Source organism: Gymnoscopelus braueri (genome assembly GCF_963280865.1).
Source record: "Gymnoscopelus braueri genome assembly, chromosome: 5".
NCBI lineage: Eukaryota > Metazoa > Chordata > Actinopteri > Myctophiformes > Myctophidae > Gymnoscopelus > Gymnoscopelus braueri.
This window is the reverse complement of record NC_137606.1, coordinates 50,613,142-50,720,894: the sequence shown is the minus strand read 5'-3', so window position 1 is coordinate 50,720,894 and position 107,753 is coordinate 50,613,142. Positions and strand designations below refer to the sequence as shown.

Below are 107,753 nucleotides of genomic sequence, written 5' to 3'. Positions count from 1 at the left end.
GGATCTGTCCGATTTTTTATATTCCATCCTGATTGGCGAATTCCGAACATTGCTGCCCACAATAACCTACCTGACCTGGCGGAGACCTGTGCTCCGAGGAGCACTTTTTCTAGTTTTTCATGAACCCAAATTTTATTTTACTCCTGATAGCAAATGCTAATTGAGGAAGTTTATCACACTCTCAAACATGTAAACATTGAATATTGACAATTTGGGAGGAATTGAGCCACACTTCTTTTTTGCCGAGTCATATTTGACCCTTAACGCCACAGATGTCTTTTTTTTTTTAGACCATCAGAATTAACTAAAATAGTGCTAATTAATTTTGTTGCTTTAAAATAGCTGTTTCTGAGGATATATTGAAGCTTTTTTTCCAAAAAAGAAATGTAAAGGGTACTTTTTACCAATTTAAACTTGAAAACGTGTAAAAAATTACCCTAACACAATGGAAGGGTTAAGGCCGCGACCCCCCCAAAATGATCCCATTTGAACTGGGGACCCCCCAAAAGAATCCTATTTTAACTGGGGACCACCCAAAATAATCATATTTGAACTGGGGACCGGCCAAAATAATCATATTTGAACTGGGGACCCCCCAAAATAATCATATTTGAACCCCACCCTGACAAGCAATTGGAATTGTAGGTAACTCATTTAGTACATTTAGTAACTCGGTTCCACAGATAAATATTGTGAAAATAGCTAATCTAATCGCTTATGTGTTTTCTCTAACACGTAAGCCACCATTTCATCCCCAGATGCACACAGATCCAGGAGATCACGTGATCTCAAGATTTACTGCTCCATTCACTTCCTGGTTAACGTATTTGGGAAATCGTCTGTATAGAAATAAGTCTAGCGGTGAAAGAGTTATTAAGACATGAAGAGAATGTTCAGAGTCTCCAATGGAAGGATTATGGTGGAGGCTACAGCTAAATAAGAGAACCCAAAATAAACGCTAACCACCCCTAACAAACCCTGGCTGTCAGATGGTTCAATTTCTTTGCACAATACAATGAAGAAACAGATGGCGTGTGTTTGCTGGCAGTCTGGCAGTGGCAGGGAGGGGAGAGAGAGGGGAACGCAGGAGCTGGTAACCAACAGCCTTCTATATCCTTCCTGGTAGAGGCTGCAACCAATCATCTCCCTTCCTGGTAGAGGCTGCAACCAATCATCTCCCTTCCTGGTAGAGGCTGCAACCAATCATCTCCCGGGCGTCACCTACTGTCTCAATCATCCACTCAACTCAATTAGCTCACACACCTGCTCAGTGGTGGAAAAAGTATTTTTACTTAAGTAAAACGATCAATACTGCAATGTAGAAATACTCTGTTACAGGTAAAAGTCCGGAATTCGAAATTTACTTGAGTAAAAGTACAAAAGTATTGATATAAAAATGCACTTAAAGTACCAAAAGTAAAAGTACTCATTATGCAGTACGTCCCATTTCACAAGTTTTCAAATGTATAAAATGTATAAAATCGTATGAAAATAGCAGATCTACAAGCTTGTAAATCGGTTATTTTCAAATGACCGAAATATGTAAAATGTACTTAAAGTACAAAAGTAAAGGTACTCCTTTAAGTTTTCAAATGTATGAATTGTATAAAATTATTTTGAAAATAGCTCACAATGCATCGTAGAGCTTGCATATCAGCTAAACAGTTACTTTTCAAGATTCAAATAAAAAAATAGTAAAAGTAGCAGATCTACAAAGCTCAAAAGCGTCGCTTTGCGTTTTGTGCTTGTGGATCTGCTACTTTTGATGCATTTGTGACGCTGTAGTATGATCAAGTAGGGTATTCATTTACCAAAAAAAAAAAGAAAAGTATAAAACTCAATCATTATCTTAAAACAGTGCTTCTCAAATGGGGGTATGAGTACCTCTAGTGGTACAAGGAGGTACTACAGGGGAACTACACAAGACTACATGAGAGAAAGTGTAAAATATACAAGTATATTTTACTGTTATGTTTAATGATATCAAATATTGACAAACTTTGTGTGATCCAGTGTTTTGACAGCAGATTTTGATGTAGTTTTAGTCATAGTCTTTTGAATACAATTCCATTTAGTTTGAGTCATATGTTATATGAAATTATATGAAATGTTTTAGTTTTAGCCTAGTTTTCAGTACACTAAATAATAAGAGTTTAGTCAACTAAAACTACAATTAATTTATTCGAATAAAATCTAACAGGTTTATTTAAAGTGTAATGCATTCTTTTAAATGATTCTCAAACGTGCATTCTTCTTTTTTAGTACATTTAGAAACTTTACAGTCAATCCATTTCTTTAAAAAAATTACAATCTAAGATAAGCACCTTGTGGGTCATTCACTTCTCTAATCAGTACAGGTGGTTTCTTTAGCTATAGCGTTGTATACTTGTATTTCAAGTTTAGCATAAACACAGATGCTTACGTTGCGGCCCTTCAATTAAAAAATTGACGCTTCACCGGTGCGTTTAACCGTTTTAGCCTGGGACCAGACGAATCTGCCAGTGCAAAAACAAAATGTGCCCTCTGCGATTTGGGTCTGGCACCGCTCCGTTGTGATTCCATTTCCTGCTCCCGAAGTCTGGGGTGACCAATCAGGGCCCAGTACTAATAGTAATATGGGAGACTGTGATTGGTAGTTGGTTGAAGGTCTAACAAATTGTGTCCAGAGCCATTGTTTTGATCCCACCCCCTTGGAAAAAAACGTTCTCATAGAAGCACCAGACTCATATCCACGCAGTGATATAGTCTGGCTACGCGAGGCTACCGTTTTAGAGCTCCTTCAGCAGCCGTCGCTTCTAAATTTCGCCGTGCTCTTCTGCGATAGTTTAGTTGAGCCTTCTTTCACTTTCTCCCCGCCGTTTGGTGCCCCCCCCAAGGTTGGTGCCCCCCCAAGGTTGGTGCCCTGTGCTGCAGCACCTGAAGCCCTTCCGTTAAGCCTGCACTGCTGGCAGGAGTATGTCCCAAACTATTCTCTTTTTTGGGGAGGGGGAACACAAAGTGAAAGGCCTGAGTCAGGTTTGGACCCATGAAGACCTCCTTGTTGTGAAGCAACAGTGCTAACCACTGAACCACAAACCATAATTCTGAGTTGTTGTAAAGTGTGTGTGTGCGTGTGTGTGTGTGTGTGTGTGTGTGTGTGTGTGTGTGTGTGTGTGTGTGTGTGTGCGGACGCGCGCAAATTTGTGCAGCCGGTGCCATTTATAATCTCTTGAAAACCGATTTAATTAGCGATTAAATTCCCTTAACCCCCCCCCCCTCAGTGCTGTTGTTGTAGGTTTTAAATCACCCGCAAGGCCGCAATTATTAGTTATTAGTGAATTACTGCTTGCCAATATGGTTTAATCTGGCATGTAGTGTGTGTGTATGTGTTTTTGTGCGCAGTATGTTTGTGTGAAGGTTGTGTGTATTTTTTATTGCCAGCATAAGCGCGTGACGTGTGTGTGTGTGTGTGTGTGTGTGTGTGTGTGTGTGTGTGTGTGTGTGTGTGTGTGTGTGTGTGTGTGTGTGTGTGTGTGTATGTGTGTGTGTGTGTTGAGTGAAAGAGATTGTCCGTATTAGTCAGTGTTGCCATGTCTGCTCTTATTATAAGCAACTCACGACCATGTTCACATGGTATGGAGCACAGATTCATAAATAGACAGTATGCAATACATAACAATATGTAGCACAGATCGAAGTAAAAAATGTTTGCTTTAAAACATGTATATATATATATATATATATATATATATATATATATATATATATATATATATATATATATATATATATATATATATATATATATATATTCAAATAATTTTTGAATAGCCAAAGAAATTAAAAAAATAACACAGATGCGTTCCCGGTCTTAATGGATTAAGTGCTCATGTGGCCTATATGCTTGTTTTGGGCTCGTTCTTATAGACCCCGGTTGCTTGTTTGTCACACAAAATCTGACAACACGGGTATTAGTGCGAGATTAAATGATTTACTACAAGTCTCTCAAAACAGAGACCCTCAGCCCCTGTACCCTGACCCCCCTCCCCCCTTTTTCCCAGGGGGGGGGGGGGCTCAGTCCTCTCAGGTGACTTGGATTTGTGGGAACGGCCGTGAAGGAGCATTCTAAAAAAGTCCTTTGTTACAACTCAACAGTCTCACAGACCCTCCAACACGTAACCACATAACTTTAGCGTTTATACGTTCAACAGCACCGAGACCCACAGACAGACACACAAGAGACAGACAGTAAGAACATGGATGGACAGACAGACATGACCGGGATTTAAAACCAAATGCCTGGCAAGGAAGTGTATTTGATTAATTATTTCCTTATATATATATTATTTTATTATACGGATGACGGATTACAAGAAAATGGCCGCTCTATTATGATGAGAGCTTTTTAACACAGAGGACCCTCTTTGGAGAGAAGTGTGTTTTTTTTACCAGCTTGCTTGAAGAGCTAGCTGGTCTATGAACAGACGCAGACAACAGACGTAATGCTTTTAAGTGCTATATCCTCTGGATTGTTTTGTCTCATGTTGCCACGAGAAGCCGTGTTTGAATCCTGATCAAAATCTAATCAGAGAGAGAGAGAGAGAGAGAGAGAGAGAGAAAGAGAGGCCTGTAGGCTTTCTACCCCTACAGTGGAAGTTTGGAGCTGGACGAGACACAGTTGAACGATGTCATCGGGTCATCGGGTCAAACCTGCGTGACGTTTCCGTCTTCCCCTCATGGAGGAACATCTGTCATCGTCATGACAACATGACACCAGGATCTGTAGGTGAGAGGAGGCGTTTGGATGACTGGCTGGGACCCTCATGTTTCACTGAGGAAGTGACAGGAGGACCCTGATGTAACTTGGGACCCTCTTGTTTCCTAACCCAAGGTGGAAGTAAAAAATAGCAGATCCTGCAGGAAGTGGACAGCGGACCCTTGTGTTTCAAGAGGAAGTGACTGCGGACTCTGGTGTTTCACAGAGGAAGTGACAACGGACCATGATAACTTGGGACCCATCTTGTTTCCTCCCCAAGGTGGAAGTAAAAGAGCAGATCCTGAGGAAGTGACAGCGGACTCTGGTATTTCACAGAGGAAGTAGCCTGCCCCAGCGTGTCTGATATCTGGCATAGAGGGGCGGATTCAAAATCTCGGGCAAAAACATCCGTGGGCTCCCATTGGTTCACCGATCTGTGCGCCCGCCCCGCTCCGCGCCCCTCCTCCTCCCCCAATGTGCAGCATTGAGAGCCCTGACATCACAACATTTGGAGCGACGCCCACTGCACTCTGGTTGGTTAGGGAAATTAAAGGTTGACTCCCACTTCCTATGCCAGAAAAGTCAACAGCCTGGTCCAGGCTTTATTTTTGTGGAAAACGCGAAGGAAAATAAAAGCCTGGAGATCGAGGCTACAGAGGAAGTGACAGCGGACTCTGGTGTTTCACAGAGGAAGTGACAGTGGGACCCTCCCTCATCATGTCTGACCCCACACAAGTAGCCGTGTTGACAGAGTCTGATGATGTTTACAAGGTCAGTGACAGTGGCAGCCAGTGGGGGAAAAAATACTCACATTTCTTACTTAAAAGTATCAATACTGCAATGTAGTTCTACTCTGTTTACAAGTAAAAGTCCGGGATTAAAAATGTACTTGGAGTAAAAGTACAAAAGTATTGGCATCAAAATGTACCTAAAGTACCAAAAGTAGAAATACTCATTATGCAAATGTCCCACTTCACAAGTTTTCAAATGTATAAAATGTATAAAAGTCTTTTGAAAATGGCAGATCTACAAGTTCACAATGCGTCTCATCGCGACTTCACAAGTTTTCAAATGTATAAAATGTATAAAAATCTTTTGAAAATGGCAGATCTACAAGCTCACAATGCGTTGCATCGCGACGCATTGTGAGCTTATAGATCTGCTATTTTCAAATGGACGAAATGCATATAGGGCTGAGGTTAATGTATGTTTTGTAAAATATCTACAAAGTAACTTGTAGCTAAGGTTTTCAAATAATTGTAGTGGAGTAAAAGTACAATATTTGCCTCTGAGATTAATGGAGTAGAATTAAAATAAATGAATATTGGAAATACTCCAGTAAAGTAAAACATACCTCAAAATTGTACTTAAGTACAGTACTTGAGCAAATGTACATAGTTACTTTACACCACTGGTGGCAGCTAGGAACATCTTGCTGGCCAACAATGACAAAACATTATATTACTTGTAGCACCTTTAATATCCAAATAAATCTCAGTTTTCATTGACCTGACCTCAATATTTCACATCTCCATGTTGTCCATGGACTAAAATAAGGGTCTTCCATGTCAATGATAGCAACTGTGTATGATTCCTACAACATTCATACATGGAAAGGTAAATGTTGTGTAGAAAAATATATGATTGACTAAAATTGTACTACTTTATACGGAAATAAGTTATAACTGTGTTTTTACAATCCACACACACACACACACACACACACACACACACACACACACACACACACACACACACACACACACACACACACACACACACACACACACACACACACACACACACACACACACACACACACACACACACACTCCTGCACAGAATGTGTTCTGCAATCCCGCCTTTGAGCTGGAGGGGGAGCGAGAGGACCGAGTGGAAGGATTCAGGACCGCCTCCTCCACCCCTGAGCCAATCAAACCGGCAGCAGCAAGTGAGTCAGCCAATCAGTGACCTGCTGTTTGTTTACTTTTCTTTATTTGAATTTCAATGCGTACCATTTGTATCTGCAATACTGTCTCTCTCGTGTTCAATGTTATCATCAACAATTTTCCTCCATTTTCACACCTTCTGAAAGCAGTTACTAGTCCATATTAGCAATATATACTGTACTTATATCCACTAAGCATTATGCTACAAGCTCATAGAGCTGCTATTTTTCAGTTAAAAATGCCCAAAAAGTTTATGAATGGCGCTCAGAAAATCGTTGTCCTAAGATGTCAATGTCCTCCCAGGTAGGCCTATAGTAATACAGTGTTTGTGTGTGTGTGTGTGTGTGTGTGTGTGTGTGTGTGTGTGTGTGTGTGTGTGTGTGTGTGTGTGTGTGTGTGTGTGTGTGTGTGTGTGTGTGTGTGTGTGTGTGTGCGCGGGCGTGCTCGTGCGCGTGTGCGTGTGCGTGTGCGTGCGTGTGTGTGTGTGTGTGTGTGCTTTACCCCGGCAGGTCAGGGTGTGTTCCAGTTGTGTGCGGTGCGGTTCCGGGTGTTGACAGGGTGTGGTTTCGGGGCGGTGCTGGTCTCTGCTGCCGTTCTGTTCCTCATAGCGGCCCTGGGCCTCACTCTGGTCCTCATCCTCACACGTGAGTCCCATGGAGTTAAAAATAATAGAGAGGGCACCAGAAATCCCCGCCCATCCACTTGCATGGAGTTGCTCACCCAGCGCATACTCCCTTTTCAGCCCTTCTTCTGGGTTGGGAATTGTGACGGGCGGGGCCAATTTGGGGCCTATGTGACGCATTTTGCGTCACGGAAGTGACGCGTTTTGTCACCTCCGTGCGCAACCCTGTGCGCAAGCACGTAATTCGAGCCCATTGGTCGAAACCATTTTCGCTCGTTCATGTGTCTGGCCCCAGCTAAAATAAGCTGCAGTACCTATGATTGGCCAGCATGTGGGGCTAAGTGAGTCCACACACTGACACACCATGTGTCTTCAACAGGGGGGCCGGAACCCCCAGGGGGGGGTCCCCAAATGGGGGGTTCTCAGAGTTACTACAGGTGGGCTGCCAAATCTTTGTGTGATTGGATACTTTTTTTTTACATTAACCACTTGAACCCTAGCATCCATATTCTGAAGAAAACTTAAAGGAGAGATCCGGACATTTTAAGTGTTATCTTTGATGTGTCGCTAATCACTCACCATCATTGAAATGGACGTTGAGTTATTCCAGAGAGTCCCCTGTCGTGCAGTCTGGCGACCCCCTCCGCGGCATAATGGGAGCCCGTGTAAGAGTGAAAATCGTCTATTATAACCGATGCAAAGTTAGTTTTTTCTCTACTACTGCTCATCGTGGAGTCTCATGATACTCGAACATGCACTGAAAGTCGCGCACGAGCTATCGTTCGTGCAGAACGAGACGACGCTCGTTGCTTGTTTCACTCACAGAACCTGGCGTCTGTGGAAGAAACAAGCAACCAGCGTCGTCTAGTTCTGCACGAACGATAGCTTGTGCGCGACTTTCAGAGCATTTTTGAGTATCATGAGACTCCACAATGAGCAATAGTAGATATTTGATATTCATTTTATCAGACACACCCCCTTCCTATACAAACCCATTATAACTTCAAACTCCATTTTTAACATGTTAGATTCATCAAAAATACCCGTCCTTGGTTCTGGTGACTCACCCCGCCCTACTAATACGCGAGGGGGGCGTGTTTTTTCGATAACTTTTTTCATTTATTTTTAATATTTTTTTTGGAAAATGAAAAAAAAAAATACAATAAAAAATTAAAATTAAAAAAATTAAAAAAGTAATCAAAAAAACACGGCCCCTCACGTATTAGGAGGGCAGGGTGAGTCAGCAGAACCAAGGACGGGTGTTTTCATGAATCTAACAAGTTAAAAATTTAGTTTGAAGTTATAATGGGTTTGTATAGGAAGGGGGCGTGTCTGATAAAATGATTATCAAATATCTAAATACTAAATCAAGCAACTTAAAAACGGTCTGGGGGCTCACAAAAGCCTGAGTAGACGATAAAATGACCCAAAGTTTTTTTTAAAGTGAAATATCCCTTTAAGTCCACAAGATGGTCACATATTTCGGCAGGTCACCAATTTACCCGTAACATCGCCGTACCAGAGGAGAAATTGGTGAATTGGAGAGATGTTTAGGGCTGCTGGTGCTGATGTTACGGCCTTATATGGCATCTAGAGGCTAAGGATTAATCTCTCAAGAACAGATCCATCGCTGCGCTTGGATCTGTCGGTAGCCGTGTTGACAACACGTGCACATTGGCTACAAGTAGGCGTGCCATCAGATCAGGAAGCAGGCCGCGCTTTACCCAATCAAATGTAGTGGGTGGGATTTACGTGTGTGCCGTTTGTTCCCCACTGGAAACAAACCGAAACTCATTTAACAATAGCGTCCTCGAAGCCGACAAAACCACAGAAAGTTAGTAACATTTTAAATTGCTCTTTCATCATAGAAACAAGTGGGCTTATAACCAAAACGATCCATGTTCTTTGGGAAAATGGTGTTAGTGTTCCGTGGAGAAATATTGTTAGTGGGAATGAAAACATAGTCGCACCACCGGAAGAGAAAGGCTGAAGGCAGACCAAAACCCCGGTTTCCCTGAGCACGGGTCGTCCGTTTAGCTCCGCCCAGAGCCAAATGAATAAGTAAAAAACAGCAGAGGGCGCTGTTTTTCCTTTTTATTTGACGATGGGTTCCCAGATTGGCTAAGGAGTAACACATACACAGGTAATGAAAAAGTGTACATTTATTAATAGGATTAAACTTAAATTTACAAGGGATAAACAAACAGGGAAAGCACAAACTTCAGGGTGGCCAAAGCCAGAATAACCCTACCTGAAAAGAAAGCAACTTAATCTACACCGAAACTAAAAGCAAACTCCCTAACTAAGGAAAAACAGGGTCAAAAGGGGGAACAAAATAAATGGGGGTACACCCCTACAAGCTTCCCTGTTCGAATGCACTCAGGAAAAAGGTTTGGAATATGATTACGTTTCCTATCTAAGAATGGCTGACATTAGAATTGTCTATACTTTAAACACTAAGTAAATAAAGTTACCTTTGTGCACTAAGCAGAAAAGGTAAGGCACACAGTAGAGATGCGTGGATGGCCTCTCACGTCACCCGAATCGGCATGTACAAATTAATTATCCGCCCGTTATCCAACCGCAATAATTATATTATCCAATTTAAATATCCGCATCCGCACCAACCGTTTTTCCCGTATGTCAAAATATTATTATTTTCTGGTATTCCCCGTTAGTTTTAGTATTAGTTGTGCGATGCGATCACAAAATGCATTGATTTAGCCTATGGAACGTCGGTGCGTCTTTTTCCTTTTTTTTAAACTGGTGCTGCGCTGAACATATACAGAGCGCACGTGCTCTGCTGCGCTGAACAGACTCTGTGCGGCATCCAACATACAGGCATCCAACATACATGCGGCATCCAACATACATGCGGCATCCAACATACAGAGCGCTCTATATGTTCAGCACAGCACCGGTTTAAAAAAAAGGAAAAAGAAGCAACGACATTCCATAGGCTAAATCAATGCATTTTGTGATCGCATCGCACAGAGGCTGCTCTACACACTCACACAGACACAAGCACGCAGATATTTAGCTATTTTATGGATAGATATATTAGATGTCATTACCGCAATATTTCACCTGCGGTTTATCCGATATTAATTAATAATTATATTTGATTGACCCGAATCCACCCCAAACCGCGGTTAACTGCGGCAACCGCGGCTAAAACCGCGATCCGCGCATCTCTAGCACACAGCCTACAGACCTATATAGTAGAACACCAGATAACTAGCACATGGAGGTGACGGATGGTAAAAGGACTGAAGAGGAGCGTCTCCCAGGCCTTTATGCTGGCTGGGCTGATTGAGGATGAAGCCCAGGTGTGTCTCCACTCTCCAGACACCACGCCACTCCTCCAATCTCCACTCCAACCTCCAATTACCAAATAGGGGACTGAAAACACTCAGAGGGTTAAAACACAATGGCCCTCATTTATCAACACGGTGCAGACCAAATAATGGCCGCACGGCGAGATCACCGCAACTTTCGGCATTTATCAATATATCCTGACGTTGGTTTCAGCCTACAGTACGCTGAGATCTCACGTCTGGTCGATAGCAGTTGTTGACGTTGGCTGCGCCCGTTTATTCCATTCTAGACCTGCGGAGCAGCATTGTCTGACTGTCTGACAGGCATCTGGACACATAATCCACTCCAAAATGTATATCTACACTAATAAATAATCCCTGTGAAGATATTATCATTCAGATAAGATTGCAGATCTGGCTGCATTGAAAATAGCAGATCTACAAGCTCACAAGCGTCGCATCGCAACGCGTTGTGAGCTTGTAGATCCGCTATTTTCAAAATATACGAGTGCTTTTGCGAGAGCATTTTCCAGGAGTCGGGACTCCCGACCATCTTTTCATGGACAGTGAGGTCTACAAACTTACAGTAGCTTGTCCTATGGTATGGAGTTAGGTCATAGAGAGTTATATAGGAACCTGGCTGGGTTAAGGATATAAACCTGACGCTCCAATCTCTTATTAACGTGGCGGCACGGGATCACTGCAGCCCACCCGAGTCTCACGGGGAATAGCCTACATGACTGCTTTATTTTAGTGTAACTCGAACGCGCACTGCTCGGTATGGGTTAAATAAATTAATATACAAACGTATTTCATTCATGGCGATGTGATTGGTATCATAATATGTCATTCATGTAGGCTACAAGCCTACGTGACAAAGATTGTACCGTAACGGATTACATGAAAGACACAGTTGGGCGTGTGTGTGTGAGAGAGAGAGGCGTGTGCGTGTGTGCGTGTGTGTGCGTGTGTGTGTGACTTGACATGCAGCGAGGCGAGCCGGCGAAACTCTTTCTTATTGGCTTTCCATGCTTTGTTTGGTCGTATTCTGGTTCTTCATGTCGTAAAATCGGGGTGTTCGAGAATATTTAAGGGCGTGTTATTTAAATGACGCTCGTTTTCAGACGTGAGATTTATCAAAGCTCCGACCTGATGTACGCTAGGGATTGACTGTATAGGATTCGTTGATAAATGTGACTTCGACGTTGGTGTACGGCCGCATTTATGGAAAAATATAAGCAGTTTTTTACGCTCCGTTGATAAATGAGGGCCAGTAATGAGGCCACATAGGGCCGTAACATCAAACATTATTTAGTTTTTGTCTTTCTCTTGTGTTGCAGAGCTGAGCGGTCAGGAGGTGGATGAAGGGGAGGTGGTGTCCACCAGGAGTCCTCTGGACCAGCTGGGAGGTGGAGGAGTGTCCCACACGGTCCCCGTCCTCTCCAACAGCAGTGTGAGGGCCACCGTCACCGCGGCCCCCCAGCCTGCGGGACGCAGCCCCACACCTCAAACACGTAGGGGAAAAAACATAGATATAGAAACCTAGATACCTCATTGACCGCTACAGTTCGTTGGAGCGACCTGTATCGCAGGTCGCCCATAGGAGAGGGGGCACGCTGCCACTCAAAGTGACTACTGGCCAATCACAGTGCGTTGACTACTGGCCAATCACAGCGCGTCTTTTCCAGGACTTGTCAAAATGTACTTGTCCCTCCCCCACCTGCCTCTGATTGGCCCACCGAACGTCCCCTTCTGTGACTCACGCGGAAGTTTCCCGCTAGCCCTGCGGAAGCGCGCCCGAGATACAGACACCTCAAAGCCGGAGGAGGCGTCTACCTTTATATGTCTACGGGAAAAACTATTAATGAATTAACGTACTTGCGGCTTGGTCGAATGCTTGATTCTGACAGTGGTGGAAAAAGTAAAACATTTTTTACTTCAGTAAAAGTATCAATACTGCAATGCTGAAGTAGGTACTCTGTTACAAGTAAAAGTCCGGAATTCCAAATTTACTTGAGTGAAAGTACAAAAGTATCGGTATCAAAATGTACTTGATGTACCAAAAGTAGAAAGTACTAATTATGCAGAAGGTCCCATTTCAAGTTTTCAAATGTTTTAAAATCTTTTCAAAATAGCAGATATACAAGCTCACAATGCGTCGCATCACAAGCTTGTAGACCGGCTATTTTCAAATGGCCGAAAATGTATAGGGTTGGAGTGGTTAATGCATGTTTTGTAATAATAATCAAAATCTACAAAGTAACTAGTAACTTAAAGTTTTTGAATAATTGTATTATTATTAATGTTATAATGTAGGCCTATTGATCATGATCTCTGCAGGGTGTGGAGGTATCCTGACCGACCAGGAGGGCAGCTTCAGCTCCCCTAACCACCCGGGCTCCTACCCGGCCAACTCCCAGTGTGTGTGGGTGATCCGGGTCCAGCCCCCGGCTCTGGTCCAGATCCACGTCTCCTCTCTGGCCGTGGAGGGCCCCTCCCCCTGTCTGTTCGACTGGCTGGAGGTCCGAGAGCAGAGCGACCGCAACGCCGTGGTCACCAGGTTGGTTCATCTAGATCAGCGGTTCTCAACCTGTCACATGGTTTTCTGAGGGTTAGGGTTAAAGGCAGACTAGGAGGCTTTTCAGATCTGTGTGTACACACACTCCCCCCTCCCCTCTCTGACAGGTATCAAAGAGTGATTGCTGTCTTTGATGCATTCATTGATTAGAGAGAGCACTAACGAGTTTGACACTTTTATGGTCCAATCAATCAACTCAGTGCACAACCCCTTTGAAGTCCCCCCCACAGACTTTTCAGTCCCTGCAAAGAGATGAATGTCAATATAAACAGCGGAATGTCAACATAAACAGTGGAACAAAACCAAAATACAGCCAGAGGGATATGTCTTTCTGCAGGAAAGCACACCAGCATAATTATACAGTGGCTGATAGAGGGGGAAAAAATAAAATAAATACATATATATTTTTTTAAATTTAGGCTCAAAGTTACCTAGTCTTCCTTTAAGACCTTTTTAATACCACATTTTTTTATAGCAGATTTACAAGCTCACTTTCATATGATTGCGTTGTGTTTTGTGTAGGTTCTGTGGCAATGTGGCGCCCCCTACTGTCAACAGCAACAGCAGCGTGGTGCTGGTCACCTTCCACTCTGATGCGAGCATCTCTGGACCTGGATTCACTGCTCAGTACAGAGCTATACAGACCAGTGTGTATACACACACACACACACACACACACACACACACACACACACACACACACACACACACACACACACACACACACACACACACACACACACACACACACACTGGATTCACCGCCCCGTACAGAGCTATACAGACCAGTGAGCACACACACACACACACACACACTGGATTCACCGCTCAGTACTATACTGACCAGTGCATGCACACGCACATGCGCACACGCACATGCACACGCTATAAAATATTTTGTGTGACATGATGGGTAATGTGTGTGTGTGTGTGTGTGTGTGTGTGTGTGTGTGTGTGTGTGTGTGTGTGTATACGTGCGTGCGTACGTGCGTGTGTGTATGTGTGTATGTGTGTGTGTTGTCAGAGAGCTGTCTCAAAGAAGAGTTCCAGTGTGACGGAGGTCGTTGTCTCCTGCCTGTGTCGGTGTGTGACGGACACGCCCACTGTCACGACCAATCAGACGAGGCACACTGCGAGCACAAACACAGAGGTGACCACACCCACACACACACACACACACACATACGCACGCATGCACACACACCTCTTCAGACTCCACCTCATCCCCTAGAACAGGGGTTCCCAGCCGCGGACCGGCGCCGGACATGCACCACCGGTCTGCGAGAAGGCGTCCGGGAATTCCAAGTTTATGGATTGTACAATACTAGAAATGGCTCGCTTCTTTTGGGCTTGTTTTCATAAACCTGGTTGCTTGTTTCTCGCGCAAAATCTGGCAACACTGATCCCGAACGTCGGTGTAGAAGACCGCACGGACAAAGCGCGAAAGTACAAAGGCACAGTAACAAACACACAGGACGTGCACACACGTGCACAACGTTGAAAGAAGGAAAAAGCAGCTATGAGTACCTTTTTGTGCGTGAGCGAAAGGGCAGTGAGGTCCGGTTGAGGTGGAGACATTTCAATGGCCGCCGTTCGTTTTCGCTCGGCTCTAGTCGACTGCACTCGGCTGAAAAGGACCCGTAAGACCGACCGTACACGACCGGCAGACCGTTGCGCATGCGCGGGACTCTCGATAGGATGCGCAGGCAACGTTGAGTCCATAACCTTCCGTCAGCAGGATTTTACAAACAAACAACAGAGAAAAGTTGACTCAGTCACATGTCCAAGGATTCGTCAGTGATGTCACATCGCTGAAGAATCCTTGGTATGTTTATCATAGCCTTTCAACGTGCGTTGATCAGCGGCGTCACTATTTCATGTCAACATTCAAGTACAACTATCAGAGGATGTAACCCAGGTGAAGTAATGCGTCACTCTGCAAGTTTAACTAAAGTTTTCCACCTTTCCAAAGTCATTTCTGATACAGATATAGCTTTGGGTCAAGAAGACGTCATCAAGGCTAATACAGACATAAATATTTTTTAATCGTCCTATCCTACCCCAAAAATTACTTATTTTCTATCAATTAGAGTTTTTTTAATTTGTCGCATTCCTAAGCCAATAATTTGACGACCGGCACTCTCTCCGGTAGGAGACTCAATGGAGACTTTTTGAGTCGCCTACCAGAAACATTAGCATCTTTCCGCCGGTCATCAAATTATTGGCATAATCATTTTGATATGATATGATAATATGTAAATAGCAGCCAGTCATTGACTGCCAGTCAACTGTCTTCTGTGTTTTGGTACGAATGATGAGTGACATTCTGGTAACAGAAAGGTTGGGAAGCCCTGCCCTAGAATTCACCTCTCTCCAGTCTGATCTCACTCTGGATGAGAGGGTCTGCAAATGCTCAAAGTGTAATCTTTGCTGTTTGTCTCTGTCATTAAACAGAGTGTGGGGGACAAAAGAATGGATCCTACGGGTACCTGGCCAGTCCGAACCACCCCAGGCCTTACCCTCAGCAACAGGTACAGTACCAAAATCAAAATAAACCAGTGGTGGAAAGTAACTGAGTACATTTACTTAAGTACAAGTTTGAGGTACTGGAGTATTTCCAATTTTTTATACTTTTACTTTTACTCCACTACATTTCAGGGTCAAATATTATAGTTTTACTCCACCACAATTATTTGAATACTTTAGTTACTATTTACTTAGTAGATTTTGATTATTTGATTATTATTATAAAACATACAGTAACCACTTCAGCCCTATATACATGTTAGGGCTGTATTACACAAGCTCACAATGCGTTGCGATGCGACGCAATGAGAGCTTTTGGATCGGCTATTTTCAAATGATTTTTATACATTTGAAAATTTATGAAATGGGGACATTCTGCATAATGAGTACATTCTACTTTTGGTACTTCAAGTACATTTGGATACCAATACTTTTGTACTTTTACTCAGGTCAATTTTTTATTCCGGACTTTTACTTTTACGTAACAGAGTATTTCTACATTGCAGTATTGAAACTTTTACTTAAGTAAAAAAATAAATAGTACTTTTACCACCACTGAAAATAAACCAGTGGTTCTCAAATACATTGGCTCCCCATTTGACAAGATTTTTTTGCCAGAGGCCCCCATAAGACAAGATCTTAGTTGTTAGTGTTAAAGGAGTAGTTCACCCCAAAAATTACTTATTTTCTATCAATTACACACCCCATGAAGCCTTGAATTCAATTTTAGTTTTTTTGTCACATTCCTAAGCCAATAACTTGATGACCAGAGACATTAGCATATTTTCGCCGGTGAACAAATTATTGGCTTAGGAATGCGATAAAAACTAAAAAGAATCCCCATGAATTCAAGGCTTCATGGAGTGTGTAATTGATAGAAAATAAGTAATTTCTTGGGTGAACTACTCCTTTAAATAGGTCTATATTCCGCTAGTATGCATTGGTATATAGAGAGCAGCGCTCACGGGCCGATAGTAGCCAGTGCACCGTATAATACAAGAAAAATAAGCGTGAATACTATTATCAATGTATGGTTTTCATGACAAAGGTGATCACAACAGACACACATTATTCATTCTCAAAGAAGCACAGTTAGCCAGCATTACAGGCAAGATAAATGCGAACGTGACGTCCTGCATAAACTTTTGAGTCATTTCAAAATTGCGATTACATGGAGGACTCCAGTTGTTGTGAATTTAGTAAACCCTCGACGTGGTCCTGAGGGTTTCCCTCTTAAATGAGTTGTCAATACTGCTGTACAGACTGACTGACTGACTGACTGACTGACTGACTGACTGACTGGGTTGTGATTTCTATGCATTTGATGTAATACCTACCTACCATTGTGTTGTCCTTGCTTACTGTAAATCGCTCTGGATTAAGAGCGTCTGCTAAAGGCCTACATTGTAAATTCTAAATTGTAATTGATTGCGCTGGTGATTAACTCTTTGACTGCCAGAAATAAAACATAATTGGCTAAGCCACTGCCAGCGATTTTTGAGTGTTTTCACTAACCTTTGAAAAATCATAGAATGTTATTTACGATCATACGATCCACCTGCCGATTGCTTTAAAAGACGTAGGGGGGTCTCGTATAATCGGAGAAAATAAATGTGTGCCGCCGCGATAATTCATTCCATAGTTGTGGGCAGTTGAATGTGGCTTGTTTTCGCCAAAAAGCAACAGAAATAGAGAAAAGGCCATTCTTCCAAATCGAACAACAAGGAAGTGAACAGGCAGTTTTTTTTTTTTTGCGATCACGTGACCCGCTGTCTCTTTGCTCCACCGGGAGTCAAATGGTACTCACAGGCTAGCGAACGCCATCTAGTGGAAAACCACTGAATACACGAAATCTCGTCATCCTCGTCATTGCCCTTTAGCAAAATATGGCAGTTTGGCAGTCAAAGAGTTAATTTACCATATTAGGGAGATCGCCAGCCATCGGCTTCCTTGATTGGCCAACCCGAGGCATGGGCTTTGCGGATTGGTCAAGCCATGCGTTACATTTGCGCCACCGAACAAATAAGTAGCAAGCGCACACCATAGGACTGCAGTCTTTTACGGTGCAAGGCTTGGTAAATCTACCTCGATCTACGGTGTGAGAAATGTTCTCCTGGACGGTGCAGCTGAATGGACCACCAAAAGGATACCGCATTGCAGCTGTCGTTGCAGTGGAGCACAAGGATCCTTTGGATGTTATTGTTTCAGAACCATGGCTCATGAAGCACACGTCTTCAACACAGTGACTTTACGCTGGATGATGTTGCCTTTGCCCTCAGCGACAACAACCGGGAGAGGAGAACATTCCCTTGACGTTCCTTGCTGGGGCCACACACCTGTGCTGATAGAATATATCATATACAACTGGGGAAGGAGGCCTTACCGCAATGCATTATTTTTATGCATTAAATGTTGACATCCACAAATGGTTGAAGCCTAGGGTTTCTGGGACTGTTCCAGGGACTGTACCACATTTGACTCCCAGAGAAGCAGTGAAGCAGCAAATCACGTGATCGAAAAAAAAAGAAAAAAACACACATTCACCCCATTGTAATGGATTTGGAAGAATGGCCTTTTCTTTGCTTTCTGTTGCTTTTTGACGAAAACAACCTATACAGTCAACTGCCAATAGCTATGGAACGTCTCTCTCTCTCTCTCTCTCTCTCTCTCTCTCTCTCTCTCTCTCTCTCTCTCTCTCTCTCTCTCTCTCTCTCTCTCAGTTGTGTATGTGGCGTATATCTGCAGAGGAGGGTCATGTGATCAGACTGAGTTTCCAGAACTTCAGCCTGGAGACACAGGACGTGTGCGAGTTCGACTACGTGGAAATCCACGACAGTATGGACACCGGCGCGGGACACACCCTGGGACGGTACCGCTATTATTATTATTATTATTCAATGACAACATGACTCGTTTCTCCAGACATGGTTACACAAAGCGTTATTGATTTACGATTCCCAATAACTTCGTAATCGATTCCGTGATATAATTGATTCTCGATCCCCATCCCTAGACAGGATGAGCAAAATAAATTAAGCATTGACTATAAAATGGTGTACCTTTGTGTGAACCATAATCAATGCATGGCCAAACATTTTGCAAACATTCGATTCATTCCTGACCCTTTCCTGAAAAATAGCAGATATACAAGCACATAGCATGGCAACGAGTGCCGCGCTATGTGCTTGTATATCTGCTATTTTTTTATTTAAAGATCTTGAAATTTGTGCACACTTTTGAATATATATTTTTGTAAAGCTATTTTTTTTTTTACTCAAATCTTTGCTTCTGGGGGGGGGGGGGGGTCCCTGGAACAACATATTTTGAGATGGGGGTCCGCGGCCAAATACATATAATTTTGGGGGTCCTTGACATGAAAAAGATTGAGAACCACTGACTTGATGGGTTAAAACATTTGAGTACTGACTCCATCACTGCCCTGTGCTTCTACAGGTTCTGTGGGACAGACGTCCCTCCAGAGCTGACCTCCTCCGGTCCTCAGATGACGGTGGTCTTCGTAGCTGATGAAGGCGTGGCTGACAGCGGCTTCAACGCTACCTACCAGGCTGTGTCTCTAACAAACAGTACGCTATGCGCTTGTTTTGGTCCACGGTTGCTTTACAACCTATGTTGAGCATGTCGTTATAGGATAAATATGTATATTACAGTATTGTATGCACAACACCATTGTACGAGAAAGCTTAAAGGAGCTACACCATGAATTTAAAAAAAATATTTGATATTTAATATCATATGGTGTATGTCCCTCAAACCTTTTTCAAAAGGTTTGAGCCTAAATCATCACTCAGATATACTCATCCCAAGTCAATTGTCTCTGGCTTATACAGCGCTTTCAGCTGCAATACCAAAACGTCCTCTTGGGCAGGGGGGGGCTACTGAGCAATTCTGTCTGTTAATACAAAAAAATATTTAAAAAAAATATTAAAAAAAAGGGGAAAAAATGGAAAAATTCTGCATAAAAAGAAGCATCTAAGAAAAATACAAAATCGAAAAAAAAACACTTTGAACATTTTTGAACAATTCCACCAAGTGTTTGAGGTGCCTGTTTCACCCACTTCCGGGGGGCGGAGCCAAAATCCGAGCCCGAAGTATTTGTTCGTAGACCCCCACTTACGGGGGGTAGAAAAAGTTTCGGAGCGATTCGGGCACTTTTCATTTAACATTGGGTTTGCCATCAATAATGTTTGTGACATCATAAACATTTCCATTCTGAGATCGCCTGTTCAGACACGCCCATTCTGGAAATCCATGAAATGAGAAGGAATGACTGAATTTAAAAAAAAAAACATTTTTTGGGGTACAAGAGACACTGGGGACCCCAAAAAATACAAAAAACCAAGAAAAAAGTGATTTTCATGGTGTAGACCCTTTAAGTGGTTAAGCTGCCACTGCCAGAGTTTTTTCAGATTTTCTTTTTTTTAGCATTTTTACTAACCTTTCAAGAGCCACAAAATATTTCGTCCCAGGACGATCGACACGCAGAGTGTCGTAAAAGAGGGAGGAGTGTCTCTGCTTCCATCGGGGAAAATGGACCGCTACCCTCCGTTCTTTAGTTATTGTTTGTCGAATATAGCTTGCTCTCGCCATAAACGTAGAAAAAAACAAGAAAGCAGAGAAACGTGTATTTTTCTAAATCCTCTAACTGCTCATTCTGAGACGTGAGTCTGCTAAATAACTCCATTTTTACATTGTAACATCACTTTGTCCTGTCCTGGGTGTCAGGGACGTGCGCTCCAGAGCAGTTCAGCTGCAGCACAGGTGAGTGTCTGGAGAGGGAGTGGATCTGTGACGGATGGAACGACTGCTCTGACGGGGGCGATGAGCACGACTGTGGCAACGCAACCTACCCTCAATTCAGTGAGTCAGTGCTCTCCACCAGTGTTGATTTCGTCGACTAAAACTATGACGAAAAATGTTCGTCGACAAATAAACTAAATAAAAACTAAGCTATGATGACTAAAACTAAGACTAAATATATTGACAATTTCGTCGACAAATAGAAACTAGACTAAAATGTTAGTGAAGGACTAGTGGAGAAGAGATCCAGTAGATCTAAAAGACAAGTCATTCTGTGTTTGGGTGTGCTCAGGTGTTGCGCTCTGAAAATAGCAGATCTACAAGCTCACAACGCGTCGCTCTGCAACGTGTTGTGAGCTTGTAGATCGGCTATTTTCAGCATGCAACCAAGTGTAAAATCAGCCATTACCACGCCATCAAGGCACCGCCAAAATACATTTTAGTCGAATATATCGACTGTAGATTTAGTCAACTATAATCTTATGATATTTAGTCGACTAAAACTAGACAAAAACTAAAACATTTCAGGTGACTAAAATATGATTAAACTAAATGCAATTTACTGCTCTCCACCTATACCCTCAATTCAGTGATTCAATGCTCTCTCCACCTATACTCTCAAACTGCTCTGCTTCTAACAGAATATAGAAATCCCAAAGTTCCTCTCTGTATGTAGCTTCATCGTGTGGATAGTTCCGGGTCGGTTTTGGATAGTTTTGGGTAGTTTCTTTAATATTTTTTTGATAGTTTTGGATAATTAGTATGATCTCTGTGTGTAGCTTCCTCGTGTGAGCTCATAGAGGTGTGTGTGTGTGTGTGTGTGTGTGTGTGTGTGTGTGTGTGTGTGTGTGTGTGTGTGTGTGTGTGTGTGTGTGTGTGTGCGTGCGTGCGTGCGTGCGTGCGTGCGTGCGTGCGTGCGCGTGCGTGCCTGCGTAGCTTCATCATGTGAGCTCATAGAGGTCCAGATGTGCAGGGATCTCAGCTACAATCAAACCTCCTTCCCCAACATCTGGCTCTCCATCGCTGACCAGAGAGAGGCCTCCATGCTGCTGAGACAGTACCAGGTGAGATGGACTGAACACTGTACTGAACACTGTACTGAACACTGTACTGAACACTGTACTGATAACACACTACTCATGACAGTACCAGGTGAGAGGAACATGTGGGCAACATTCTGTAGACCACTATTTCTCAACACTATTTCGGTGCCACCAGGGTCTAGTTACACACCCAAATGCGTCCATTTGCACCCCTGGTGCAGTTAGCATAGCATAGCTTTTGAAACTGTACTGCTGTACTGTTTCCAAAGGTGTTATTAAAGTATTCAATGAATCAATCATTGGTGATCTCTGAACCCGACGTGGCGAACCAGCGCTGTAGGCTATATGTTCAGACTGGCAGCACACATCAGATTGTTGTCCTATCCAGAACTGAATCACATTGTTTTTTTTTTATTAAGTCTGAAGTATTAGTAAGTATAGCTATTTTTAATTAAAAAGTAGAAGAGTACCTGTTCACCACTGCATGTCCATCCCTGCCTCCTCCAGGTGCTGGCGGAGCTGTCGTGCTTCGAGCCGCTGCGCAGGCTGCTGTGTGGGATGTTCGTTCCCCAGTGCAGCCCTCATGGAGGGGTCCTCCAGCCCTGCCGATCCGTCTGCTCCTCGGCCCAGCTGCAGTGTGCTCAGGCCCTGGACGTCTTCTCCTTCAGCTGGCCCTTCAACTGTCACCTTCTGCCCGACTCCCACGACCCCATGGAATGCTGCCTGCCTTAGTGAAGATACCAGGACCACCATGGGATGTTCTCTGCCTTAGTGAAGATACCAGGACCACCATGGGATGTTCTCTGCCTTAGTGAAGATACCAGGACCACCATGGGATGTTCTCTGCCTTAGTGGAGATACCAGGACCACCATGGGATGTTCTCTGCCTTAGTGAAGATACCAGGACCACCATGGGATGTTCTCTGCCTTAGTGAAGATACCAGGACCACCATGGGATGTTCTCTGCCTTAGTGAAGATACCAGGACCACCATGGGATGTTGTCTGCCTTAGTGAAGATACCAGGACCACCATGGGATGTTCTCTGTCTTAGGTAAGATACCAGGACCACCATGGGATGTTCTCTGCCTTAGTGGAGATACCAGGACCACTATGGAATGTTCTCTGTCTTAGTGGAGATACCAGGACCTGATGGAATGTTCCCTAGTGGGAGACAGACCCCCACAACCTCCATGGAATGTCCCCTGGCTTACTGGAGATCCTACAGTTGTAGTAATGACTGAAAGACCTTCGTACATCCATCCACCGGGCTGGGACCACCCTCCAATGTTAACTCAACTATGTAGGTGGTGATGTTTTTAACCACTTTAAACCCTCTAGACTTAGTAAACTGGACCTGATAGTCTCTGTGCTTGGACCGCTCTTTTTCTGTCTACACCAAATGTCTTTGTCAAAAATAGCAGATCTACACAAGCTCACGAGTCACAACGTGTCATGTTGCGACACGTTGTGAGCTTGTGGCTAATGTTCCCCCCAGAATATGGATGCTGGGGTTCAAGTGGTTAACGGAGGTGGTGATGTTTACATCCAATGTTAACACAACTATGGAGTTGGTGGTGTTGTTTTAACATCACCAATAGGTGGTGCTGTAGGACTGTGGTGCTAACAGGAGAGACTGGACTGGGCTACATTTCAACTTAAAGGGATAGTTCACCCCAAAATGACATTTTGCTCTATCGATTACTCACCCAATGGAGCCTTGAGTTAATGGTGATTTTTTCATGTTTTGTTGCATTCCTAATCCAGTCATTTGATGACCGGAGACTCAAAGAGTCTCCATTGACTCCACTGATCATCAAATTATTGTCTCAGGAATGCGACAAAAACAAAAAAACTCCATGAATTCAAGGCTTTCTTGGAGTGTGTAATTGATAGAAAATAAGTAATTTTTTGGGTGAACTATCCCTTTAAACTTTATTAACCATATTTTCGAAGAATCCAAACCGGGACTCGGAAAAGACACGCTGATCTACAAGCTCACAACGTTTCACTATGCGACACATTGTGAGCTTGTAGATCTGCTATTTTCGCCGCACCTTTCAGCAGAACAGAAACCGATAAACATTTATGTAAGGCACTGAAAATAAGTGTTAAGTGGAGTCCATTCACTCCACTTCATTAACTCAAGCTTGTAGATCTGTAGATCTATCGAGAAAATGTGTGCAAATCTTTGAATATATATATATTTTTAAAGCAAACATTTGTAACTCAAATCTTTGCTTCTGGGGGGTCCCTGGATGTTGTCCCAGGAACCCCCCAGAAGCAAAGATTTGAGTAAAAAAAATCACTTAAAAAAAATAATAATAATAATAATTAAAAAAAAAAAAAAAAAAATATATATATATATATATATATATATATATATATATATATATATATATATATATATATATTATTCAAAGATTTGCACAAATTGTCACGATTTTTCAAAAATAGCAGACTACAAGCTCGTAGCGCGGCACTCAGTGCTGCACTATGAGCTTGTAGCTCTGCTATTTTTGAATAGCCAAAGAAATCTTAAAATGACACAGGATTGAATGGATTAAACAATAAAACATTACTTTGCAATTACAGAAATCGTTGCTGTCGGGTCAAAACCTCATACAGTGTGTTCAAAACTGTTACTTTTCAGAATTCAAATACAAAAATAGCCGATCTACAAGCTCAAAAATGAGCTTGTAGATCAACTATTTGTTCTACTTTTGTGTGACACTGACTGCAATATGATGGAGTAGGGCATTAATTTACGAAAAAAAAAATAATAGTTAAAATATGGAGATAAAGTTTCTGCCCGACAGCAGCAGTTTCCATGCTATTCTGACAAGATGTGAATGAGAATAGCACTTAGTTTTTCCGAATAAATGTAATTGTTTTGATTTCATGTGATTCAGGTTAGAGTTCTCAACGGGCCTGAAAATTAAGGCCCGGCCCTGACTGGGCCCTACTGGGCTGGCCCGAGGCCACTTTCGCCGATTGAATAAAATAAATAAAACCGGCTAGGAAGGTCGGACGGCGACTTGAGTAAAGTTCACTTTGAGCTGCATCCAACGCATTCACTGCCATTTCCGTCAGCCTTACCGCTAGGCTGCTAGAGGCAGTTGAATATTTTTTTGGGGGGGAAGTTGATTCTTTTTCTTTTTTTTTCTTCACGGAACCCAAGGCTCGGCCCGGCCCGACTAAATAGCATAGATTTGGGGCCCGGCTCGGCCCGAAAACGTCGGGTCGGGTGGGGTTGGGTTCGGGCAGAATTTGAGAACTCTAATTCAGGTACTGACTGTATGAAGCAAATGAACGCTCTTCAACTTAGTCTATAAAAACTAAATGATAAATTGTGATTTTTTGGCACTATATACTACTGCATGATGGTGGTACTGTTCTAGACAGTTTTTACCCGCTTGCTGAAAGCTGGCGGGTCTATGCAGAGGCAGACCTATGACTCATCATTCGACAGATTCATTTGCATTCGACAGATTTGTTCGACAGATTTGCGTCATTGGCTGTCGTTTAAGCCAATGGGATACTTTCCCATACTCTGAACGGGCGGCCTCGTCCTCCCAAGCTATGGGACTATGCAGTCCTCCGAGCGCTAGCCGAATTTGGCTAATAGTTAGCTTGTATGATGTTACTAACTAACTGTTTTTAGCCAAGCGCGCTACTGTCCGCTCCCCATTAGTTATCGACGCAAGTCGCGTTATTACTCTCGTAATTTTCATGTATTGTACATCCCAAAACAAAATTTATTCACCATGTTATGGTGCTGTAATGACTTCCTATTTTCTCAACATAATACTGCCTTTCACGCGACCTGCCTTTTTACCCCCGGTCTCAGTAGCGGGGGGGGGGGGGCGGGTGCAGGGAGAGACCGGCGAGTTGAGTGAAACGAGTTGGGGCAAACGCAGTCCCCACAACATCATTTACTATTCTGTGCCTATCGGTACATAACTCGGACGCAGGGCCGCATTAACCGTGGAACTTAGTGGAACTTGTGTTCCACGGCCTGAGCCTGCAGGGGCCCTGTGTGAATTATGTATTAAAAAAATATATAAATTATTATTTTATTTTTTTAAATTTATATTATTTTATTATAATATTATATATATTCTTACTATTATTTATAAAAATGTATACATTCGGGCCCTGCTGTGTGAATTATATATTTAGAAACATATGTTGCTTTAGTTTTAATGTTGCGCCTTGCGCGACAGAACAGACGCAAACCTCTTGCATACCGTGGCTGGTACTGATGTGTCACTTCTACTTCCTGTAAGTAGACAAAAAAATAAAACTACTGTCGACTAATCTTTAGAAGCGGCTCTTATTTTGAAATCCTCCGCTTTTAGCGTAAGTTTGTTTCTGTTAACCAGTAGGCTATGATTCTGCTATCATGGTCTGTGACCAGGGACGTGACAGCAACACAAATAAACAAGGACCATGTGGATTAAACGCAAGATTTGGGCCAACGTTCATATTTACGATATGAAAACCAGCTCCTGTGACTTAAACATTGTACAAACTTTGGAAGTGCCGTGTGTTAAACTCTTTGAACTCCGGCGCAGCATGGTGAGTTAATCTTACAATGAAGATGTGTGTGTGTGTGTGTGTGTGTGTGTGTGTGTGTGTGTGTGTGTGTGTGTGTGTGTGTGTGTGTGTGTGTGTGTGTGTGTGTGTGTGTGTGTGTGTTGTTTGAAGTAGGCTTAGACTGTATCTCACGTGCTGTGTTTGAATAATGTAGCTCACGGTTGTTAATGTCATCTCTGTGACTCTGTCTGTCTGTCTTAGTGCTACCATAATGTACACTGTGAAAATCTAAATGACATATTCTTAATACATTTGTACTGTGCAAATAGCTGAATAGGATGGATGGAGTAGTAGGTCTACGCTACTGTATTTTAACATCAGTCAGTCATAATGGTGAGCCATAATATTATTTTCTGAGGTGGTAAAAAGGTTGAGAACCACTGCGGTAGACTTAAAGAGGTGGGTCTACTTGCATGATTGTCACATGTTTGGTGGGGATCTTTTTACTTTAACTTTTCAAGTACATTTCAGAGCCTGTACTTTTGTACTTTTACTTGAGTAATTAGTTGAATGAGTACTTTTACTAAAGTCGCTTTAAGTAAAGAAAGTGAGTAGTACGTTTCCCATCTCTGCTGAGTATTGTTTTCTCAATTCTAAACTTGAATTGTTGAATTTCTTATGAAGAATAAGAAAATAAATATGAAACATTTGTTACCCATCTCATCACCATATGTCTAGTAGCCTACGACTGTAATGACCATAAAGTAACCTCCTTAATAATAAATGTAATTTGTAATGATAGACACTGTAGTTATAGCATAGACTGAAGTTGGAAAGGCTGTGCCGAGTGCCTGTGTCGGCACCGATCGTGCTGGCGGTGCGTGGCACGTGCACCAAACGCACCAAATATTGTCCGATTAATGTTGAGGGGGGGCCTTTGATTTGGTGTAGTTCCACGGCCCTGAGGGGCCTTAATGCGGCCCTGCTCGGACGGCGGTAATTAGTATACATGGCAACACTAGTACGAGTACTTTTCCCACCACTGTTGCTGTTTTTAGCATGACTGCCCTGTTTACAAATGAATGACTACACACTACAACCAAGGTTACTGTAGCAACATTTTTCATGTAAGGTATGACGCTAAAATCAGCTGCATTTTATCAGAAAAAAACAGATCTACAAGCTCACAACGCATCGCCGCCTTGTGAGCTTGTACATCTGCTATTTTTTATTATGACGTTTTATTGAATACTTCATTTACAAAAGACATTAATGAAACCAAATGGACCCATTTGGGTTTCACTTTCATTTAAGCCAGTAGTGAAAAGGGCTAACTTGCAGTTATGCATTACAACTCAAGCCTAGCTGTTTCAAACAGTGAAATCAAAAGACACGTTGTGAGCTTCACTTTTATAAAGGGTTAGGGTTACATTGCAGTATTGATACTTTTACTTAAGTAAAACATTACAGTACTTTTTCCACCACTGTTGATGTTTTTAACATGACTTCCCTTACGCTACCTGTATTCTATGGACTCACTTAGTTTATTGTGAAAATAGTTTATTTCTTTCATACATAAATGAATACTAACTGGTCACCACCGGTCTTTTGTCCAGGAACAATGCATACAACACTATCAACCAGTCCTCCTGGGTGTGTGTGTGTGTGTCTTGTCATTTTTGTTGTTCATACATTTCTAAGTGAAACACTGTAGTTTTGACTTGGGTAAGGGTAGGCTACATTATGAAGTAACTATATCAGCTGGTGAAAATAGCAGATCTGTCAGATTGTAGATCAATTATTTTCACTATCATTGATATTGTACACACCACACACACACACACACACACACACACACACACACACACACACACACACACACACACACACACACACACACACACACACACACACACACACACACACACACACACACACACACACACACACACACACACTTTATATTGGTAGCCAACCAATGAGTTATTTTTGTTGCATTCGAATGACTGAGATTTTATTTTGATGACAACTTTTACATTTTGTGCTGCAGATTGGGGCAAAAACAGCCTGCCGCAAGCGGGTATATTATGACTTTGTCATTTCTTGTTTTTCTTTCTTTCTCAAGGTTAAAAAACAAAACAAAAAAAACATTACTTGTTTTTAATAAATTCAACTGTTACAAACTGTAAGAATAAAAGTTTCAAACTGTTTATTTTTTATGGTTTCATAATGGTCTCATAAATCATCTTAAACAATAACATGCTCATGTACACTAAGAGCTTACAGCTCATAACTAATCTTGACCTAAAAAAAAATACATACAAAATAATGCAAATGCTATTTATTGACAATAACATGATAATGTGAACTTATTACTATTAAAATACTCTCAAAAGCAATGCTTATAAATCACCTTAAACAATAACATACTATGTACACTATAGCTTACTGCACATAACTTGTTCCTAAAAATACATGAAAACAGAATACAAATGTTATATATTGACATTAAAATGATAATGGTAACTTAATACTATTACAATTCTGAAAATGTTTTGCTTATAAATCACCTTGAACATCTTAAAGTAAGAAGTGTCTACATAAAAAAACATATTTGTAATGTAATATAATGTATTAACAAACCTGTGAGATCTATTCTCCCAATAGAAACAGATCGTACAACTCAACCAGATCCATACAACAGATCAATAGATCTCTAGCTCAGACTCTGGTGGTTCACTGTGTGACAATCTCCAGTATGAACTGGTCTTGGATGTCATTTGTGATATTTCTGACAGAAAGACATTCAGAGGCAGATAGGACAGGTTTAAAAGTGGGTCTTGGCTAACTCTCTCCCAGGTCTTGGATAAGCTCAGTTGGGAATAGTTATAAGATCAAATAAGATCTATTTATTGGACCTAACTGAGTTGTGGCGCATACATGGCTGAATGCAGTCTCCAGTATCAAGTCAGTTTACATGAGTGATGTCACCTGGGTAATTTTTGGTAAGACTGAGGTGATGTGATGAATGTGATCTGAGCTGCAGGGAGATTCTTCTTTTGTGTCCTGGACTCCTGCATCTTCACTGGGTCCAGCTTCAGAACCTGCTCAGACATCCACCTCTTCATACTGGTGGTATTCTCTCTCTTCACTGGGTCCAGCTTCAGAAACACCTTGGAGATCTATCTCTGTGTGCTGGTGGTATTCTGTCTCTTCACTGGGTCCAGTTTCAGAAACACCTTGGAGATCTATCTCTTCATACTGGTGGTATTCTTCAGCTTCAGCAGCCCTCTGCCTTCTGATGGCCTGGAGAAACACAGCAGCATCCAATCCATCCTTATTGGAACAGATCAGGTTCTCTTATAGTGAGTACTGCTGCCGCTCCGGGGTCCACGTTCAGCTTCGCTGCTCCCGCCCAGACAACAGGTGGTCTGTTTGGTAATACCCAGAACAAAGGCTTTGGGTTCTCTGGTCTCGGTATCAGAGCTGCAATCGGGGCCACAGGATTTGGAGCGGGACTAAGAACCACTCTGGGCGGGTTTGGAGGTTTCAATGTGCAGCCAGCTCAGCAGCAGCAAGGAGGCTTGTTCGGCCAGCAGCCCCAGCAGCAGGCTCAGCCCTCCCTGCTGTACCAGCAAGTCACGGCTTTTTCGGCTCCTACGCTGCTGGGTGACGAGCGAGACGCCATCCTGGCCAAGTGGAACCAACTGCAAGCCTACTGGGGCACCGGGAAGGGCTACTACAGCAAAAACGCCCCACCTGTCGACTTAACGCTGGAGAATCCCTTCTGCAGGTTCAAGGCGGTGGGTTACAGCTGCATCCCTGGCAGTAAGGACGAGGAGGGTTTGGTGCTTTTGGCCCTGAATAAGAAGGAGGCTGACGTGCGATCGATGCAGCAGCAGCTCGTCGAGTCTCTCCATAAGGTTCTGGGAAGCTACCAGCCCTCACTGTCAACGTAGAGGGTGTGCAAGCACTGCCCGACGACCAGACAGAGGGGATCATTTACGTGGTGGAGCGGTCCCCTAACGGCACGTCCAAGCGCATCCCGGCGTCCACGCTCTTCAGCTACGTGGAGCAGGGCAACATCAAGGCCCAGCTCTCACAGCTCGGCGTGCTCATGAGCGTCACACGCACCGAGCTGTCTCCAGCGCAGCTCAAGCAGCTGATGCAAAATGCCCCTGCAGGTGTGGACCCTATAATTTGGGAACAGGCCAAGGTCGACAACCCTGACCCTGAGAAACTGATCCCAGTGCCCATGGTGGGCTTCAAAGAGCTGCTGCGCAGATTGAAGATCCAGGAACAGATGAGCAAACAGCACCAGAGCAGAGTGGATATTATTTCAAATGACATCAGTGAACTGCAAAAGAACCAGGCTACCACAGTGGCCAAGATCGCTCAGTACAAGAGAGAGCTAATGGACCTTTCCCACATGGTTCTACAAGTGCTGATCAAGCAGGAGATCCAGAGAAAGAGCGGCTATACCATCCAGGTGGACGAGGAGCACCTCCGGGTGCAGTTGGACACCATTCAATCAGAGCTCAATGCTCCAACACAATTTAAGGGCCGGTTGAACGAGCTGATGTCCCAGATCAGAATGCAGAACCATTTTTGGGCCGTGAGATCAGAGGAACGTTGCAGTGTCGATGCAGACCTTCTCAGAGAAATCAAACAACACCTGAAACAGCAGCAGGAGGGTCTGAGTCACCTGATCAACGTCATTAAAGACGACCTGGAGGACATAAAGCTCATTGAACACATATGCTCAGCTGAATACCCTAATGCAGGGGTCTTCAACAGGGGGTCCGGGACCCCCAGGGGGTCCTCAGAGTTACTACAAGGGGGGCCGTCAAATCTTTGTGTGATATGATTATTATTTTTAAATCTGAAACACAATTTTATACAATATAGAGGGGGTCCCTGCTTCATCTCTCTCTCAGCTAGGGGGTCCTTGGCCTGAATAACATTGAAGACCCTGCCCTAATGCCTACATTTGTGGTCCGTCGTGCACGGCTGTGTCCATGGCTGAGTGTGGCACATCTACAAGCTCACAACACGTTGCGATGCTTCTGTGATGTGTGACGTGCTAGTGTGGGCTGGTGGATCGGCCATTTTCCACATGGGAACACCGTTGTACGATGAAGTATAAATTGGGCTGAACTAATCCACTTCAGGCCCGCACTCCCATACATACACTCCATCTCATTGGAAAAGTCATTTGGTGGAAGGTTTCTAAACTGTCCAGGGCGAGGATATGAAGATGAGGTTGAAAATGTGTGAATTGCTCCTTTAAGGGAGCTGGACTCGTGATGACAGCATTTCTGAAAACAATACATTGATTTTAGAATCCATCAGATGAATAAAATCTAAATCGGCATACGTATAGTTTGCTTTTGGAAATGTCTACTTTAAGTAGATTTAGTTTTTGACTTTTTTATGCAACACATTTTTCCACTTTCTGTATTCGCATATCTTTAAGAATTGGGTAATTGGTTTAGCTATGCATTCTGGGATGGGCAGAATGGCTAGTTGAATGGGTCATCAGCTTATTAATATGAAAATGTAACTATGGATGTAAACAGTTTGTGTGTAAACGTGATGCGACAAGCCCAGCATTGTTTTATAATAAAACATATTAAAATGAAAAGAAAAAGAAAAAACAGCTAATCAACGTCTAGGCTAAGAATAGACGTTGAAAAAACGTTCACTTTTAGACCAATTATAACCCGGTTTTAGCCTAGACCTCAGACGTATTTTAGACGTCTAATAGCCCCAAAAATGCTCAGTGGGATGTCATGTCAAGGACCCCCCAATTAATATCAATTTGGCCGCGGACTCCAATCTGAAAACATTGTCTGCCAGGGGACCCCCATACAAAGTTTGTGTTGTTAAAATGTTTTTAAAAGATTAAAAATAATTGACGCCTTCTCAAGATTATCTTTTGAGGATAGCAGATCTACAAGCCCGCATGCACGCATTGTGAGCTTGTGGATCGGCTCTTTTCAAATAGCTGATAATACATTGTTACATTTTGAAGTTGCTGGGGCTAACTGTATCTCCCTCAAGGACCCCTGGGGGTCCCCAAACCCCACTGTGAGAACCACTGGACTACAGTTCCCAATGATTGCTTAATGATTGACTTGTGTCAACCATTGACCAATAATTTCCCTTGTCAAATCCACAGTGCATTTGTTGCATTTCAGAGTTCTGATGTGCTGTTAAATGGAGATCAACATGCATTTGATAATACACATCTGTTTCCTTTTAATATGGCTGATTACTCTGAAGTTAGTGAGGGCTGAAGGTAAGTTATGTTTGTTTTTTTGACAACAATCATATTATTTGTGTGGGAATAGGTGTCAAACTGGCACCTATATACAAATGAGTTTTGTCTTTTTCTTGTTTTTAAGCAGTGTCTATTATGACTGTGGTGCTGTGCTGTGGAGGAAGAAGTACTACTCATATTTGTTACTTGAGTCATATGAGTCCCTTCAGACAACCTCTGAAGGGACTCATTCATTGATAGTGAATTGAACTATTCTGTCAACTAGTGCAAGATACCATTCCCATTCCACTATGGATGACTCTACAACAAAAACTGCCAATGGAGTAAATGGACAGACCAAGATTGAACAAACAGATGTTATTACTCATAAGAATGATTCCCATGTATGCTGTGGTCCATGCCTTAAATGCACCAAGGCCTGGATACCCATGGACTACAAGAATGAGATGATTCAACTTTTAAAGCTAGCTGGACCAGCGGTAAGAATTACTTTGAATGTGTGCATTATTAATGTACAGTAGGCCTGTTTGTGTCCCTTAAAGTTAAACAACATTCACAAGCCTCTCCCTGCCAACAGCAGAAACTATTTGGTATAATGTACTATGTTACATTGATGTTACAAGATCTTTTGCCAAGTTTTAAACCTCAGACTATATCCTTAACATGGACTGAATAGACAAGAGAACATGGTCAAAAATAGCCACAAAGGTCATTTTAGCTAATCATCTACAGTATATTCTGTCATAACTGTGGCATAAACTTTGTGCTGGGTGGAAGAGGACATGTGGTGTCTGACTGAGATATTCATGTTTAAAGCCAGCTATTAAAAGCCTTGTTATCATAGTTCTGTCAGGACAACTCATAAATAGAAAAAGACAAATCATGAAGGATAAGATATATTTATTGAATATAAAATGAGCAATATATTTATTATGGTTTGTCGATGAATTGGATCTGCTTTAAGGTACTCTGATAAAGTGCATTTCCCAACCATAGGGACTGCAACGGTGTGTGTGCAGCAAAAGCAAGCAGAATGAGAAGTGCAACCTTCCAGCTTAAATAGAGCGGTCTGAGAATGAAATGAGTGTGAGTGGATGAGTGGATGTGTACGTGGAGCTGATGTGGTCCAATAGTAGGCCATCCTCACTGCACTGAGTTCCCTGACAGAACTTGCTCTGTGCATGTCTGTGACAGGCGCGACGCTCATTTGTTTTTTCGGTTTTAACAGCAGAGCCCTACACTAGGGCTTTCACCAACAGTCGACTAGTATAACCACTAGTCGACTCTGTTGGTACTAGTCGAATATTTTTTTTTCTTTTTTTTTTAATGCCATAGTAATGGCCCGTCTTACTATTATTATTATCCTCCTGACTTTAGTATGCCCAATAAAAGCCTATTATTGGGCAATGGGGATCCTTGGAGACGCTGCTGTGGTGCTGTGCTGCTGTGCCAGAAGCGCTTCCCTTAAAACGCCATAAAAATAAGGGCAGGAGGATAATAATAATAGTAATATAGTAGTAGGATGGCATTAAAACAATGCCCCCCCTAAAAAAACCACAACTAAAAACCCCCTTTTTTTTTTTTTTTTTTTTTTTTAATGTTAATTTCGACTAGTCGACTAGTCGACTACTAATTGGTCAAAACAGTCGACTCACACAAATCATTAGTTGTGAATGCCCTACCCTACACCAGCCATAACTGTTTGATCTAGAGAAGTTCACAAACCACCCAAAGAACCACTACATAACCGTACAGTAGCCTATGCTCATTACACACCAAATGCTTGGAACTATTATAGTGTCAGAAGGAACCATTGCCATTGTACTGTATATAAACCTTCTCTGTGGTGCACAGAACTGCATTGATTGATGGTGCAATATCTACAGCATTTGGACGATACAAGCTTTTTAAGAAATTATATTTTCTGTGTATAATCAGAGGATGCATTTCTTCAATGCATGCTACCATGCATTGAAGAAAAAATAAAATGAGATGATAAGATAAGGAAGGATAACACAGTTTAGAAATATTGAGTTTCCTTTTGTATTTCAGGTCGTCTCACAGGTGATGATGTTTCTGGTGGGTTTTGTCAGCATGGTATTTTGTGGACACCTGGGCAAGACCGAACTTGCAGGAGTGGCAATGGCAATCGCTGTAAGAAAACTCAGTATACAGTCTAATAACATCTATTCCTGTAGAGACCTCTCATTGTGGAATGTTTGGAGGGTGGTGACCACTGTTTACAAGATACACCGATCAGCACCATATTTCTGAGTTGTCTGTAGGGGAAAAAATACACAAATTGATTTATTGTCTCCGCCAGGCCGAAAGGCATGGCAAGAGAGTATGTTTTGCACCCTGTCCGTCCGTCCGTCTGTCCGTCTGAACGGCTAATCTCCCGCACCGTTGGCTTGATCGCAGCGAAACTGTGCACACACACTCCCTGGATGCCAATTCAGAGCCTATGCCCCACATTTTTCACATGGGCCTGTTATAGCGCCACCAGGGGGCCGCTTTTTGTAAATAAAAAAAATGGACAGTACTCCTACAGATGTTGTCCAAACGTCACGCAAATTGGTACACAGTTTCTCTATAGTCATTAAACGAAACGGGTCTTTAAGATTTTTCATATTCCATCCTGATTGGCTAAGAATGGCTTCCAAAGTTTTCAGGAGTGCTCTGTTTTGAACAAAATGCCTCAAATCATGAACACAGCATACAATTTCCGTGAAATTGTGCACGCACATTTTCACTCGGCCGAGGAAAAAATGCTACTTGACATTTTTCAAATCAGCCTCATGGTGGCGCTATAAAAGGGCGATTTGTGTTTTTACCTATAACTGCGCCGATCTGTGTAAAACTTTGTATGCACACTCCCTAGAGGCCAAGGAAAAACCTTTGCCCTGCATTTTTGTAAATCTGCCTTTTATAGCACCACCAGGAGGCCGACTTATGTAAAACACATTTTTGGATTATTACTCCTTCAGATTTGATCTAAATTTTACGCAAATCGGTACACATGATCTCTATAGTCATGTGATCAAGACGGATCTGTTAGATTTTTCATATTCCATCTTGATTGGCTAAGATTGATATCTTTGCAAGTTTGCAGGAGTGGCCCGTTTTGAACAAAATGCCGCAAATCATGAACGCAGTGCCTGATTGCGGTGAAACTTTGTACGAATATTCACAGTACATCAATGACCAAATCCCACCCTTTCAACATTGCCCTATTATAGTGCCACCAGGAGGCCAATTTTAGCTAAACAATGTTTTTTTTATATGTATCCTACAAATGTTGTCCAAACATCACGCAAATCGGTACATATTATCTCTTTAGTCAGGTGATCAAGACGGATCCGTTCGATCCGTCTGATTTTTCACAATCCAGCCTATTTGGCGAATTCCGAACATTGTTGGCCCAAACTAACCTACCTGACCTGGCGGAGACCTGTGCTCCGAGGAGCACTTTTTCTAGTTAATAGATGTTTTATTGACAAAAATGTCCTTTGAGTGTGTGTTTCGGGGTGGAAACTTACCATATTTTGAACCTACTGTATAGGTGATAAAGCTAATCTTTCCCTTTGTTGTCAGCCCTCCTACATGGTGACAGGTCCTTCTCCAAGCATTGCAGACATGTAGTCTAACTACATTCTGGTTAAAAAACATCTTTGCCACTTTCTTAGAGTAATCTTTCATTGTTGGGCTTTTGAAGAAATATAATTGAAATTCATTAATTGTGCCTGGACCGGAGTTAAATTTCTACCCAAATGTTTGATTTCAATCTAGGTGATTAACGTCACTGGTTTATCCATTGGCTCTGGTTTGGCATTGGCCTTTGATACTCTAATATCTCAGGTAATAAAATATACTTCTTGTATTTGTTTTCACACTCACTTTAATATCACACTCATTAACCGCTTTCAACCTGCTATCCCTGTTTTGAGAATGCAAAACATGTTAAACCTTTTCACATATAGAAGAGCTACAAGCTCACGTGTTGCGACATGCAACTATTACTGTCATACAGCAAAGCATATAGGAATTAAGTGGTTAAAATGTGTAAACACTTTTTTTCTTCAGTAGACAACATGTAGATACAAGCAACAATAGAAAGAGAGGACACAAATAGCTATTCAGTATAATCATTATTACTCCATCCATATTTCCATCTGAGAGTTTTTGTGTATTATGATGTGTTTGTTGGATCAATAAAACTTCCTCTCTCGAGGTGAGATGACAAAGTTCTTTGAGGAATCGACTTGCTTCAGCTTAGCTGATGGAAGCATGCCCACAGTAATTCACGTTATCTTGCGTGATTTGAAAAAGATTGACACATGTCATGACTGACTGTACCGTCTCTTCCATGCAGACGTATGGGAGTGGTAACCTGAAGCGTGTAGGAGTGATTCTCCAAAGAGGGGTCCTCATTCTGCTGCTAGCCTGTTTCCCCTGCTGGGCGCTCCTCCTTAACACCCAGCCCATACTGCTGGCTGTCAGACAGAGCTCTGAGGTCGCCCGGTCAGCCACGCACACGCGCACGCACACGCACACACACACACACACACGCGCACACGCGCACGCGCACGCACACACACACACACACACACACACACACACACACACACACACACACACACACACACACACACACACACACACACACACACACACACACACACACACACACACACACACACGCAAACGCAAACGCACACCGATCTACAAGCTCACAACGCCTCGCAGTGCAACCACAGCAGAAGTCAAACTAAATGCCTACAATTCCAAGATCTTGTTAGGGTGGGGGGTCCCCAGTTAAAATATGATTATTTTGGGGGGGTCGCGGTCTTTAAAGTTTGCAATACAGTACATGCAACATGCATGCAGAAACTCATACACGATAACAGACGTTAGAATGGGTTATCCAGTAATTGTCTCTGCCAGGCCGAAAGGCATGGCGAGAGTATGATTTACCCCCTGTCTGTCCGTCCGTCCGTCCGTGTGTCCGTCTGTCTGCGAGCAGCTAATCTCCATTTTTCACATGGGCCTGTTATAGCGCCACCAGGAGGCCGATTTGTGCAAAACCCATTTACTCCTACAGATTTTATGGCGGAGACCTGTGCTCCGAGGTGCACTTTTTCTAGGTATATCTATGTTGATATGACAAGAATGATAAAAGCAGATCTACAAGCTCACGATGTGTCCCATCGTGATGCGTTGAGTTTGTAGATCGGCTATTTAATGCATCTGGGATTATTTGGTTACATGTCAGCATTACCCTGGACAGATTACAATGAACCGCACAAAACTGCAAGTTGTTGATACTTTCATACAATGTTTGCCAAATAAATGGCATAGATGTTTAGAAGTCACATGTCCTGTGTACTGTTTCATTGTGTGACTTAAGTGAAGCCACGATTGCATGTCCTTGCTGTCATTACAACTTACCTTTTATGTCCGTTTCCCATAAAGACTTGCCCAGCTGTATGTGATGATCTTCATGCCAGCTCTGCCAGTGAGTCGAGTTCACTCCCAGTATACCCATTTCTGATACCTAATGGTTTGTTTATACCCATTCAACCCCGCTATTTTTGTGGCTTTCTTTCACAGGCTAACTTCATGTACCAGCTGCAGGGGCGATATCTTCAAAATCAGGTGCGGTCTAATATGCCACAGATTATGATGCCTAAAATCTAGGTAGCATGTTATTAGACAGGTCATTTATCTAGGTCCATTGTTTACTGGGTATCCTATAGTTCAATGTACAGATTATTATTTTTATAGTATATTGTTTAGACTGATGCAAGGTTGTTGGTTTACCTGTGGTCCAGGTTTACTGAGGCACTACACTGTCTCCCTGCATTTGATGTTTTACCTTCCTTATTGTAAGTCGCTCCTTATTGTACCTTCCTTATTGTAAGTCGCTCTGGCTAAGAGCGTCTGCTTAATGCCTAAATTATAAATTGAAATATTAGTGATAGTAATTAATGTTAATTTAGTATTCATTATATCTGTATTCACACAGATGTCTGCTTTCTTAAACAGAAAAGTCTGTGTTGACTTGGAATGGATGTTATTGTCTCCGCCAGGCCGAAAGGCATGGCAAGAGAGTATGTTTTGCCCCCTGTCCGTCCGTCCGTCCGTCCGTCTGTCCTTCTATCTGCGACCAGTCTAATCTCTGCCACCGTTGGGCCGGTCGCTGTGAAACTGCACACACACACTCCCTGGATGCCACAGCAGAACCTCTGGCCCACATTTTTCAGATCAGCCTGTCATAGCGCCACCATGAGGCCGACTTTTGAAAAACACTTCTACACATTTTGTCCAAACAACACACAAATCGGTACACAGTATCTCTATAGTCATGTGATCAACACGGATCTGTCCGATTTTCCATATTCCATCCTGCACAAAAATGCCTCAAATCATGCACGCAGCATGCGATTTCCGTGAAATTTTCCACGTAGATTCCGACTAGACCCAGGAAGAAATGCCACTTGAAAACTTTCAAATCAGCCTCATGGTGGCGCTATAATAGGCCGATTCACGTTTTTACCTATAACTGCACCGATATGCGTCAAAATTTGCACGCACACTCCCTAGAGGCCAAGGAAAAACCTTTGCTCTGCATTTTTCACATCTGCCTTTTAGAGCGCCACCAGGTGGCTGACTTTTGTAACACATTTATTTTGCTCTTACTCCTTCAGATTCTGTCCAAAAATCACGCAAATCGTTGCACAGTATCTCTATAGTCATGTGATCAAGACAATTCTGTTCGATATTTCATATTCCATCCTACTTGGCTAACATTGGCTTCCAAAGTTTGCAGGATAGGTCCGTTTTGAACAAAATTCCTCAAATCATGAACGCAGTGTGCGATTTACGTGAAATTTTGCATACACATTCCCACTAGGCGAGGAAGAAATGCCCCCCTTTTCACATTGGCCTGTTATAGCGCCACCAGCAGGTCTAATTTAACAAACCACATTTTTGGAACAAAATGCCTCAAATCATGAATGCAGTGTCCGGTTGCTGTGAAAGGCCTAAGAAGAAATGACACCCTTTTCACATTGGCCTATTATAGCGCCACCAGGAGGCCATAATAACTTACCTGACCTGGCGGAGACTTGTGCTCCGAGGAGTACTTTTTCTAGTTATTATTCGAATCACTCTGTTTAGAATGAGCTGTAGAGGAGGAAGAGGATAAAGTAGTATTGGGAACCAATGGTTCTCGTGGCGCAGAGGTCAGGAGCCTTTCTCCTGTTTCTGTAACGTTAGGCAGCAAGTACACCCCCTGGACATGACAGTAGTATGTCACAGAGACTTACCCCCAATCCAACCCTTGATGCTGAGTACCTAGCATGGATGCATTGGGTACCATTTTTACAGTCTTTGCTATGACTCGGCTGGAGATTGAACCCTGATTAAAATAATAAAACGGAGTGAAACAAATGAAAGTAAAGCATCTTTCTTGTCCATCTTCACTTGAACTATCAATAAAGGCAGAAAAGTTCTTAAAAGAACAAACAGCTAAGGGATCTTAAAAGCAGGGTGTTTGTTATTTGCAGGGCATCATATGGCCTCAGGTGATAACTGGAGCTGTGGGGAATCTCCTTAATGCACTTATCAACTATATCTTGCTCTATCCTCTGGACATGGGTGTCGCGTAAGTTTCTCCTCCTCTATGGCTATGTCCGAATGCATTCACTCATTCATGACTCTATGTAGAGTACTACAGTAAAAAACAAACAAACAAAAAATCTCTGGTCCCTGTTATTTATGTCATTGCTGTCGCACAATGAAAACATGCCATTCTGCCATTCCTAATTTTTGTAGAGTGAAAAAAGTGTTAAAAGGGCATGTGACAAAATATAAATTAGCCTTTACAGCCTTGTTTGATGTTGCTATTAGTCTTAACAGTATCGCCATTGACAGCATTATTTTAAAAGGGTTAAGTCAATCAATCATACATTGCATCATACCCGGCTTCAGCAAATGACCTACCCTGATATAGTAGGTGGCACTATAGGTGCACAGTACAATCCTCAAGCCCTGCGTTCAAAACCCCAGAAGGACACAAATCCTATGGATTGCAGCTTTTATATTAACAGGAGGATTTTACTGTGTGGGGGATCCCTGTAATGCCTGCAGAGTTTATCACTAACTGCACTAAACCTTTTTGTTCTTCTTCATCCCTGTTGAAGTGGATCTGCTGCAGCTAATACTATCACACAGTATGCCTTGGCTGTGTTCCTGTACGTTTACATTTGCTGGAGGAGGCTACACAAGGCCACATGGGAAGGTGAGACGTGTCTCCCATTGGAATAATGTTTCATTCAATCCGAGTCATTAGACCACAATACAGTTTTGAGTGTTGTAATGTTACTGATCATGACATTTATTTAGCATGACACATGCACGACATCACGCGCATGCTAACAGTATTGATATACACACACATGCACGTATGCATACATACTGTAAAACAGTAATACAGCTTAAAGGGAAGTGCAGTTTATTTGACTGTTACAGTATCCAGGGTCCTTTTCCGTTTAGAATGTGGACTGCCTTCTGTTTCAGTGTAAAGTTACACAATATAATAACGATTGTTAACTTAAATAAGAGTGTAATCTCTCAAGAACAGATTCTGCAACTGCGTTGGAATCTGTCGGGGAGGTTCGTCATAACATGTGCGCATGGGCGTGCCTTCAGATCAGGAAGCAGGCCGCGCTTTACCCAATCAAATGTAGTGGGCGGGATTCACGTGTCCGTCGATCCTTCCCCCCTCGAAACAAACCGAAACTAATTTAACAATAGCGTCCGCGGAGCAGACAAAACCACGGAAAGATATTCACATTTTAACTTACTCTTTCATCATAGAAACAAGTGGGCTTATAACCAATACGATCCATGTTCTCTGGGAGAAGTGGTGTTAGTGTTCCGTGTAGAAATATTGTTAGTGGGAATGAAAACATAGTCGCACCAACCGGAAGGGATGCGCTGAAGGCATACAACAAACACCGGTTTCCTTGCGCTCTGGCGTTACGTTTTCTTCCGCCCAGAGCCAACAGACATAGAACAAACAGCAGAGGGCGCTGTTTTTCATTTTCAGTTGGCGATGGGTTCCCAGATTGATAAGAGTGTGACCCATGACCGTCTGATCCCTAGGGTGGTCAACTGAATGTCTTCAGGAGTGGGGACCATTCATCCAGCTAGCCATCCCCAGCATGTTCATGCTGTGCCTGGAGTTGTGGTTGTATCAGATTGGAGGCTTCCTGGCTGGTGTCATAAGTGAAACTGAGCTGGCCGCTCAGTCTATTGTTTATCAGCTGGCAACTGTCGCTTACATGGTAAAATTAGAAAACACATGTTTTCTAGAAGAAGCAGTACTGTATACAAATATAGTTTGCAGACAATGTATGGGTAGAAATACTGAAAATGGACACAATGAACAGGAAATAGACAAAATGAAGCAATAAAGGTCTTATTCTTTTAAATGTTGGCCTACAGCATTGTACATGATACATTTATTTGGAAACACATTTTGGGCTATGGAAATATAGTTTCACAAATATATTTTAGATGTGTTTTAGATATACAGTATGTGCATCTGTGTGAAAGAGAATGGAATAATTATGTTGTTACAGTACATTATGTTTTTAGTTTTATTATTAACATAAAACATGTTTTACCTCATCCTTTCCCACAGATCCCAATTGGATTCTCTGTAGCAGCCAGTGTGCGTGTTGGGAATGCTCTTGGTGCTGGTAACATGGAGCAGGCCAAGCTGTCGGCCAAGGTCTCCTTCATCTGCACAAGTACGGACCACTGCATCAATGAAATGCACTTATGCACGACTGCAATACATCTACTAATGGAAACATTCAATGAGGATACCACTTCACACAGAACAGGAGTTCTGTGTGAAGTGGTATCCATGAAAAAGACCACTTTAAACCTGGAGCCCAGGCTATTTTCTGCATGTCATTATAGGCGAACATTTTCAACAATTTTCTAAATTAGCTCAAATAGAAGATCTACAAGTTCAAAACGTTGTGAGCTCATAGTATAAAAATGGTGATTAAAGTTTAATGTATACTTTATCGTAAAACAGTGTAGCCAAAAATCCAATATTTTCTGTAAATATTGTTTGATTGAATTCTTTATTGACAAAAATGCATAATGCATATTGCATAAACATATGCATTTGTACATATTTTTCTAAATGATAAAGTACAAAGTTCAATAGCATATTTCCATTGTGGTCCTTTGAGTTTTTGTGTTTAGCATCTTGTTTTTGTTTTACTATTTTCAACTGAAAATACATAACTTTTTGAAAGGGTCATTTGACAAAGTATAAATTAGCCTGTTAATATGTAATACTAAGTGCTGATGTATAAACTGAACTTTAAATGTCTTAATTTTGTTTATTACATCAAAATCCTATTGACAAAGGATGTCCTCTAATTCCTTTCGAAGTGTCAGTTGTATTGTATTCAAGTATTCTGCCATGCTTTGGCCAATATTACTAATGCACTGCATGTATTTCTTTTCCCCAATTCAGTTATAGTCTCATGTTGTGTCGGGACCGTTCTTGGATTCACTAAAGACGTTGTAGGATATATTTTCACCCCAGAGCAGTGAGTAATTCCTTACGTTCGTGTCTCTTTACCACTTAACCCCTATACTGTACTGAACTGTACTACTACTAGCAAATAGCCGCCGGGAACCTCATAGCCACGGGGGTCTGACCCCATTTTGCATATTAAACACCGGTCCAAATAAACGTCGGGGTCCCAAGTAAACGGCAGGGCGATTATGAGCAGTTTCTTAGCCTAATTGTCTCCGCCAGGCCGAAAGGCATGGCGAGAGAGTATGTTTTCGCCCCTGTCCGTCCGTCCGTCCGTCCGTCCGTGTGTCCGTGTGTCCGTCCGTCCGTCCGTGTGTCCTGTCTGTGTGTTAGCACCAAATCTCAGGCACCGTTGGCCTGGTCGCTGCGAAACTGTGCACACCCACTCCCTGGATGCCAATTCAGAACCTCTGCCTCAAATTTTTCACATAGGCCTGTCATAGCGCCACCAGGAGGCCGATTTGTGCAAAACCCATTTTTCCCCATTACTCCTACAGTTTTTAACCAAACCTCATGCAAATCGGTACACAGTATCTCTATAGTCATGTGATCAACCCTGATCTGTCCGATTTCCCATATTCCATCCTCATTGGCTAAGGTTACCATCCAAAGTTTGCAGGATTGGTCCGTTTTGAACAAACTGCCTCAAACCATGAACGCAGCTTGCCATTTCCATAAAATTGCACACGCACATTCCCACTAGGCCGAGGAAGAAATGGCACTTAAAACTTTTCACATCAGCCTCATGGTGGCGCTATAACAGGCCGATTTGCATTTTTAACTATAACTGCACCGATCTGCGTGAAACTTTGCACACCTACTCCCTAGAGGCCAAGGAAAAACATCTGCACTGTATTTTTCACATCTGCTTTTTACAGCGCCACCAGGAGGCCGACTTATGTCAAATACATTTTTGGATATTAATCCTTCAGATTTTATCCAAACATCACGCACATCGGTACACAGTATCTCTATAGTCATGTGATCAAGACGCATCTGTCCGATATTTCATATTCCATCCTGATTGGCTAAGGTTGACTTCCAAAGTTTGCAGGATTGGTCCGTTTTGAACAAAATGTCTGAAATCATGAACGTGGCGTGCGATTTCCGTGACAATTTGCACGCACATTCCCACTAGGCCGAGGAAGAAATGCCACCCTTTTCACATTGGCCTATTATAGCGCCACCAGGAGGCCACAATAACTTACCTGACCTGGCGGAGACCTGTGCTCCGAGGAGCACTTTTTCTAGTTTATACTTTGTTGCATGTCTGTGTCGTGCGCCGAAAATAGCAGATCTATAAGCTCACAATGCGTCACGGATGCGACACTTTGTGAGTTTGTAGGTCTGCTATTTTCGTTGCGGGACCAACCCTATCGCCAGAAGGAACGTTGTCATCTCCAGAAACGCTCAATGGCCGGGTTTCCCAAAGCGATTTCATGTCGTGCGTAGCTTACGCAGCTACGTAAGAGCCTCCACGCAGCTGCGCATTAGCAACCCCGCTACACACTACCTTCATTAGTAGCAGCTGGTTGTGCGTTATGTGCTATCTAACTGGCTTCGGGAAACACCACCGTTGTAGGTTCTCAAGAGCACAGCGTTACGTGTCTGCCAATCTGGCTTCAGGAAACCGCACAAAGACCTCCTGGACAAAGTAATTTAGAAGCTTCGTAGCCTACGTAGTGCTGTCCTACGCAGCAGTTCACCCTTCGTAGCAAATATATACAGTGAAATGGATCGATAAAAAGACCACACACACACACACGCGCGTGCACACACACACACACACACACACACACACACACACACACACACACACACACACACACACACACACACTTACTTGCTTGCTTGCTTGCTTACTTACTTGCTTATGGCTGTCCATCGATTTCGATGATGACGTTGCTCCAAGAATGGGTTATTGAGGGGGATTGCGGTTGTGCCATTGCATGTAACTGTGCAGGCCAATGTGTGACCCGCATGGTTTGCCACATGTGGGGTAGATGAAGTCCACACATGAGATGGGGGCCCCTACAGCACGCTGGTGTCGCTGCACACGTTGCTCCTCTCTGTGGTCTGCTCCTGGAGGAGCAGACCACAGACCACAGGTAGATAGATGATGCTGAGATAAACTGTAAATTAAATATGCCTAAACTGCAGAATGTCCCATTTCACAAGTTTAATATGTATACAAATCTTTTGAAAATAGCAGATCTACAAGCTCACAACACACGCATTGTGAGCTTGTAAATCTGCTATTTTAAAAAAAGAAAAAAGAAAAAGTAAATTAAATAAAATAACATTCGATTGTGGGTTAATAGGCCTACATATTAAATAGGATCATGCATGTGTATGCGCGAGCGTGTGCACGCGCGCCTGATGTTGCACTCCATTAGTTTAAACATCCACAGTACACCACTGTCTATCTTCATATTATAGCCTACATTGATATAGAAAAAGGAAGTCATAGATTTTAAAATTAAAACGAGGGTATTGTGCAGTCACAGTTACCACCAGCGCTTAAAGCGTATTCATTTTCAGCATTATTTTATTGATGGGCCGAGTACAATCCCACTTGTTACAGCCAAACTCCGTGGAACAATCGGTTAGTCTGGCATCGATTGATATAGGACAGCTCCGACCTTACGTGCTTGCTAAGGTACTGCGTAGCCTGTGTGGAGAGAGGATCTTACGTGCGGATTTGGGAAACCGCACGTAAGACCCTTCGTAAGGACCGCACGTAACTCCCTATGCAGCATCTCTTTGGGAAACCTGGCCATTGACAACGTTTCTGGACCGAATTGATGCCCCTGTTTCAGTGTATCTTCTCTCACATTTTTTAAAACTAAGTGTATATATTTTAAGATGGACAATGTTAATGGCTTTGCTTTTCTTTCAGAGATGTTGTTACGAGGGTTGCTGATGTCATGATAATGTATGGTTTTATCCATCTGTCTGATGCCACTTCGGTGAGGGATATACCAATTTTATAATGTCTTATTTTAGTTCTAGCCTGCTTTGCATGGTCATGTACAGGGTTCAGTTTGGGGGGAATCCATTGACCTTATTTTGGGCAAATTTCTAAAATATGGACAAAGATCTTGTCAAAGATTATATTCCTTTCCCGAGATCCACATGATTAGATTTTTTTTTGTATGTATAACATGTATACATAGATTGGCATTTGGATTCATGTGTATTAAATCTTCACAGGCTGTGACTGGAGGGGTTGTTAGAGGAGCAGGGAAACAGATTGTCGGTGCACTAGTTAACCTCATCGGTTTCTACTTCATCGGCTTACCCATTGGAGTGGTCTTAATGTTCCATGTCAAAATGGGCATTGTAGGTGAGTAGAGATGAACGGTGTATAATGGCAGAGGTCCAATAAGTCACTGGTTATCAAGGTGGGGTCTGGGGACCCCCAGGGAGTCCTTGGGGGTGGGGGGGGGTCCACATTAAAATGAGGAAAAGTTTGATCCCCTATTTTATTTTCCGGCTATCCAAAAATGGCTGATCGACAAGCTTGGGCTGTTAAATTTTAACAATGTTGACAAATCTAGACAAATCTTCTCTTACAAACTATGTTCAAATGGGGGTCCATGGGCAAATACGTATCAATCTGTGAGTCCTTGACATGCATACAGTATGTTTGAGAACCCATGCAGTAAGTAAAGGCACATTTTTACCCTGTGTGACCGTCCGTCCGTCCGTCCGTCCGTCCGTCCGTGTGTGTGTCCGTCTGTCCGTCCGTGTGTCCGTCTGTGATCAGCTAATCTCTGCCACCGTTGGCTTGATCGCAGGGAAACTGTGCACACACACTCCCTGGATGCCAGAGCAGAACCTCTGCCCCAAATATTTCACATGGGCCTTTTATAGCGCCACCAGGAGGCCGATTTGTGCACACATTTTTGACAGTACTCCTACAGATTTTGTCCAAAAATCCTGCAAATCGGTACACAGTATCTCTATGGTCATTGAACGAAACAGGTTTTTCATATTTTTCATATTCCATGATTGGCGTTTTTTTCCTCAAAGGGGGGGGGCTAGCGCAGCTCTGGAATCACCCACGGTGACTCTGAGAAGGAAGGGACAGATGGATCACCGTGCCAAAGAAACTGGCTCCCGTCCGCTCCCATTCTATCTCCGTGCAAAAAAATACATATTTTTTTTACAGTGGGGAAGACCACTCATTTTCGATCCGAGATCACTCCGCCGTGGTGACTCGCGTGAGAGATGTTATTGTTCCAGGCGTTAGCCAGGACCATCCACCATCGTGCACGCATCTATTGTTTACAATCGGGTGCTCGCCGTGGAGTCTGCAGCTGAAAACAGCGTAGCGCTACAAACGGTGAGATCTCTGGCACTCAACGTCACTTTTTAAAATAAAACTCTGGCACCCAACGTGTTAATAAACTAGCCATAACTGTGGTGGTTCTCAACTGATTTCCTGTGGACCCTGTTACTGCTAGAACTAGTAATGACCTGGGAAGTAGAGGTAGACTCAGTCTGGTTTAGATAGATGCGTAGATGGATTGCACTTGATTGATTCCGCAGGGGGGAATTCAGTCTTTACAGCAGCCAGGATACACAAAGGTGAACAGGTCACTGTTCAGTCGATAGATCTGACCAGTACTAACTTATTTACATGTCAGTTATTATCCACAGTCCAAAGTAGAAACAGACAGTAGTGAGTCAGTACAGCTGTTCTTGGAGAGAGTCACTGCACTAGAGCCAATTATTCTATCCTTACCCTATCTGTTGCAGGGCTGTGGTTGGGACTTTTCACCTCTGTCACATTGCTGTCCATATTTTTTATAGTTTACCTATGTAAACTGGACTGGAAAAAGGCCACTGCAGAGGTAGGTGCCTGACATACACCTATGGTATTCCCTGTCAATGGATGAATGTCATGACTCGTAGATTAGATTTTCATTACATTACATTTGATTAAAATGTTATCATTACAATACAGTTACAATACATATTCAATCTGAATGTGGAAAGCATTTTCTGTTATGATTATACACTGAAAATTAAATCACTCAATTTACTTGGATGAGATGCTTTTGAACTGACATTTTACATATTGTAATTAGGCATTGGAGAGAGCAGGAGTTCCAATCACTGAGGGGAAAGAGATGTTTGGCATCGGAAATAAAAGTAAGTCAACTCCATTTTCTTATTCCTGACACATCTCTGCACAAACTTTAGATTTTTGTGGAATTGTTTTTGAAATGTTCCTCACAGTTCACAACAAAATAAGCCTCCATCATCAGGATTAATAATGTACCACTTCTGATAGCTAAACCAGCATCTCCCTTAAGGAACATCACATGTTTGCGCTATCAAACCACGCTTAGATGAACAGCGGTCAACCCCAAATAATTACCTCTTGACACTGGGAAGCTTCACTCTCGTGACACCTTTTTGTTCCCCATCTCTGCTTCTCCCTCAATCAGGGCATTCTATCATACCCCTGGAGGAGGTGTTGGCCACTGCAACTGATTCTCTGATCTCTCAGAAGGCGGACGTGGTATCAGGAGCGCTTGATTCGAGTCAGGGCGAGGGCGTGGCAGCTGCCACAACAGTGGGGGTGGCTCTGTCATGCAGACAGCTGGTGGTACGGCGTGGCCTGACTCTTGTGGTCATGCTCCTCGTCCTCGCTGCCGGCATCTTTGTCAGTGAGCTGGTCACTCGGTTGCTTCAGTGAGGGACCACACAGCGACACATTGCTGATGTTCCGACAGACAGTTGTTCACAGGAAGGCATGAGCGTCGGGCTTGGCACAGACAATGCGCAGAGCAAGTTCTGTCAGGGAACTCAGTGCAGTTGTTGGCGGCTGACCATTGAGCCGCCTCAGCTCCACGTTCACATCCACTCACACACTCATGTCATGCTCAGACCGCTCTATTTAACTGGACATTTGCACTACTCATCCCTGCTTGCTTTTGCTGCTGCTCATGCTGATTAGGGGTGGGACGATATGGGTACCTCACGATACGATATATATCACGATATTAGGCCCACGATAACAATATATATCACGATATTCGACGATATTCGATATATTGCGATATCACGATATATTGCATGAAATTTCACCAACGATATATCACGATATCTGAAAATATCGATATATTGCGATATCACGATATATTGCATGAAATTTCACCAACGATATATCACGATAGTCCTTGTATTCAATTCATAAACACATAAAATAGCACCAAACAGTTCAAAATCATCATTACACAAATACAGAGTAGGAAAAACAACGTATCACAAACTTAAAAAAAAAATATATATATTTATATCGATATTTCTCGGCAGTATATAGATTAGTTATCGCGGGAGAAAGTATCGCGATATATCGCGATATCGATATATCGTCCCACCCCTAATGCTGATGCTGCTGCTCTCACCACTACTGTCTTGCAAAAAAAAAAAAAAAAAACCTGCTCACCCTCCACCACCCCAGCTACCACCTGTCATTTTGGATCTGCTGTGTATATACGGGGGATTCGGAGTCCCTATGGTTGGAGATGCGCTTTATCAGAGTACCTAAAAGCAGATCCAACTATAGAAAAAGTGCTCCTCGGAGCACAGGTCTCCGCCAGGTCAGGCAGGTTATTGTGGCCTCCTGGTGGCGCTATAGTAGGCCAATCAGTGGTGGAAAGTAACTACGTACATTTACTCAAGTACTGTACTTAAGTACAATTTTGAGGTATTTGTACTTTACTTGAGTATTTCCAATTTCCAATACTTTTACTTCTACTCCACTACATCTCAGAGGCAAATATTGTACTTTTACTCCACTACAATTACTTGAAAACTTTAGTTACTAGTTACTTTTCAGATATAAATTATGATATTACGAAACATACATTAACCACTTTAGCCCTATTTTATACATAGGCTATTTGAAAATAGCAGATCTATACAAGCTCACAACGCGTCGCTTTGCGACGCGTTGTGAGCTTGTAGATCGGCTATTTTCAAACATTTTTGTACTTTTACTTTTGGTACTTTAAGTACATTTTGATTCCAATACTTCTGTACTTTTACTCAAGTAAATTTAGAATTCTGGACTTTTACTTGTAACAGAGTACTTCTACAGTGCAGTATTGATACTTTTACTTAAGTAAAACATTTGAGTACTTTTTCCACCACTGAGGCCAATGTGAAAAGGGTGCCATTTATTCTTAGGCCTTTCATGGCAATCGGACACGGCATTCATGATTTGAGGAATTTTGTGCCAAAAATGTGTTTTGCTAAAGTAGACCTGCTGACTTCATGGTGTAACAAGTTCACAACCTCTATGTCACAATGACGTCACTAAGGCTCATTTCATGACATTACTGAACTCACTTTGATAGATAGAGTTACACAGTGTGTCAATCATTGATAGCTCGTTTTACTTGTACAATTCACGGTGCATTTGAATGTCTCAAACCTCTGACTGACGTGCTGTTGAATGAAGAACAGAATGAACGTGATAACACAAAGCTGTCTCCTCATCATAATGGTGCACATTAAAGGTAAGACTATTCCCATTTACAGAGCATATTAGATCATTATAGCCTATAGAGGGTTTTGAAAATATGAAAAACAACAAAATGTGGAATATAATTATGATTGTCATAGAGATGACACTAACATTCTCAAAAATATGATATATATAAAAATATAACATTTACTATAGATTACAACATACTACTAAAGAAAATGGAGAGGTATGGTATCAGAGGAGTCGCCCATGCATGGCTAAAAAGCTACCTAAATGACAGACAACAATTTGTTCACATGAACAATGTTGACTCAGAATTGCTAAAAACTACACATTGAGTGCCGCAGGGTTCAGTATTGGGCCCCAAACTATTCATCATGTACATCAATGATATATGCAAAGCATTGCCACTGCTCAAGTGCGTCCTATTTGCTGATGACACCAGTCTACATAGCTCCGGGAAAGATCCCTGGCAGCTCTTGCAGACAGTGGAAAAGGAACTAGAGATCCTTAAGAAGTGGTTTGATGTCAACAAATTATCTTTGAACTTAACCAAAACCAAGTATATCATCTTCTCCAACAGAAAAATTAACACACAAGTCAAATTATCAATCAATAACGTTGAAATTGAAAGGGTATATGAGCATACATTTTTGGGAATCACAATAGATAATCGTCTCAGTTGGAAACAGCATATAAACAACACTAAAACAAAAATATCAAAATCAATTCCAATATTATATAAAATGAAACACTTAGTAAATAATAATTCACTTTACATACTGTATTGCTCCCTCATACTTCCATACCTAACCTACTGTGTGGAGGTATGGGGGAACACATACAAAACAAACACCAAACCAATCTACATGCTACAAAAGAAAGCAATAAGAATTGTAACTCAAAGTGACTACCTTGCACCCACCAACCCACTCTTCATCAGTACAAATACTCTCAAACTAGAAGATCTAGTGGATCTAAATACAGCTGTAATCATGCACAAGGCACATAATAAAATACTTCCACCCTGCATGCAGGAGCTGTTCGAGGCTAGGGAGTCCCAGTATTCACTCAGGGGGGCGTGTATATTTAAAACAAGAAGTGCAAGGACCAACACAAAAGGCAGGTGTATATCCGTAAAGGGGGTTACTTTATGGAATAACTTAGATAAAGAACAACAAATGTGCAAAACAGTCACCACATTTAAAAGGATGTTCAAAAACAAGGTATTAAACAAGTAAAAAACAGTACTATGATAAAGCATTCCAACTAACATTCAACAATAATTTAAAAAATCAATGTACAGCAGACAAAGCTGACTTGTAAAATCATGCTTCTCTTTGGACATAGTGACGTGCCTGTGTGAGTGTAAGTATAAAGTATGTGTATAAGTGTGCAAGCATGAAATGGGTGTATGTGCTGTGGTGAGCATGTATGTGTATGTAAATCTGTGTGTGGAGACAGAACCTTACTCTGTGACCAATTAGCCACAGAGTAGGGTATGGTGAAGCATCGGTGTGTAAAAATGGACCCATATTCTGTGGTCAAAAAACCACACGGTATGGTGAACCATAGAATCGAATTGTACTAGGTGAAACCAGATGTTTTTGTTTTTGTCTTTTTTCTGTCTTGGTGCCTGGATAGCCCTTCTGAATTATGCTTTGTTTCGATATAACAATGTTTGAAACTGATATTTATTTTGTTGTGAAACTTTTTGAAAATTTTGAACTTCTGTTGCTCTGTAAACAGTGTATGTAAAAGTTTTGTCTTTTCCTTAGACTTGTTCTAGTTTTGTTAAAAACTATGTTTGCGTAGATTCTTCTTTTCTATTCTATCAATTTATCTGATGAAATTAGTTTAGTTAAACCAATGTGTTACTACATTTTCTTTCCTTTTCTAACCAAAGAGGTTTCAAAAAGGGTAGGCAAAATAAGCCACGGCTTCAGCCTACACCTTTTTGGTGCCACTTGTATAAGTGGACTCTAATGTATGTTTGTATTTTGTTGTTTGTTTTTTAAATGGACCGAAATAAAGATTTACTACTAACAGTAAGGAAACTGTTCTTTCTTTTTATCTGAAGCTTGCCCCGGCCTAATTTCTCACCGTACAATCACTGGAGCCATTAACCCTTTCAGACCGGGAAAGAATTCGTGTAATTTTTTAGGTTTCTTTGGGCTATTCAAAAACAGCAGATCTATCTATCCATCTATCTGCTATTTTTGAGAAATCGAGAAACTTTGAGCAAATCTTTGAATATATATATTTTCTAAAGTGAACATTTGTAACTCAAATCTTTGCTTCTGGGGGATTCTACAAATGTCTTCTAAAAAAAACCATATGTTGCTATAATATCAGTTGTTCTCAAACTTTTTCATGTCAAGGACCCCCAGAATTATATTAATTTTGGCCGCGGACCCCCATCTCAAAATATTTTGTTCCAGGGACCCCCCCCCCAGAAGTTGTAACAGAGTAAAAAATGTTAGCTATGGAAAAATAGATATTAAAAGATTTGCACACATTTTCAAGATTTAAAAAATAAATAAGTGGAAGGTGAGGATGGACTAAAGCTACCTTGAAGAAGTTGTAAAGGTACAGGCTGAAAAGTGTTGAAAATGTTTTATAGTTTAACTTGTGTTTCTCTGTGATATTTTTCAGTCATGGCTGCCAAACAGACTGCTAGCGAGACCCAGGTCAAACAGCTCCAGACCAGACTCAGTACCAGTGATGGCCAGATCCAAGACTTGAAGGAAGGAAGTGAAGGTAATTTGAACAGCAGATGTTCAGTGAATGCAGGTAGGAGAGGACAGACTTGAAAAACAACTTACTTTGGTAAATAACAGAGAATAGATGCTGTTTAGATGTAATTCACTGTATTTGTTGATGCATTTTAAATGAAACAGCAGGAGTATTTCTGATGGATTAGACTTAATGCTAAGGTTGTGATTTCAGCCCACCATGCTCAGCTGTCCACCGTAGTAACCAGGCTGACTTCTGCTGAGGGTCAAGTTCAGGAACTGTTGAGTAAGTATGTTTAATACATATTAGGATTATAGATTCAGGAGGATTGTATTAAAAATAATCATTGTGTGATAGGAACTTCTTTTTACATGAACCACTTGAACCCTAGCATCCCTTTTCTGAGGGGAACAGTGAAGTATCGTTTCAAACATAAGTACGGTGTTTCATATTTTCAGATACCACAACAGAAAATAGCAGATCTACAAGCTCTCAATGCCTCGTGCTGCCAGGTGTTGAGGGCTTGCAGATCGGCTATTTTTGTTAAAGAGGTTTTGTGTAGGGGGGGAAGTATTGCGTGGCAGTGGTGTAAAGTAACTAAGTACATTTACTGAAATACTGTACTTAAGTACACTTTTGAGGATTTTTTATTTTACTGGAGTATTTCCCATTTTCAATACTTTTCACTTAAAAAAAGTAACAAAAAAGATCTACAAGCTCAAAACCCGGCGCATTGCAACATGTTTTGATATTGTAGATCTGCTTTTATTTTGTTGGTATTTTTTTATTTGAATTGTGGAAAGTAACAGTTTTAGACATAATGACGTTTCCACCTGACAACATCATTATATAATATCCTGCTCTGTATTTGACACTGCAGTAATATAGCAACTGTTTAGTTTTAATACAAAAGACTTGAATGCCAAAATGTAATATTTTCTGTCCAGATCTTATCTTAGTCTAAAGTCTCTCCATCTTCTGAAATGTGTGCAGACAGCCTGGCTTTAACTGGAGACTAAATAATTGAACACATTTCTCTCCTCCTAGCATGACTACACTGTATGTCTATCTCTTTAAGAATTGATTTAAAATGTTACAATATCACATTGACACTCTGGTCTAGCTCTGACATACAGTTCAATTCAGGACCAACACAGCCTCATAACTCTGAGACACATGTAGAATCAAGAAGCTTTTATTTGTCACTAACTACAAGTACAAGCAGAGAAATGGAAGCAAAAGGACCCATACGGGTGCATTTGCTTCCATTTGAACCCTCTAAAGCAACGTTCACACTGAGCACTAACTATAACAATAACTATAACTGTATTGTATTTTTTGTTTATTTGGTGTGAACTCTGCCATTCACTTGACTTAAAAGGGTTTTAAAACTATATTTTTATACTTAAAGTTAAAGTTAAAGTTATAGTTATAGTTATAGTGTTCAGTGTGAACGGCCCTTTAGAGTCACAGACCTGTAAGGGTCCATTTGGTACCATGTGTACACTCTCAGAGTTACAGACCCGTAAGGGTTCATTTGGTTCCATGTGTACACTCTCAGAGTTACAGACCCGTAAGGGTTCATTTGGTTCCATGTGTACACTCTCAGAGTTACAGACCTGTAAGGGTCCCTTTGGTTCCATGTGTACACTCTCAGAGTTACAGACCTGTAAGGGTCCATTTGGTTCCATGTGTACACTCTCAGAGTTACAGACCTGTAAGGGTTCATTTGGTTCCATGTGTACACTCTCAGAGTTACAGACCTGTAAGGGTTCATTTGGTTCCATGTGTACACTCTCAGAGTTACAGACCGGTTCCATGTGTACACTCTCAGAGTTACAGACCTGTAAGGGTCCATTTGGTTCCATTTGTACACTCTCAGAGTTACAGACCTGTAAGGGTCCATTTGGTTCCATGTGTACACTCTCAGAGTTACAGACCTGTAAGGGTTCATTTGGTTCCCAACCATCAATCATTTTTGCTGGGGTAGGGTTTTTATCTGTCTCCAATGCTGTTGTTTACATGTGTATTTTAACATTATTATGATTATGATTATGATTATGATTATGATTATTGTTATTATTATTTATTTGTCTAGATACATTTGATTGGCTCAACCACATGAACCTATAGTGTCTTCAAACATTCAGAAAACACAGTGCATTGTGTTGTGACTCGTTGTGAGCTTGTATCTACTTTGTTCGGTGAAGAGATTTGGTATTGAGGGATAAGAGGAGCAGAGTATAATACAGTAGGGTTAATAGTATCGTATTATGCTTTTATAATATTATAAACAATATAACAATGCTCCTGTGTTGACAGACAAACCAAAGGTGGCCTTCTCTGTTGGTTTGAGTCATGATGGAACAGTTGGACCATTTAGTTCTCTCACCACTGTGATCTACAATAACGTTCACACTAACATCGGCAACGCATACAATCCATCTACAGGTAGGTGGAGATTACATTATTTCATAATTAATTAACTTTACACACTGGGGAAGGGGGGGTTCCAGGGGGTCTCCAACAAAATGTGTTAATATAATGTCACAACCATTTTAACCTTTTATCCATATTGTATATGTTGTCTATTGAAAAAAATAGCAGATATACAAGCTTGTACATCTGCTATTTTTGAACATTTTGTAAAACCTTTGAATTTTTTTTTTATTGTTTTTAAACACAAATCTTCTCTTTTGGGGGTCCCTGGCACAAACATTTTTCAGATGGGGGTCCACAACCAAATACATATTAATGTAGGGGTCCTTGACTTGAACAAGTGTGAGAACCAGTGCTTTAAAGAGCTCCCATAATGTTCATATTCAGCCTCTCAATAAACTCATATTAAAACTTAAACACCGTTGTCAGTGTCTGTTTTATGTGTTTCTGATTATTTTGAATATAATACATCTAGAAGACCAATGATGATGTGTTTTATCCATATATGGAACATGCAGTATCATGAGAAAAATACATTCATGTGCATCACAGAATATTAATATGTGATTCATTGAAGGATCATAACGTTGACTCATTCAGTTTATGCATTTATTTTCACATAGACATAATATCTGGGTCATATTTTAGAATTATGCTTACCTATTATTGTCTCCGCCGGAGGCGGAGAGTATGTTTTCGCTTCGTCCCGCCGTGTGTTCACCTCCCTCCTAGCCAAGCTAACATTGGTCAAGCTCCACGTGACACGTGTCAATATGTTGACACCAATGCCTTTGATTGGCTAGCGAGACGCATGACGAAATAAAATCCTATAAATAGGTGTGTCACTTCAAAAAGCCATTTATGTTTTTGAAGTGAGGTAAGACACGATCAATCACTCTTGATTGGAACAGTACCTTCCAGTACAAATCACCCGTCCGTGCGTGTGTGTGTCCCTCTGAGAACACCTAACATTGGTCAAGCAAAGGCGCAGAAGGCCAAAGCTAAGAAAGCATACTCATCTACAACAGTAACACAGAAGAGGACTATAGAGTTGAATTGATCCCACAACAAGGCCGAAGTCTTAATACTGTAACAATTGGCCACCTTGATCAAATACATTATGTAGCACTAGAGAAAACTGACATAGATCAAACACACCAATCAACTGCTGAAACTGTTCAAGACAATGAAGATGAAGAAGACAGACAAGCATTTGAACAAACCAGTCAATTACGAGGACTCCCATATGACACATTGCTTCAAGAAGATTTTTTTTTAGATGCAGACACTACATATTCAGTCGCCCCTGCAGAACACCAAAAACCACGCGCATTCTACCAAGACGACCCGTTCTACCAAGACGACCGTGCTATTAAAATAGCACGGGTCTGCTGGCGGAGACTTGTGCTCCGAGGAGCACATTTTCTAGTTTATTTTATTGTTATTTTGGGGTGAGGGGACACTTTGAAGATAAAATAAAAAATATTTATATTAAAATAAACTTTTTTTTTAAAGTGATATTTAGGCCTACATAAATATGTTCTGGAAACAGTGCTGCCCTAAATGCAGTATTATTGCCATTAGGGGGCACTAGACTTCAACTAAAGAGGGACTGCTGTCTTTGCCTCTAAACCAGGGGTCTTCAACGTTTTTCAGGCCAAGGAGAGAGAGAGATGACGCAGGGACCCCCACTACATTTATTACAATTGTGTTGCAGATTAAACTTTGTCATAGATTTCATAGATAGCTTCATTGACTATAATCAGTGTTGTTTAAATTCAGTTTTTATTGTTAATTTCAGACATTTAACCACTTAAACTTTCAATACTTAGTACTTGGTCTGCTCCTTCCCCCCCCCCCCCCCCCCATATCAAACCTCTTTGCTGAAAATAGCAGATCTACTCGCGGTACGAGGTGTTGTGAGCTTGTAGATCTGCTGTTTTCGGCTAACGTTCCCCTCAGAAAATGAATTCTAGGGTTCAAGTGGTTAATGTGAAAAAAAAGGTTCCAATCTCACAACGACTTGGCGGCTCCCCTGTAGTAACTCTGAGGATCCTCTAGGGGTCCCGGACCGCTGGTTGAAGACCCCTGCTCTAAACTCATGAACATTAAAATAATCCCTTGCTTGTCCTGCTGCTTGAGGCCATTTTTATGTATGAAAATATAATATGACTTATTAGTATTTTATTGTACATTTCATACTCCTTGTGTCTGACTAAAGTGGTGCTAAAGCACTATAAGTGGTTCTTTGGCTCATAATCATATAGAAGAACCTCTTTTGGTGCTACAGTATAGCACCTATTTTATAGGTTTATCAACCTCCTGGACCCACCAGGGGACCAAATGGACCCTTGGGTCTGTAACTCTGAGAGTGTACAAATGGAACCATGTTTTATCTCTGGGACGGCAATCTACTGGAAAATCTTCAGTGTTCATTTACACTCTCAGAGTTACAGACCTGTAAGGGTCCATTTGGTTCCTGACTATAAACCAGTACTGGGACCCCCAGTACTCCATGTTGAGAACCGGTGCTCTAAAAGAGCCATGCAGGGTCTTAACAGTGTGTGTGTGCGTGTGCGTGTGTGTGTGTGTGTGTGTGTGTGTGTGTGTGTGTGTGTGTGTGTGTGTGTGTGTGTGTGTCGTGTACCAGTCACAGTTGATGCAATCTGGGAACCCATCGCCAACTGAAAATGAAAAACAGCGCCCTCTGCTGTTTGTTCTATGTCTGTTGGCTCTGGGCGGAAGAAAACGTAGAGCCAGAGCGCAAAGGAAACCGGTGTTTTGTATGCCTTCAACGCGTCACTTCCGGTTGGTGCGACTATGTTTTCATTCCCACTAACAATATTTCTACACGGAACACTAACACCACTTCTCCCAGAGAACATCGATCGTTTTGGTTATAAGCCCACTTGTTTCTATGATGAAAGAGTAAGTTAAAATGTGAATATCTTTCCGTGGTTTTGTCTGCTCCGTGGACGTTATTGTTAAATTAGTTTCGGTTTGTTTCGAGGGGGAAAGATCGACGGACACGTGAATCCCGCCCACTACATTTGATTGGGTAAAGCGCGGCCCGCTTCCTGATCTGAAGGCACGCCCATGCGCACTTGTTATGACGAACCTCCCCGACAGATTCCAACGCAGTGCAGAATCTGTTCTTGAGAGATTACAGTTGATGTCACCATGAAGTCGGAACACAAACGATACATTTCCGTCTATGAACCTACTGTAAGCTATTACAGCCGACTTGGGCGAGTCATGGTCACTTACGACACAAGACTCATTACGTGGCACTGTCTATGTGCAAGTCCAAGAATGTCATGCATCCACAAATACATGGCCAAATGGCATTTATTTGAGACACAGGGACATCTCTTCAGGAAGGTACGGAGCACAGAGATGACATCAGAGAATGAACAAGAACCCTTATCGGAAACTGTGGGCATAAAATATCCTCCTGAAGATGACCAACTACACAGGATGGTCTCATACATTCACTCCTCGAAAAAATACCCACCTGTTTTACCTGACAATGTCCTATCTGTCAAAAATGAAGAATGTCCACGAAAGCTTATTCCGCTAGAAACTGTGTGCTCTGCTTGTCCAGGAAACATAGTTCTTCGCCCACCAGTTATCATCACAAAACAAGCACAGATTGTGTCTTTGACAGCTGTTCTGAAAGGTAAGCTAAAATCTGTGTTTTGGTCATTTGTTTTTCAGCCTCACATCTCCCCACCCCCAAAAAATAGATTGACCCCCTACTCCTCTCCTCTCAGGTGTCCACACCCACTGCAAAGAATGTAGCAACTGTGGGATGCTTTACAGATACCAGGAGTATCAGGATGGCTTGCATAACTTTGATGACGGTGTCATTTTGACCTTAAATCTTTGCATCTTCCTACGGAACTCACTCCAGGTGTGTCAGTGTGTCTGTCTGTCCTTCATCTTATCGTACAAATATACTGTCTCAATCATGCCTATTAAGTTTTATTTGAATATTGACACACAGTGATTGCATATGTAATTGAACCCTTTTTTGCAGTACAGGCAGTTTTTGTTATATTTATTTAATGTATGTTTCTCACAATGAAGGTAAAAATCTATGTCTTTTGCGGACATTGTGTCATTGCGCAATAAATGCTTTATTTGACCTATTATCTTTTATAGGCTCACACAGCTGTTGGGCGAGTGTTTGATGCCATTGAAGACACTGTGAAAACTGTTTTGCCAAGCAGGGATCGGCTTCTTCATGCGTATTTGCATTTTGAAGCTCTCACGGCACATGAATAAAAATATAGTTGTGTGAACTGTGGAAACTTCCCACCTGTAGTGGTGATGGATCTCCACAAGAAGGAGATCATGCCATGTAAGTGTCTTGATCTAAGTGTAATTTAAACATTTTATTGAGACTAACCCAGATATTAATGACACCGTCTTGTGACTGTCTATCCTTAAGTCAGTGATCTTGAGCCAGTCCCTGAGGACTTCACAGGGGAGGTGAACTGTGAAGACTTCTGGGATTCCGTGTCCATGGACCTGATTGGCAGAGGGCTTACGTCAAGTAAGTGTAATTCTATATCTTGTTGGTTTAGATGTCTCTGATTCACTAGAAGCCTCTGAATTAGAAAGGAAACAAACAAATGCAGCAACAAAAGCATGTTCTTTATATACATCACATATTCAACTATGTAAATACTTTAATGACATCAATAAAATAATTAACTTGGCAAATTGTTTTCAACTTTTCATTCTGACAGGTAACAGGAAGAATCCTTTCACTGTCCACCCCAGTTATCAGTTTTGGGCACCTTGGATTGGGCGAGGCACTAGAAGATCCAACACAGTGCTAAATACTGAATTTCGGAAAGCACAAGGTCCAAGACACACATCAGAGGCAGATGACATCGGTGTCACCGAAGACCGACTCATCAATGAATTGATGACTTTGAAGGTATGACTGACTTTGCATACCCCTTTCTTTTTTCTTCCTTTACACAAAGGACTTGCATGTAGCTATTCTTCTGCTATAGCCCTCTAAAGAGCAGGACAGCATTTTGGAAGTATGGGAGCAAAGTGGCTTTTCAGGCAGCTAAATACATTGAAGTCACAGCAATAAGCTTACATTTTAAATTGGGGGGTAATGTCTATTTATTCGTTTAACCTACACAGGTGGATGCAGTGCGTAAGCTCTGCAATGAATGTGGTGTTGACTCGAACTCAAAAACTTCAAAGATGGATCTCATTTTGCGCCTCTGGACTGAAATGCAAAACAGACAGGCCTATGACAGAGTGTTTGAGAAGATCTGGGGAGCATCAGGTGAAAGCTTTGCATTTTTTGGGGCGTGTTATTTTTACGGTATCACTGGTCATTGCTGATATTGTTTAATTCATACTTCATACTCCTAATTGTTTAAATCTTTTCTATCCTTCAAGGTGATTTGGCTGCCATCATGTGTCCCTGCGGTGTAGTGTACAGTATAAAGTTCAACATTAGAGCAGAGGGCCCTAGAGACTTCGCTGATCTGCTGCTCTTGTGGAAACATCTGCCCAATGTATCAGTATATGACTTCGCAAGAGGTCTTGCAAACCACACCAATGTGAGAGAGGCAGCTTCAGAACATCTTCCATTCCAGAAAAGAAGAGGACCCAGAGCCTTGGGGAACCCCAGTAGTGAGCCTGTGTGGTTCTGACACAGACCCTCTCAGCATCACCTGGTAGGAGCGACCCGTCAGGTAGGATGCAAACAGGGAGAGTGCAGAGCCTGATACACCCATCCCCTCGAGGGTGGAGAGGAGGATCAACTCACTCCCCCCCTACCTGTCGAGAAGAGTGGATACTGCACTTCCAATATTCTGCACCTGGATGGCTATTCAGCCTCGGAGCCAAATCTTCCTTGGGAAGAAGAGCTTAACTCTGCACAATACCAACTGGTAAACTCCAAAGCACAAGTATCTGTCCTTTTTATAACAAACACCTACATTGTACTAATAGCTCTTCCCTGCAGCTCGACTAAATCCTACATCCATCCCCACAACATCTAGCTGAGGAGATCATTGTAAAGGAAGGGGACACATGTCTTACCCGGGAATAATTCCAGAGCCTAGGGTTACAGAGAAACATGGATTCAAATGTGAGTTGTGGAAAGTATTATTTTAAATATGGATAGGAAATAGGAAAGAAAATACATGTATTTTTCTATGTTCATTGTTATGTTGTGATTACTCTTTGTAGATTGGGAATGCCTGCATGAAACTCATACAAGAGGAAGCTCTGCAACATGTAAGAATTGTGTAAACATTTCTTTTGGATCTTTTAATGTGAATAAGAACACATACTTGGAGAACGCAACTGTAAAATGGCTGTAACCTAAATATTTTGTCATAGGCCAAGGACATATACATTGCAGACATGTATGTTGTGCCTACATGGAAGTACATGTAAGCAGGCGACCTCCATGTAAACCTTCCAGTGAGTTTGTCTATGTACAAATCCTCATTCAATACTTTTAAATTTAGACTTCTCATTTGTCAACTTTAACCTAAATACTTAATATAGTTTTATTATTCAACTGTGTTTCTGTGTATTTAACTGCATAATTACAAATGATTAACAAATAGAACTTGCACTCATTCATAATTAGGATGATATCGACATGAAGCACTTGGTGGTCTTTCCAGCGTGGAGCAAAGCCAAGACTGGGCCAGATCACTACGTTTTGTGTGTAAGTACAACGTGTAATGACTTTGCGATATAAGAAAATGATGTGAAATCAGTCATGGATGCCAAGTCTGACAGTCTATAAACATGTGATGCCCATACCTTTTGTGGATATGTACCTTATTTCAGAGGTTTTACTTAACGTTTCTGTGTGTCTGATGGTGTTAGCTGTGTCTTTGAACGTCTTTGATTTTATCCTCCATATGTGTAATGTGTCTGCTGTTTTGTTTCTGAGATTAATTGTACGGTTTTGCTGCTGTTGATTTGCAATTATTTGAATGCTTTATGTTGTCTTTTTATGTCTTTGTATGTGAAGGACTTTGTGAGTAGTGCTATACAAATACAATTAACTTACCTGCCACTGTAGTGTCCAAATAACTTAAGGCCCTGTGCATCTTTTTACTAATTTTGCCCACCCTAGGTCATGAAGCCACTGCTGAAGGAAATTTTATTTTTAGACTCCTTATATGCATTCCATCAATCTGGATTTGGCGATATTCAGTACAGAGACATCTTCAGGTCTATAGATAGGAAACTGCCATGTTCATATGGCAATGTTTGGGCTATTACTATAGCCTCTGTTGGCTACGTTCCTACAGCCAGTTTGCATGTTTTTGAGTTTGCGTACGGTATACTCTGTTTTGGCTATGTTCCTACAGCCAGTTTGCATGTTTCTGAGTTTACTTACGGTATTCTCTGTTTTGACTGTTCCTACAGCCAGTTTGCATGTTTTTGTGTTTGCATATTCTTTTTTTTATTTTATTGAAACGTTTCTGGCACAGGATACCATCCTCTATCCTCTTCCTTGCTTTGAGGCAGTTGCCTCATTCATTTCTTGTTTGTTTCTGTTTGCTATATCCCCCACATTGCCATTCTGCAGACACACATGGGTACGGCTCAGGGAGGGGGGATAGTGCTTTCTAAAAGCACCCGCCGGTTTCTAAAAGCACCCGCCAAGTGCACACAGACACTGCAATGGCTTTGTGCGTTGGACCATGAGCCGTGTTGCCAGCCTTGGCGAGAAATAAGCAACCGCAGGTCTATGAAAACAAAAAGAAGCAACTATAAGGCCACATGAGCACTTCAAACTACTAACTAGAGCTTTCATATCCCCTAAATATTTCAGCCCGGCTCGACTAATAATTGACAAATTAGGCCCAGCCCAGCCCGTCAGTCATTTTTCTAAAGAAGCTTAATTGCTGCATGCAGCCTTTTTTCTCATTAAATCTTGGTAATTTGTTAAGAACAGGAGTCATTCCACCCTATTCCAACAGTCTATATTTTATTTAAAAAACAGCTTGGAGCAAATAGGGCTATATAAATATATACACTGCCCCATAACCATTTTAAGAATGATATTCGGTTATTATACGAAATATATTTTTTATTGAGATATTTTCGTTTTTTCCATATTGCTGTCATGTCTTAATAAAAGCATGCTTTTAACAAGCAAAATAAGCAGTACAAAATAGTTTAGATTACTTTGTTTGATGGGAAAGAGTTGCGATGGAGAAATCACATCCAATGTTACCTTCTACTGCCTGCTGCCTGTGCTCTCATTTGAAGAAATAATCCAACATTTACTTTGAGGTGAAAAAGACATGAAGAAAGCTTTTCAATCTCAGTCTGAAGATCCATTCTATACGTCATGTTATGGTTTAAACTTTAAATGGGGCTCTCTGCTGCTGTCGTTGTGACAACTGACAGTCAAGACAGCTGATTGATTTGACCTACTTTTGCGGCTTTCGCTGCCCTGATGATTAATTATTTGGCATCAGCTGTGTAAGAGTATAACTATTTTAAATGGCTTTCATATGCTCTTGGGGATCTGACTAATATGACAAGTTGCTTATTGTGAACACAATACGCTACAAATTAATTAATATATGAATTTATTTGGATTTAAAAAAAACGTCGACCCGGCCCAGCCGGTGCCGACGGGCCGGGTCGGGTCCCGTTGGGTTTGGGCTAAAATCTTAAGCACTTACATTTTTTATAAGATGATCGAATCATCTAATGTGATTTTCATTTTGGCTGCTGTCTCGTTAAACCCATGCTGCGGGTGAATATTATATTATATATATTATATTATTATTATATTCCCCACGTAAACGCTGTCATGTTTACTGCATTAAAGGTTCTCAATCTTTTCAGGCCATCGACCCCCCAAAATAACCATATTTGAACTGGGGACCCCCGCTTTTTGTTTGACTCGGTTCCACAGATAAATATTGTGAAAATAGCAGATCTACAAGCTCGCCAGGCGTTGGGTGCTCCATTGTGGTCTCGACCCACAGGTTGAGAACCACTGCATTAAAAGCTCCAAGCAAGTTACATGTCTAGTATGTTGTTGACCACGTAATGTAATGTTTTTGGTTTAGTGTTAGGCTACTCTGTGGCGCGCGCGCCTCATTGTTTATGCTGTCCAAAATAACAGATCTGTAAGCTGTCGACACAACATGACGCAGCGCCGTTGATAGCTTGTATGTCTGTTATTTTGGGTAGGTAGGCGACGCACATACGCATCGCAGCAATGTGTCTGGGTTTGAGAGGCTATTAGATGATTGATGTAAACTTAAAGTGTAGCTCTGTTCGGGATTACTGAACAAAGGTGGATGATGAAAGATAACGGGGACAATATGGATGTAAGTTAACTTTAACTGCGTCACTTCAGAGGAAACTATGGAGCTATACTTCAGAGATGTTTACACACCCCTGGAATCCATTAGAATGGTGGAAATAGAACAATAACAGCCACTGTTCTGCTGCGCTGAACTCTGTGTGGCATCCAACATACATGCGGCATCCTACAGAGCGCAGCGCAGCACCGGTTTAAAAAAAAGAAAAAAGACGCACTGACATTCCATAGGCTAAATCAATGCATTTTGTGACCGCATCGCACAGAGGCTGCTCTACACACTCACACAGACACAAGCACGCAGAGATTTAGCTATTTTATGGATAGATATAATAGATTAATTAATTAATTTATTTACCGCAATATTTCACCCGCGGTTTATCCGATATTAATTAATAATTATATTTGATTGACCCGAATCCACCCAAACCGCGGTTAACTGCGGCAGCGATCCACGCATCTCTAGTGAGTAGTCTAGGCTACATATAGACCTTTCCTAAAACTGTCCAATTTATTATACCCATGTGCTACTGTTTGTCTGTGTACCACGTAGGAGCGTTGTCGCAACATGATGTAATTAATTATTTGGGAGCAGCCGGTGTGTACCAATAGTATAAATATTTTAAATGGCTTTCATATACTATTCCGGATCTGACTAATATGACAAGCTTATTGTGAACACAATAGGCTACAAATTAATATAAAAATGTATTTGGATAAAATAAAATAAAAGAAGGAAAACAAGCCCAATGTTGCTTATAATAATCAGACCAGGCAACAGCAGACAGGGAGATAGGCTAGAGCATATATTGGATCGGGGATGACGGCTACCGCAGTCTTGTCTTAAAGGCAATGGCTTCTGGCACGGTGATTGGTTTTATCATTGTAACGCCCAAACCACACCTATGCATAATGTAACGGGTAGCTCAGGTGTTTGGCGGGTGAGGGGGGTGCCACAGAATACCGAATTTTGCGGGGAAACGCCTCTTGCCTAGTCCGAAATCCGTAATTAGTGGTTTGTTCAAATCTCACACAGAATAGGGCCCCTAATCTCCCTCCCCCCCACAAAAATGCTAATGAATATGGTCTGGTCACCTTTCAAAATTGAAGTTATCCAAATCCACACTTTTGTACATCTGTTGCCATGTTATTGGCTGTGTTCTGGGTGTTTGGATCAAGATATGGCCCACGTTCACATGGGCTGTTAAGCTGCAGCAGAATGATTTCTTTTTTTTTTACATTTACAATTAGGCGGATTGCACAGCAAATCAGCCCTGGCAGATGGACAGAGACAACTGGACATGACATTACGGTGACTTCTAATTTACTTGCTACAAAATGTATAGGCTTACAGTAAACTGTCAATGTCTTTATTAGTGTTTTATTTTTTTGCAGGGGTATTTAAAGCAGCTTCAAAAATAGTAGTGTACAGTAGACACTGAATGCAAGTGCCATCTTTTTTTTTGATTAAGTGTTTTTTTGTTTTCTTTTTAGGATTTGCCCCGCCAGATGTTTGGCAAAGACTGTGGGATTTTTATGCTCATGGTAAGATGTCTTTGGGTGTACTTGTAAATCAGTCTGGATTCCAGGATAAGCTCCCATTGACAACTTTTCGAGCCACTGGCTCTTCGTCAGGTCTAGGCAATAGGCATGGTATGCAAGTTTGCATACCTATACCTGATGAAGCGTCAGTGGCTGGAAAAGTTGTCATTTTTAATGTGAAATGAATTAGTAAACTACTGCTTCCGCCCAGCTTTGAATTAATGCAATTTTCTTGATTCATCTTCTGTTTCAGTACACACGTTGCCTTGCAACAAGTGCCCCATTTAACTTTAAGGAGGTGAGGTAACATTTTTGTGTTCATTAACAGAGAATGTGTAGCAAATGCAGCATGGCTTTGTCTTTAGTAAAATATCCAAAAGCTTCAACCTGTGCCCCTCACGTTTTAGGGGGACATGCCTTGCATACGGAAGTGGTGGTGTGTCCGACTTATGGAGCGCTTTGAAACGGAAGGGTATGACGCCCCTAACTGTTTGACTTTGATAAAGGGATAGTTTTGTCAGCTGCAAAATATTACTATATTACTTGGTGTTGCCTCTTAACTAACTTCTAACCTCTCCTTAATTGAAAAGGGAAGGCAAAAGGTTTGCCCACTGGACAAGCCAGTCAGACGCTCTTCGTGCAGGAAACCTGAGAACAATTTACCGTGTCCCAACAAGCCGTGGGGTGAGCAGAGACATCCCCCAACACACACTTGTAGCACGGAAGCGGAAGACTGCAGGAGATGAGCTTGTAGATGTCATTAAGGCGGGAGGGACAGATAAACGCCTCAAAGTTGGAAAATGCACTATCCATATATTTCCACTGTTATCCAGTTGTCAGTTTCAAGGACAAAGAGCTTTGAAATGCATTTATGTGCACTAACACTTTTTCTAACATTTTTCTGTGCACAGGCTGTCCTCACTGGTGAAGAGCCATCCAAGTGGTTGGACAGGTTTTTGGCTGACCCAAAATACCAGGCTCCTTTTTATTTTAGGGATGACGAGCAGGCTGCGTCATTGTGGTCACACCCATAGATATATATAAAGGCTAGATGACTCACCCGCGCTGCTGGCCAATGGAGTACGACGTTGCCACATGGCGGCCATCTTGAAACAGTCATTCATAACATTATGTCTATGGTGCATATACTTTAAAATAACCATAGCGTGCTCAATTTTCATCCGATTTTCAAACGGTTTGGTGTGTTGTAAACACCAAAGATGTAGTTATGATACTGCATACTTAAAATTATTTTAAAAAAATAAAACATGATTATAATTATAAGTATGCGGTATCATAACTACATCTTTGGTGTTTACAACACACCAAACCGTTTGAAAATCGGATGAAAATTGAGCACGCTATGGTTATTTCAAAGTATATGCCCCATAGACATAATGTTATGATTGACTGTTTCAAGATGGCCGCGGTTGAGCTACGCTTGCGCCGCCCCCTTGAGCCATCTAGCCTTTATATATATCTATGGTCACACCTGTCCAATCTATTTGACACCGCCCCAACAAAGCACTGTGTGCAAACCAAGATTGAGTTCCTCCTCAGTGTTTTGTATCCAGAAGTGAGTAGCTTAAGGGCCGTTCCACACCACTCATCGTACATAAGAGGAGCGTTCACTAAAACCGTGAGGTTTCATTTAGGTGTCCTTGTTAACCAATGAATCCTTTCACACTAGCCGCTCATGCCTCGCTCAAGCCATGCTGAAGCAGGACATGAGGCCCACTGAAGCAATCAGATTGTGTTTGGCCACTTGAAAGTATAGGTGTAAGCACACCCAAAACGCATGGAGAGCAATCTGACCACCCAAAACGCATGTTAGTGCCAGGTGTAAATTAAATCATGTTACTGTGGCCAAGCACAATCTGATTGATTACAATCTGATCACAGAAAACGTATATTAATGCCAGGTGTAACTGCCCTCTCGGCAACAGCTCTGTTAAAACATAATGATAGATATACCCCACATCTTCCATACAAGAGTTTATTATCCAAGAAGAACAATCTCAATGAATCTCCTTATGGGGTGGATATAGTTCACAGGTAACATATTGACAGCTTGAGATCTGGCAAAAAAATTAATCTCCAACCATGTCTTTTTTTCTTTTGTTCTACCTGACAGGCCACGATATGTGCAATTGCACAGGTTCGGGGTGTGAACCTCGACGAGGCAGAGCGTGTATACCTAGATGGCCCAGGCTTGCATCAAAGGTACAATAAATACTGCATGATAGGACTTTCAGTGAGAGATGTCACGTTTAGCTTAAATACATAATCCATGCAGTATATATTTCAGATTATCTATGTTTACCAAATTTTCTTTCAATTGTTTTGTACAGGATTTACATCTGGATTTGAGTTGAACCATTGTGAAATGGTTGAATGAAATGGTCTAGAAACAACCTGTTTCTACTTCTAATATAGTATTCATGTTTCTCTTTTTTTTTTTGGGAGGGGGGGGGGGGGTTAATTATGTGTATCATCTCATGTCACCATTTAATTTTTCTTCTCCCTCCTCTCAGTGAGGTGGATGACATTATGGCAGGATTGGGCAAACAACTCCGGCAAGAAGGGAATCCTCCACCAAAGCGCCCAAAGACGTGGAAATGACTTTCCCATCCCCCTGGTGGACCTCCTGCCTATCATCCCAGACCATGCCATTAAATTAGATCTGTATTGCCATTATTAATGTAAACATCATAGAGAATAAAAGCATACAGCTACACATTTCAACATGAGGTGTCTTGCTCCTACTGTTGAGCACATCAGTTCAAGAGCTGCATGACTAATCATCATTTATCAAAGTTATTGTATGAGGTGAATAAGGAACAGCTTCTATAATCCAAATGGATAATTACATTTGGATTGATGGGGTAGAATATGTGGTGTTTTTTTTCCCTTTATGTTACACTTTTCAGCATTGGTGGAGAGTAATAAATGATGATAGGAAAGAGAATTGTAGATGTGTTAACTTAAGTGTGCTAATTTCCTGTGCTGTTGAACTGCAATGTCTTATGGCAGCAAGCTGTGTGCAGTGAGTCTGAAATGGGAGAACATTGATTAGCAGGAAACTAAAAGGAAAAAACAGTGAAACATGAAAATCTAGCGGAACACTTAAACCCTATAGGCCTTTACTTTGCTGACAGTGGTCCCCCAGGGGTCTATACCTGGTCCCCTGCTTTTTCCCCTCTACACCAAGTGTCTCACCAATCTACAAGCTCAGAACATGTCATGATGTGAGAGTTTGAAGATCTTCCCATTTTGCCAAATGTTTGCAGATTTTCGCAGAATGATCGCCTATTATGACTTGCCTAGATACACATGGGGAAATCTGTGCTTGTATTAATAAAGATTCTTATACGAAAAATGCACTAAAGACTTGTTTTATTTTATATTCTATATACTGTATAGTCCAGCAGCCCCTGAGGCGGGGTGGTAAATCTGGTATATAGTTTTATTGGTCCAAAATATTGTCTATATACCTTAATGAAACTAGGGGGTTATATGTGACCATATGTCTCTATTACAAAAATGGACTACTGCACATGTCTCAGACCCGGAAATGTTTTCTATTAACTGTGTATAGGCGTAGTGTATGAAAATGAACGTTGCAAAGAGTTGAGTGCTGAACAATTGGCATAAGTGTAATTAACCAATGAATGGCCAACATTATGCAATGCACATAACACAAGGTGGAAGTGGGTCTGCATCAAGGATCAGCACTGAGCCCCCTCTTGCTCACTAAGGTAATGGACAGGCTGACGGATGAGGTTAGACGGGAATCCTCATGGACCATGATGCTTGCAGATGACATTGAGACTAAGATTTTGAGGTTCTCTCTGGGAGTAACAAGGATGGATAGGATCAGGAACGAGTACGCATGTTAGATGTTTTGAAGATAAAGCCAGAGAGGCCAGACTGAGATGATTTGGACATGTACAGAGGAGGGATAGTGAGTATATCGGTTGATTTGGACATGTACAGAGGAGGGATAGTGAGTATATCGGTAGAAGGATGCTGAGGTTGGAACTGCCAGGTAGGAGGCCTAGAGGAAGACCAAAGAGGATATTTATGGATGTAGTGAAAGAGGACATAAGGTTAGTTGGTGTGAAAGAAGAGGAGGCAGAGGACAGGGTGAGCTGGAGGCAGATGATTTGCTGTACTTACAAAAAAGTCCCTTTGGCTGCTGGACTAATATATATGACCACATGTATATTATGTTATATGTCCATATTATATATTCCTTTCGCACATCACAGGGAAATTGTTACATTACTTAACCTTAATTAACCTATAACTATTATGTCAGACCAATTAATATAGAGTGGATTTTTTTTTCTTATTTAACTTAAAACAAATATATAATTGCGAGATTAAATGATACAATGTTATAACCACTTCAAAACAAAGGTTTTGTTCTGAAATGTATAAATATGAATATAATTAATATAGAGTGGATTTCGTTTTTTTCCGTTTTTTAACTTAAAACAAATATATAATTGCGAGGGGGGATAGCTTGAAACAGTTGCGGGGGGATTTAAAACAGTAGCTAGTTGCAGTTCTGATTGAGGTGTGTTTCTTAACTCAAGTAAGCTGTTCAATGCAAAAACATTGTGAGTGCTTATAACTAGGCTGTAATTTTACAGTGTTATAAGCTGATTCTAATGCATTATTTATAACGGATCATAGACATGGGATGCATAGCCCAATGACTTAAATTGAAAAATACCTGTAGTATAGGCCTACCCAACTCGGTCTGTTAGTACTTAATAGGTTCATTATGGTTGTTATGCTAATTACTCAACAATCAACTCTTTACAACTCAGTTTATTTTCATACACTAGGCCTATAGATTATGCTTCAATAATAAAAGTGAATAGATAACAACATATCTGGGTCTGAGACATTTCCAGTAGTCTATTTTGGCAGTCAGTGGTGGAAAAAGTACTCAAATGTTTTATTTAAGTAAAAGTATCAATACTGCTATGTAGAAGTACTCTGTTACAAGTAAAAGTCCGGAATTACAAATTTACTTGAGTAAAGTACAAAAGTATTGGTCTCAAAATGTACTTAAAGTACCAAAAGTAAAATAATTAAATGTTTGAAAAAAGTCGATCTACAAGCTCACAGCACAATGTGTCGCGATGCGATGCATTGTGAGCTTGTAGATCGGCTATTTTCAAATAGCCTAGGTATAAAATAGGCTAAACTTTGGTAAAGTGGTTAATGTATGTTTTATAATGTAATATTTTTTAACTGCAAAGTAACTAGTAATTAGTTCTTTTTGAAAAAAAAAAAGAACCAGGGGGGGTCCCCTCCACCCAGCCCCGTACCCAGGATCGGGGTGCCTTGGGCTGGGTAGAGAGGGACCCCTGAAGGGGGTCCCCTGGTTCTTTTTGAAAAAAAAGAACCAGGGAGGGTCCCCTCCACCCAGCCCCGTACCCAGGACCGGGGTGCCTTGGGCTGGGTAGAGGGACCGGTTCTTTTTTTTTTAAAAAGAACCAGGGAGGGTCCCCACCACCCAGCCCCGTACCCAGGATCGGGGTGCCTTGGGCTGGGTAGAGAGGGACCCCTGAAGGGGGTCCCCTGGTTCTTTTTGAAAAAAAAATCGGGGTGCCTTGGGTAGAGAGGGACCAGGGGGGGTCCCCTCCACACAGCCCCGTACCCAGGATCGGGGTGCCTTGGGCTGTGTAGAGAGGGACCTCCGAAGGGGGTCCCCTGGTTCTTTTTGAAAAATCTTCTAGGTACAAAGCATCAGAGGTGTGTGTGTGTGTGTGTGTGTGTGTGTGTGTGTGTGTGTGTGTGTGTGTGTGTGTGTGTGTGTGTGTGTGTGTGTGTGTGTGTGTGTTGTTTACTGCTATATATTTTACATTACTGCTATATATTTTTTAATTTATGAAAAACGATATTTTTTTGATTTATGAATATATTATTAATATAGAGTTGATTTTGGTTTATTTTCTTCATATAACTTAAAACAAAGCTATACAATTTTTTGTGAGCTTTTATTCTGAAATGTCGAGGCTCGGGGGCGTGGCTTCAACGGTTCCAGCCATGGAGGAATGACAGTGGAGGAATGAGACATGATACTCCAGCCTGCATGCATACACTCTTGCAACGCAGATCAACCGTTACAATGGTGCCGTGACCCATTTCCTGGATTCGTCATTGGAGCACTGACTGACTGCACCCAAGCCCCCAGAGTTGCTGAGAAACATTGAAGCCGCCACCCCAGTGGCCAAAGCTGGAACTGCAGGCGGGGAGAAATACATGAACGAGCAAAACATACTGAGAGATATTTATATATATAAATATAAATATGTAAACATATTATACATACATACATATGCATTTACATATAAATATATGAGCGCATGCTCATAACTATATGTGTGATCAAAAACGACTCTCTAATTCTACTTCCGGCAGGCTTCCGGGTGCTTCAAAACGCCACTGAGCCAAGCCCCCAGAACCCAGTGGTTTCATTGAAGCCAAATGGACATGGTGGCCATTCATGGTAGTGCAGGCGCGTGCAGGCCTGGGGCTTCAACACATGAACGAGAAAACGGTTTCGACCAATGGGCTCGACTCACGAGCATGCGCACGAGCTTGCGCACAGGGCTGAAGGACAGAAGTGACGCGTTTGGAGCCCCAAATAGGCCTCGCCCACCAAATTTGGGTGGCCGCTGGGTGAGCAACTCAATGCAAGTGGATGGGAGGAGAATTCGGGTGCCCTCTCTATTATTTTTAACTCTATGCACTGAGCACATTCATTGAAATGATAGCTGGGGGCGGGGCAATCCGCCCTCTAGTTATATTATACCTCTATGACTGCACCGAGTCATTCCAGAAATTCGAATGGTGTTGCTATTCCAGGAATCCACCTATTGCACCTAGTGCATATTAGGATTCCATTCTGTTGCTCTTTGGAGCTTGAGAGTACAGCTATTTGCACAGCAGTAGTGACTTTCTTGTTTTTCTTGATTGTGTTTTTGTTTCACTTATTGAGCCGCGTCGCAGTCACATGCGTAAATGACATGTAACAGGCATGTTGTTCCTATGTGCGATGAGGGGTTTGGCCGTCCTCTTTTTGCACTAATTCTTGTGAAGAATGGTCTTTTGACTGAGGTGTGTGACTGTTGTACAGTATGGGATGCTCAATGGATGTGTTTCTTTGTACATAGTTTATAAAGTTGTGTACCTGGTTCCTGTTTTTTTTTTTTTTTTTTTTTTTTTTCGCCTCTTGGTCAGATTTTGTTTTGTTTTTGGTGAGCGAGTGGATTTCAGCAGGGGGGAGTGTAACAGAGATTAGTGGGTTCCACTTGCTCGTTAAGTAAGGGCATTTCTTATTGGTTAGTGGGCGGCACCTCATTGAGTAACACAGGTGTCCATGTTAGAGGGGTGCCAGACAGTCTTGATTAGATTTGCCCAAGGTAAGATGTGTTCCTCAGCACACTATATTTTCAATAAGAGTTTACTGTGATACTGTGATGAATACTGGTTATTCTATGCTAAATGTACCTATTTGAAGTAGTGATGCTTTGTACATGTTTTCAGTTAGTCATTTTGACATACCAAACAATATATTGTTTACAACACACTGCTGTTAATTCTGTTGTAGACTGCTGCTGAGGCGTGTTATACCAAAAGAGGTTTCTGACCAGAGAATTGTGTCTATTCTTTTTGTTTTATTTCATTGTATTGTATTGTTGTATGTTTATTGATTGTTAGGGACCAGTCGAGATTTACAGAAGGGGTTCCCTGGAGGAAAATAGGGGAGGGTCATGCCTTTCTAATTTTAGTCCAAGGGAGGGTCAGCTAATTTTACTTTGAATCCAAGGGAGGGTCATGCAATTTTGAATTGATAAATATACCTTTTTAGTACAGCAGAACAGTGGTCAATGACCCCTCTCTATTTCAAAGGATACAAAGGATTCAAATCAAGTAACACCTTGGTCCAGGGACGCCGGCTTTTGTGCGTGGCCATGGGGGCTGAACTTGACCACCAATACTTTTCTACTTTTACTCAAGTACATTTTGAATACCTTACTTTTACTTGTAATAGAGTATTTTTACACCGAAGAATTGATACTTTTGTTTAAGTAAAACATTTTAGTACTTTTTCCACCACTGGTATTCAGTGCATGCAGTGAGTGACTGTTAGTGCACACAGGACGAGGGAGTCGAGGGACACAGCATAGCGACCCTTCATTTCAATAAGGGCAGACGGCAGAGCCAAAACCTGCAGAACATGTTTAGCACAGCCATAGCCATGGTTCACATGACGCAATAGCCCCGCCCCCCCGCCGCGAGCCGTTTCTCTGTCTGGGCTATTGTTCTAGGTGTCAACGGCGCGTTAACACCTATCTGCGCCCCGCTATAGTAATGGTAATGGTAGTGGTACTGTAAGTTTGAGCCTGACATCTGAGATTCATTCATTCATGACCAATTGAGCGTGGGGGCGCTAGCCCCGAAGCCCCCGCGTCATCAGCGCCCCTGCCTTGGTCTATTTAGAATCAATGACGGTCGTTAACAAGCCATCAACGCACAGCGAGTGTGAACGACCCAGTCAAATCTATTCAGCGTCTTAATAGCCTAATTTGTTTTATATAAGCAACAGTGTAGTCACTGTAGTTAACAATTAAAAGGGCAGTGTGACAAAAGTTGTAAACTACTGGCAGAGCGGGCCCAGCCAATAGGCAGAGTAGGAAATTGCCTAGGGCGCCATTAGGCTGGGGGGCGCCCACCAAGCCAAGATTTACGTTTTTTTTAATAATAGAAAAATATACATATTTGGGCTTGATTCACTAAGTTGTTCGTAAATAGTGCCTATATAAAGTGAGTAAAAGGGTGCGTATTTTCGATAAGCACAAACGGACGTGCGCGCCAACCGCGCATAAGGTGGGAGTGAAACACGTTTTTATTTAGAACTTAATATATATTTACATGAACTTAAATAGACTTTAATGCGTGTGTGCGGGCAGGGGTGATGGCCTCCATAAGATGAATTTGAGGGCGGAACACACGTGTTGCATGATGAACTACATATAAAAACGTCAGAGGTTTGACATGTTTGACATTTCAAATCCATTTCAATATGCAAATAACTCGACCTGTATTGTTAGAAGGGTGCATTCCAGATCATTTAAGCCTTAAATTATCTGGAATGCACCCTTAGCACAGACGTAAATTTTGTCTGTCATGACACCTGACATCTCATGACGCAAACATGCGTGCAAAATGCACATGCAACGGCCATCTCTCTCTCTCTCTCTCTCTCTCTCTCTCTCTCTCTCTCTCTCTCTCTCTCTCTCTCTCTCTCTCTCTCTCTCTCTCTCTTCCAGGAGATAATAAAACACCTTTCTATCTACTCAGATAACGCCCAATACAAATTCATTAATATTAATATATAATAGTTTTGTTTTTTTAAATGTTCTAGCCTTGACGACCATGCAGTCTTATGTAAACGTTAAAATGTAAATTAGATTGAATTTTGTCTGTCTGTCTGTCTGTCTGTCTGTCTGTCTGTCTGACACACAGACACACAGACACACAGACAGACACACAGACACACACACACACACACACACACACACACACACACACACACACACACACACACACACACACACACACACACACACACACACACACACACACACACACACACACACACACACAGACACACACACACACACACACTGGTCCCTGACATTGACAAGTTGGTTAAAGCAAAGAGATGTCAGGTGTCTGGAAGCAGCAAGTGATTTAGATGAAATTTCATGCTGGCTACACCATGTAAATTTGCCATTTTGGATATTTTTGAAAATATAATAATGGTAATAGGTAGTTAGATCATATCATATCATATGTGTTAAAGACTTACAAATGTATCAAAGCGGCTTCTTTTATTTCTCAGGAGCTTGCCCAGTGAAATCCTCAGTGTTAATTGAGCGTATTTAAACCATTCAATCCGGGAAAGCATCTGTGTCATTTTAAGATTTATTTGGCTATTCAAAAATAGCAGATATACAAGCTCATAGTGTGGCACTGAGTGCCGCACTATGAGCTTGTAGATCTGCTATTTTTTTTAAATAATGGAAATTTGTGCAAGTCTTTACAAATGTCTTTTAAAACAGTTTTCTGAAACACTTATGTTGCTATAATATGTGGTTCTCTAACTTTTTTATGTCAAAATTATATTATATTATATATATATATATATATATATATATATATATATATATATATATATATATATATATATATATAATCTAAAATGACACAGTATGCGTTCCCGGATTGAATGCTCCTTACAAATTGCATTTTGTTTTTAATGTCAATAATTAAAGTAGCTATTCTTCTTCATAATAACATGTTTTTAAAGGTGATATACTGTAGTTAGTAGCAGTGACTGAGACAACAGACTGAAAAACAATGCTGTATAACTGAATGCGCGTGAGCGCACATGCGCGTCCGCAACTGGTTTCTGCCCACATCAAGTCACCATTTGAATGTACATAATTTTTTTGTTGTCGATATTATTATAATGTTTAGACTGATGATAGGTGCTGCATACATCCCTATGTGCAGAAACAGAAACCGGTTTATAATTTCATGGTACAGACAGAAAGTACATGACGCAAACATGCGTGCAAAATGCACATGCAACGGCTCTCTCTCCCCCTCTCTCTCTCTCTCTCTCTCTCTCTCTCTCTCTCTCTCTCTCTCTCTCTCTCTCTCTCTCTCTCTCTCTCTCTCTCTCTTTTCCAGGAGATAATAAAACACCTTTCTATCTACTCAGATAACGCCCAATACAAATTCATTAATATTAATATATAATAGTTTTGTTTTTTTTAAATGTTCTAGCCTTGACGACCATGCAGTCTTATGTAAACGTTAAAATGTAAATTAGATAGCATTTTATTTAGACAGATGCCAGGTCATTGTTGACCTGGCATCCTAAGTGTGTGTATAGTTTGAATGTACATCATTTTTTTGTTGTTGATATTATTATAATGTTTAGACTGATGATAGGTTATTGGTTTATCTATGATCCTAGATTACTGAGTTTATCTTGCTTACTGTAAATCACGTCTGCTAAATGCCAAAATTGTAAATTGGCTTTTGTAATTTACACAGTGTCCTATATTTGTGTTTGTGAAATAGCCTTATTTATTATTAAATGATAGGCTCTTCAATCTGACCAGGATTCAATGGGTTTCCCATATCTAAGTTGAGAACACTATCCATTCTGCTACCACTACTACAGATACTACACTGTGCATTTAGAAAGACTGACTACAGTAATGTTCTAATCAATGTGGAAAGCAAAACATCGGACGGGGATGATGGGGAGGGTTAGGGGTGTCAAGATACACTAATTTCACGATACAATACGTGATGTTGGGCATATGATATCGATATGATACATTATTAATGTTCTTTTCTCATGTATCATCAACATTGGCCATCATCTTTAGTTTAAACTAACTTTATAAAGCACTTTAAAAAACAATTACAAAGTGCTTTGTACACACAAATAAATACATTTGTGCAAGCTTAAGGAAGAGGTGAAGTTCTCACTAACTATAAACCCATTGTTTCAGAGGACAGATAGACACTAATATAACAAATATAATATAATATAACACAACACTGCATGACTAAAAATTCCACAAACCTCACATTCTTGTCATCTGGACTTACCAACCAAGTGCAGCCTAGTTATTTCCAACAGCTCAAAAAAAATCTATAATATCAGATACAGTATAATACCATGTAAACCATCTTAGATTAGATGTAGGCCTATTTGAGAGTGCAGAGGCATAATTGCTTTGATGCATGTCACATTAACGAGTGTCAACGAGCATCGGCTGACACACAACACCTCCTCTCTGCAGTGCTTTAAACTGAAAGTGACTGGAGTCTGTTTCATTTCTCTCCAAAATACCTTGAATATGATGGAAGACATGATTAATAATTAGCCTACTGTGATTATGATAAGCTTTACATTTTATATCATACACCATACAGTAAGAACTCTTTCACTCTTTTTTTTTTAATACAAAAAATAATTAAAAAAATATTACGATACAGTATGACATCATGACAATACCTATAGTCACATTTTAATACCATGATAGGCTATATCGTGGGACAATATATCGTGACACTCCTAGGCGTGGAGGGTTCATCTTTTTTTTATCACCTGGGGAGGGTCATTGATTGTTGTTTTTTAGTCAAAGGGAGGGTCATGGCATTTTAGATCAGGGCATATGCATTTTCTCCAGGGGTACTCTTCTTTAAAAATCGACCTGTCCCTTAGCTCAAATGTCTGACTGTACTACCTCGTGCTGTTTACATTTCTGTCTAAGTAAGCCTAGTCTATTCAATCAATCTACATGGACATTAGCCCCGTTTGGAACCTCACCCTCCACCATAGCTCCGATAGCGGAGGGAGAGGTTCCGATCGGAGTTATATGAACATATGGTCATCCATAAACCTACAGTAGACCTAGCCCTGGTCCATAGCGTTAGAAGGAGTTCTCCTTAATGCTATGGGACTTGTAGCCTTTGCGCCGTGCCACAGGCTGCGCAGCCTCTAGTCTTTAGTAAAAAATAAAAAATACAATTTTGCTACTCACCAAAACAAAGATGGTTTTATGGAGTTGAAAACCTACTCTATTTAGTGGGAACACTCTGAGCCCCGCACCTCATGTCTAAAATACACTTTTTGTCCAGAAAAGAAAATATTCCACCGGAAGGAAAATCTGGTCAATAGAAAAATGTATTTTAGACGTGAGGTGGGGGCTCAGAGCGTTCCCAGTAAGTAGAGTAGGCTTTCAGCATTTTAAAACCGTCTTTGTTTTGGTCAGTAGCGAAAGTGTATTTTTATTTTTTATTAAAGACGAGAGGCTGCGCAGCCTGCGCTACCGCGGGTGCGAGGGGAAAGGATCGAAAGTAGCCTACCATAGCCTTAAGGAGAACTCCTTCTAACTCTATGGACCAGAGTTATGGACATCCATAAACCCACAGTAGACCAAAAAAGTCTCACAAGTTCATGTTAGCCTTTTTACAAAATAATTCAGAATTTGGCATTGATTATTATTAGGCAGTGCGTTTGGCGTGTGGCTATCGTGAGAGAGAGTGAGTGAGTGAGTGAGTGAGTGAGTGAGTGAGTGTGTGTGTGTTGCTGAAATGCATGCCTCTGCAACATTGATCATTTGTTTAATTGGCTTAGTTGTTGGACTCTCAATCAGAATCAGAATAATCTCAATCAGAGTGAATAAATACTTTAATATTAAATAAATACTGTTAATGTAAACGTTAACTCAGAGAGTCTACAAATGAACGGTCTTTTCTGTTATAAGATCATGGATAATGTCCGTAATTTCAAGTAAAACACAGACTTTGCTTATCCAGTGCGAATGCGCCAAAAAAAACACAGACGTCAGGGGGTAATTTCTGAATTATCAGAGGTCCCTAGATAATACTAATCCTGTGCGAATAGAGCTTTAAAGCCCTCGTCTCACTTTTCACCTGATGCAGTGATGTCAAGTGCCCTCCCAGGGGTCATCAACATGTCCGTACACGGACAAACATGTCCGTGCTAAGACATGTCTTTGTCCGAGGCACATTTTTTATTTTGAAAATAAATTCTAGATATATTCTATATATTTTCTTCATCATAATGTAGAACCGTATAAAAATGCGTTTGAATAACTTGACTAAAATCACATAGGCCTAGCCCTAAATATATAATAATGGACTCCTGTGCCATATTATCTACTCTATTCCAGGGCGCTACACATTTTTAAACAAGCCATTTTTAAACAAGCCATCAAATAAATAAATCAAATATTATTTGGGGGGGAAAGCCGATCTACAAGCTCACAACACATCACAGCATGTTGTGAGCTTGTAGATCAGTAACTTTTTAGCCTATAATGACATGCCCAAAATTGGGATGTCAGTGTTAAAGTGGTAGCTATACTTTCGAAAACCTGGAGACTGTGAAGTTATCCACTGTATACTGTAGGGTTGCCAACTGTCCCGTATTAGCCGGGACGCCCCGTATTTTGACCAAAAGAGGCGCGTCCCGTACGGGACTTCACTTGTCCCGGTAAAGGGAAGATGCATATAATAATTAAAAATCACACCCAGTGTGAAGTGGGCGGTGTCTTGCTAGCTAATCACGGTGATGGAAGCTCACTTAAAAGAATAATGTTTTTTTTAATACCCTTTCCACCCACAATGTGTGATTCACAAGTGCATAGTCCTATTTATAGGGCTATGCACATGTGTCATGTTTCACTAGCCAATCACAGTCCTGAATACTAGACTGTGATTGGCCAATCACGGTGCAGGGTTAGGGGGGTACACTGGTGGCCAATCACAGCCTGCCCTAAATGTAATTTCTGGGAACGCCACTGGTTTGTGTGCTGTATGCGAAGGGCGCTAGGACCCTGGGGGTGCCGCTCTGTTGACAGGGCAGGCTCAGTGTGCGTTCTCTCGTGTCTGCCTGTGTGAGTCTTTCCTCATTGTGTATGTGGGAAAATGTGCACTGGTTCAAGCGGGCGAAATAAAATAAAGGTGCACGTGCATCTCTAACATTGGCATTGCTCTACCGGCTGGCTTTTTTAATATAAATTTCATAGATTTCTATGCATTTCAGGAGTTTGGGGGGCTGGCTTTTTTAATATAAATTTCATAGATTTCTATGTATTTCAGGGGTTTGGCTTTTTTAATAAAAATTTCATAGATTTCTATGTATTTCAGGGGTTTGGGGGGCTGGCTTTTTTAATATAAATTTCATAGATTTCTATGAAAAAAATCTTGTGCTACTGTTTTTGCTTGTAAAATGTGTTGTATTGATTTTGGCAACAAAATCTTTCTCAAATGTCATAAATACATACCTAACATCTGAAACAAGTAGTGGTGCCTTAGTATACTCATATTTGAATTTAGATCATGAAATGTAGCAAATTTGTTAAAGAAAACACTTCTACGGAAGTGATTGGCACCCAGCACAATGAAACATACACATAGTACATTTAGCTAAAAGCTTATGTTTCATACATTAAAAAAATCACAACCTACTGTGTAATGAAAGGTAGAAAAAAAAAGCAGCACACCTTGGCCCAAAATGGCTGAAAATCAATCAAAATGCTACCACGCCCCCTTAGATTGGAATAATGCCAAAAATAGACTAGACTAAAATAAATACACTAAAGCTGCACATTATTACAAAATATGGTATAAAATGTGTATTAAAATACCACAGTGTGTCACAGCATGTGTCATTTGTACATCAACCCCCCACCCACCCCCCAGATCAGGCCTTCTGTGTCACTCACAGGTATGAACAGAGAAATGTTGGTGTGACATTGTCAGACAGTGCAACAGCAGCAAAATAGTATACAAATATGACAAAATATGAAAGTGCAGACTGCATCTCCTTTGGATGACACTGATCACACCATTGATGGATTCTGGGGCACCAACTTCAGACTCAATGAGCATGTCTTGCAGCCCTGCATCACCAAACCTTTTTCCTAAAATACCTAGGAAGGACATGTATGAAACCCTATGTCCGTGGCACTTTTTTCTTTTTTTTTTCTTTTTCTATATATATATATTTTTTAGAGAAAGTGTTTCAAAGTGTCCAATAATAACAATAACAACTCAATTATAATAACACTCAACAAACCCTTGATCCACAGCAACAACTACATACATATACTGTGTGTGTATATATATATATATATATATATAGGAAGGAAATCGTTGAGATGCATTGTGAGCTTGTAGATCTGCTATTTTCAATAGATTTTTTTAATGTGATAACATAATACATGTGTGTGTGTGTGTGTGTGTGTGTGTGTGTGTGTGTGTGTGTGTGTGTGTGTGTGTGTGTGTGTGTGTGTGTGTGTGTGTGTGTGTGTGTGTGTGTGTGTGTGTGTGGCTTACCTGCTGACGTTTCTGCTTGAGGGAGTTGATCCTTCTGCTGTTTTCCTCTCACATTAATGTCAATAAAACGCCGGTAGAATTATAAAAAATATTTTTGCTTTGTTTTGGTCAGAGTTTTTTTGCGGCCATCCTATTGGCCGACAACATGCTTGTGACCGAAAACCGCACCACCCCTATTGAAACTAGAATATTCGCAATTCTGGGAAATTGCAAGTGTGATTGCGCCAACGCGAGTCGCGGGTTGCGGTCGCTGGGACACGAGGAATACACCGGGAGGAATACCATTGGAGGCCGTACACGTGCGATCCGAATTCGGTGCAGATCGGATCCTGCGTTCCTGATACATGGCGTTTTGATTTTAAGAAGTAGGCCTCTCCCACTATAGAAAATGGCCCCTCCCACAAATGTTGTAAGCCAATTATATTGTCACGTCACTCCTGAGATCACTTGCATTTCATTTTGAGAGGATTGAAAAATCATGTTTTTGCATCAAACGGCTACATTTTGCGCATTTGTGGCACCCCCTATGTATCAAAGTGAAAATGCTTTTGGGGAGTTGTTGAGTAAACCACCGTTGACATGTGATTCAAATTTGGGGTTGACTGGAAGTTTTGTTCATGATTTTTGGCATAATTTGTAAAACAAGCCCCTCCCCTTTGGAAGCCTATTACAGACAAACGGTATGGTTTCCGCTTTGATATGTTAATCGCATGGGTTCAGCTATTATGTGTACCAATTTTTGTGAGATTTGGACAAAATCTGTAGGACAAGGTGCAAAAACTGTGTTTTGAAGATCAAAAAATCTGAAAATCTATCCAGACACAAACGGGCGTGGCCTATATGGGGAGTTGCGTCATGACCCAAGGAATCCAGCTTTTTTGATTCCACGACCTACGGTTCAAGAGTTATAGGCCGAAACGTAAAGTGGGCTGTTATAGCGCCATCATGAGGTCAACTTGTGTAATTCTTTTTAAAATAATTTGGCACTGGACTCTTAACCTCCCCTCCAAGTCTTGTAACTGTAGCCCTTACGGTTTCGGAGAGAAAAAATGTTGTTTTCGCATTTTCTCATGCAAGTCAATGGGGAAAATGAATTCACTAATAAATTAATATCAATGAAATCATACAACTTCTCTCTCTTAGCAAAATACACGCACACGATTCCCGATGAAGCCGGTCATTTTGACATATGGCACAAGTGTGTGGTGCAAAAACTGTGGGAGGAGTAGCGGGACAAAATAGTCTGGTTGCCCTGTTAGGGCAACCACACTAAATATTACTACGCCTAGTAAGAAATAGTACCGACTTTAAACACTCATTGTAAAAAATACTGCAGGAAAGCAGATGGAGAACTTTCTGTTTCTTACTTACTACCAATAGATCTTTTTTAAGAAGCAGAGATTATTTAGATCCACCTGATGGGAACGAAACTGAACGAAAAGGGCCTTGACCAGACGGCCTACTTAATGGAATGCACTACTGTACCTTGCCAAACCAAATGGTTTAGCTGGTAGAACTTGATATCTTTCTGTCCTCAAGTAACACAGTCTTTTGAAAAGCCAGCAATCTCTATATTAGCCATATGATGTATAATACGCACCCACTCACCTTTGCAGCTAAGTGGCCCTTTTGAGGTTGAAGCACTGTCTGTACTGATGAGACTCAACTATTATAATCCAAAATAATTAGGATTTAATTTGTTGGTCGCTCAGTAGTTAAAGCAGACATACTGTACTATTGTTTTAAAATGTGCAGCACATTGGAATAGACCCTATGACACATTAGGAGTCCATTAGTATACATTTAGGGCTAGGCCACTGTGTTTTTGGTACAATGATTATTTTGCATGTCCGTGGCGAAAATGAAATATTAATGAAAATATCCATCACAAGCTGCCATGGTGATGACCCCTGCTCCCACCTCATTATCCTTGCAGCTGCAAACAACTTGATTTGATACAGGCAGCAAGCATGTTAAGTTCACTCCCCCATCAATACATTGTTGCTTTAAGTTTTACACTTCACGTTCTGTGCAGATTAGCTAGCTTTTGTTAGCTTAGTTTGTACAGGTTCATTGTTTCTCCCTATTTCCGATCTACAGTATTTGATAATTAAGTAAACTGGCTGGCTGGCTCCTGGCTGTAGCTAGAGAATTATTTTTCCCTGGTCTGCTACTGCTGAAGCATGCATGTTACTGCATGCTGCATTAGTTTCTCACCTCAAATGTTTTGCAGGTACATATTTTAGAACATTTTGATCTTCACCTGCCTTATCTGTTTTATTTGATCATTGGTATTGAAGAATGAAAATGGGAATGATGGCCAATAGGCTACATAGAGAAATGTTAATTATTTAAATGTGTACATGGTAATGAGAACGTAATGCTTATTTTACTGAAATTTGCACCGATGAAAGTCCCACATGGACTGAAGCTGTTACTTTGCCTTCATCATAAAGTTAACGTGTTAGGCTGTTTGTGGTATGATGCAGGGATAACGGGATAGCTGGGCACTAGGTACATCTGGGCACCTCGATGTAAAATTGGCTATTCTGTCCAACATGTTAAACAAATAAAATATTTGGAAAATGTTTTAAAGTAAAGTTTACATGATTAGAATATGCTTAAACATTCGGCAATTAAGGTCTAACATTTCTACAATTGCTACAAATTGCTACAAAACAGATCCAGTCATTTTGGGGCATAAACAAGAAGTTGAAGGATAATCTGATAATGATGTACCATGCATGTTCACATCATGTATACTTTACATTACTTTCAAATATATAAACTTTTACAATTTTGGTCAAAATAACATGGCCCATGTCATTACTGCCATTACCCTCAATGAGGCAGAGGAGAGGGTACTGGCAGTAATGACATGGGCCATGTTATTGTGGAACATCTTGCTCCAATAGCTACCATTACTTAGTGCAATAGATTCAACATTAGCTTGCATCTGATATAAAATCAAGGATCAGTCTCTCAACAAAGCCACATTCTTTAGCTTAAAGCCATTTTAATTGCGTTGATGGCTTGTTAACGACCGTCATTGATTCTAAATAGAGTAGACCAAGGTGTTACTTGATTTGAAAAAGAATAAAGTCTGCACACTGGTAGTTGCAAAAAGCTCCAGAATGTATTGCTCGTCAACATTTCGGCCTGTTCAGGCCTTCATCAGGACATATATATGTAAGCATGCTGGACTAACGGATGTGCGCGCACTATTCTTCATACGTTACTTGATTTGAATCCTTTGTATCCTTTGAAATAGAGAGGGGTCATTGACCACTGTTCTGCTGTACTTGGGACCAGTACAAATACTGAAATATGGCCTTTGAATGTATTTCATTGTGATGTGATGACTATGAGGTTTAATGGGAATATTGAAGCCAAATGGTTATATTGTAAATGTGAAGTGAAAATATGCAAATGTATTTAAGGGACAGCAGCTCGTACACACAACAGATATACAAATACTCACCTGTAAAACACATATTCAACACATTCACCCACACACATACATGCTATACCTACCTGGAACACACACGCACGCACGCACGCACACACACACACACACACACACACACACACACACACACACACACGTATACTTACAGTACCTGGAAGGGAATAACTGTACACACACATATGCTCACCTTGAAGGTGCTATGGGCTTTGTTAAAAAGAGAGACATTGTTGCAGAACAGGGAAATGTTGATTTATTGTGATATTTGTGATTGTATTATTGTGAATAAATGAGAGGAAAATTAGGAACGCAAGTGAACGGTTCATGTCTTCATTCCTGTGCCTGTTTACATTGTTTTTCAGAGACTGAGGCAGTGAACCAAAAATCTATCCTGTCAATCCTCAATCCTGTTATCTGGTACCCCACCTAACCTGGGACCCATCCATCCCATTTGCTTCACGGATAGGCTGAGCTTCGCGTCACCTTTGTGCTCCTGAAAAACTCATTATTTTACAAGGTCATGCACAAAATGTCTCGGTGGTCTTTGTGTCTCTGTGTGCTGTTCGCCAAAATGTTGTTGATCTACATGCTGTACCTGTACCTGAGACATGTATCAGAGATGCCTCCTCAGGTCTGTCCTCCCGGTCACTTCAAAATAGACGCCATGAAGGACTGCTCGTCCTGGCTGCAGTGTCCGCAAATCATCGCGGAAGTGCGCACGTTGGAACTGATCGGCGAGAATATGGTAAAGAAGGTGTTCCTGTCAGAGTGGAGAGGTCAGAAGGTGGTGTTGTCCAAAGCGATAATCTCTCCGAGGTTACTGAAGCTATTTGTCCACGATGTCTCCATGCTGCAAGCCCTGCAAGGCCCCCACGTGGTACAGCTGGTGGGTGTGTGCCTAGAGGAGCACATGATAGTCACTGAGTACCACCCACTGGGCTCCATGAAAAACCTGGACACTGTGCTGGCACAGGAGAGACACCGGCATAACAACACCTGGCAGATACGTCTGAGGTTGGCCGTGGACTACGTGTCTGTCCTCAGCTACCTCCACGACAGCCCTGTGGGCTGCCGTGTTATGTGTGACACAGAATGGCTAATCCCCACCTTGACCCAGTTCCTGCTGAGCAGCAACTTCCGTCTGGTGGTCAACGACCTGGACATGCTGCCGGAGGTGGACGCTGCCAGGGGCCTGCTGGTCAAATGCTGGTCAAGGGAGGCTCACGGGGACTTTGTGGCGCCGGAGCAGCTCTGGCCGTACAAGGGCCTGGCCTTTTCAGACAAGCTCATGCCCGGCTACGACGAGAAGTCGGATATCTGGAAGATCCCGGAGGTGACGCGCCACCTGATGGGGAGCGTGGCCGGGGGCGACGTGGCCCTCTCCCACCTGTCACAGGTCCACGCGAAGTGTAAGAGGACAGACCCCGCGCTGCGGCCCGCCTCTCAGGAGGTGCTGCAGGTCTACAAGCTGGTCTACAACATGTTGCTGGAGAACAGAAAGTACAACTAACTACCAATTACAATGTCCCATATTTGAATACTGGGCCATGTTTGGTCACCCCAGACTTCAGGAGCAGGAAATGGATTCACAATAGAGCAGTGCCAAACCCAAATCGCAGAGGGCAATTTATTTTTGCACTTTCTTTTTTTGAAAAAAAAATGTTCAGAACCCAAGATATCATGATTTGAAGATTTTCTGCTCAATTCACTTCTTGTTTAACTTCTTACTGAAAAAGGCTGTATCTCGGCTCCAGAGCACTTTTTTTTTAACAATGTATTTTTGGCCTTGGCACAGGGATGATAAAGCCAGAAATAAGTTTGGCACTGAGGGCCCTATTCTGGGCGCCGCCTTACCCATTATCCCTAAACTTCTTTGCCATTTTTTACTATTTTGAAAAACATTTTCAAATAGTTCAAAAAGCCGATCTACAAGCTCAAGAAGTTTAGGGATAATGGGTAAGGCGGCGCCCAGAATAGGGCCGTATATGAGTTAATCCAGCCCTGGTTTGAAGATTTGGGTTTGTGTTTTTAAAGGTTTGAGGAAAACGGGTTAAGGTTTCAAGAAATGTGTTTTAGCAATTATTGTGGAAAAGACTGTAATCTCTGTTGAATTTAACACAATTTAACACGCACGCACGCACGCACGCACGCACGCACGCACACACACACACACACACACACACACACACACACACAGAGAGCGAGAGCCTCCTCCGTAATCTACGTCTCTGGGGCCAAATTTGGGCCCCCCTTCATCCCTAGACATAGACATAGACCCCTGGGGGGACTCCCGGTCAACTAGGTAAATGTCTATATTTGACAATAGCCGATCTACAAGTTCACAACACGTCGCGATGCGACGCGTTGTGAGCTTGTAGATCTGCTATTTTCAAATATTGTAGTACTTTTACTTTTGGTACTTTAAGTACAATTTGATACCAATACTTTTGTACTTTTACCAAGTATTTTTATTCTGTACGTTTAACTTGTAATGGAGTACTTCTACATTGCAGTATTGATACTTTTACTTAAAGGAGAATTTTGGACTAAAGTTTTCTTACCTTTTCTATGACGTTATGATATCTTAGGATGAATGGTACAGTAGAAATTTTTCATAACTCCACCCCTGAGCCGCCACAGCTTAAAAGGTGCGCGGATAGGCCTTAGGTTAGATCACATATTTTAACAGCTTTTTTTTATTGTTTTTTTGGTGAGATCTGACGTTCATAGTGACAGAACACTGTACCCAAAAAAAAAAAAAAAAAAAAAAAACAGAAGTCTTGCTAGATGAGATTGAAATCTCGAGATTTCAATCTCGTCTAGCGAGACTTCTGTTTTTTTTTTTTTTTTTTTTTTGGTTGCATAGTGTTCTGTCACTATGAACGTCAGATCTCAGCAAAAAAAAAAAAAAAAAAAGCCATTAAAATATGTGATCTAACCTAAGGCCTATCCGCGCACCTTTTAAGCTGTGGCGGCTCAGGGGTGGAGTTATGAAAATTTTCTACTATACCATTCATCCTAAGATATCATAACGTCATAGAAAAGGTAAGAAAACTTTAGTCCAAAATTCCCCTTTAAGTAAAACATTTGAGTACTTTTTCCACCACTGCTCTCAGTCTTGTATAAACTCCCATTACACCTAAGACAGGCAGCCTCTGTCGATAGCTTTAAAGCACAGCTCAAGACCTATTTCTTCACTCTTGCTTTTAGCTGATTCTTTGGTTGATTTTTAATTCCTCACTGTATTGCCTATTTTAATGTTGTTTTATGCTTTTGCTTTTATTTTATTTTATTTTATTTTTGTTTGCTTTATTGTTAAATTGGTTCTAACTGTAATTGTATTCTTGCTCTGTAAAGCACTCTGAGCTGCATTTCATGTCATGAAAGGTGCTATACAAATAAAGTTTATTATTATTATTATTATTATTGTCTGGGACAGACAGTCTGCCTTCTGTCCCCAGGATCAGAAGTTAAAGTTTGTAGAATTGATTGATTGATGTACTTTATTTAGTAAGACATGAGAATAACAGTACATGGAAGTACAAATTCACAATACAAGGTCTACTAAACTGGAAGACTCATTAAGCACTGAGCTTGTTTAAGATGAGATCCCCATGCACACAAATCATAATGACATATAAGAGACAGACAGATATACACACTACTATACAGAATGTTATACAATCAGCTTACAGGTTACTGGTATGAAGAGTGAAAAAAATATATACAAGAGAAGGAAAAAAAATGGGGAGGGGGATGTAGGTTAAGACTTAGACAGGGGCCATTTTCGAATTGCAGCCTCCTGAAGGTGTATCTTTAGGGCAGTTTTGAAAGTGAGTAGGGTTTTACACTCCTTTACTCCTTTTGGTAGGCCATTCCACATTTTTGTTGAATAGCATGAGAACGAGTTCATTCCCTTTGTTGAGCCAAATCTGGGTTGAACATGATTCGGGGAGCTGCCTCTGGTGTTATGATCGTGGACTTCATTAACGTTTTGGAAGTATTTTGACAAATATAGGGGGATCCCAATGTTGTGGTGTATCTTAAAGACCAGGCCCATTGCAAGTTGCTGTACTCTGTCCTCAACCCTGAGCCATCCAATCCTAGCAAAATGAGCAGGGGTTAGATGGGTTTTGTGATTGAGGCCAAGAAGTAGCCTTACTAGTTTGTTTTGGGCTAACTTTTTTTCAGGCCAAGGACCCCTTAGTTGAGAGAGAGATGAAGCAGGGACCCCCACACCTTTTTCATAGATTCCATATAGTTTCATTGCTTGATATCACGATCATCAGTGTATTTTGGATTCATGTTAATGTGTATTTTCAAACATTTAACCACTTAAACCGTCAATACTTAATAAACTTTACCTTTCACTCTTGGCCTTTGGCTCTGTACTTAGTCTGCTCTTTTTTCCGTCTACACCAAAACGCTTTGCCGAAAATAGCCAATCTGTGAGGCGTTGTGAGCTTGTAGATCAGCTATTTTTGGCTAAAATTCTCCTCAGAATTTGGATGCTATATGGTTCAAGTGTTTAATGTAAAAAAGAAAAAAAGTTCGTATCACACAAAGATTTGGCGGCCCCCCTGTAGTAACTCTGAGGACCCCCTTAGGGGTCGCAGACCCCCTGTTGAAGACCCCTGCTGTACATGATATGGACGTTAGTTAAGGTGCAAGAATAATAAATATCAGCTCATCGTACATGGGATTAAAGGAGTACTTCATCCAAGTACTGACTATTTCTATCATTTACCTACTAGGTGATGTCTTTAAGTCACAGAAATTTTTTGTTTGTAAAACATTCCTCCAAAATGAAGAATAAATGTCAGGAAAAAAATTGTCAGGATCAACTTGGTTTGCATTTGTTTACGGGCCAAAAGAGCTTCTCCTGAGCCTCTTCACAATGAAAGTCAATGAATAGCCTGTATTGGATTATCAATTTCTTATAAATGGAGCAATTACTTTTGATTCCTTGCCCACCTTTGGAGTTACATCATGGCAAGGTAACTACACAACCCAAACCTTTACCAAAGTGGTCTAGCCCTTTAACCCATTGACCTGAAGCCGATTCTACAAATGTCTTCTAAATCAACAGTTGTTTTTCTAAAAAACAAAATATTGCTATATCAGTGGTTCTCAAACTTTTTCGTAATTGTCAAGGACCCCCAAAATTATATGTATTTGGCCGCGGACCCCCATCTCAAAGGGATCCAGGGACCTCCAGAAGCAAAGATTTGAGTTAAAAATGTTCACTTTAAAAGAACATAATACGTACATTCACAGATTTGCACACATTTTCAAGATTTAAAAAAAAATAGCAGATCTACAAGCTCGTAGCGCGGCACTCAGTGCCACGCTATGAGCTTGTAGATCTGCTATTCTTGAATAGCCAAAGTGTAAAATAATGCTCAAATAATAGCTGAAATCTAAAATGACACAGATGTGTTCCAGGTCTTAATGGGTTAAGGCGGCACTGCATATGGTAGAGATGGGGACTCAAGTGAATGACTCACACTCGAGTTGCACTCGAGTCACCAAACATGCGACTTGAGACTCGACTCGGACTCTACCCTCAAAGACTCGAGACTTGACTCGGACTCGAGCTCAAAGACTGATAGGGCAGATGCCTTTCTGGAATATACCACCATGCGTAAGGCATACCAGGAGCACCACCTGCGTAGATACACTGCGGCGCGACAGTGGCGCTAACAACACTGCAGAGCTCAAGACACTTATGCTCAAGACACTTATGCTGGCCAGGAGGGTATGGAGGTCAGCAATTCAGGAGTCCTGAGTTGCCGTTGGCTACACCGCTCTCTCGCATCGCATCATCATCATCATCATCATCATCATCACTTCCACTATGACGTGAGTGACGTGACAGCTTACGCCATGCAGCACACACTTCGAGCCAACTACCAGGCAGCTATATGGCGACACAGCTTTTCAAGCACCAAAAAAAGCTATATGACTTTTACAGGGGCCAGTTTTGAATTGCAGCCACCTGAAGCTACTGTCTCATTTGTATAAGATATGCTCCAATCATTAAGGTTTCGAGGCCTATCAGGCTCAAAGCCTTATTGAGATAGTACAGTAGGCGTTCTTCCGCCGTTTTTTCAGTTCTGGCCCAACCGTGAGGTCACTTTTTACGAAACTCTGCAATATGGTAGAGGGCTATGCCAAACGGCTAAGAAACTAAACTCACAACCATTGGCCAAAGGGTGGCGCTGTAGCACTCAATTGAAATATGACAACTTTGAACAGGTACAACTCATGCCCTGTTTGACCTACAGCCATGAAACTTCGATACATACATGCGTCTCCTCATGCCTAACAACTTTCACATTTTGACCTCTGACCTTTAGATCTCCCACGTATCACTGAAACCAATCTTACTCCAATGGACCCTTCGCTAAACCCCACCCCAAAAGCGATTGTCCAATGCCAGCTTAGCAACCGTTGTTTGCCTGGCATAGGTCTGGCAAGCTTTCGTCACCTGCTGCCATAGCTGTCAATGTTATTTCGCCCGCACACACACAATCATTTGCAACATAATAGCAAGAATAAGAATACCACGATAACGCAATGGTGACTATGAACCACGTACCCAAACCCGTTGGAGGCTGCTTGTCCCAAGCTGAAATCTGCACTTAGACCGGGTCCGGGTGTGTTGAACACATACACAGTTTAACGTCAGGAAAGTTACAGACACGACTCACTCGCCCAGGTGGTGTCAATAATAGGCTACTAATCACCGTAATCGTAACACAATTCAGAATCACAGCGCTGCCTGTTTCGGATTCCGCACGTTAAAGTATATTAATTCATTTGTTTGTCTATTTATTAACTGCTGCTGCAGCTGCAGTCTTACCCTGCGGTACATGAAAACTCCTGTTACAGTCATGGATCAACTTTAACCTGGTGTTTGCACTTTCTCCATTTACGGTCCGTACATCTATATAAACGTTCAGATTTCAAATATAAAGTGCTTACCCCATGGCCACGGATGTTAAAATTATGCACAGGACTCTCAAAAGTACCCGTATATTCTGTATTGTTCAATAAAAAGCATTTTAATCCGATCAGTGGCCATTTTCTCATAATGTATCAGAGTGCAATACACCTACAAACCGATAGGGTCGCTCAGTTGAAAGCGCATGGAGAAAATGGCCACCGATCAGATAAAAATGCTTTTTATTGAACAATACGGATGATACGGGTACTTCTGAGAGCCCGTACATAAATGTAACATCCGTGGCCATGGGATAAGCACTTTATATTTGAAATATGAACGTTTATGTAGATGTACGGGCTATAAATGAAGAAAGTGCAAACACCAGGTTGAAGTTCATCCATGACGGTCGTGACAGTTGACCGTCGTGTATCCATGGCTATTACTCCCTCTAACATTTCCCATGTTTTTAGTTCATTGAAATAATGTCATGCACATTTGTCCAGTGCATAGCCTACTGCAGGCCTTGTTGACTAGATTTAGAAGAGATTTTGAAGCTCTTGCTCCTGAAATGATCGATTATTTTTAAGGGGAAAAGCCATCATTTAACATGCAAGTCAATGGGTGAGAAGCAAAGCTTGCCAGACGCTGCCAGGCCTGGGTGTGACTAACTTCGCACCACCAGTCACAGAGTGGAGTGGGTGGGGCTTAGCGAAGGGTCCATTGGTCAAAGGGGGGCGCTATAGCAATGTTTTGAACATGCAAACTTTAAACAGGCAGAAGTCATGCCTCGTTTGGCCGACAGCCGTGAAACTTGCTTACACATGTGTCTTGACTCATGAGGAACACATCTATCACTTTGACCAGTGAGCTCCGCCCTCAGATTTTACGTCATATTGAGCATTTAAACCAAGGATTTCTGAGCAATTTGCGTGAATCTGCCTCTCTCTCTCTCTCTCTCTCTCTCTCTCTCTCTCTCTCTCTCTCTCTCTCTCTCTCTCTCTCTCTCTCTGTCACTGCCTCTCTCTCTCTGTCACTTTCTCTCACTGCCTCTCTCTCTCTGTCACTGCCTCTCACTGCCTCTCTCTCTCTCTGTCACTGCCTCTCTCTCTCTCTCTGCCTCTCACTGCCTCTCTCTCTGTCACTGCCTCTCACTGCCTCTCTCTCTCTCTCTCTCTCTCTGCCTCTCTTTCTCTCTCTCTCGCTCTCTCGCTCTCTCTCTCTCTCTCTCTCTCTCTCTGCCTGCCTCTTCCTGCCTCTGCCTTATCCCTCGAATTTATTATTATTTTCTTGTTTTTTGCTCTGTTTTTTGTTTTTAGTTTTTCTTGCTCTGTAAAGCACTTTGAGCTGCATTTATGTCATGAAGGTGATAAATGTTTATTATTATTATTATTATTATTATGAATGGATTGCTTCTGTGGCAGAGAGTGCTCTGCATTTATGTACAGTTGTAATTGGACAGCTGATAAAAAGCGGTCCACGTCATAAACCATTTCTCTAAAAGTTGAACCAGTATAAACTTTTAAAAGTGCTCTGCTCGGCCACAAAAAGCACTTATAACCGCATTCTAAAGGCGGCCGCTATGTTGTCATATTTTGGTCATTTCTCATAGAGTGTATTGTAAAAATAAATGCTGTGCCTTTTTTGACACACAAACAATTGATTGCTACAATAATTGAAACAATTCAAGTGCAGTGATAGTGTGACGGTGGCTGACTGAGTCACATGTAACTGTGTCAATTTACTGTGTCAGTTAAAAGGTGTCTGGAATAATGACACCTTTTAACTTATTCACAATTGGTTTACAACAATAAAATATCAGATGCACATTAAAGTGCGGGGTGCATAATTGTTGTGTATACCAATGGAATAAAATGATTAAACATTGCAGACTACGCCACCTAGGTTTGAATGGAGGAGCCTAGGAACTCCTTAAATAACTATTTTCTTTTCAACAGGCTACACACAGGTTCGAGGTAACTGGGTAAGTACTTAGACTTTTATAGTGGAGCAGATTGCTGAAACGATCTTTCACTTGGTGATACAAGCAGCACCAAATTTGGCACACAAGTGCTTCAGAACCTACTCTCTCAGAAAAGTACGTTATCCACTTGAAAAAAACAAAATGTCTGCATGTTTCAAGATGGCCGCCATTGGAAGTGGTTTTAAACAGTGTTTGAACTATATTTTGATTGAATAATCCTATTTTGATGGTATATACAGTACATCGAAATCGTTTTTAAGTATGAGATATCCAATTCTGCATTTAGAAAATCTAAATAATTGGATATTATGATGATACAAATGCTGTGCTGTGCTGTGCTGTAGCCTACTGCACTATACTGTACTATACTGTGCTGTACTGTACTGTAGGCACTGTACGGCACTGTATTATACTGTACTGCACTGTATGGCACTGTACGACACTGGACTGGACTGGACTGGACTGTATTATACTGGACTGTACTGTATTGGACTGTACTGTACTGTATTGGACTGTAGTACTGTACTGGACTGTACTGTATTATGCTGTACTGGACTGGACTGGACTGTGCTGCACTTTGGTCATATGGAACCAAACCGTAACAGATTGGTTTGCATCGTCCTCGGGATTCAGTCTTTTAGACACATTCTGTCAACTGCTCACAAGTCTGAACAATAGGTGGAAGGATTGTCCAGAGAACTTGCCAGACCTCTCCATCTTTTTGCCAGCCACAGTTGGCAGGGCTTTCAGTTTGCATTTTGCACACTGTTGCCTGACATGCAGTTTTCTTGCCTTTACCATGAAAAGCTGACACGACAGCATGCCACTGGATTTCTCTGGGCCAACAATTACTACCATATCATGAATTGGCAATCACCTAATGGACTGACCCTGGCCAAATTATACCCAAATCATTTCTAAGCCTGCACTGACTGCAACAACAAGAATATCTGTGTTGCATGCCTTAATCAACACAGACTTCATTTGTTGCTTGGCTGCATGGAGAGCATGTGTGAAGATGCTGGAGTCAGCTTCTTCGTGGTTGCAAGGACTTAAGCCTTCAAGGCTGATGAGTTTGTTTGAAAGAGGCCATCTGCCATCCAGGTAACTGAAGCCCGTTACCCTTGGCTCGGCTCTCCCGCGCTGGCACATCCTGTCAATTCAGGTGCGGCTATCTAACTACAATACTACAACTAACTAAACTTGTAGTTGAGATATATACAGGGGCATATTAGCATTTGGGACACTAAAGTATACTACAGTACAAACTACAGTGAGTACACCACTACAACATTTAGTAAACTACAACTACAGCTAGTACACTACAAGCCGACACTGAACCCCATGCTGAGTCTCACAGCAGTGATGTCACCAGTGTGCCCTGGTTGTGCTTTGACATCACTCTTATAAAAAATGTCAAACCAATAGAGCTTGACCACAACATTTCAATGAATGATCATGGATGTTTCCCTTCAACTTAATGCAATATCTGTGATCAGACAGCTTCCGAAAATGCTCATTTTGAGTCACGTGATAAAATCTTGAATCTTGTAAACTGGCGGCCATATTGGAATTCAATTGACACTATTGAGTTCTTCCAGTCAGAATACATTCATTTTGATTTTTGGATCATTAATACATTTCTGTTCATTCAAGTTCTACTTCAAAAACATTTATTTTGCATTTGATGAGGCGGCCATCTTGAAAACTGGTGGCCATCTTGGAGTTTCAGCTGGATAACGTACTTTTCTTAAATAGTATATCCTGGACATCATTTGTGCCAAATTTGGTGCTTGTATCACCAAGTGAAAGATTCTGATGGAATATTGATTTAATGTGCTATTTCTATAATGGAGCCGTCTGCCAATGTTTGCTCGTTCTCTCCGTGGCTGGCAGCACGCGCTCTCCCGTCTCTCTCGCCCTTTTCCTCGGCTACGCTCTGGGACTTTCTGTGTCGCACCGGTTCCTTCACACACACTCCTGCTCTGCTTCTTACTCGCTCGCTCTCCTTTTTAAAATGACCGGTCTACTCGTTTCACGAGAGACACTGCGCCCTCCTCCGTCGTGGTTGGCTGTCGGCGACGTGACCTGCTGTGGGATTGGGCCGCGGGGACCACGCCCGAGTGTCAGTCAATCTCACAGCTGTTCGCTGTCATTGTCAATCGGGGCATACCAAGTGGCTCGGGGACCGGGGGAAAACATGACCATCATAATAAATACAGTGCTTTCATCAACAATAAGGTTAAAAGGAGGGTTAAGATGATGAAACAGTGCATTAATATAAATAACGCAAATAATAATAATGTCCCGTTTTCCACCCTGTCACAATAGGACACCAGATAAACCTCAAACCTAGCATCAAAATAAAAGAACAAGCTTAGCATAAATAGACCAGGAAACACCATAGCCTACAAGATTCAAGGTTCAAGGTTCAAGGTTCAAGGTCTTTATTAATGTCTCAAAAGGGCAATTAGGTTTACAGCAAGAGCAGTGGTTTAAAACATACAGACGGTACAGGACAACAACAGACATGAAACACCATAGCATAAAACAGAAGTCTGGGCGCATCTAGTGCAAGAGATAAAAATAAAAGGCTACATTCAGAAAAAGGTGCTAGGATATAAAGTGCCGGCATAAAGTGCTTGTTTCAACATCGTCATCATCAGTAACATATCCTTTACCTGTTACTGGCAGCGTTGATTGCACGAATTGAGGCAGGGACAAAGGAGTGCTTGTATCTGTTATTTTTGACACCAGGGGCACCTAGACGACGGCCAGATGGCAACAGCCTGTACTCTGGCTCGAGTGGGTGGGCACTATCTTGCCGAATGGACCTGGCCTTCATGAGCAGCTGTCTGTTATAGAACGGATCAAGGCTCTCCAACTGGATGCCAGTAATTTTGGAGGCAGTTTTCACAACACTTTTAAGAGAATTTGTATCTTTAATGGCGAGGTTACCACACCAACAGATGATAAAGAAGGAGATAACAGAATGTACATAGGCACTGTAAAACAGTTTCATCAGGTCTCTGTCGACATTAAATCTGGCTAATTTCCTTAGGCAGAAAAGGCGTTGCTGGCCCTTCTTACACAGCATGTCAGTGTTGACATCAAATTTCAAGTTGCTGTCAATAATCGTGCCCAGGTATTTATAACTGGGTACGATTTCCACTGGCTGGCCACCGATATCAGTGTTCTGGGTGGGATGGGGACCACGTCTGAAGTCAATACAGAGCTCTTTTGTTTTTGAGATGTTCAATTCAAGGAACGCATCATTATAGCAGGACAAGAAGTCCTCTGCGACCTGACCATGCCCGACCTCGTCATTGTCGAGAAGGCTGACAATGACTGAGTCATTGTCAGCCTTCTCGACACCCTCACATCTATCCAAACAACATACTGTATGACTATGAATATATTATGCTGATTAGAGGTACAGTATATACGGTGCATTTATTGTGATTAATAACCAGAACCTTCTATTTGATCATGGGCCTCTGGTTTCTGGATTTCTATCTTTTATCTTGTTTGATGTACGAACTGAATTCCCCCCCAGCTATTTATAAGGTAATGAGCCAGCATTTATAGTCAACAACATGAGGACCCAAAGGGTGTGCACTGAAAATAAAATAATTGGCAGTTTTTGGGCGGTGAAACCGCCCCTATATGTGAGGTTTGGACATCGACATTCGCTGCACTGTGATTGGCCACCATTGTACCCCCCCACCCATTGCACCCCCCCAACCCTGCGCTGTGATTGGCCACCATTGTACCCCCCTAACCCTGCACCGTGATTGGCCAATCACAGTCTATTCAGGACTGTGATTGGCTAGTGAAACATGACACATGTGCATAGCCCTATAAATAGGACTATGCACTTAAAAAAAAACACATTCATGTTTTTTTTAAGTTAGGGGTGTACAATGGTTGGTCCACAATATTACTTTTCTTTAAGTGAACTTCCATCACTGTGATGACCACTGTGACCACACCGCCCACTTCAAACTGGGTGTGATTTTTTTTGTTTGTGCTGCATAATGAGACAATCCCCAGAGCCACAGCAGAGCATGTTTTCTTCATTCTTCATAAACCACGTTTAAATGGATAGGTTAGATGAAGACAAGGCTGTGGGCTGAAATAACTTTTAATAGAAAACATAACGGTAGCACTTTATAATAACTATACACTATAAAGCATTAGTTAAGCATTAGTAAATGCTTAATTCATCATGAACTCATCATTAGTAAAGCATTATTCTTACGTAACTAAGCATTAGTAAACACAGTTATAAATGTTTCAACTATACACTATTAAGCATTAGTTAACTATTGGTAAAATACTTAATTCATCATTAATTAATCATTTGTATAGCATTATTCATACGTTAATAAGCATTAGTAAACACAGTTATAAACCTTTCAACTATACACAATTTACAATTAGTTACGCATTAGTAAGTACTTAATTCATCATGAATTCATCGCTTATAATAAAGAAAAACATCTCATGGATGCAACTGGGACGTATCATCAGTGTCTGGGGTCATCGGGTGTTTCGGGTCTCGCAACATACAACATACACCCTCGCCCAGGTGACCCAGCCAGGGTTGATCAAGCCCCGACTTACGTCCCAGTAGCTACCCACGGTCAGTCCTATAGGGCAAGACAGGGCCACTCAGTCCGCTTCTCCGGAAGTACTCTGCCGGGACTCGGGGAGGCTCTGGCACGTGGAGGGACTAGGCTCTGTGGGTTGTCTCCTGGCCGGGCTCCTCCTTCGTCTCACCAGGTCCAGGACCTGAGCGCTGCGCCAGATCAGGTGCACCGCCCCGATCCAAACATTTCCTTCTGGCGTGATGGTTCCTTGGGCCGTGGTGGTACTGCAGGCTCCACTTGCGGATTGATTGAATGGCCCTCCTAAAGGCCTCACCGTGGGTTTGTTGGGCTCCTTCCTCACGGAAGACACAGCCTGGGACGCTAACCCATACTGCTCCCGGGATGCCGTCTACATTCCGGCTGTCACCAGTCTCTCCCGTGGTCACCAAACTATTCCTGGTTGTCACATAGTCTATTCCTATGAGCCACTATAAATAGAATAACTAATAAAGAAAAACATCTCATGGATGCAACTGGGACATATCATCAGTGTTGTAGCCTGGGGTCATCGGGTGTTTCGGGTCTCGCAACATACAACATACACCCTCGCCCAGGTGACCCAGCCAGGGTTGATCAAGCCCCGACTTACGTCCCAGTAGCTACCCACGGTCAGTCCTATAGGGCAAGACAGGGCCACTCAGTCCGCTTCTCCTTCTTCTTCTTATATAGCATTAATAATACATGAATAAGTGTTTGTAAACACATTTGTAAGCATTGTATTGCCCATTGATAACCTAATCTTTAATGTGCTTAATGATTGTAAGTGCTACCGAACATTCTACATAGATTTACATTTCAGCCTATGTATGTGTTCAAATGACTGTATCTCCTATTTACATTCAGATATTGACATTCAGTCTTTTTTTAGAACGTAGAGGAATGTCCTGACTTCATTTATGCCAAGTTTTAAATCTGTCAGAGCTTCAATTGTGAATCTACATGAGTTTTTATGCCTCAACCCCCAGACAGCCAGGCTTTATTTTTTGTTTGGGGTGTATAACTTTATATATCAATTTCACCACTTTTGCAGTAAAATATTTTTACACAACAATCCATTTCATGTATAGGCCTTAGAGATGAAGAAAAACTATGTTGTGTTTGGTTCTACCTCCGGTACCATTTTTTGGGACCATTGTCACTAGCCTAATTGAGAACCGTATGGTTATTACGTCGTCACTGTCCACATACATCAAAATTATGCCAAATGGACAGGTTTAGTCAGGCACTGAGAATAGGCTTTGTATGGTGAAATGATACAAAAACACACCATCCATATCACTGTGGAATAGTCCTCTGAACGGCAACTAAACTTCTATACTTACCACAAAAAGCAAGCAAGGAAAAGTTATGTGTTCTGACAACGACGCTGAGTCGACTGAAGGTGACTTTGCAACGCTCGGCACGGCGACTCGCTCGCTTTAGCTCGCTCGGCGGTGCCTCCCGTTGGCTCAAGTCACCTTCAGGCGCCTCCGTCGGTGAAACCGAGTGCACCTTCTTCAATCTGACTAGCCTCGATCTCCAGGCTTTAATTTTTTAGTTTTGCTCAAAAAGAAACCAGCGAGTCGGTGTTCCGGGCATAGGAAGTGTTTCATTTCCCCAACCAACCAGAGTGCAGTGGGCGTCGCTCCAAATGTTGTGTTGACGGGGCGGGGGCTGACGGACAGTGAGCCAATGGGATCACACGCATTCTCTCTCCGTCCGGAGATGTTAAACCCGCCCCTCTATGCCAGATATCAGACTGCCCTAGCATGTCTGGCCTACATGAGGCTTTGTCGGTCCCCCTCTCCAAACGTTTTCGTCCATATATGGGCATAAAAGAGTCTGTCTGTCTTCTGTCCTCTTTTTGATTGGCCAAGCTTAGCGTGACGTAGTGCTCTGATCTTTCAACCACTAGGGGTCTGGCAGTACCAGGTCTCCTGGTTTCCTTTTTTTGCCAGACCCAAGGGGTCGGCTTACATGAGGCTTTGTACCTGTTTCGTCCATTCATGGGCATGGTCACTTTGTCCTTAGGCCCCAGCCATAAAAGTCTGTCCCCTTTCGTCCATACATGGGCATGTTTTGTACCTGTTTTCTCCATACATGGACAAAAAACTGGTTTTGGTCACTTTGTCCTTAGGCCCCAGCCATAAAAATCTGTCCCCCTTTCGTCCATACATGGGCATAGACACAGGCTGACACGTCATGTGAAGTCTGGGTCTGGCAGAACCAGGTCTCCTGGTCTTGTTCTGAGATATCTGTATCTGTCTGACTGTGTCCCTTATGCCCCTATATGGAGATATACGTATCTGTCTGTCTGTGTCCCTTTTATGCCCATATACTCATATGGAGGTCTGTGTCAGGTATGCCCAAATTAGTCCGTGAGCCAGGACCCCAAAAATGGGGTCATCATTACCATCTGGGGGGAATAATTCTCATAGTGATTTTTGGGTAGGTATACACCCCTAGAGCTAGGAAAAATGTGATAGCCTTGCATCGGTGGTAGCTATCTGTGTGTTATCACTCCTTTTATAACCACAAGCCAAAACACAGTTTTCAAAATCCGAATGAAGCATTGTACTTCAAACTGATGGTTCTCTCTTATTATTGACCCTCTCTCTCTGAAAAATGGTTGGGATAAAGCTCAGACTATATATTGTCCAGAAAGGTTGTTAAAATTTGCATATCTAGAATATTTTTCTATTACAGGCAGTGACAACATAGTGACTATATGTGACATAAGATGTACTTTGGTTTTAATGAAAGATGGAACACAAAGGGTTCCTTTGTAAATTACCTATAGATTTAAAACCATGTTAGATTCTAAGGAAATGTATTATGAAATTCAATAAACAGAATATAGTGCAATGGGTAAGAAAATATCCAAAATGGCCACTAAACACACGCCTGGCAATTTTTTACTTTTAATCCGCTTGTCTTAGAATACCTCTGTTTAATACCTCTTTTTTAGGGTTTTCATATGTAGAATCCATTCCTGATGTTATTTTTTTAATATCAGGTCAATCATGTCAAAGGTCAGGTCAAGGTTAAAATTGACCTCTGGGAGAACAACAAATGGAAACAACTTGATGAACATTCATGGTTCACTATTCATGATTTTGTTTTGTGAAAAGTGTCATTAACATGTCACAAGAACTGGTATTCATAATAACATGAATGTAAAATGATATAATCTAATGTCAAATATGTATCTTTTGCAACTACATCTGTATTCTCCAACCCACATCCTGTTCTACCTCATCCTTACAAGTATCCTCCTTATTAACATCACTCCTCATCTGTAGCTTGAACATATCATCAGTAACCATCTTCACCAGAGCAGTTACAGTACATCAGTGATGTACTTCTCACTCTCTGTGCCCTAAATTGATATTGCACCATGTCACATAGCTCTGACGGTGGGGTCACCCTTAGCAATGACAGGAACAAGAATATCCTAGATCTCCTATCCAAATTTTGTGACATCAAACGACCCCCCCCCCCCAGGTCCCCATATGAATCACGTTCACGGATTCCCTCACACAACTGCAATATTTTGTTGTTTTTAACATAATTTAGTACAATGGAACATCACCATGGGATGGACACCATCTTTGATTTGGCAATAAAAAAATAACTGATGGTAATTTCACTGATTCAGCCATATTTCTTGAACCCTAAGACCTAGTTTTAGACACCAAAACCACCTTTCTAGGTTGAACAGTATCACAAAGCCATTTAAGCTCCTGGCAGTCATATTGGACGCCATCTTGAAAATGATGGCTTTACGAGAAATATAATTTCCTAGATTTTTTTGTATGTTCTTAAGCATGCCTAGACGTACCAGAACCAATTGAAAAACCTTTTGTATATTTTTTTGGGGGGGGGTTAATAGTATGTTTTCATATATTGACCCATGTAATTTTCGCCTAGTGTTATAACATAAAATGCATGATAGCACCCATAAAGCTACCATTGGTGCAAGGCTATCACATATTTTCTAACTCTAGACATGCATACCTTGACAAAAATCACTATGAGCATTATTCCCCTCAGATGGTAATGACCAACCCCCCTGGCTCACGGACTAAATATGGAATCCAGGCCTGTACCGTGATGTCAACGTTTGTCAAAATTCTTCGCGAATGGCAGATCTACAAGCTCGCAATTTCAAGTATTTACTTTTGCATTACACATGTCCCCTCATGTCCAAATCTCGAATCGCACCCTGGATATCGACGCTGTGTGGAATCCAAAACTGTTTGTGAAAATAGCAGATCTACAAGCTCACAACGTATTGTGATGCGACACGTCATGAGCTTTTAGATCTGCTATTTTCTCTACTTTTGTGGATGTTACACCACTCTTGGATGATGAAGTAGGGCATTCATTTACAAGTCCAAAGACAGTGAATATTTTAAGAGATTGAAATTACAAAGAGAAAGTGGACATTCAACTGTGTGTATTCATTTGAATGTTGTGGTCACCATCTTCATCTTATAATAATAATGATAGTAATAATCATTATAATAATTCAATTAGGGCCTAATATGTTAAATGTCAAAGTAGTCAATTATGCCATAAAGATAAGTGATTTAGCTCTGGATGAAATAACTCTGTTATAAAGGTGCCATGGGCCCATAAAGGATGAGAACCACGTTGGTCAATCGAGGCCTTCTGATGCTGCACAACAGATCTTTGGTCTACCTTTGTTTGTTTCAAATTTTGGTTTCTATTTTCTGTTTATTAACCAGCCCTACGATAAGCCACCTTTGTAAAATATACTTTAAGAAATTGAAGAGAGAGAAAGAGTTGCAATTAGTACCTCCTGAACACATTTATTTTAAATTGTGGCCATAACATTCTAGTTATCAATACAGTGATTGTGTATAAAACAAAACAAACAGCATAATGGCAATTAAGTATTGCAGTGGTACAGTTAAAATAGCAAATGTCTGCTAATCAAGTTTTTTCATTTGGTTTAACACTTAACAAGATCAGCAGGTTCACACAATGTGTTATACCCCTCTGTCATAATTGGGCTTATGGGGGTCTCTAAGGTTGGTCTGCCTTTGTTTATCAATTATTTCAAACTTTTGCAGATGTTGTAAATCGGCTATTTCAATATTATTGCACACCACCATTGTACAACGTAATGTACAGGGCTTAAGTGGTTAATCAGACTAATCGATGTAATAGATCTTTAAAACAATCTATTAGAAATGTGTTTTGGGGTTGGTTCATTGAAATAGGCTATAAGAGATACATTTAAAATAAAATCACAAAAGACCCTGCTTCTTGATTAATCGATGAACCTACATGAGCAAGATTAAGTTGGTTATTGTTTCAACGTTTTGGTTTTGATTTTTTTTCTGTTAATTGCCCAGCCCTATGATGAGCCACCTTTTGTTAAAAAAAATGCCATTACAAATAAGAAGTGGTGTCAATGAGTTGCAATTAATGCCCCTTGAACATATTTGTGTCCAGATCCAGTAGGGACAATAAGTTAGATTTTTGTGTGTGTTTTTCGTTTCTTTCCCACAGTTTGAATGTTGTAGAAGGTTTGTATTCCAACAGATAGCCGTTTTAGAGTCATTAAGTGGTTTAAATTACATTACAAAAACAGCTGTGTTAGTGTGTGTTTTCTGCTGGTCTTGTGTGGGCGGAGAGTAACATTAACATGCATACAACAATTGCATTAGTTTTGGTTGGTCATTCGCCCTATTGTGTTCCGGTTTCACTCTATCTACGGCGCTGTTCTCTCCTAATCTACGCCCATCAGTATTCAATTCAATTCAATTCAAAGGAGCTTTATTGGCATGAGAAAACATACGTTTACATTGCCAAAGCAATGAGGAGAGGAGAGGAGAGGAGAGGAGAGGAGGAGAGGAGGGGAGAGGAGGGGAGAGGAGGAGAGGAGAGGAGGACCACTCAAGGGGAAAAAACATCTAGATGTGAGGGCCGTGATGCGGCCCAAACCTCTAGTTATTATTATTATGACACCATAGTCGGGGATCCACAGGCCCAAAAGCTCTTGAAAATGGGTTGAACCTGTGATGTCATGCTATACTTTTTTTTTGTGTTTTTTCTATTAATTTGGTCATTACGGTCCACAGAATGAGAGGCCTGCTCTGCCGGAAACATCGCGAAAAAAAGTTATGGCCATTTTTGTATAATGAAGCCTTTATTTTTTTGCCCATTTTCGCCTATTGTAAAAAACTAGGTTTCTTTTCTTAAAGTGCTCAGTAGGTTGTGTAGGCTGTCAATAAATGATTTCCAGATACACAGAACACATATGTGAACAACACCAAGTCCAAAAATACACTCACAAAGCCTTTCCAAATGATTTATAGAAATTTTTGGTACCAAAAATGCACCCGTTTTTTGCATTTTCCCCAATACTTTCATCTTTACTTCAATAGTAATCAACTTTGCCATGGGTTATGACATCAGCCAATGTCTCATTCTTTTCATCAATCTTTATAGTCATTCCACAAAAAATTTTATTAAAATCAACCCTAAATTAAAGGAACTGTGGTGACTTTATTACCCTTATGCTCAAAATTCCCAGAACCTTTTATTCTTCTTGAAAACACCTGTACCCCCACAAAAGAAACGTTTGCCATGGGTCATGACATCAGTCAATGACTTATTCTTTTCAAATATATATCAGCAAATATTTTGATAACTTTAGTTTAAAAAAAACTAAAGGCAATACACATTTTAAGCTGTTTCTGGCCTCTAGCTGTCTCCTCTTCTCTCCTTGTTCTGCACTGAAATTGATTGCACCTGTGCTAATAATCGTGGCCGCTCGTGATGGGGATTGGGGATTGAAATTATTCCCCATGAACGAGGAATTCCCAGTAAGCGTGAGTCACCAGCTCGCGTTGATTAAGTCCCTGCCCTTTGTACACACCGCCCGTCGCTACTACCGATCGGATGGCTTAGTGAGGTCCTCGGACGGGCCCCGCCGGAGTCGGTCACGGCCCCGGCGGAGCGCTCGGAAGACGCCCGAACTTGACTATCTAGAGGAAGTAAAAGTCGTAACAAGGTTTCCGTAGGTGAACCTGCGGAAGGATCATTACCGTTCTGTCTGGCACCCTCGCGCGGGGGTCTGGAGGCACGAAAACCCTCGCCGCGGGCGGGTGTCGGCGGTGGCGCGGTGCGCCTGGCTCCTCCTCGCGAGGGGCTAGGTATCGCCCGTGTCGTGAGCCGCCTTCGCCTCCGGCTTCGGGCCCAAAGGCCTTGTCAAACTCGCACGGGCGTCCGTGCGCCTAGCCGAAGCCCAGGCATGGTTGTGGTGGCCGTTCGCGGCCATCGCAAAATCCCACAATCGTCACCTCAGGTCATGCCCCGTCGCTCTCTCTCTGTGGGGGGCGGCGGGCCTGTGGGCCTTGTGTTGGCTTTACGTGTTATCCTGGGCCCGGCGGGCGTACGGCGTTCATCGTCTCTGGTCTCTCCCCCCTCGGGCTCTGGCCCCGGGGCGGGGCGTCTCCGGTCAGAACCTATAAACTCAAGGCCCGCCCGAACGGACGGACGGGCCTGCCTCACGGGTACCCAACTCGCCTCTCTCCTCCGGAGGGTCGTCGGGGGGTTCAATGTCCGCAGCCCGGCCCGCCTCGGCGGGGGCGGTGACCTGCGGCGCCCGGGGGTCTGTCGCCGAGGTCTTACTTACTCTGTTTTCGTGAACCTGCGGCCGTCGCCAAACAAAACCAAAGAGTACAACTCTTAGCGGTGGATCACTCGGCTCATGCGTCGATGAAGAACGCAGCTAGCTGCGAGAAGTAATGTGAATTGCAGGACACATTGATCATCGACACTTGGAACGCACCTTACGGCCTCGGGTCCATCCCGGGGCTACGCCTGTCTGAGGGTCGCCACACAATCAATCGGACGCCCCCCGTCTCCTCGGAGGCGGGGGCCCCGTCTGCGGCTGGAGCGTCGCAGGCCCCCCGGGGCCTTCGTCCTCTCAAGTGCAGACGAGATGCCCGGTCCGGCCTCCTTCGGGGGGCTCGGAGCCCGGGACGCCGTCACCCCTGCCGTCGCTTCGCCCCCGGGCGGGGAGCCGGCCGGTCAGTCCCCCCCGTTCGCGGGGTGGGCCCCGGTCGGCCACCCTAGCCCGGGGCCCGCG

The 107,753-nt window shown here is 41.8% G+C and overlaps 5 protein-coding genes and 2 long non-coding RNA genes across 10 annotated transcripts; all 7 read left to right on the top strand.

Moving 5' to 3' along the window:
• Nucleotides 1-5,452: 5,452 nt before the first annotated feature.
• Nucleotides 5,453-22,320, top strand: mfrp (membrane frizzled-related protein; the record flags this gene model as incomplete). Its single annotated transcript, XM_080429288.1, has 13 exons — nucleotides 5,453-5,516; nucleotides 6,576-6,686; nucleotides 7,242-7,328; nucleotides 11,964-12,137; nucleotides 12,964-13,183; nucleotides 13,724-13,848; nucleotides 14,226-14,351; nucleotides 15,656-15,732; nucleotides 18,448-18,596; nucleotides 19,181-19,311; nucleotides 20,471-20,605; nucleotides 21,482-21,609; nucleotides 22,096-22,320. The coding sequence occupies 13 exons, from the start codon at nucleotides 5,453-5,455 to the stop codon at nucleotides 22,318-22,320; spliced, it is 1,752 nt and encodes a 583-aa protein (XP_080285414.1).
• A 6,789-nt stretch (nucleotides 22,321-29,109) lies between these two features.
• Nucleotides 29,110-31,432, top strand: LOC308085972 (nuclear pore complex protein Nup54-like; the record flags this gene model as incomplete). The annotated part of the gene is given in 4 exon segments (XM_080429287.1): nucleotides 29,110-29,120; nucleotides 29,475-30,064; nucleotides 30,067-30,925; nucleotides 31,417-31,432. Coding segments are annotated over 4 exon segments (1,476 nt in total).
• Nucleotides 31,433-34,472: 3,040 nt separating this feature from the next.
• LOC308085971 (multidrug and toxin extrusion protein 1-like) lies at nucleotides 34,473-56,206 on the top strand (the record flags this gene model as incomplete). Its single annotated transcript, XM_080429286.1, has 18 exons — nucleotides 34,473-34,562; nucleotides 36,198-36,266; nucleotides 36,781-36,929; nucleotides 37,881-37,923; nucleotides 38,019-38,063; nucleotides 39,977-40,074; nucleotides 40,613-40,710; nucleotides 41,577-41,758; nucleotides 42,118-42,226; nucleotides 42,973-43,048; nucleotides 45,938-46,007; nucleotides 46,252-46,384; nucleotides 47,803-47,897; nucleotides 48,135-48,198; nucleotides 48,498-48,719; nucleotides 53,201-53,305; nucleotides 55,604-55,732; nucleotides 56,196-56,206. Exons 1-18 carry the CDS (start codon nucleotides 34,476-34,478, stop codon nucleotides 56,204-56,206), a joined length of 1,785 nt encoding a protein of 594 aa, XP_080285412.1. The 5' UTR covers nucleotides 34,473-34,475.
• Nucleotides 56,207-58,930: 2,724 nt separating this feature from the next.
• LOC308085443 lies at nucleotides 58,931-60,010 on the top strand. Its single transcript, XR_013933173.1, has 3 exons — nucleotides 58,931-59,399; nucleotides 59,494-59,633; nucleotides 59,885-60,010. It is a non-coding gene; the product is annotated as an uncharacterized lncRNA (long non-coding RNA).
• A 163-nt stretch (nucleotides 60,011-60,173) lies between these two features.
• LOC308085411 lies at nucleotides 60,174-61,210 on the top strand. Its single transcript, XR_013933165.1, has 4 exons — nucleotides 60,174-60,278; nucleotides 60,475-60,668; nucleotides 60,887-61,034; nucleotides 61,151-61,210. It is a non-coding gene; the product is annotated as an uncharacterized lncRNA (long non-coding RNA).
• A 315-nt stretch (nucleotides 61,211-61,525) lies between these two features.
• Nucleotides 61,526-69,775, top strand: LOC308085059 (PWWP domain-containing DNA repair factor 3A-like). Of its 4 annotated transcripts, XM_080428087.1 has the most exons (14): nucleotides 61,526-61,647; nucleotides 61,722-61,847; nucleotides 61,949-61,996; nucleotides 62,102-62,185; nucleotides 62,358-62,438; nucleotides 66,324-66,384; nucleotides 66,567-66,617; nucleotides 66,868-66,912; nucleotides 67,022-67,086; nucleotides 67,205-67,406; nucleotides 67,526-67,643; nucleotides 68,108-68,190; nucleotides 68,749-68,837; nucleotides 69,149-69,775. In XM_080428087.1, the coding sequence occupies exons 7-14, from the start codon at nucleotides 66,582-66,584 to the stop codon at nucleotides 69,234-69,236; spliced, it is 726 nt and encodes a 241-aa protein (XP_080284213.1). In that variant the 5' UTR covers nucleotides 61,526-61,647; nucleotides 61,722-61,847; nucleotides 61,949-61,996; nucleotides 62,102-62,185; nucleotides 62,358-62,438; nucleotides 66,324-66,384; nucleotides 66,567-66,581; the 3' UTR covers nucleotides 69,237-69,775. The 4 variants fall into 4 exon arrangements, with proteins under 4 accessions (XP_080284213.1, XP_080284214.1, XP_080284212.1 ...); XM_080428088.1 differs by lacking the exon at nucleotides 61,526-61,647 and having other exon boundaries at nucleotides 61,691-61,847; XM_080428086.1 differs by lacking the exons at nucleotides 61,526-61,647; nucleotides 61,722-61,847; nucleotides 61,949-61,996; nucleotides 62,102-62,185; nucleotides 62,358-62,438 and having other exon boundaries at nucleotides 66,242-66,384.
• Nucleotides 69,776-86,635: 16,860 nt separating this feature from the next.
• LOC308085970 (protein O-mannose kinase-like) lies at nucleotides 86,636-87,886 on the top strand (the record flags this gene model as incomplete). Its single annotated transcript, XM_080429285.1, has 1 exon — nucleotides 86,636-87,886. The coding sequence occupies one exon, from the start codon at nucleotides 86,636-86,638 to the stop codon at nucleotides 87,572-87,574; it is 939 nt and encodes a 312-aa protein (XP_080285411.1). The 3' UTR covers nucleotides 87,575-87,886.
• Between the last annotated feature and the right edge of the window lie 19,867 nt (nucleotides 87,887-107,753).

Excerpts from the sequence above, each read along its gene's own strand:
- LOC308085059 (XM_080428086.1), top strand. The coding sequence starts at position 66,292 with ATGATTTCTTTTTTTTTTACATTTACAATTAGGCGGATTGCACAGCAA. Across the intron at positions 68,191-68,748 it reads TCAGTGTTTTGTATCCAGAA|GCCACGATATGTGCAATTGC; the intron begins GTGAGTAGCTTA and ends TCTACCTGACAG. Across the intron at positions 68,838-69,148 it reads GGCCCAGGCTTGCATCAAAG|TGAGGTGGATGACATTATGG; the intron begins GTACAATAAATA and ends CCCTCCTCTCAG.